The 144,179-nt window shown below is 39.4% G+C and overlaps 4 protein-coding genes and 1 long non-coding RNA gene across 7 annotated transcripts; 3 read left to right on the top strand and 2 right to left on the bottom strand.

Moving 5' to 3' along the window:
• Positions 1 to 26,414: 26,414 nt before the first annotated feature.
• C2H18orf63 (chromosome 2 C18orf63 homolog) lies at positions 26,415 to 40,755 on the bottom strand. The gene is made up of 13 exons (XM_067292364.1): positions 40,622 to 40,755; positions 39,873 to 39,951; positions 39,296 to 39,352; positions 37,729 to 37,840; positions 36,229 to 36,270; positions 35,194 to 35,270; positions 33,665 to 33,774; positions 32,899 to 32,995; positions 32,709 to 32,803; positions 31,974 to 32,151; positions 29,817 to 30,899; positions 28,452 to 28,568; positions 26,415 to 26,471 (listed from the first exon to the last, which is right to left on the bottom strand). Exons 1-13 carry the CDS (start codon positions 40,753 to 40,755, stop codon positions 26,415 to 26,417), a joined length of 2,238 nt encoding a protein of 745 aa, XP_067148465.1.
• Positions 40,756 to 45,055: 4,300 nt separating this feature from the next.
• Positions 45,056 to 59,973, top strand: CYB5A (cytochrome b5 type A). The gene is made up of 5 exons (XM_013942249.2): positions 45,056 to 45,270; positions 53,451 to 53,579; positions 55,261 to 55,290; positions 58,002 to 58,036; positions 58,857 to 59,973. The coding sequence occupies exons 1-5, from the start codon at positions 45,127 to 45,129 to the stop codon at positions 58,933 to 58,935; spliced, it is 417 nt and encodes a 138-aa protein (XP_013797703.1). The 5' UTR covers positions 45,056 to 45,126; the 3' UTR covers positions 58,936 to 59,973.
• A 23,829-nt stretch (positions 59,974 to 83,802) lies between these two features.
• On the top strand, positions 83,803 to 100,784 carry LOC136991382 (uncharacterized). The gene is made up of 3 exons (XR_010883582.1): positions 83,803 to 83,961; positions 85,443 to 86,076; positions 100,683 to 100,784. It is a non-coding gene; the product is annotated as an uncharacterized lncRNA (long non-coding RNA).
• A 6,622-nt stretch (positions 100,785 to 107,406) lies between these two features.
• TIMM21 (translocase of inner mitochondrial membrane 21) lies at positions 107,407 to 115,544 on the bottom strand. Of its 2 annotated transcripts, XM_013942268.2 has the most exons (6): positions 114,821 to 115,538; positions 112,239 to 112,301; positions 112,028 to 112,125; positions 110,607 to 110,680; positions 107,983 to 108,088; positions 107,407 to 107,887 (listed from the first exon to the last, which is right to left on the bottom strand). In XM_013942268.2, exons 1-6 carry the CDS (start codon positions 115,128 to 115,130, stop codon positions 107,795 to 107,797), a joined length of 744 nt encoding a protein of 247 aa, XP_013797722.1. In that variant the 5' UTR covers positions 115,131 to 115,538; the 3' UTR covers positions 107,407 to 107,794. The 2 variants fall into 2 exon arrangements, with proteins under 2 accessions (XP_013797722.1, XP_013797730.1); XM_013942276.2 differs by lacking the exon at positions 107,983 to 108,088 and having other exon boundaries at positions 110,597 to 110,680; positions 114,821 to 115,544.
• A 107-nt stretch (positions 115,545 to 115,651) lies between these two features.
• FBXO15 (F-box protein 15) lies at positions 115,652 to 142,182 on the top strand. 2 transcript variants are annotated; one of them, XM_067290759.1, is made up of 10 exons: positions 115,652 to 115,761; positions 118,806 to 118,922; positions 121,299 to 121,403; positions 124,034 to 124,273; positions 124,512 to 124,721; positions 127,227 to 127,356; positions 129,729 to 129,811; positions 131,024 to 131,169; positions 137,279 to 137,403; positions 140,654 to 142,182. In XM_067290759.1, the coding sequence occupies exons 1-10, from the start codon at positions 115,652 to 115,654 to the stop codon at positions 140,921 to 140,923; spliced, it is 1,536 nt and encodes a 511-aa protein (XP_067146860.1). In that variant the 3' UTR covers positions 140,924 to 142,182. The 2 variants fall into 2 exon arrangements, with proteins under 2 accessions (XP_067146860.1, XP_067146861.1); XM_067290760.1 differs by lacking the exon at positions 140,654 to 142,182 and adding an exon at positions 139,409 to 139,473.
• The last annotated feature ends 1,997 nt before the right edge of the window (positions 142,183 to 144,179 follow it).

The following is a 144,179-nucleotide window of genomic DNA, read 5'->3' as shown; positions in this document are numbered from 1 at the left end:
TCATTGATTTTTTCCCCCCATTTGAAAAGCATGGACCCAAGCTACCTGATTTATTCCTTACATGATTAAAAAAAAAAAAAAGCATAAAAGAAGCCATATACCATATTACTTCACTTTCAACAGATCATATTGTTGCATGTAATGGCCTGGGAAGGTAATAAATGGCAGCTTTTAATGAGTATCAGGTTGTAACTTTGGAGCCTTGCAGTTCTAATATCCGTTTACACATCTGGACAACCAACTGCAAAAAAAACCCCACAACTGGCATCATTGGAGGAGTACAATCAGACTAGCAACCTTGGCAGATACTCTTAGAAGCCTGGCACAGATAAAAGTTGAAATCAGCCTGTCGGGACAAATCTACAGTGAATCCAGGCAACAGGCAGTGTCACTCTCAAAGAGCCTTAGTCACTGGCACTGGCACTTTGCAGGAGCCTCAGTAAAATCAGTGGAAAGGTTTACTTTTTGGCAAGGCTTTCAGTTTGCAGAAAAAGGCAGCAGCATGTAGAGAGTGAAAGAATGAGTAGCTGGGAAGAATGAAAATCCGAGAGAACTGAGCTCAGAACCAAAGGTAGTAAGAAACTCTGTATTTAAAAATCAGAAAAAGTCAAGGACTTGCTTGGAAAAAAGTCCCGAACACTCATTTGGTAGTTCTTTAAAATATACAACAACAACAAAAACCCAAGAGATACAGACATCTCCGTATTCAGGTATATGTCTAAGGCTCTATCAAGTAGAGCCTTCTTGTCAGCCAAGAAGAAAAAAGGAGGAAAGACTACTTTTCTTAATAAAAGTGTTGTATGTCTATAGCTTGTAGTATTTTAAAAAGTACTGAAATCTCTAGAAAAGCTATGGTCCATAATCCTGGGGTTTTTTTTAAGTTTTGATAAACTAATATCCTGCAGGCTTGGGACCTTGAACAGCAGTGTGATTGCTGAGCTCCTTTAAAACTCTGTGATTATTTTTGCCTTCTGAAATATGCTTTGAGCTTCTTTTCTGCAAACTGAAGAGGCTTTTTCCTATACTACGAATGAGCATATGTGGTAACAGCAGCAAGATCCAGTGCATAATCGCTTCCACAAGCATCTGCTGCTAGTGCTTTCAAGATACGTGTAATCCAAGCTGGAGAGTATTGTGAATATCTCTCCTTTTCCCTTGCTGCTTCCTTAGTGGTTTGGTTGTAGCTAGTTAGAAACAGAATCCCCCATCCTGCTTAAATTGGTCATAATCTCTCCAAGATTCATGCTACAGCAGGAAAAGACCAAACTGTATTGAGTTCAGAATGGGTTCATTCTCTTAAAGGTATGACATGTAAAGCTGCAGAAAAGAACAAAAGTTAATGTTTATTGCTAAAAAGAGGTACTCTGGCTAAATGCAAACAGCTGAACAAATAGATTGTTCAGCCAATACCCCATGCAAATTTATAGATTAACATTTCTCTGTATTTGTATAATTTAAAGCTTTGGTTTTTTCCATTCAAAAAAAAAAAAAAAAAAAAGCAGGACCTGTTTACTGCCCCAAATTTCACATGTATGCCAATTACTTCTTTTCCATTTCCATGTGGGACATTTCAGGCTGTACCACTGTACTTATGAAATGAATATTCTCCATAGTCCCAAGAAAGTTAATATTTAGGAGAACATTGTTCCCCAAGGATTAAATTTGTCTCTAGTTCAATGGCTATTAAGCACCATTCATATCTTGCAGATAGTTATCAGTGGCTAGATATCTATTACGTGGAACCAGGGCCTGATTGGTAGACTTGATGTCTAACAACAACTAAATAATTATCCATGTAATTACTCCAGCTTTCAGAATTTAGCTTTTAATGTAACAATATCAGTATTATCCCATCTGATTCTAGATTATATATGCACAAACAAATGTTTTGTCAAACATATATTCAGGTACACTTTCACAAGCATTAAGACTATAACTGACTCTTGGTGATACTGTGTATTCAGACTACACCATGGAGAAACAAAAAACCCCTACAAACTTATATCCATGGCCTTTTCCTTTAGTTATCCTATTCAACTGTGGAGTAAAGGCACTACGTATGTACACAGAGACTCGTATATCTATTTGTTGAACTGTAACTTCATGAATAGTCCATAAATGTATGGCATTTTTATTATTCATATTCTATATAAATTGGGAAAATGCAAGAGTAATAGCAATATGAATGAACACTGCAGAATTTATAAAAATAATGAAAAATTAATGGAATGCGTAATGAAATTCTGCCTTTTTACCCATTGATTTCCCTGGACTTTCCTAGAAGATTAAAGAGTTAAATTTGTTGGATCAAATTCTAGTCTTCAGCTCTTACAAAATATCAGATGAACAGTATTATATTAGCCAAAGCAATATTGCTTAAGAGGCATTAGGTAATGCAAGCACCCTGCATGTGTTTGCATTGCCCTTTCTGTAGATATCTCTCAAATAAGGAGAAATTAAGCCAAGACTCGGACAAGAAAGTGATAAGCACTGCAGAGATGCTTGCAAATGGAATTTACATTAAATAGCAGGGACAGATCTTCAGCCCCACTTCATCCTTTTTATGTTCATTTTCCCTTGTATAAGTACTTACACAAATTCACACATAATATTAGGGCATGTTTTTAGGCTCAGGTTGGACTTTGCTTTACACTGGCATAACTTGCTGCCATTTCAGTGTTTACTCTTGATTCATGTCAGTAGGAAAGCAGAAGCTCCTTTCATTTCAAGCAGGCAGAGATAGGAGTAATATGAGTGATATGTTCATTTAATACATGTGAGAATACAAAAGTTCCACCGCAGCCCAGAGCTTTTTTCACCCTGGCTCAGAGCAAGGGCAACATGGGGCTGCACTATCTCAGAAGCAATCCAAAATTACTCCTCAAGGACCACAACAAAGAGCATCACTGTCACTGCCCTGCATGTAGGCAGAGTGGTGGTGTCTGGCACGCTGGCAGCAGGACCACAGCTTCACCTGTATCGCAGCCTCCTCTCGCCTCTGGGAAAGGGCAGCGAGCTGTGGGGAACAGGTTTGTCTTTCCTCCTTTCCTTGGACAAAAGTAAGGCCTGCCAGCTCAAGGCTACAGCTCGCATTGGTTCCTCCTTGCTCCTGCTCTCAGCGCTATGTAGCTACCTTGGCATTTTGTCACCCACACGGTCCTAGGCATGATGATCTAAAGGCCAGAGGGGAGCAGTGTCTTGGTTTTTGCAAATACAGGAGGTAAAACAGAAAGCATGAAATCAAAACATTTAAAATAAGTCTTTGAACCAAAGCAGAAACTGAGTGACAAGACCCTAAGATCAGGACAGCTTGGACAGTTGGGCAATGAGTTATGTGCCTTAGCCCCCCAGTTCTCAAGCACAGGTTCACTAGGAAGTAACAGCCACTTCTCTAACACATCTTAATAGGCTGCCAGATGGGCTGTGGCGATTTTTAGCACAGTTCCCAGTTCCGAGGTATCTACAGCAGGAAAATCTGTTGTAATGCTCTCAGACTGGCACCCTTGCAAGCCAGTTGAAGAGGGCAGAGATCGAAGGAGAGCAGGGGCTGGATTAATCTCTGCTCAGCAGAGGACCCCCTCCAAGTGCTGGCGCAATGGTGGGGCTCTGGAAGGGGGAGCTCGGCCACCACTCAAGGTCCTCTGCCTCCGGGGCCAATGAAAAGAGCCTTTCCCTTGCTGAGGCTGGTGCCTCAGGGAAACACTGCATTCATGTCAAGGGCAATGAAAGGAAACAAAGCAAATAGCACTGGGCAAGTTGCTCATGTACTGATTTCACCCTGTTCCCACAGTTGCAGGATTTTCACAGCCTCATACAATCTTCACTGAGAAAGACCTGCTCTCACAATGCACACGCTGCAAAAAGATTATAGGGGCAAATTTAATACTATCCGCTTTTCAATGCAGGAAATAGAGAAAAAAATTCTGAGTATTCAGTACAAAATGAGGCAGCTTTTGGGGAAAGTGTAAAGGAAGAGAAAGAATTTAATGGGCTCCATTTCATATTTTAGGCAGTAAAGCACAGTAAGGCGATGTCTAATCTGTAGTCAAGGAATTTACAGAGCTGTCAGCTAGGTCAGATGCTGATAGTGGTCTCTGGAAGCAGCCAGGATTTCAGTGCAGGCACACACACCTGCTAAGGCACTTGAAGAAAAAATCTGGTAGCTGGTGTGTGCTACTATGCGGCTATAAATATTTAAACTAGCTGCTCCAAGTACATGTACTCAAGCTGCAATTATGCTGGAATGCAGAGCAAAGCTGGAGCAATGTCAGATCAATATGTATGGGTTTTCAAAGGGTCTTTGTGTATATCTCTGTGGACACTTCTACTATGAAGTGCAATTAAAAGCAGAAGATGACACATATAGACATAACAACCCATGTCTTCTAATTAAAAGAAGAAAGACATACCAAAGAATACAGCCTCTCTCACTCTTGCATAAGAATAGGGGAGATTATTATGAGAAGAGGCTGTGAACTGGGCTTATTCAGCCTTAAGAAGACACTGCTGTCTACAGCTAACTGGAGGGTGTAGCAAAGGTGGACCCAAACTCTTCTCAGAGGTGCACGGTGACAGGACAAGAAGCAATGTGAAAAAGCTGGGACATGGTCAAACATATAAAGATGTTTTAAAGATGGTCAAACACTGGAACAGGGGCCCATAGAGGTTGTGGAGTATATCTTGGAGATACTCACACTTGACAGGACAAGGCCCTGAGCCTAACAGTAGTGATACATAGGTCTAACAAGGCCTGCTTTGAGCAGGAGGTTGTATTAGGTGACCTCCATGTCTGAAAGCCTGCCTGCATCCTTTCCAAAAATGTCACCCACAGTTTAAAAATCAGAGAAACATAATCTTCTGTCTTAACAGTTATTACTCCAAATACCCAAATGTTTCTTATAGCTGTGGATATTCTTTATACGAAGGAGCCAAAAGCACATATTTGGCTAGCATTTGTCTCTGTTTAAAAAGTGCTCTATCCAGTTGTTTTCAGGCATCTTCTGCTCTAAGCTTAATTACAGATTTCATACTCTGGCCTAGCCAAAGCCAACTCAATCTCTGAGGAGGCTGAGGAATGATGAGTACAAGAGTTTCGTGAACGCCAAGGAACTCCAGAGCTGTATTGCCAACAGGATGAATCCTCGGCAAAATTCTTATATCCTGAGACTAAATCTCTACCTAAACGTTTAAGCCTATGTGGTTTTATTTAAAATATTTTGTTGTTTGTATTAGGCTACGTGGATAAGGGCCTCAGTATGCCAAGTGCTGTACAAGCCCGGAGTCATAAATAATACCTGAATCTGCATTCACATTAGGACCCCTTTACACTTATACTCTTTAGAAGACCTTCAGGAACAAGACCACAGTGTAAAACAAATTCAGACTCAGGTCCGCTAGTATGGTGTTCTACAGTGTGACTTGTGTACTTCCCCCAAGAGACACTCAATGTTGACGAAATCCCATCATTTCTTGTTTAGCGATCTTAGACACGACTGCAAGATTAAGGATGTAAAGAGACCAACCAAACATTGGAGGTACAAACATTATGAAAGGTAATTGTCATGTAAGCAGCAGAGACTTATAAAATAAATTCTGTAGAATTAGTAGTTGTTCAGCTGAATAAGAAATAGCAGTATTCTAAATAATGTATCACTACTGTTAGAAGCTTGAATATTATTGCTTTTTCTCCCCAAAGAAGTAGTATATGTAGCAGATACAAAAGGGTTGTTGTTTAGGCTTTTTGGTTTTTTTTTAAGAGTTATGCCAAGCTGCTGTTTTCAAACACATGTCAGTGCTGGGAAGAAATGGGCATGTATCCATCTTGCCTTCAGGCCAAGCCATTTAACCAGGACTGGGAATACTGACAAACTTTCTCAATCTCTCTCTCCAGCATAGCTGTATAAAGCAATCCTTTGCAGCTCTCTGTAGGAAAATGGCCAGTAGAAATATCATGCCGCGTGCTTCCGTTTACCAAGTGGAAAATTATTTTTAATGTACTCCTGAAGAAAGGTAACAGGTAAGGAGCAAGTGTTCTTACAGTCATTATAAAGGGGTACATGTCAATCTGTAGATCAATAGCTGGCCCAATGCCATCCGCTTCTGGATGGAAACCTACTATTTTTACAGAGTTCTGCTCACAGCAGCTGAGCATCAATGCTAAGTAATGGGTGTAGCTATTAGGGAAAAAGCAAGCGTGACAGCACCAGTCACGGAGCCCCGATGAACATCTCCGCACATGGCTGCTTCTTCTAATCACCACCAGAATTTAATGAGACACCTGCAGTTTATCAACAGGCTTGTTCCAACATAAATTGCCCTGAGAGTACAAAGTCCTCTTTTAAAAATATTCTTCAGTAAACCATAAACCACAAAGAGTTCATTGTCATGAATAACACACTCCTCATTAGTTTATAATTGTATGAGCCCATATTCCCCCACAGATGACCTACAACAGATCTGAAGATTAAGTCAAAAGCTGTTATGATCTCCTAATTAGCACAATTTTCATCCATTTTAGTTTTCATCAATAAAACAGCGCTGGAGACCTTGAAACTGACCCCTAGACTTGCTGCAAAAGTAGTGATGCTTTGAAAAGCCGCCCCGCGTCAGGTGAACGAGAGCACCGGGCGCATCCCGGGGGTCCCGGGGCAGGACCATGCTTGGGCGAGCTGGGCTTCCTCCTCCACTTGGAGCGGCACTGGCAGCACCTGGGTGTGAGCAGGTAGGCGCCCGGCTCACCTCCCACTTCCACGGCATGGGGGAGGCAGCGAGGGCTTTCTGGAAACTTAGGGCCCATTCACTACAGTGCCAACACATACCTCATCCTACAGTTACCCTGCTACATTTGCAGGAAGAAGGCAATGAAACCTTTATTTTCGAATCGGCAATGTGTTCTTTGGTGCATGGTGACAGAAACAGAGAATGGCATCTGCTAGAAAGAAAGAAAGGAAAAAAAAAAAAAAGCAGCTTCTCTGAATCAGTGAGTGCAGAGACAAAGAAAAGGCTTGTTGCTAAGAATTAGGGATATTGTCAGCTACCAAGGAAGCATCTGGAAATCACTGGCACGAATCGCTGCATCTACAGTATGTCGCAGGCTTTATTATCTTGCACCAAAACATGCTATTGACACAGCGAGGAATTCTGTCAATATTTTCTATGTGATCTATTCACTAAGTGTCTCAAGCTTCCCAGGAAATTGGCTATGAATTATTTTGTTACCATTGGCTTTTTAATGTCTAGGATGAATATTTGAGGAGTTTTGGTCTAATTTTGTCAGAACCTGTAAATATCTGCTCCTTACCTTAAGGATCCACCAAAATTTTTACCACGGTATAAGTTGTGATCTGTGTCAACACAAGCCTGATGCTTGGGGGGGGGGGGGGGAAGAAGAGCAGTAGATTTGTGGCGTTAGTTAGAAGAGGAGCATTTAATAGCGGCGTCAAAAAAAAGTAATGGAGATTTCATCCTGCTCCTTGTTTGCTGTCAAATACAGCCTATTTGTCAGTGTTTGCCTCTCCGACATTTCCTGTCCTCTCCCCTGCATGGACAATAGCTGCATTTCAAACTATGCCAGCTGGTATAAATAGACACATCTCCAGTGAAGTTAATGGAGTTGGGGCTTTTTACACAGCCTGAGAATCTGGCACAGAACATTTTAAGCTGGCTGTGCAGCCTTATGATTTATCAGATGGGGTATGTCAATGAGCCACCCTGAGTCAGATAAAATAGTTGCCTAGTAGACCTTGCTATCGGAAAAGCCACGAATACTCTGAAAAAACAGTTTTGGTGAAGCTGGTAAGTATCTTTTGCAATATATTCCCTACAAAAAAGGTCAGAAAATGTTTAAAGTTTATCTTAACAGTATTCAGAGATGTTCTCATCATCGAAACAAGAAAATGACAGAATAGGTTTCTTCAAAAAAATCATTTTTAATAAAGAAAAGTAGGTGGAACTTTGTCAGCTAGCTGCAGTGTCAGGGAAGAATTTTAATGGAATTTTCATTGGAGAAAACTTCTGTGTGAATAGTATGGAAAACTGGAAGGGAAAAATTAGCAATCAGACCTTCACTGGCTGCAGTCTGGTATCATTCTAGCGACTATTTCACAACTGGTCTAGCCTTACAAGTAAACTTCCACAGTCTAGTTTTGTCCTGACATAAGCATTTGTTATCTGTTATCTGATATTTGTTACCTGTTACCTCAAGGCAGCCAGACATGGAGAGAATGCATTTCTTGCTGAGAAGTAAATTTATTTTTAATAATGAGACACAAGCAGGCAATGTCTAACAGCAAACTTCTTGGGGGGTTGGCCTTCCTTAAAAAAAACAAATACAAAATAACCTACAGAAAATACAAATTTCAGGCTTTATCGAGCCCCACTGGTTCAAAACCTCATTCCTGGATGTGAACATGGGCTCATTGATGTATTTTCTAAACAAACCCTGAGGGGCCAACCCAGTGAGTCCTCCTTACCACCACAGCTGAGTCCACAGCTGTGCAAAGAGTTAGTTGTGTTACAGGTTAAACTATCCTGATAAAAGAGTTTGTATTCATCTTCTAAAAGATGTGACAAACATCCCACCTCCAAATTACATGAAAGAGACCTATTTGGATTTGGGGGGGGGGGGGGTGTTTTAATATTTTCCGATGTTTGGCTTGCCATTATCAGCCCCCAGGACAGAGAGGCCAAAAACCTCACAAACATTAATGCATTTATCCTCAAGCAATACCTCTACAAAGCAAGGCTTTGTTACTGTTATTTTTTCCATGTATTTAAAGCAAGTCCCATTTATAAAGATTTTTAGCAAAACATGTAGCTGGATCATTAATAGTCGCAGGGAGCTGAATACGTTGCAGGTAGATGCTCCTACTAAGTACTCGCATCCATCTCCAGGCACTAAAGTCTCTTTTGAGCATGGCCTGAACTGACTTGTTGAAGGACTCAGAATGCTTGGAGGAAAGGTAAGAGTGAAAGCCTGATTTTTGCAACTGGAGGCCAGCATTTTTAGCCCCAATGGCTCCAACTCCTGTGCACACCAGCAAAGTGCCCTGAAGCCCAGTACCGCTGCGGTCTCCATGGTCTGCAGCACCAGAAAAAAACAGGCAATGGGATCTCAGGAAGGAACCAGTGGCCACAGTCTCTCTGCTGGAGCACTTGCAGGAGCGAGCAGATGAATTTCAGCAACACCTGCACTGTAACTGCAGGAGCTCAAGTTAACTTGCAAAGGTTAGCTCCAATACTGAAATCAGCGTCCTGCATCAAGTTTGGTGCAACTTAATTTACTTTCCTTTTCTGGTGATAAATGTGAGACGGCATTAAGCAATATTTCAGAAGAAAGCTGATAACGAAATATGTTGGAATACACATACAGCAGAAATGAACAGTGAATAAACACCAAATATAGAGCCCAGGGAATAGAAATGCTTTTTTCCCCATCAGTAGAATCACAGCCGGGGGGGTCCCAAAATGATTCCATTAAGAAATTCAGAGTACGTGAGAGGTACAGGAGAAATTTGAAACTTAGCAGGAAATCTGTTCACAGTGAAGCCACTGAGTGAGTTGGCAAGATGAATCACTTGGAGGCATGGAGCAGAGCCAGGGAAAACAGACAGCAATCTACCCGGCATTACAGAGGCATACTGGGGATAAATTGCTTTAAAGACGGGCAGTGCTTCCTGGTAGTGGATTCAGGGGTACCCTAAGTATTATTTCTTATTCAAAGTCTCCATGGTAGGCTGCTAGGGAATTTTCTAGTCATTTTTTAAAAATTGAGAAATACCAATGGATCAAAGCAAAATCTTTTGCAAAAATATCCACAGGAACTTAAAAAGGGCTCTGAACTAGTACACTTTCTCGCCAAGTTGCCTGCTAGGCTTTGTGTCTGGGATCTGCGCAGCCAAAGGGACAGTCCTGCAGATGCCAAGACTTCGGGGATCAGAGACTTAGGAGCAACCCTAAATTGAGAGCTGCCTCCAAGTGTCTGACCCCAGTTTCTAGCCTCTCTCGCAGAACTGGTGTTGCGGAAGCCCCAACTCGACGATGCTTTCTAAATAACAGGCTTGCCATTGGGGAACAGTAGCAAAAGGGCACTTGGAGATGCAGAATCCCCCATAGTTAGTGTGGTTGCTTGGTTGCTGTGAAGCATGTTCACTCTGCTGTATAAAACTAACTCCCGATTTGTCACCTTTTATAGCATTATAAAAATGGGCTTGCCCTCCTTAACAGAGAATCTAATAGCTTGGACATGATTTTTAATTAACAAAATATTCACATTTTCTCATTACTGAGATGAGAGTATAAGTAAGTATTTTAAACATTTTGTTTGAAACAGCATTAGAAATCAGTGTAGCGTTTGTTGTACCTTTTGGTCTTTTTCTATTCTGTTCTGTATAATAATTTCATTTCAATGACTATAATTTTGGTTGCAACTAAACACACACATTAAAAATCAGATGGCCTTGGATAAGTCATTATGAAAAACTCATCGTTCTGTGCTATTCATTCTTGATAATGGATGCATTAACACACACCTGATTTAAAATGCATATTGCAAATACAAAGTGAAAATTATAGCAAACCAAATTGCAAGTAACACTTTGATGGCTCTGTAGCAGGATATTCACCAGCAGTGACCCAGGGTCCAGCGAGCCACATTTAAGTCCTCATTCTCATAATTATGCTGAGTGCCAGGCTCCCTTGGGAGTGGTGACAGGAGGTTTAGTATGTTCACTGGTGCAAATGTCACTACCAGCCTGCAGGAGTTCAGGAAGACCCAAGGTTTGGTTTCTAACCGACCTGACTCCCCAGCAGCCCTTCACGCCAGGTACATGCTCCCCTCCAAAAACTCATCATTTGAATATTGAAATGATGTTATTTTTTTCCAAAATTGAGGCAGTAGCAAAATTCTACAGTTGCAATTAGATATGGGCCGTATTTGCCAATTCTGAATCTTTTAATTTCTCGGAGATGCCTGATCCCATGTGTATGATGGAAGTGTTCCCAACAACTTCTGTGGGTTTTAAACCAAGCATGTGATTTCCCACTGAAATTGGTACGACTCTGTAAGACCAGCTTCAGAAGCAATTGCTGGATCTGATCCTTAATTTGTTTTTGACAGTGTTCAACTCATGTGCACACTAGTGGACAGGGGAATTTGATGGCTTTCAGATTGTGCGGGGAAAAGGCAAAAATACTCTTTGTTCTGTATTTGGCATGAAAATGATTAATCTTTTTATATTCTTTTAAGTTAAGACATGCATGTGGGGCAAGAAAGACTAAGATTTTAATCTTTTCACTAAAGTAAAATAATTAAAAGGGTTTCACAAACTCATTTATTTCCACATGAAATATTCTATTTCAGACATGTCTGAAAAAGTGTTTCAGAAGTTAGTAATTTAAAGCAAGCAGCTGCATACTGATAACAAGGGAAATATCTCACTGCAGCTTTAGATCACAGGAATCCACTAAGCAAAGGTACCGATTTTTCTTTTTAATTTTGAAAAAAATACCACTGGTTAGAGTGCTAGTCTGAAATTAAATCATGTATCTGCTTATTTTGCAAGAGAAACATTACAGAAGTGGGTTTAAATATCTGCAACTTTTCTGAATATCTCGCAAACAATAATATACTGTGAATGGAAAAGCTCCTGAATGCTTCTTCCTCTGATTATTATTCATTTGTTACATAAGGACTGAAGATGTGACGCTGTTCATAAATGCACTTTAAATACTGACTGTTTATAAACTTTATGCTTGTTCTTAAAGTTATTATCACAGAATTGTGATTTAAGTGTGTTATATGTATTTCTAATGCCCATTGTGGTGCATCCGGAGCAATTCTGAGCAGCATTTATCTACTGAGCTCAGAATGGTGACTGCTATCGTCATAAATATCTATATAGTGCTTGTAATGGCTTGTTTTCCATGCAATAGCCTGTTCTTATACCTTAACTTCAGACAGCTCAGTTTTATCAAATGATAAAATATTTTTTCAAATGAATCAATGCTTAGATAGAAAATGTGTTTTGGGGCAACTTGTGATGGCTTACTTATAAGCCAGTTTGCTCAATCCATTTGCCTGTCCTTGCACTCGCGATCAAGCTGAGCATGAAGACAATCAAATCCTGCTAACATTTAAATTTGATGTAGATGTGGAATAACTTATCAGGTCAAAACTGACAAAACTGTCAAGATTGACTCCCCGTAACGCAGGGGAATGCGGGGCCAAAGAGGGCTGCAGGGTGCACGCTGGCTCTCAGTGGGGCTACTTGACGGCCCCTCAGAATAAAAAGAGCTGCTCCCTACCAGGAGAAATTTTCATCTACAGATGTCACCTGGGACATGTGGGCCTATGATCTTCTTGACAACTTTTCAAAACTGGACTTGTTCGAAATTATTTCCATACCCACTCAATACTTGGAGTTTGGCAGACTTGGAGGAAAAGTCTTCAGGGGAATTCAGGGTTCAGAAGGTCATGCTCACTTTATCTGTATTTTAATTTACCCTGAACTCAGACTTAAGCCCAGGAGGAATTATTAAATATTGTAATCTTTTGTAGATCACAGGCCATTGACTTTCATCCAGTTACCCTTTGTCGAGGCCCCCAAAATGCTTGTTTGATTATACATCTCTTCCATGTGAGATTGATTGTTGATCTGAAGACATCCAGATGCGGAAAATCCTCCACTTCTCTTCACAGTTTGTTCCAATGGCTAATCACTCTCACTTGTTTCTCAATTAGATCTGTTCGATATTGGCTTCAAGTCATCTATTCTTGCTATGTCTTGCTCATGAAGCAAGACAGCTTTGGTAAGTCAGGGTCATGCAATTTTAAGCTACACCCACCCAAGCAAAACGCTCTGCAGGAATGTATCTGTTAACACTTTCTTATTATAAATTCTTTATACACTTATTTAAATGAGTTCAAATTAAAAAAATAAAGTGAATTTGAATTGCAGCATTTTAAAAGGCAAGGAGCACAATATAGGCATATGGCTTTATTTTAACATTTCTCTAGGCAAACATTAATAGGAATTGGCAAAATACAAAAATCTATGTATTTGTTCTTTTGCTTTGAATAACAAACATCTGAATTCTCCCCTGCTTCAAGTGACTGTTTACAAAGGGAGTTAGAGAAATGCACTGTCTAAGGAGCAGGCCAGAACAGCACTGCAATCTCCAAAGGAAGATCAGCAGAGGCTCTGCCTGGCTCAAGACAATGAAAAGGAACTTAAAACTGTCACCTGTCTCTTACAAAATTAATGAAAAAAAAAAGACCATAATCCTAAGTATTGTATTAAATTGCTGTATTTTCCTTAGAAAGCTGTTTCTTCTTTGCCAGCTTTACTCTGAAATCCAGATGGACAGAAAAACTGAGGCCTCAGATGCCTGGAAGAAACAGGAATTACAGAAAAAATGCAGCTAAAGCAGCAGAGAGAAGAAAAAAATCTGAGTCTGCATCCATTGAAACCAATGGAAGTTTTGCCTCTAATGTTAATGTACATTTTCCTACTGTCACAGCAGTATTTCTTCTACATATTCCTCTCATATTCGAAAATGTTCAATGTCACTCACCACTTCAGTGCCACCACCCTGGGGCAGTCTGCTTACTGCTGCCTGTCAGGGATGGCACCGCAAGGACATGCTGACAGCCTGGGACAAGGAAAGAACGTTTTGTAAATCCACCAAACCTTGAAGGCAGCCCACAAAGATGTAAAATCGGGGAGACAGCCCAAGGGCAAATGCAGGGGAAGAGCAAACATTCATACACATACACAAAAAAAGCTGGAAAAGCAACATGCTACTCTAGAAACTTGCTATCGCCTTTCTAATATGAGTTTCAAAGCAGATCCCCTGCAAAATAATCTAGGTAAGATTTATTGTAATAAATGAAATAATTGTCTAACTTTTTCCTGTTGTTCTCCACCAAGGGAGAACAGCACTGCCAGCACTAATCACTCTGAATGAACCAATTACACAGGTACAGTCAGTGCAGTTACCCAGTTAGGCCCTTTCACACAACTAAACGAAATCAAAGGCAACCCAGATACGTTAATGTGTTGCACCTTTTCTGCAGGATGTTCTGGCACAACACTAAATGCTATTTCTGTAGATTGCCTGCAGCAGATTTAAATTCTGCTTAGGCTGAATAAAAGAAAGATAATGTTACTTCAATCTCCTCAAATCATCTGGGTTTTGTTTTGATCATATTTCAGGAATATTCACATGCTTTCCATACAGACTGTAGGCATATTTTTGTAACATGAAGTTGTCCTTTCTAAGGTCATTTATTTTCGTTTCGTTCAGCACAGCCGTGCAGACAAATGGGAGAGTAAGGGGCATGAGAACCAATTTCCCCATTTGATGCCAAACTCCAAGCAACGCCACGTACTGCCCAAGTGCCAACAACAGTTTGAGGCCAAACCTCACATGGGGAAGCTCACACGGCTTTTAGTTAGTGGAGTGAAGACCTTGAGGCTTCGCCTCTCAGGCCACATCCGCACCCCTCGGAGGGGTATTGCTGAGGGCAGCCGCGGCCGCAGCACTCCTGTGTCGGCATCACGGCCCTCCAGGGCACCTGGGCAGTCCCGAGCAGGGTTCCCTCCCCAAACCCTTGCAGCTCACTCCCGACTTGCTTACAGTACACATATTTGGAGCCCTAACTATTTGTTATAGTGCTTGGTTCCCTGCAAAGGCCCAAATCCTCCAGTTTTGTCTAGGCTAAACATGCCTTTACTTTCCACCCTCCTGGCCTCGATGCCCTGTGAAATCTCAGCCCACTGTGAGGGCTAAGAAAGAGAGGGAAGGAGAAAAATGCTGAAAACAGAGAAACTAGCTCTTCATGGAGATAGTGGTTAGCACCACTAATGGATCCCCCCTCTTTATGTTTTTCCTGGCACTCATGTTAGCCGCGCATTCACCTCACGGGGCTAGTTCTGGTAATGCCTGGTGGGACCAGGCTATGCAGGAGGCACAACTGTGGCAAACTTCCCATGTCAGATAGTTTCTGTGTCAAGACCAGCTCTAGCAGGGTTGGGGCGGTTTTACTGGTACCTGCATCTCCTCCATCTCCCCCTTTTGGCTTGCTACAGGACCCCCTTGCCAGATACCCATGTACGCAATGGGAGGAATATCCTTTTTGGTGGACACCACTGACCTTTGGGCATAAAAGGACATAGGAGGACAGAAGAAAGCTGGAGGTGCCGTCAGAGGAACATCACCACCTACCTGAAATGAGCAGTGCAGTCTCTCACCCCAGCGCCCTGGAAAAGCCACTGCGCCGGAGGACATGGCTCCTGTCCTGGGCTCTGAGGTCCCTTCAAAGACCTCAGAAAAACTTGCAATGGGAAATAACCAGCTGGGGCTAGTGCATAGGCGGGAGCCAAGCCAGCGCGTGAATACACCAACTAATCACAGATTTCTGGCCGGCAAACTACAAAAACGCGCAGGGCCGGGTAGGGCTGGGGGGGGAGCCTGGTGCTGTCTGACTGCCTGCGCACGCTCGCAGATACGTTTCTGGCACGGACTCGCAGCCAGAATTAGCTGCTGCCCGGCCCGGGAGGGCAACAGCCCCACACGCCCCATGTAGCGCCCCAAATGGGCTCATGCAAACCCCGTCAGGCTGGGTGGCGAGCCGCGTCAGCACGTTGCAGGGGGTCATTTGTGCCCAGACACAGGACTGTTCCCACCAAGGTCTTTGCTGCCAGGGCGCAAACTGGCTGTGGGAAGCGCTGCCTTGCTGCAGAGTGGCACGGTGCCCTGGGTCGGAGCGCAGCAGCACGCAGGGGACACAGGGGTCCCGGGCACACATGAGCTGCATCGCCCCGCTTCTCCGGCCACTGCTCGCTGGGGACATTCGGGTCCACCGGCCGGGGCAGGATGCACAGGAACGGGACAGCAGGGAAGCCAATAAGCAGCAAAGAGCCCCAGGAATCATCACAAAAACAACCCCAACGTCCGACGGTGCTGTCGCCTTGCTGGAGAAAGCCGGATGGGCTGGGAGTAGCTCCAGGCCAAATTAAGGGAAGCTGGGTCAGCACACTGTGAGTGCAGTGCAGAAGCAGGGGAAGCCGATGAGGAAAGGGCAAGGATGAGCAGCATGCTGGTGTTCACGGCTCCGTTGTTCTAACTAAAAAGAGATTTTTTTTTTTTCCTCACAAGAATAAAAGGCATAAGACAAAGGTAAAGGAAATCTAATGTGTATGGCTTTGACTGAAATACCTTGATCTCAAAAGGCCAAACTGGGGAAAAGAAAGCTTATTGCAGTTTCCTTAGAATCTCTTTTTGAAAGACACCTGGCTGTGACACTCTGAATGCATTTAATCACCTCTCTCCTATCAAGCAACAGAAAGACCGACCTAAACTGTATGAAATTTGCTGCTAGCCCAAACATGACTCACTAGAACTGAAAACCGGCCTTATTAATTACCTTCTGTAGAGTATTCCCAAAAGTGCATTATTCACCCTGAAGTTTTAAGTACATTGTGGTTTATGAGGCAGGGGTAAAAAGACTTTCGTTCTAATGCACGCGCAGATCTATGGCTTTAGATGGAGCATGCACAAACCTGTGGGCTAGCGATGAAAATAATACAGAATTAAATATGATTGATTAACTAGCTTGAATAGAAGTGCAGTAATAACCACAAGGGGAGACATGATTTCATGTGCAAAGCACTTGATGGGAATCAGGTGACCCAAGTTCAGTTGCAAGCGCTGATATTTCGCAGCTCTCTGTGCTTATCACTGGTCTGTGGCTCCAGCCATGTTTCTCCTTTCTATTTGAGTGCAAGCTAATCAGAACAGGAAGTGGCATATTCAGTGATGTTATTTTCAAATTTATACAGACCTTCTGAGCTTATGTGACCTTTATAATTAAAAATGAATAATGAAATTTATTACTTGTAAAAAAAAGTGACTTACTGCATAAATATTCTGTTATGATCACAAAAATCCAAAAAGACCCTTCATATACTCTATGCTAAACTTTCTTTTTTCCAGCGACCATATTAAAAGGGTGCTGTGCTATTATTCTGAAACTTCTTTCCCTGACTGTGCAGCAATAAGCATTTGCAGTTGATTTGAAGAAGCTGAACTTTGCATCAAATTTCCCTTGGGCACTGTGTGAAACTCCACAGTAAATGAACATTGCTATAACTTAAACAGATACTGACTCTTCAGAGAGTTGAAAATAAAAATGCTGCTCTGGTAAAATGTAGCCCTGACAGGTCTATTACACTGTTCACAAAGTCTGATAGTTTTCTTCCAACAGTAGTTGTCTTAAAAACGTGCAATGTTATCCCATCACTGATGCACAGCTAAGTACGTTCAGATGCGAGTCTAGTGAACAGGCGGATGGGCACATCCTCTGCACGTCAGGGAATGGGCTCAGTTCATGAAAAAACTTTCCCTCTGTGCGTGTTTTTATTCTTCTGCTTTGTCTACAGAGGCTTTTTGTGACTGTTTTCCAGTCTGTGTTCTCCTCTGCAGTTGTCCAGAAGACTGCTTTAAAACTCCATCTTGGGTTAAAAATTGCAGACAGTATCACAAAAATAGAATGTTTTTGACTGAAGTTTGGAAAAAAAAAGAACAAATGTTTTAAGTTGCAAAGCAGAAAAAATCCTTCCTCTATAACACCATTTAAACTTTCCAGTTTAAAAAGTGAGTTTAATATTTGAAAAAATCCAGTCAGATGAAGCCCTTTCTGCACAAAGACACAAAGGTGTACAGCATTCAAAGAACTGAGATTCCCGGCATAACTGTTATGAAGTTGCTGTGAAATGAATTGTTAATCCTGCTGCTTCATTATCACCAACTCATAATGCAGAAAATAAGCAACTTTTAATTTGGATTCATCTAAAATTAATTCATCTCCACAGTCATATATCAAATACGTAAACCAGAAAAAATCCTTCCCTCCTCCTTAATAAAACCGACTGCCTGCTCCCACGCGCTGGCCCCCTGTAGCCCAGAAGGAGCCCAGGGAAGCAGGGGGGACCTGCCGGGCCGCCTCCAGGCGCCCGATCCGACTGTGCTGGGCGAGCACCAGGTGCGAGGAAACACTGCTCAGGATCCCTCACCCAGCTGGAGCCGCTGGTTTAACCAGACATGCACGTGTCAGGCGCCAGCGCGTATCCAGAGCCAATGCGCCCAGGACGGGAGAGATCCTGAAACCCAGGTTCCTTATTCCTTCTCTGAACGCTGGTTTACACCTGAGCTTACATTGCTCACATCAATCGATTCATCTCTAAATTGCGAGTTAATGAAGATGCACCTATTTAATACCAAGCTGGGCTGGCATGGTGCCCAGGCATTAGGAGCTATGCATTTCCCATTACTGGAATGCATTTACTCTGTTTTTATGGATTTGCAGAATTCTGATCTTACTGTTATTCTTTCTAAATTAAAAAACCTGCAGAGGCAGAATAACCAATTAGTACCATAAGACCGAAAACTGATAACCTATGTTGGGCCAACAGGACAAAGCAAGCTGTCCAGGGGGCATTTTAGCCAACACAGTCCTAAAGGAGCTGTGAGATCTGAGGTAAAATGATATGTTTTTGTCAGCCTTCAAAGTGTCTGCCCTCCCAGGAAATAAAACTTGATGGAACTGAATCACTCTTAAACCTTTTTCCTTAATAGAAAGAGCACTACAGAAATTGCTAACAAATGTTTGAATTTATGCAAAGCTCAGTTCTTTACAATGTTCGTCATATCTATTCAAAGATGCACAGTAACCTACAAAATGACATCTGCATTGCGGAGTCAGTTTTTCTTTTTTCCTATTATTCTTCATTACATCATTAGTAGAAAAAGAAATGAAACATTCAGATATTTCTGATAAATTTTTCTTTTGAAGAATAAAAACTACACAATATTATACTGAATTATGACTTATCATTCCTTCTTTCCCCTTCAGCAGAGGCTGAACTTTGCTTCATTTATCTCAATTGCTTTGAAGTGTCCCACAACCATGTAGGAACCATATGTCAATATATACCATGTACGTATTGACATAATATGGTAAAAAATGTAACATAAAAAGTTAAATAGGTATCTGCATCTATTTTGAGTGTGTAAGCATAGGTACCTTTTACTAGCACCTCCCAATGCAATAACCTTTTTTTCATTTTGAGAAGCACTTAGGTGCACAGGCAGCCGTAGATGATTTCATTGGAGCCATTTGCTGCTTGAACTTACGTAGATGGCAAACTGCTTTGCAGGATGACTCTTTATTCTTGCTACAATAGCAGGTATAATTCAGGAAGACACATTTTTACTGGACTGTGGAAGCTGGAAAGCACATAATTATGTTAAAGCTCAACTTTGAATCATTTACTCATGTGACCACTTTGACTTGCAGGCACATCTACAATGCACATACTGATATGTTTGAACTGATAAGTCCTGGCATGTAGAAAAAAGTGAAAGTTTTACCTTTACTACCAAGTTGGCATGACTCGAGATTTCATACCATAGCCACAATGCAAGATGCAGCTGTCAAGAGTACTTTATTAATAGCTGATTTATTTAAATAGTAGTAGATTTTAATAGTACTTAATTAAACTCATATACTGATACAGACAACACAGTTAAAACCAGCCAAGCTTTGATAGCCTGTTCCCTTTGGTGTAAATGGAGTTGTGTGTCGTGGATTCTGACATGGTAATTGGAGCCACGGCATGGAAATTTTCCCTTACGCATCAGCCCTGTGGTATCTGGCAACAGGAACTACCAAATGCTGCTGGCCAATGTCAGCTCTCTGTTCTAAAACAACATTTTTCATATTACACGTTCCCTGCATATTTTTAACATGTGTAATGAAAGATAGCTTGCATGTGTGTATGTGTATACACACACACACACACACACACACACACACACATATATGTATGTACATACACCTATTGGGCTGCTGAAACAAAACTATTACTGTTCTTGCAATTGATTATTTGATCCCAGATAAGGCGATTCCTCCTGCAAGATCAGACATGCTAGTTTCCAATATTTTTGAAACTTTCCTCACTGGAACAAGCCTAAATCAAGCCTTGCATATTGGGTCTAATACGAATTTTTTTGTCATTTCTTTTTAAAATAATAATAAAATCATTGCAAGAAGCTGTATGTGTTTTTGATAGAGATGTAAGCTCTTTGGGAACAATTTTCACGTATTTTCTAGCTAACTACGACAGCTTTGTCCCAGATTCTAACACTACCATGGGGGGATTAAGCTTTTCAGATGCTGCATCAAATTCTGCAGAGATCCCAGGGAAAACACAGTTGCTGGGCCTGGCTGCAGTTTTAGGTGAGAGGCTGAGCCATGGCTCCGTGCTGTCCGTGGGCTAGCAAAACATAGTTTTGCAAGAGAAATGACACTGCATCTTTTTCAGTGCCACAACAAATGAATTTCCTATGAGAGATGCCACATATCTTCTGCCATGTGTCCTCTTACCATTTTTCTCACACCTGGGGATTATTTTAACCTTAGACATTTCCACTTGTTATTGGTGTACATTTGGATATTTTGGGGCAGGCAGGTGGGTCTTTCCCTTTAATCTTGACAAATCAAGCCTGCAGGCATCACACGCGGAGATGGTTAAGACTCCAGGTGTTCCTAGATGTCGAGGGTATCTGTGCTTTGACAGCTTCAAGTACCTGCCAGAAGCAAGGGTATCCTGCCAGCTGATGAGCACTGATTAAAATGAGAGCCTGAGACGGACCCCTACAGCCCCTCCACAGAAACGGGGAAGGGGAAGGCAGCGGCAAAGACCACTTCAGCATTCCCAAGCCCCTCTGAAGGCAGCCACGGGCCTATTTCTTCCTCCCCAGTAGTGGCATTTCCACCACCACTCCTGCACCCAGCAAGTTTCTGCTCAACATCAACACATTAATGTGCACTTACAGGGCAGGGGGAGGGCATAGAACAACAGGCTCCTTCCTCCCGCAGAAAGTATGTGACAATTTAGCACATATGAATTATTCATTAGTTTATTTTAAAGGGAACAAATCAGATCTGCAATAATTATATTTTTTGTATCTTATTATAATAGGTAACATTAAATGATGTAAAAATTTAAAAATATAAGAATAATGCAAAATAACTTCTGTTACAATAAATACAAGGCAAATGTTGGCAATAGGCAGCTTTTAAAAAGCAACAACAGGAAATAGTTCAGATCATGCACTAGTTTATATAATATAAAATAAATGCAACTGCTCATTGTTTTTTTTTCATATTTTAAGACAAGAAAAAGATCAATTAAATATAGTCAACCTATGAAAGAATAACTATTCTACAGCATTTGAAAAATAGCTCTATATACCAATTTCCAGGAAAATGTAAATATGATTTGATTTCTTTCCTAGATGACAAATTTGAGCATATTGTTCTAATTTTTGTAATTTGAGTATCGAGAAATACATACATATGAGAAATACATGAGAAATACCTATGAGAAAATTATATTCTGTTGACATGCCCACTTGCTGTTGAATACTGACACCATTAAGTTAGAGAGATGTTAATAGCCACCATTTGAAAACAAAAAACAAAACACAAATTTTGATTCTAGTAGGGAAAAATCCTAATTTGAAAAGTGAGGTAAATACACAACACAACTATGGCAATATAAACCAAGAAAGTTTTCATAAAACACAAAATTCCAGTGTACCAATTCCTTTAGGAAAGAGGTTTTGCAAATGTATATCCAAAACAAATGTTGAACAACAGGTGTGTATATTCATTGAGTATAGGAGCTAATGTTGTGACACTTACTTCTGAATATCTACATAACGCAATAATATTCACTAAAAACCAGCAATTACGGGGCAACAATCATATAAATAAATAAATAAATAAATAAATAAATGTGCACATTTTTGTAACTACATCTTCACGTAGGTCTTTGAAGATATATTTATTCTGATAAAATTACTCAAATGGCAGCAATATTTATTTTTTTGTGAATTGCTTAAGAAGGGTGTTATCAATTGAACTTAGAAAAATCTTTTACATATCAGTTTCACCTCTGAAAATGGAAACTCATTAAAAATCATAATAAGAATTAAAGAAGCAGGAATCAAATACAGCATTCAGATTATTCCCCTAATAAAAATGGTACTACTTAGTTCCTAACCATTTGACTTGACAAGGAGAATTTATTTAGGAATGTTTTACTGATGAAACAAAGAGCCCTAGATATTGTAGCAAAGAATTAAATATAATTATGTCATAAAAAAGTCAGACCTGAAACTGCAAAATAACTTGCAAGAGTGATTAAGTATGTAAGCAAGTACTAGGACAGACACAATACGATTCCAAAACTCTAATCAATTAGCTAAATTTTCAAACCCATTTGAGGTTCATTAACCTCAACTGTCTGGAGGAGAAGTTGATATATGGTTTCACTTGGATGTAGGTATTTAACCCTAAGTTTTTCATTGAGAAACAGATACCGACGATGTGAAATATAGAGAGCAAAGATCACGAAGCCCAGAGCAGCCTCAAATATGTTCATGCCCTCTTGGGAACCTGAATGTAGGAAAACATAGAATAAAAGTTTAGATCGCAAAAAAAAAAAGACAATTCAGAACTGTATGATCAACATACAAACAAAAGGCACTGTATTTTGGCATTCATATTTTCATGCTGTTTTCATTTTGTTACAATATCTATAGCATACTAATTAAACTTTTCTATTTTACACAGAACAAGAAAAAAGTTCTCTCCTTGATAAAGCTATGGTAAATGTATACTATCTCAGCTTTATTCTTCCTCTTATGTTCTGGTCCTTACATGTAAATTATCTCAAAATTTTAGAAGCAGTAGTGGTGCTGCAGGAAGGAACTCTGACTGCCAAACTGTATTCACATTTTCTTAACCAGCTGAGATCAAGTAACCAAATCACATTCTCAGTTCTACAAGAAAGTAACAGATGGAATCTGAAAAAAAACATTCTTTAGTATTTTTAAATGGTCAATCATGTAGTAAATTAGATTAGCCCTAACCTGAAACAATCCTGCAGCAATGAAAAATGGACAGGATAATAGCAACAATGCTATGATAACATCTGTTTTTTGAGCATGGCTCAGGTATTTAGGTACCACTAGTGCACACAGTTCAAAGGTTGTTTCTGATACTAGATTTGATTAGGAAATGAATTTCCCACTGTCATAAAGAAGATGTTTTTTCACTGAAAGTCTAAACATTTTCAGAAATATTTTCACCACATACAATTTCCCTGCATTTTTTAAGTTTAAAACTGTTTCATTCATAAAACCAGATCAAGCTATTGCATTAATATAATATATCGGAAGGTATTTTTTTAACTTAGTATATCACATCAAGAAAGCATTTGAAAGATGGCTTTGTTGAAATTTCTATACCACATCCTTTCAGTTAGAAGGGAAATTCCTAAATGTTGGCTTGAGGCAATCCACATTTCAGAAGAAACAGTCCAGTCTAGTGCCTACATACAAAACTGCTGAGAACCGGTTGTGTGGATCCCCTGCCTTCACTTGTGTTCATATGATATCCTTTCCACAATGGTAGCAATTACATTCATGTAAAATAATACTATTATTACATCTGATGAATTTTTAGCTTCTCATTTGCTAAATGAAATTTGGCAACTAAAATCAAAGGTCTGTATCATATGATAAGACAGGGGTAGAGCAACGAAAAGAGTTCTGTGATAAGCGGAAAGGGTTTGGGAACTTCAGCTCTGCTGTTTTGAGTATGTCTATCCTAACACCAGTGCCTGTAATGACTCCAATCCTTCTTTTTAAATCATTTTTCTGTAGTAGTATATACTCTTCTTTGGAAGCTCTGCTCTCCTGATTGGTCTTAGGACCTTTTGTCAGTAGTTTTGACCTTGAAAACTGTAGGATAACTTTCTTTAATGAATGAGTAGGCATGGGATAATAAACTTCTTCAGATTGTTTTTTTTAATTCAAATGCAAATGTAAAATTGCTAAAAAAAAATCTATAAACCTCTTCTGAAAACTTTATAATCATGCAGGACTTAGTTAAGCTATAAGAAGGCTACCCAGTTAGTCACTAAGTTTGACTCTTGGGATGGTATTCAGCTCCAGATTTAGACCACCTTACACTCAGGTGTCTACGTACGTCCTAGATGTCAAAACTCCTGTGAAATTCAATGGAAACCTAGTAAACTTATCCAACAGACTCTACAAAGCTCACCCTGCAGCCGTCCCCCCGACTCTCTGGGCAGCCCAGCAGCTCTGGAGTTCCACTGGGCTAGAACGAGAATTTACATACTTGGTGTACAGCCACACCCTGAATACATGGGTTTTAATCTCAGATTGAAACCTACATTTAATATCTAAGAACTCCTTTTATGCCAAGGAAAAGCCCAAGTCCTTCTCCAAAGAGTGGGGGATTGTATATGTATGTATACAAACAGAATGAATAAGAATGATTTAGTACTAGAATTAAATGTTAGACATTTTAAAATGTCACATGCTTCTCTCATCTTGCTTTATAACCTCGGTTTTATTAACATACTTCCTATTTTCACCAATAAAAACAAGAAGAAAATTAAAAATACATTGTGATTTCTCAGCCTAGTTCACAGACTGTGCAACTTGGCATGCATTAGTCATAAAAACTGGCCCTTTTTGCAAGAAACTGTAAATAAAAAATTTTTTAACACTCATGAATTACAGATCCAAGTCCTTCCTGTAGACTACATAATTGAATTTCACTGTAAAAACTTCTCACCCATAAATCTTGCAACACAGTAAATTTGAAAACTTACAAGTAATTCTCAAGTGTTCAAATGAAAACAAGTATTGTGAATGCAAGTGCACTAATACATCATAAAGAAATTCTGAGCAAAGCTTTTTAGTATCAAAATTGTAGGCACCGATCCAATAGCAGAAGTTATTTTAGCTCTAGTTTTAAGTAATCAACACCAATGAAAAACTCATACCAATGGAATTCTTAGAAAACATATTTTAAACACTTTATGGAGGAGACTGTTTTCTTTCCTAGGTGTAAGCATTACCTACACAATCAACTTGATCCTGTGGCATCTACCTCATAAATAATAAAGAAGTTGGGATTTTAGTAACAAAATTAAAGTAAAATTAAAGTAAAAAAGTTCTGGCCATTCTAAACTCATCTCTCAGAGACAGCATTTCAGTTTGTAAGTCCTTAGTGAAAGTCACAGACTCCAGACCTACAGGTATCTATGCTAAATCTGCTAATACAGATCACTTCTGAAGAAGGACCGTGCCTCAGCTGTCTTGCTTTGAAGCAAGAGAGATACAAGGACAGATGAAATGCTAGACCAAGGAACAGGATATGCTGAACTTGAATTATGAAGGCCCTATGAAAAGCTTTCATTCATGGAATGGGCTTTCCTTAGGCAAAGCAGACAATTGATATGTATGTTCAGCTCAGGAAATTTATCCACCACAAAGAATGGAGGGGCATAAAATGCACCACTGAGACAAAATGCACGTTTAGCTACTTCTTACCACTTTTTTTGAAGCCAAAAGCCAGACTAAAGGACCTAGAGTTTATATTCTGCTTCTTTATTATTATGTTTTTCCATTTGTTTTCGGTAATGTGCATTTTGTCCACTTGTGTCTGTGTGACCATCTTACTTACATTTATATTTTCTTTTGAATGCTTATACTTCTACTTATCTCTGAAACAGTTAACTGCATAGGTTACTCCTTCCTGCATGTCTTAATACTGATAACTTGCAATAGGTTAGTAGATCAATAACACTAGTGGTTTTCATTTGGTATATATATCCTTAATATTCAAAGGAAAAGCTTGTTCTGTCCTGCAAGGTTAACATCAACAACTTCTCATGATATGGGCAGTATTAGCTCAAATGTCTGGCTACAAAACTAATTTTTATTCATTTTGTATAACAGGCCATTTTGTCCTTGGATTAGATCTTAGCATCCAGCCGATCTATTTCATGTCACGATATTAAATGATATACATAGCTTCACATTAATGGTTATATGGTTTTAACTTTAGCTCAGATTCAAATGAAACTCAGCAACACAAAAATTAGGCTTATTTTAGTTTGAAAAAAAAAGATCTAATCAAAATATAGATTTAAGCAAGATTCTGCATACTACTAAGGACAAGATGCCTTTGTAGTTAACATTACTTTTTTCTTTTCACAAAAAAGCAAAGCTTTATTTGCTCATGTCCAGAGAAATCAAGAATCTTGGCTTCTGTTACATTATTATCTTGTTCTGGAAGCCACTCATTTAGAGAAGTGATTCCTTTAGAGATGGTTGATAAGATGATCCTAATCCATAATAACAGAAGAAGCTATTATAGACATGTAATATGACTTTAATAAAGAGAAAAAACCTTTCAGATTTGTCATGAGCATACCCAGAGTTTTCCTTCAGTAATTCACAAGATCCTAAATAGAAGGCTTACTTCTTTTGGCTTTCTTTAACTTTGAAGAGCCTTCTTCTTTCTGTAACAAGAAACAACAACAAAAAAACAGTAAAGCAAACAAAGTAGTAACACTAAGCTAACAGCTCAACTAAGACTTTTTTTTGAGTGAAATGCTTAGTTGTAAGGTATCAGAAATGGAAAATAAACACATTAATCAATGTAAATATTGTTTGAAGTGGGATAATATGTGCAATGGGTACATAATTAAAACCTAAGCTATTTTGAAAATACCCTTATAAGTACTGTCAGCCAAGACTTCCAGAAACAATTGATCAATTTTGGTGTCCAAACGTGAGATAATGATGAAGGCTTAGTTTTCAGAGAAGTGTTAACTAGTGTTCCCATGACATACAGCAGGATTCAGCACCATTATATTTTATTTTGGAAAAAGGAGGAACTAGATGAAAAAGCATTGGAGAACCCATCCCTAGCCAGTCATTAGGTAAGTCCTCCTCCTATTCCTGAGACTCCAGCGGAGTCCAGCTTCTGCAGAGCCGTGCATCCATGTCACTTGGCTCCAGCGGTGGCAACGCCACGCTGGGAGCATGGCAGGGAGATGAGGAGGACTTGCTGCCTCCTGCCACTTCTCAACAGCAGCTCCCAGGGTTCAGGCTGGTACTGGCAGCACTCACAGCCTGCCCGGAGAGGGAGAAGTGGCACAGGGTGCTTGTGATTCATGACTAGGGCAGGATAATGCCCCCTTTCCCAGCCCAGCAGTGCAAGCAGCCCAGCTACAAGCTCCATGCTGGCCCAGGTTGTGGAGCTAGCTCCATGCTCACAAGCCCTAGCACGGCTGATGTTCGTCATTCCCAGTGGCAGACAAGGGACCTTAGCACCTAACGTATATTATGGTGGAACTCTGTCTTTAGTAGTCAGACCCCAGAAGTTGGAATTTTATACTTACAGGATTTTAATTGCTTTTTTTTTTCTTGTTTGTAATACCAATTCATGACTCTACTGCTGTAGCATCCACAGTGCTGAGTCGGTAACTAGTGGCTCTGTCATAGCTCCATGAAAGGGCCCTTCCCAGCTGTGGATGGATTGGGCCAACTCAAAGGGACTGGGCCTGTCTTTCACACATCAACCCTTCTCTTCCCTGCTGCGGCCTGAGCTCTAGCATACGAGTGTGTTCCTGTAAGAGGCCCTTGGGGCTGCTGTCCTGGCCCTTTCTGAACTGCACTGGTAGCACACACTGTACGCTTTTATTACCATTAAAAGTTACAGACTTGTCTTATTTGGCTTTAAAAACGTATCAAAACAAAAAGATGACAAATGAAATTTAATGTTAAGAAATGCAAATTTAATCAAGGAATCTGAACTATGGCTACATATTCTTAAGTTCTTAAACAACAGTTAATGAATAGGTTTGACAAGGTAAGTTTATATATTGTAACATGTGACTAGGTAAAGGCACTATGCTGAACAGGGGTAATGAGACCTCAAATGGTCATGTGGCTGCTTGAGATAGAACATAAAAGGCAAGGGAACCTGGGCGAAAAGGGAGTTAAGTGTGTGCAACTTTTTTGCCTTCTGGCTCATTTTGTGGAGTTATCACACAGTATTTTCAGTTGGCTAGTGGCACAAATAATACATACATATCTATGTAAGAAAATATAATTATACTGAGCTTTGGAGACTTGACACCTGCTCTTTACTAACCTGCCTAATTTTTAGATAGTAAAAATATTAAGAATGTGGCTGTAAGGAGAAGGAGAGGGAAGATACTACTATAAAACAAATATTTTAAACATACATTTGAAATAATATTTAACATAACTGATGGATAAGGCTAATTTTATTCAGAGCAGGGTCAGTAAGATTTTATTCAGAGCAGCGTCAATAAGATTTTGTTGCTTTCCCTGCTTTAACTGGAACATACTAAAATGACAAAACATGTATTTGCCTTTTTATCTCTTAATTTAAATCCTTGTAGACCAGATTAAAGGTGGCAGCGGGGGGTGTGGTAGGGGAGGGGGTTGGGTTTGTGTGTTTTTTTTACCTGCCTTCTTCTGACACAATCTTTCTTTACAGATGCTTCCATGTTGCTGTCTTTCACTGAGTAAGTCAGTTTTGAGGTCAGTGTTTCACATGTCAGATGCTCATTCCCTTTAAAAATCTTAAAATATAAAAGTTCATACCTTCATTAGGAAAAAATCCAGCATTTTGCTACTTGTTAAAATGACTGACTTTTTCATTAATACATTTTGACTGTCAGATCTCATCAGTGCAACCCATCAATACTTAACACCAATGTGAATTATACAGATAATTTAATAGCTTCCCAAACCACGCTTCATCTTGATATCCTTATTTATCCCTGTTAGAAATTGCTGCATGTCTTGTCATTCTAATAGCTAATCTGTTTCTGTCATACAGTAATAATCTGATGCTTTTTATTTCTAGATGCTTTGGCATTTAAGAAGTAACCGAATTAAAGAACTGTACTCATGGAATAGCAAAAGATGCCCTCATAACACAAATTTGAAATCATCTACCAAATTACATTTTATAGGTGAAAACAGTGATAAGTGCAACACATTTCATTCAAGTACCCAGTCTGTGGGATATCATCCACATAAAAATTGCACTGAAATCAGTTCAGCCATTTGCTTTATTGAAATACAGTCACAGAATCATAGCAAGTTTAGGTTGTAAGGGACCTCTGGAGGTCAGCTAGTCCTAACTTCTACTCAAAGCAGAGCTACTTCAAAGTTAGATCAGATTGCTTTGGTCCTTGTCTAGTCAAATTTTGAAAATCTGCAAGGATAACAGTTCTACTGCCTCTCTGTGCAACTTGTTCCAGTGCTTAACCTCTCTCATTCTGAAGATTTTTTTTTCCTTTATGTCCAGTAGGAATTTTCCCTGTTGCAACTTGTGATTCAGTGAAATTTTGATTAAACTTGTATTTGCAAAATTTTTATGTTTGTCTAAGAGCCCTATGCCTTACAGATGCTACAGCCAGCACCACACAACTGATGAGATTTAAGATTCCTTCCAGGAGCTATTTATTAATACAGTTTTGTATGAAGACAGACAGAACACGGAAAATTCCGCCATATTACCTTTACACGAATCTCAATAAACTGGTTTAATAAAAAGTTTTAAAGAAGTGAAAACTAATTATACCACCTTAAAAAATCCCAAATAAGAATATCTATCTCAGATGACAAAGCAAATCATCATCCCTTTCAGAAAAAAAAGCAGCAGTGGCTGAAAACATTAACGCATAAGGTAGAAATTTAGAAAACTATATAGAGAATGATGGTAGAATGTGATGAAAGTCATGCTCTTTATTGCTTATTGTTTTTTAGAATATACTGAATTTGTGAAAGTCAGGGAGAATGCATGCTGTTATTTACCATACCTGCTCACTGCTAACTTTTGAATGACAACTGGTTGTCTTAGTGATACAGTCTTTGGAATGGCATGATTCTTGATGTTCCTCATTTTTGTCTATGCACATGATATCATGTAAGATGGATTTGTGAATATTTAACCCTGCTCCTTCATTTGATCTCTTTATTTGTTGCTGTGATAAACCAGAATTTGTCATTTCGTTGTCTAATTTACAAATCTGCAATTGTACTTTCTTTGACTTGTGTTGTTTCTCAAGAACCTGCGTGGTGTTTTGACTTGTAAACTTTTTACCCCTTCTCATACTGGAAGTAAGAGCTGCACATGTATTCAGACTCACATTGATGTTCGATTTCTGAAGCACTGACCTAGCATTCTTAGGTAATGAAGGAGAATTTGTCTTACTGCGATTGTCTTCACTTGAATTCTCACCTGAAGCGGAGTTATCAGAATAATCAGATTTAGTCCTTTGTCCACCAGACTCTGTTTTCCACTGAAATACAGATATACCATGCTTTACATATGTTTTCTCTGTTATTATCTGAAGTACACTGTTGTGAGTATGATTTTTGACTGGCACATTTTGAACAGGTTTGTAAACCTGAGTTATGCTGGACTTGCACACTGTCAGCATAGATGATGAAGCATCCATAATTTTTATTGGTGAATGTCTTCCAGGATTTTCTCTTTTCTTCCCATCAGTCTGTCTTGTGTTTTTTCCATTCATTTGCATCAACTTTCCTTTGAAAATAGGTATAATTTTGTTAACATTTTTTCTTTGGGAGTCAAAGGCTGAACTCTGAGGCCTTCCTAAAGATTTTGGAGAGTGAACTGGTAAGTCGGATACTCCTGGTATTTGCCTGTTATTCACTGATTTCTGTGCTGCTTCAGTGCTAACCTTTCCTGTACCTTTACTGCTACTCGAAAAAGTATGTGTTTTTGGCTCGTTGATCAAATGCTCCATCCAGTGGCTGTTTTCCATACTGCATGATGAAGAAATTCTAGGCAAAGTCTCTTTCCTTGGAGGAGCCTGGATTAGAGATGCTGCACAAACCACCTCACCAGCCAATTTCATAGGCTTAGATTTTATTTCCTGCAATACAACAATAGTTGCCAAATTGAATGAGCTGGATTTAAATATCTCATAGTGCCACCTAATGCATCACTATATGGTATATACCCGGTATTCATCACAATACAAACCATACAGTTTCCTGCTTTGAAAGAGAATGATCTATATCTTTAAACAATATTTTGTGGTCACTATCAGTGAATTTTGCCTTCTCCTCCCCCAGTTCTTTGTTCATAAACTACACAGGGAATATCATATTTCTCAGCAGAAGGGAAGACGTAAATTATAGTCATTATCTTGGTTTAGTGCTTTCCAATTTGGTATTGCCTAGCACTTTTAGGGGGTCTGCAGAGAGTTGTCTGACTACTATCCTTGTCTTTTATGACTTCTAAGAGCATCTGTAGTCTAAGCAAAAGACAGTCTCGGTGTCTTTAAAAACTGCAGAAGACAAGGAGGAGCCCTTCTAGCTTTGATCACTGAAGTGACATAAACAGGAACTGTGCTCTGAAAGAGGATTATAGTATTTTAGAATCTGCAGTTTCTGTCATTATTCTTTTTTTTCAGAATTAATTACTTCATTTTTTTCTTTCAAACACGACTAATAAAGAAATTTCAGTTTCAGCCTTTTTTGCAATCTCAGATGAAAGGAGCTGAGATCACTCTCCTCCTTTCCATCACTTGCCACAAAGTAAAACTTACAGCCTGAGTGTTTTTAAATGCCTAAGTCCACACAATTTTATCCTTTTGCAGTTTATTTTTTAGAAATAAATTGCACAAAAATTATTATTATGGAAGAGGTGAGAGAAAATTCTGGAAACAACTGTAAATAAGGACGGTGGAACTGCATATATTGATAGCAAGTAATTAATATTACTTAAAATTTTTGTATATACTTGTGCAAACAAGAATATAAAAATGTAAATAGTAATATAATATTAAACTACGCATTTAATTAAAGGTTAGAATATTAATAGTTGTTTGTTGTGAAAAGGATACTATTATGCTCTTGCTGTGTTCTGAATATGATAAAGACCACGTCATACCATGAACAAATGTACATGTCATTAATACGTATACAAAAGACTTTACACGTACTAGAGCTCTGGACAGTTCCTGCGTAGCATAAAGTGCTTTACTTGTCAGCTTTACTGGAAATCCACACAGATATGAAAGATTAGACTTCACATCAGAAAGAAAAGAGTTCAACACACTTTCTAAGTTTACTCTGGGGAAGTACTGCACTGGCTGACTTCGAATGCAACTTAAAGGGTACCTGAATAAGTGTTCAGGGTACATAACAAGGTTCTTTACATTTCTATAACTTTGAATCATCTTCTTTGGAAGAAAGCATGAATATGTTTAAAGCTTTTTCAAAAAGCTAAACAAAAGCACTTACTTTCTTAAAGGAACAAAGCTTTAGAAGCTAGAGGACTTTAGTATGTTTATACCATGCTAATCTAGCCTTGCTCAATTTAAGTATTCTCTAGTCTAGTCTTTCCTAGCAGGAAAATTCCCTTTAAAATGAATCTTTTTAAACCATTTTTTTACTGAAACAACACATAGCATTAATTTAATTCTTCCTTTTAGGTCACTGTTTAGAATGGCATTACTGTGTTTACAGAAGTTATGAGGCAAAGCAATCTATTTGACTTAAGATTACTCAATACAAAGACAAAGAGACTCAACTAAATATTTTGTTCCAATTTGCCTAGTGAAACAATTCCACTGACTTTTATGAAATTATGCAAGAAGTAAATGTAGCACATTCAAAGATGAAAATTTAGATCTTAGCTAGAGGAGTAGTGAAGGAGATGTAACAAAAATATACACAAAGGATATGTAAAAAGTCTTTCCCCTATTGGCTTGAAGTAAACACTGCAGTATGTTTTTGTCTCTTCAGAATTCTCTGGAAGAATATATCCATACTAAAAAAAAAACCAGACAAATATTTATTAATAATACAAATTCAACAAATAAAAAGATGGAGGGAAAATTTAAAAAATAGCATATTCTTTCTTACCAGATTCTTCCAGTGCATCTGAAAGTCTTTATATGAATGAAAAGGAGATTCTGGAGGAATTATGTGGCTGATGCTTATGATCTGACCCATTTTCATGCTGCGCATGGATAAATAAAAGATAGTTAGAAAGGATGTCATATAACACAGTTGAAAATACACTGTACTTTTGAAAAAAAAAAGTTAATCTCATTTTTGGCACTGAAAATATTTATGGATTATTGTTATGTTTTGAGGACTATTATCTTTAGCTCATGCGTTTAGGACAAGTATCCGTAATGACAGAACAACAGCAATGTTCATATTTTTCCTGAAATATGGAAAAGAGTTTGGCATCTACAAGTTTGATTTCTTCTTGTCTGTTATACCATTACAGTGAGTATAGAACAGGAGGAAAAATATTGTTACTTTTATGTTGCTGTGATAAAAATCATTGGTGAAAACAGAGGTAGTTTCTGGCAAAAGGGGAAATATTTTTCTTTCAATAGACACTTTCTGCTAAAATTATATTTAAGAAAAAGCTCTTACATATCACAAAGTAGCAGATTACTAAAATCAAAATAATATTTAAATGTCAAATTTTTCATTTACTGATTATTTTTTCTTTCTCCTTTTCTATAACACTGAGACAATAAAAGTAAAGTGGCTTCCTGAAGGTAAAACAGACTATAAAACAGAACTGCTTTTATCACTAGTATCAGATTCACAATTTGCATAGCAAATATTCCAGGAAATCTTTGTTTCTGCTGGAATTTAAACAAATTCCTACCTTGGCAAAACATAGCACCAGTTACTTAAAATGGAATGTCTGTGAATAATTGTGTTTTCATTGTTGTCAAATATCTTTAAGATGTTTCCTGAAATATCAAACTCTCCCAGCTTAAAACAGAAAACAAAGTTATTTGTAAATATTTCTGTAACAGTACAAAATAAAAATGTGCAAAAATAATTATGTGTATCAAAATACACCAAAGGTCTTACATTATTATTCATTTATCAGCTCTCATGAACTGCTTGTTTCAGAAGCGTATTATCTCCACGGTTAGAGCCTACACTTCCAAAAGGTATGTAAGTCAAAAGGTTTAAAGGTTATTTAAATCAGTGAGATTTAAATTTTATTTAAAGTGCTTTGATATGTAAGGGCACAGAAGGAATTTCTCAGACTACAAGCTCTCTCACTTCCCTGCAGATTTTTTTAAATTCAATTCAGAAACTCATGTTTGACAACCTAGTTGCTACATATACCAACTTACCTAATCAAGTGCAAAGTCTCCAGCAACAGTATTAACAAGACATACACCTTTACCCCATGAGCGGGTCAAGAAACACCATACATTTTCACAAAGGAAATGTTTGACTGTAGCAGCCAAACACTTAGATTTGAGAAACGTTTTCTCTCTCCATGGTCTGTCATGGTTTGCATTAATTCACTGGCAGGAAAATCTTGCCATTTCTATTTTAGAAAAGTAGAAAGGCATGAATATTAAAATGATCAAACTGGTAAAGAAACCACATTGTGATCACTTCTATCATTGCTTTGTGTACTTTTGGAATTTGATTCATAAAGATATCTTTAATATTTATGCTGTCCAGTTAAATCAAAGAGGAAATCCTGTTCTTCTCTTTTAAAGAAGAAGAGTTCAGATCAGAAATACTTATTTTGGAAGAAACCAGCAAGCCTGACAAATATGCCCTCTATGTATAAACATATTTGGCAAAGGCGACATGGCTGTCAGGAAAGATGGTTATTTTTTAATCCTAACCATGATTTCTTAAAGCATTTACTAATTATTCTCAAAAGTAGCATAGTCCAGCTTGTTCCCATATTTTGAAAGCTGCACAGAAAACGGAGAAGATTCCAGAAAAATGATATGCAGAGGTCTTATATGCAGTGCTGATAACTTGATCTGTAGCTTCACATTTGTTACTCAAAGCTGTCTATCCATTAAAGTGAGACTACGAATGCCTTCTAGAGAACACTGCTAGAAGGAAACCTATAAGCATAAACGCACCTCAACATTATAATCAGATAGTATTTTTCCAAAGGTCTCCTAATTAGTCTATAATCTCAGTTTTACAGAGATGAGTTTGGTAGCTTGCTAGAATGCATCAATAGGCATATAATATGGAATGTTACACACTTAGAACAGATGCATATAGTCAACTAATACAATTACTGTCTTAATACAACCAAAATAAGCACTTTATCCCCACCACATTAATTAAAGTCATCTGAGAGAATAGCAAATAAAGATAAGTAGGACAAATAAAGTTGTAGAAAGTATAACTGTTATATACCTCAGGGAGTGGCAGATGGACTGAGCAAGCCTCCACGCTGATGCAAAGCTGTGTCTCTGATACATTGAGGTCTATAACTGAAGTAAAAACAAAGCCCAAAGCAGTGTGTATCTGTAGTCCATTTGTTAAGCAAAAAGATAAACCAAAAGTTTATTTAAAATAATTTTTCATTGAAGTGCTGAGTTTGGAAATCAATAGGTAAGACTCTCTCAGCACGAAAATAGAAATTAATTGCATTTTAGCTGTGAAAATAATGAAGTATCATCCATACAGTAGACTGCCCTAATAACTAATGGCTGTCCATGCAACTGGATGCTTGATACTCATATCCTGGATACACAAATACCCATTTTCAAAGCAAATGTATTTAATACAAATATAAGCATTGGCTGTATTGGCTCATCTAGCCCAGTACTGCACATCTAGTAGTGGTCAATAAGAAAGGCCCCAAGACCAAGGCAAGCATTTATTGACACCTCTCTAGAATATTTAGGCAGCCCTGAGCAAGCACAGGGACTGAATGTATTATATTCCTGAATATATGTCCCTATTGCAAATTTAGGTTCCAATATCTGAAAATGTAATCCTTAGTTTTTTCATTTTTTGCAATAACTAAACAGCATGCTCTGTGACTTAACTTTTGCAAAGGGCAAACTTAATGCATACAGCATAGTCACTTTAGCTCAGTTTCCTACCTAATATTATGAAACTTCCACATCTCTTGCAAGAGTCTTAATTTTAGGCAAGTGCATTTAAATGTAATAATCGTAACTTTTTGATATTAAATTTCAATCTATGGTCATAGAGCAAAATTAATAGTAGACAAATTACCTTTTTCTGTGGGTAACTTTTCAAGGGTGCAGTTGAGTTGACAACTATTACATATAAAGAAACATCTGCCATCAAGTGTATTTTGACTGAGATTATTTCAGAATGAAAAATGAAAAGACAAGACCATGGCAGTATCTAGCTCATGAGAACACATAATTATACCTTGCTCAAACAAGTTTACAATTAACAGAATATTGTACTTACCAACAGCATTTTGCCTTCCTGAATGAGACAAAAAATCCTTCCCTTAATAAATAAAATAAGTAAACATTATTTTGTAAAACATATGCCCAATGTCTTTATGCAAACAAAATGGAGAGATCGCATAGTTTCTTTTGTGTGTATCAGGACTGCTGTAAAGTTTGTTTCATATAAAAAGAGAAAGAACCCTCTATCAATTAACTTTTCATTAAATCATTAACATAAAATGGAAGAAAGAAAAACTATTTACATGTCATTTTTCTCCCAGTAAGGAATATGCACATGGAATTAATTTTAACTAACAGTTAATAAATTTCTAAGGCTTAAAAGCAAACTTGTATAGTATTACTATATATTTTACCATCTATCATTAAAAGCTGATAGACTGTAAGTGACTCTAGCACCACTACGTGTATTTTACATGAACACTTTTAAATCTTACCGGTATGACAAAAACTGAGAACAGTATTATTACTGTGTTCAGCTGAAGAAACTGACAGTATCTAAGAAAGAACTGAGGGTGTGAAGGTACTCTTTAGCACTCTTTACACAGACTGATAGAAATCTAACCTTTACTTTTTCTCAACACTTACTCTGGTTCTATTTTCAAAGAATTCCTCAGGGGAACATTTCCATCTGCCTATCTGCTTCCCAACTGCTTGTCCCTTGTACTGCTCATTTTATTCCCTTTTAGCTATATAGTTGCAACTGATTGTGTAGATGTGCTGTAAAAGAAACCTGTCAAATGTTCCAAGATGAAAATAACCCTTCAAATAAAGAGAGCCAGAGACTCTAAAGCTGGTCTCTTTGCCACTGAAAGCAGAATCCCATGCCTCATATTAGCTGGCTCAGCAAGTCCTTAAGATTATTGAAAGCCTGTATCAACTTTCTGTGAGAGTTATGCCAAATACAATTAGAGGAAGAAGCAAAACCTCTTCAACTCTCTCTTTGCTTAGCAGGTCTATTCAGCTTTAGCTGTTTTGCCCAGCTTTAGCAACATATATGGTTAGACAGCCTGCAAGTCCCAGGGGGACACTGTTGTTAGCCAATGTCTGGTTCAGTGAAGTCAATTTTGTATCAGCTGCCAATCTAGCTCTTTACTTTTAGCTGCTATTCCTGAATAAGTTGATTTCATTTCAGAGAGCTATATATTTTGAAGATACTGAAAAACAGCTATTTGTATAAAATAATCTGTTAATATTGTGACTAGGAATAATACAACAAAATATACATTTTTCTCTATATTTGGAATGGACTACAAAACTACTTTACTTAATAAGGAAACTACACCATAGTTATCTGAAACACATCTATTTTTCCATACTTTGGTAAGTCACGATTGTCCTACATAGCAAGTAGTAGAGTGATGTCAGGTAAAGTAAATACCATCTAGTAAGACTGAGCTTGGTAGAATGAAATTTGGTCCGACAGGTCCTTCCTTCTTTTCAATAATAAAGAACTGAAAATCAAATGGTTGATCCCTGACCCAGGTGAGTAAAATACCTTGCACCAAAAGATGACCGGCCTTGTTCCATCTGGGTGCAAGTCTGGCTATAAGTGTGTAGGAGAGACAGGTTTGGAGAATGGCTGGACTAACTCTTTGTGGTGTTTCCAGCTAAAAATATCAGTGAAAAAAGAAGAAGAATAGTAATCATTTATTGGACTTTTAAAAGGCTTCAGTCAACCTTTTATCAAAGATACTATTACTGTATTTTGGAGCCAAATCCTAGCAAATGTTAACATCTTTACTTTTCATCTTCTTACCTACAGCAGGAAGTTAGCTCTGTAGCTCAAATATTGAGGCAGGCATTTAGATTTTTATGGGTCATCAATGTAAAGTGCACCACAATTCCTTTAATGTTTTCACAGGGCTGATAATGGACTTGAGGAAAAGATGAATTGAACTACATGGAGTACTTTACTAGATGCGCATCTCTTTCCAGACAATAGCCATGACACCCAAAATTTACAAATATTAGCTCTGCTGTCAAACTCAAGATTAGAGATGTTCTCTCGTGATCACAAAAACATTTGATAAATGTGTCTCTCTTCATCTAATAGTACTACTTGCCTGCGATATATTTGACTCTGACCTGCATATCATTCAGTTGATAATTAGCATTAGTCAAAAAATCAACCAATTAAAATAGGTTAAAAGAGTTAACTAATACACCATCAGGAGGATATTTCTAATGAGATCCTGCAAGGATCTGCTTACAGCTCATGGTTATTTGGTATATTTGTTACTAATTTGCTGGAGTGGGAAAATCTAATGATGACAGGTCAGTTACACATATCAATATAAAGTGGTTTTGTAAGGTTAGCATACATGAACAGTGTATGCTTTCCAAAAACAAATACTCATTTATGTGTCAGGGAACAAGAAAAAATACATCCCACTGACTGTGCAAATAAATCAGTAGAGCTACTGGCTGCGATTACAATAAGGCTTTTGACTTAGCAATTTTAGTACATCCATACATACGTTCATAAAAACACAAACATTGCATAATAGAATGCAGAAAAACATATGCATAATACTCAGTCTAAAAATATATCAGCTGTTAAGCTCATGGGTTCCATTTCTTCTCTACATTTTTGTTTTGTTTCTCTGAGACAATTCTATACAGGTTGGATATAGCACCAACATGAATGAGGACACAGTTCAGCTGTCTGAGCATCCCCATCGTGGGACCTCTAAGACATGTAAACACAGAATCATGACAAAGGCAGAGCTACAGGTTTTCGGCCCAAATGGCAGGTCTGTCTTCACCTTTAGGTCAAATACTAATGCCCCCTGGAAAGGACGAGGACTCCCTTGCAGCAGACGATTCTACTGAAATTGCTCAGGAAATTCTTTTTTAAACTTTTGTCTCTGATAAAGTATCCTTATTATAACCAGATTTGCAAATCACATTTTGGCTAGGGGACAGATGCTTTTTACTTTGAAACCCTGGCTCCTGTAGTGCAAATTGCAAGAAAAGAAACAATTTTCAATACTCATCTTTGGCAACAGCAACTGCAGATAAGCATAATAATCTTAAAAATTGTGACATCTTTCAGCACTTACGGTAGCTCCTTGTTTCTCTATATATGCTTGACATATTCCAGTTTTGTAAAAAGCTATCTAAAAAAGAAACAAGTCTTCAAGTGTCTGACATTAAAGGGATATTTTAGCAAATCATAAATTAAGTCTGGCCCATCAGTATCTTTGCCTTAGAAAAACACATTTGGGAATAGTTACAGTAAATACCATATCCTGTATTTTAAAGGAGAATGGTAACTAACACGAGTTGTGTATTTATCTTAGTGTAATCTGATTTCCAGCTAAAGATACATTACCAAGCAAGCAAAAGACCGCCTAGAATGTAAAGGCAGAAGCCTGACCCTGCTGCAGCCATTGTGAATTGCGTGGCGTCTTACCAACTGAGTCCATTCAGTTCCACAAAAGATTCAGCATCTGAAAAGGCCACTTCACCAAAATAATAGAAGACATAAGCTGTCATCTACATTACTAATGCATGTATATAAAAGCTTGCTTTAAATAATACAATTTTACTTATACTTGGTCCTCAAACAAAACATTTAAAAAAAAAAAGTATTTAGATATGTAACTGCATACATTTATTTACACAGTGATTACTGACCGCCATTACAACTGAAATTTGATTTAGTGTTCCAATGACAGGTGCAGAAAGGATGTCTTGTTGCATAAATAATAATTGTCTATAAAGAAAAAAAGTTTGAAAAAATTCAGAAATAATTTTCTGTACTTGACTTTCTCAGCTTACATTATTTTCTTTACCATTTACAAACATAATACATTACATTTTTTATCAGTTTCCAGTGGTTCAGTATACTATGTTGGTGTAGCCCAGGTTACTTTGCTTTTAACCCACCCACAGTGGTCTAAGACAAAGACTGCAGGTCTTTGACAAATGAATAAAATATCCCAACGGTTGTTCCTTTTGGTAGAATTTCTCATTTCTTCCCCTTCCTAGTAAAGAGAATGGCATAATGCTTGGTGTGCATTAAGGAATGTACATATGCTGTATGAGTATTCTCTTCACTCAGTCTCAACCTCCATAAAGCAATGCAGTAGCTCAGAAAATATACCTAAAGTATTCCAGCTTTTTATGTGATCATAGATTAATTCTAACTATTTATTAATTCCAGTTTGGAGGTCTTGTTAGTTTTACCAGATCACATTTAAAAAATAATGAAAAAGAGTTTTTTTCAATAGTGAGCCAAAAAATAAGTTCACGCAATTATACAGTGTTTACTGCTATTACAAATTCTGCTGATTTTATTACAATTAACTACTAGTACTGCTAATAAAATCCTTGAATACTATCACCAATAGCTTCTGAAAATAATAGCCCTCAAAATTCTTTACCTGCAAATCTTTATCTGTGTATTCCTTATCTCAATTTCTGGCAACTGGGAACTCAGGGTTACTGTAATGGCACAGAGTTTTTGTAGCTCAGGCAGACTGACAAAGAACAGAGACTGGTGTCTAGTGTCATTCATGTTCTATTGTTGATTGTCCCTAAACAGCAGCTTGACCCTAAAAGAAAAATTTTATTTCGTTATTATAAGCCAGGTATTTGTTTGGAGAACTTTATAAGTATATGACATCAGGCAAACCATTCATCAGTTAATTGTCTTCTGATTAAGATTACGTAGGCAATGTAACGTAATTCAGTCAACTATAACAGACAATTAAACATACTTAAACATGCCCCCTTCCCAGTGTCAACAGAAAATTTGTGCACTCCCTGATTAAATCCACCTCCCTTTTCAAGCCGTAGGTGAACACTGTATTCCAACCTATGTAGAACTGAATTCCTTCTTATGTTGTTGTACTCCAAGCTGTAGTAATCCAGAATCACATTAAGCTATATCACTAATAATGATCACAGACCATTTGTTCTCCCATTCTTGCTCCCAAAGGAGAAGTGTATGAAGAATAGCATTTTGTTTGGGTGCGAGTTTTTAACAGATACACTGCTACACATTTATCAAAACATCAAGAAAACATACCTGGCATTTGGAATGTGGTTAAGTGTATAGTGGTTCTAACAAAACTCTCTTTCTCACACAATTATTGACTATATTTCCAGTTCAAGAGCATGAGGCAGTTTTGGGCTCAGGCCACTATTATTATCTTGAAGTGCACAAGATCTGATATCTCATGAGAAGTTAGTATACAGAGTACACGCATGTTCATTGCCATAACACTGAGCAGACCTGCTGCAACTCCTCCGTAGCGTTTGGAATTCCCTAAACACACCAAATAAAGCTCAGGCTCAAAACGTGACCCTTTTATTCCTTCTTGCCGTTTTTCGCGCACTGAGAGTAAGGGACCAGATACTGTGAACTATTATCATTCCATAAAGATTCACACTGTTATAACTGCACTGTGACTATTTCAGGATTATACACAGGCCAGAGATGGGAATCTATTTCTTTCCATGGATTTGGTTTTTCAAACACCTTTGGTGGGTCACACCTTATCAGTGTTATCCAACAGCACTAACACATTTCATGTGAGTGCTAGTAATACGAAGTTATGGCCCATTGGCTGTATGACTGTTGTATGCCCTTATATATTGCAGCATAGGCCAGGCACAATGTAAAGGAACTGGAATATTTATGACACAAAAAAGAACAGCTAAAATGTCATTATTCAGAGAAAATACATCCCTTTACTACAGCAGCTTTCTCAATGAATCAGTGTTCCAAAGTTAAGTAGGAAGTCTGCTTTTTATCCAAACCCAGACACAAGCACTGCACAAAAAAAAAGAGCTGTTATAATAGTTCTCCCCCTGCAAATCCTCAAAAAACTTTTTTGAACTGGCCTTACCAGGAACAATCAAGAAAGTAATAAATATAAAGCAATTTGCTTTGCAAATGTTGTGAAGTCACCAGGTGAAGTGACCTGATAGAGCAATTCTGTAAATCATGACCAAAATGATGATCCAGAAACATTTTTGAGGAACAATGCCAAAGACAACTTTGCTGTTCCGATTTTGCTTTCCCTTGCTTATTGTGTAATACGTTTAAGAGCTTAAATAACCTCAGTCACATGCTAGAAAACCACAATATCAGTGTTTTCTAACTGCAATTTTAAAGAAAATTATGTTTGTTTCTTTGTTTTTCATCCTTAAAGGATGCATTTCAAATTTTTTTCTACTCATGAGGAGTAGATTTTTTAAAACGCCTTCAAGATTATCACTTCATCAGAAAATTCCAGCAGCTATAGCTTTCAGGAAAAGACCATTTTAAAAGAATGAGACAAAAATGTTGTTAGTTTGTGAACACAGAAAAGTAAGGGCCAGGTCCTCAGCTTTCATAATGTTTAAAAGAATCCCAAATGGCCAACTGGGGACTTCTGTGGTAAAGATGTTGTAAAACACATGCTGTGATGTTCCAGTGATCTGCTTGCTGGTTGAGGACAACTCCCCTCTGGGAACCACTCACTGGATTCAGTTAAGTTAGATCTTGCCAGTGATCATAAAAGCTAATGGGACAGAGTGCTTGTACCTTCAGGGGAGGAAAAAAAAAGAGAGAAGTAACAGTTAATGTAGATTTATCAAGTTTAAATCACATCACATAACGCAATTCCCTTCTTTACAGGTAGCAGACCTTACGGGTGCGAGAGAAATTACATTTTTAGAGGCTGATAATCACAACATTTGTATAGGAAAGCATGATCTGGAAAACGTTATAGAATGGCTGCCAAACTGAACAAGATTTTAGTCAGAGAATGCTTCTCGTTGCTTTTCAGTCAAAACAGAGGGTAAATCACAGCGTTTGGAGGTGGTATTTGGTATTTTCATAATGGCCTGGACAAGGGAATAAAGAGCCTCCTTATTAAAACTGGAAACGACTGGAAAGTGGTGAGAGACTACGGGCACACTTCCCATTAGGATGACTGTAATAAATTGGAGACAGGATCTGAAAAACAGTGCAGCTATTCAGTGAGGAAATAGGGAGTTGTCCTGTTTTGCTGTACACAGCGAGCTAAGTGTCAGCTTAGGGAAAGGGATTTGGGTTACGATAGGTCGCACACCGTAATTTTTAACTCCCTCAGGTAACCACCTCCCCCCCAACCCCTGATCGTACAGGAATGTATAGGCAGGAGCCTTGCCAACAAGGTACCCGAGGCACCGCAGCCGCCGGCGAGCCTCAGCGGCGGTGGGAGCACGGCGGGGCCGCGCCGAGGCTGCCGGCGGCGGGGGGCGGTGCTGCCCCGCAGGGACGCGGCGCCACCCCTCCTCCCGCCCCCCGCTTCCCGCCTCCCGCCTGAGGAGCCGCCGCGGCCGCGCTGCAGCGCCGCGCGCCGCCAGGCAGCAGGGAGGCAGGGCAGGAAAGGGCAGGGCGCGCCCCTTGAGCGGCGGCGGTCAGCTGCCTGCAGCCTGCCTCCTCGCGGGCACGCAGCGCTCGTTGCAGCGGCGGGGGTTACAAGGAGGTGCGAGTTAATTCCGTTTGCACCGCGTCCCAGCTGCTGTGAGTCGCCGAAAAGTGGAAGATCGTGGTAAGAGTAACACTGTGTCTTTGGTGGAAAGCTGCTTGTTTTGCCTGAAAGGAAACGTGGGAGATGACGTGACTGATATTCACCATGCTTAACAGCAGGCAATCAGCATGTGTGGAAAAATCCTGTACAATAATAGCCACATTTTTTCCATATGTAACATCTGCTTATTCTTAACGTTAAAACGTTTTCATAGCAAAGAGACAGCCAGGCAACGCGCAGCCCTTTGCATAATTAGGGCGTTAGTATGATTTATTGTAACCTGTGACTTCAGAGAAAGTACATTTATTTTGTAATTGAAGTTATGTTGTAAGTAAATAATCAGCTTATCACCACGTTATCCTTAATTCACCATAGTTAAACGTACCTGCAATGGTGCAAGAGCCAACTGCTGCCAAAGGTAAAGAGCTCTAAAGGTAAATGCAGCTCAGCGGAATGAGTGCACCTCCCCTCAAACACACTTCACCCGCTTTGAGAGAAGAAGCTTTATAAGTACAGACCATTTCAGAGCCAGGTGACAACCTGAAAGGCAGCCTAGGATACTGCATATTATGTTTCCCACTGGTAAGCTGCATAGTAGCAAAACAAGTTGGAGCATTTAGACCCCAAATCTCGTCTGGAGTTCAAAACCACGAGCGCTTTTTGTTATTTCAGTGAAGCATTTATGCAGGCAGTTCAGGTTGGCTACAGAGATTATTTTAAGGGCTGGATGAGGGTCATATACCATGGATCTAACGACAGCACGATCGACAACCCGGTTTTATCGATCGCAAGCCCGAGCGATTGAAACCCGACTAAAGGTGCTGTTAGGTAACTTGTGTCACTGCCTGCCCATCGGTGAATACACTGCCCGTTCTTGAGCGGCCTCCTCCAGCGCGTTAAGGACCACGCTATGAACGTAGTTATTTCAGAGCCGCCGAGCAACGGGTGCTGGCGGGGAGAGCCCGCAGCTCCGCGGGAGCGGGGTGCAGCAGGACGCGGGGCGAGCCCCGCCCACCCGCAGCCTTATGGCCGTTACCGGGCGTCGTGTAACCGTCGCCTGGTCACGTGGGTATGCGGGAGGCCGACCACGCCCCCGATCCCCCCGCTAACCCGTCCCCTCCCCCCGGCTGCCCAGTTAACCCCGCGCGCAGTGTGGAGCCCTCCAATCGGTGGGCAGCTGACGCCCTCTTTGAAGAGCACTTCGCTGCGTCAATGAGAAGCCGGCGTGGAGGGGGCGGGCCGAGAGGGGGCGGTGGCGGCGGGCAGCGATAGGCTGCGGCTGGGCTCCAATCAGCGCGCGCGAGTGGGGTCTGTACTCGGGGCCGGAGCAGCAGGCGCCGCGCGCAGGGTGCGGCGAGAGCGGCTTGTCCGGTGCGGGGGACATGGTGGGGTCCGGCGAGGTCGGGAGCGAGTCGTGGCGGGGCCGCTACTACCGGCTGGAGGAGGTGCAGAAGCACAACAACAGTCAGAGCACCTGGTTCATCCTGCATAACCGCATCTACGACGTCACTAAGTTCCTGGAGGAGGTGGGTGCCGCTCGTCCCCCCACGCGGACTTTCCAGGCCTCCCTCGGGCTGGGGGCCGGAGCCGGCCGCTCTGGTGCGAGGCAGGCGGGGGCCTGTGCTCTCGAAACGGCGGCGCTCGTGCTATTAGCGCGTCCGGGATCTCAGCCGGCGGTAGCGAGGGCGCGGCGGCCGTTGGGGGCGGGGAGCGCGGCCCGCGGCTCTAACGGCCGGCCGGGTGCGGGCTCCGGGTCGGGGCTGCCCTTCGGGCTGCTTTCGGGCAGGAATGCTAGGGCGGGACCGGCGCTGCTCTCGAGGAGCCCCGCATCTGAAGAGCCTGTTGTTTGCTTTCTCCGTTTCTATGTTCTTAAAGCTTTGGTGCCAGCAGTTTCGAGTTTGCTGAGCACTATATCTCTCATTTGCATGTAATCCAGTAACACTAACTCCTCCCCCACCCCCTTAAAGCTTTTACTTTTATAAAAACCTACGTTCCCCAGAGACTTTGTGCTCTTACTGCAGTCTCAGCACGCAGATCTTGGGCATGTAATGTGGTAATGTGAAGCTGTTAAAGTTCAAACTCTCCTGGAGTGCAGTGGTCTAGTTGAATGCCTCTGCTTTTCCAGTTAACAATTGATGCTCTTGATCAGATGTAATGAGCAATCGATGTAATCATTGATAGCCATAGTTAATAAGGTAGCAGCTTAGTCATTGGACTGCACCAACTAAAAATGTTTTTTTGTGGAGACTTAGAAAAGCAAGTACCGAGCAATACTTTTTTCAGTAATAACTATAGCTAGGATTTATTCATGATGTACTATTCCATTTTTTTGAGGTTTCTCCCCCCCCTTCTATTATTCCAAACCTGCAAAGATGTAATATTCAATTAAAAAGTGTTGTTACAGGCTTGTATTAACTTGAGAATGCAGTTCAGATTGGTAGTGACATGATAAAAATCAAGCCTGTGCATTTGCTTATGGTCCCATCTTGTTATTCATGGTCTTAAACACTTCAAAGAATAAATCAGGTATTCTGCAGATAATAATTTGACAAGCAACTTTTCAAAGGTGGTGTCAACACAAGCAGTATTTTTTTTGAGCTGTACCAGCACAAGTTGTTTGGCAGCTCAGCAAGCTGGATTGTGGAACTGATATGCAAACTCTCTTTTTCTGGGTTATTTTCATCCATCTCTATTCCTTGTCTGGTTCATTGTTTAGTTATGTAATTGCTTGGTTTTGCAGGCAAGGCCATTTTAAGTGCAGAAGCTCTGGAGAAGAATGGAGTTTTTCATGCAGTCTGATAAATTGAAATAGTTGTTTTTCCAAACTTGATCAGTTTTCATTGGTACACAGCAATGCTATGAGCTCTTCTGCCAGGTTAAAAAATCGACAAAAAACAATCTCCAGAGCTAACAAACTTCTGGTTTTAAATAGCTGCGCAGGCGAGCTGGCATCTTCTTCCTTCAGTATATGTGATGAAGTTGATAAATGCTAAGAGGTACTGTTTTATACAAAGTTTTCCAAGAAAGAGTGTGTTTCAGTCTTCAGGAAAAATTTTGCCAGTTCAGTAACATATCAAAAAAGTCTAGGCTGTCCATAACCAGATGTGAGTAATTGGTTGTAGTTGTTACTTGAGCAATAGTGGGATGTCTGAAGCACTTTGGTACATGTGGGTCAAATTCTGTCCTTACAATGAGCAGCTTTTAATGTTGCCTTTGGAACTGAACCTTGAACATGAATGCTAATATTCTGAGATAATAAGATCAGATAACTTTTTTTTCAGCAGTATTCAACAGTGCAGCTTCACTTTGAGTGAAGTTCTGGAGTATTGTAGTATGTGTTGTGTTAGTGAGCTCTAGGATGGAACCCTTGCATGAAAATACTTAATAGGACAAATAAAATTTTTCTACCTTTTCTTGAATGCTTTTGATACCTGGTTAATTTATCAAGTGGTGTGGTAATATGTTTTACGCTGTCTGACATCTTGGGGGATTTACACACAATACAGATAAGGAGATACTGGAGTTTCCATAAATTGGAATACTGTAAGTTGCTCTCAGTGAAGCATGGATTACATGAGTGTTTTTATAGCATTGTTAGTCAAACTTGGCTTTACTTATCGCAATTCCTTGCGGGAGTAGAAAAGCTTAAAATATTTCAGGAATTAAATGTAGGCTATGAAAATAAAGTCTAGTAGTACTTCAGTGAGAGCACTGCTAAAGCATCTCCTCACTCCTACTGCTACTCCCAAGTAGGAAGTTAAGTAACAGTGTCACTTTTCTAGTGAGTGAGGAACTGGGAACAAAAACTGGCTTCACCATGAGTCCCATTTCTTAATTAAACAGTTAGTCTTTCTAGCTTCTGCATTAACCTGTGGAAACATTCTCTTGATGATTATGAAGTTGAAAATGTCACAGTATTTCAGGTGTTTCTAAGGACAACCTGGATTCTCTTGTCTAATATGTGAGCGTCTGCTGCTGCCTTTCCCTACATTACATTAATTTGGGGGGGGGGGGGGGTTCTCTTACCAGCTGTTGTCTCTTCATAAAGCTTGTAGATGCTTAGTGAAACTTGGTTGCTCTTGGAACCCATCAGCCTCTGTCAACACTTTACTGAAAGTTGAAGAAGGGTGTGTGTGTGCGCGCGCGCGTGCCTGTGTGTATGCATGTGTGTGTCCTGAAGCGGGTGGGGGCTGAGATGGAGTGGGTGTTGGTACATAGGCCTTGCCCTTAGGAAACCAAGCTAAGAAAAGATCTTTTGAAATACAGATGAAGTACTGGAGGAAAAAAGGATTGTTTACTTTGGCACCTTATCCTAAAGGTTACTGAGGATGAAAACTCCAACAACTGCTTTTCTTAAAACAGCAGATCTCAGGATCAAGTTCTGTAACTTGAATATATATCTATGAATTTTCTTTATCAAAGTATACCCTGTAAGAGAGGAAATCCAGAGACCTCAGCTTTTGGAGTAGAGGATCTGAAAGCTCTTGATGTGAAACAGTATTCTTGAGTCAGGAAACTCCTATATCACCTTTTTCAATCAAAGGCTGTTGGACCTGTATGACAGAAAACTTGGGAAATGTTTTCCTAGCTTCAGGTCCTACATCTTTTAAGAAAAATAGTTACTGGAAATGCATGTGTTCTCACATTGGGATCTTATGGCTATAGTGATTATAGTATAGATAATATATGTATAAGAATAATACTAAATGACAATTGGTGGGTTAAGTATGTTGGTTGATTGATGCTTTTCATTAGCTTAATAAAGCAGTCCCACTGTTCAGACTCTGATGTCAATATGGTGAGCTAAACAAGAATAGCTTGGCCTATAAAAATAAGAATAAAATTATCAGTGGCCTGATCTGCTTCCCACTGTGGTGAGATTCTTCCCAATGCCTTTGTGGGAACTTGGTTGGATTCCTTAAACTATGCAGAGAAACTAACATGAATAAGAACATGTCTCCACTTTCAAGAAATTCTGCTTTCTGGAAACAAACTACCATATGTATTTAATATTCATCTAATGTAGACTTTTTTGTTTAGGTTACTTTGGTGGTCTTGAAAGTTTGCTTGGGAATAAAATTCATGTAGAGGAAAATATCATTAATGGCCAATTTAGATTTTTCATGAGCTATGAACTTGAGCTTTCATGGTGATGTATCTGAACAGAGAATGGACAGCTTCTGTAAGATGTGTTTTGGAAGTGTTGATCAAATAAAAATGCTATTAGGTGCAGAAAAGCAAATATTGTTTTATTGTGTCAGAATGGCATTGTAAAATCTTTTCTCCACACTGTGGCGATAAACTACATTCATCTGATGTGATGATATTATGGGACAGTAGTGTGACATTTTCTACATTTAATCTAATGAATCCTTTACATCCAGAAGTGTCACTAGTAGCATGTTCTTTGATCTGTCAACATATGTGAGTTTCAACTGCAGAACTTTACAGTCCAAAGATTTAAATCAGTGTTGTCACTTCCTAAAATTCTGATGAAACTTGCAGGAGGGTTTGAGAATGCTTCGAGGGGTGGAAAATACAGCAGTTCTTAGCATGGTATTTCTTTGCAAAATATTATAAGCTATAATTGTTTTGTAATCAGGGAAGTGGGTGCCAAGCTACTGGACACTTCTCTAGCACTTCGTCTGAAATCCTAATCACTGTTTTCAAAAATACAGGGTCATCAAAAGAGCTACTACTAAAATTCTGAGTACGGAATTTGTCCTGTAATTTCAGTAGTTGATAGGATACTTTACAAGAACTCTTCCTACTACATGAAAGTGTCCTTGAAGCAAATGAGTGTTGCATGTCTGTCTTGCACAATAAAGCTAAGACTCTCAGGGTATTTCTGGCTCTGTCACGGTTCCTTTCTGCTTCTAATTCCCTGTAGTGCAAAATGCCATATTTGGATGAGTAAGACTACCACTGGTGGAGGACTGTGCTCATCTCCCTGAAAATTAAACCTGACCCTAGACTTAGTTTTCCCAGTATGGGATGTGGAGGGGAGAGAGACTGTGAATTAGGATAGCTATACTTTCATAGAGTCTTGAACTGTGACACAAAGTTGCATGACTGTGTGGAGAGGGAAGGAGCCAGGGAGAAGAGGTGATAGGTGTTCAGGATGAAGTAATTAGACTTTTGACCCAGATGACAACAGTGAATATAGCTGTGCAGTTGCATTATCTGAATTTTTTTCTAATGTGCTGCTGTTAGGACTGTGAAATTAGTTTATACTAGGTACTTTTGCTGGCTTTGTGCAGACTTCTGTCATGCGTACAAGTTACTGTGTTCTTACATTGGGAATGTCCTAGGAATGAGCTAGACTAGCTTAATTAATTGGCAAAAGCTTTTTGCTTTCCCTTGAGCCCAAATTTTACAAATAACTGAGGTGTTTTTTCAGGTATCAGGAGGATCTTGGTTTAGAAGTGATCATCTGTGTACTCTGTGGGCTTCCAGTTCCAGGGACCATCAAGAGGCTCTTTAATAAAGTAGAAATTCTGGTAGCAAGCTTTGTGTACTCTGTGGAAGTGTAAACAATGGCCCAACATAACCAAACTTTGAGAGATTCATCGAACCATTGAAAATGCTAAGCTTTTTGATACCAAAGTCATTTGTTGCCATTTGCAAGGTGTTGCAGTTATCTCCTTTCATTAGCAGAGGTGGAGTCTTTTCATGTGTCACTTGTTATGTGCTAGTTGTTTGGGGGGGGGCGTTGCATTTTTAAGTAGAGGTGTTGTCAGGGGAGAAGAAAGTAACTAGCAACCTGTTAAACATGCATAGGAGTATTCTGAAGCTTACTAGTAACTTGTGCTGGGTGGCTTAATGAGCTGGAAACTCCACATAAGGAGTTAGTTATCTCCACCTTAGTTTTGCTAATGCAGCTATATTCAGGTTGTGAGGAAAAATCACTTCCCAACCCCCACCCCCCCCACCTTGTACAGCTGTGGTGGCAGATGTCAGGGTGACTGTCTTTTGGCTTCAGCTGATCTGTGGTTGCTGCTGAGGGGAACTGGTGTTCACACTCTTTCTGTGGTGGCACTAGCAGTCACATGGCTCTATAGGCAGAGGGATCAGCTCACTGATGAGACTAAAAATTAATTAAATTAAAAATTAATTAATAAAAAGAAAAGCCAGGGCGTCTCACTGAGGCTGCCCCTATAGCTGCATAATTGCTTTATGGTGGTACAAGGAAGGGATTTGGGAACAAATTAGTGTAGGGTCATTCCATAGGCAGCTGTCTGCAAGTAGTTTGTTAAAGCAGTCTGAAATGGCTGACAATGTATATGCAGTTATACTGGTAAGAATCCTCTTGCTTATTTTCTTGGAGGAACCAGTGTAAACCATGTGATCTTGACAAATTACTGGAGTAACTAGTGTTTCATCTGCTGACTTGAGTGGGGTATGGTTCATGGCAGTGCCTGAATATGAATGTACATGCTCCTAGTGCACTATAAGTATTGTAACTTTGGTTTGTATTGCTACTTGTTGATGTCTTGTTAAGCAAGTTTTCCAAGGAGTTTTGCCTTTTCTTCTGCTTGAGAAGCTACATATATTTCATAATAATCCTTTTAGTGTAATACCTGATAGTTGATACAGCACAATTCATACCTGGGAGAGTAGTTTCTTCTGTTCTGGGGAACATATTTCTATAGCGTGGTAGAGAAGAATGTTGTTGGTGGGATTCTTTGAAGACATAGTTATGGCAATAGCTGGGAGATGAGTTCAGTTTCTTAATGTACTGTATGCTTCAAGGCATTGAACTTGAATATTTCCTCAACTTTTGTCCTGTCCTTTCCCTGAATGCTTACCAGAAGGTATTCAAGGGCAGGATTTTGGTCAGCATGCCATATCTGCACGTCTGCTTGCATAATCTTTATTCTGCACGTGCTCTTTTAACCTTTTTTTGGCTCACTTGCTGTGCATAATCTCTCCTTTTAGCAATTGCCTAATCTCTTTGCTTTTGCTTAGTCATAGTGGGGATCACCAGTGGCTTTAACTGAAAAGCTTGGCTTTAGGGGAAAAAAAAAAATAATAAACCCACAGTGTTTGCAGTCTTTTTTTGTTTTAAAGAAAAAAGCTCTGCCTTTGCAAGGATTAATGAAAGTTTTAGAGCTTTGGCACTGTTGAAAACTACTAGTAATGGTGTTTCTTGATCAGTATGAACAAGAATTATTTTGTTTGGAAGGGAAAGATTGCCAGGAGGTAAATACAGTAGATTTGAAATAAATGCTAACTTGAATTCCTTAGGCTGGCAGAAATATTTATGCCATTTCTTTTTCATCTGCTGTGTGAGCACCCTGCTGTTCGTCTTGCTTGGAGTACAGCTGAACCTGAACAATAGGGGATTTGCTTATTTTCATGGTTCTAGTTTCCAGTGTCAGAAGTGTTGAAAAACAGAATTAAGGCTCCAAAGGAAGTATTCAGAAGCTTTAATAAACAAAAAACTACTGCACCCTTTACTTTGCTTCTCTGCTCCTTCCCATCCCCTATGTCTAATGCACCATGATTAGTTTTCAGTAACTATAAGGTTGTGCATATTTGCCTAGGCAGTGTGCTAGAGGGTCAGGCATGTTTGTCATCTTCTGTCACTTGTAAAGTGTCAGAACTTACTTTGTGGCTGTCTTAATGCAAGGCAGTATTACTAACATGTTTTCAGCTTGCTTATCTAATCACTACTGCTGTTTACGGAGTAGTTTCCTGCTTCTGAGTTGAGTGACAAACTTTTTGGCATGTTACTTAGTTATATGAGTAACTTATTTGGTGCTGAGAAAATTCACTGAACCAAAAGATATGTCTTGTATTATATACTGACTGAGTTATTTGATGTAGTAGGATTGTGAAACTGCACGCAATCACAAAAATGCATTCTGGGGAAGAATAAAAGTCAATGGATAGCAGGATCTAGATTAAAGGAATGGTAATGGATTGAGGTATTAGGAGATACTAGGAGAGCTACTCTCCTTTCCATCTTGATGGTTTTGTCAGCCATGTGGTCTTGTGATTCCGTAGTCAGCTAAAAACAAATTGTTAGCTAATTTAGTGTTTTGTAAGAGTTTTCGGTGGTGCTTAAGCAGCTCCAAAGTCGCTGGCTAACTAGATAAAATCATGCAATAATTTCTGTTGGAAAGGACCCTTGTAGGGCCCAACGCCCAGCTCAAACTAGTGTTAACTTGAAAGTTAGGTCTGGTTCCTCAGGGCCTCACCTAGGCAAGCTTTGAGTGACTCAAAGCGTGAAAATTCTGCAGGATTTCTGACCAGCTGTTTTCAGTGTTTGATCACCCTTCTTGTGAATAACTTTGTTATATCTAGTTGGAATGCTGCTTGCTGCAACTGATACCTCTTGACCCGTATCCTTTTTCTGTATAAAGCTTTGTTTGTGTGAAATGCATAGATTTCCTGTAGAAGGGAGAACAGAGTGCAGCTTAATAGTTGGGGCCCTAAAAGATTGACCGATTCCTGCTCTGTTCTAAATGCTTCTCCAGCTGCTATGGGCAATGCCTTATACTGGTCAGTCACTGATGGAGTAGAGACTTAGTTTTTCTTTTTGACTTCTGAGAATGTATAAAGCCCTAGAGTTATTTAGAAAGCCTTGAATTTGCTTTAAAACAAGTCCAACAGCTGCTTTTTTGCAAGGCCAAATTTTAATGTTTAGAATTGTGGAAATAGTTTTTTCCGCTAACAAATTCAAAACTGATTAAAATTGCAGCACCCAGGGGGTGAAGAGGTCCTCAGGGAGCAAGCTGGGGGAGATGCTACTGAGAACTTTGAAGATGTTGGCCACTCCACAGATGCAAGGGCACTATCAGAGACATTTATTGTTGGGGAGCTTCATCCGGTGAGTATGTAAGAGTACTGGTGTTTGCTGCTTACAACAGTGTTCTTGTGTCTAGATATTTCTCTGGTAACTTCCTTTCAAAATAAGGAGAGTTACTAGCATGGCTGTACACCAGTCCTGCAATTGTTTGTGGTGGGCCAGGACTGGAGATTGGTAGAACCTATCATCAGCAGTTGACTAGTATACCATAACAATGGTCACATGTAGATTTTCTTCTTTGAAATGCATTTCAGCTTAGTTATTGAATAAACTGAGTATGAAATCATGTTGTTTCTGACCTGTGAGCTCTATAAAAAGACTAAAGTCTTATAACAAGGCATAAGACATTGAAGGTGATATGTCAGTGTCTAACCCTTTTTTAAAGATATCTCAATGTGCAAAGTGATTACTAACAGCCCCTTTTATGCTTTCATCACTGTAAATATCTGTCAGGCTTCCATCTGGATCTACAAGTACAGTCTGGGTCTTCATGTGTCTGTCTAGACAGATCTTTGCAGTAGCAGTTTTCTTTTAGTCTGATGCTTTGTCTGTCTTCCCTGTCTTTGACTCCCCCCTTTTATGCTGTGTCAATATGTTATGTGTTTGAAGTTGTCAAGGCTGTTCATCATCAGTTCCCACCAGTTCTTCTGTCAACTCCTTCTTTCTATTTTCTCCTTGCTGTTTCTTACACTTTTAACAAGCACCTTTCTGCTGCCTCAAGCTTTAAAGAATTTATTTCTACCCCTTAGCTACAGAGATTTTTGCCTTGACTTCCTCCTGACTTGCCTTTTCCTATATTGTCCTGCATGTTGGTAGTTGAAAACCACTTGATAGTGACCCAGGCTGCTACTGTACAGACTCTACTGCCTGTCACTGCCTCTTCTGTTGTCTGTTTTGTGTATGTGTTTTGTCTTGCCTTTGGGATAAATATCCTTGTCTTGGGTAGTGTGTTTCACAGTAAGATTCCTGATCCTGTATACATCTTAAGCCCTGTTTTGATAGCCATTAACAGTGTAGCCTCTCCTGATATGCATCAGGCCTGAATTACTTCATATTTGTAACCTAACAAACTTGTAATCTGTTTCTGCTGATGACTGATGTATTACAATTTTTGTTCTTAACCCAGCTACCAATCTTCAGTTCTTATCAAACAAGCGCCTGGTTTCATTTGATATGCAGTAAGCAATTGTTGATAGTCTTATGTACAATTACAACACTATCAAGATGATATACTGTTTTTTTGTAATGAATGTGTCTACTGTCCGGAAAACTTAATGAGTTTATGGCAGAGCCATAGAATTAGAGACCTTTGTGCTGGACCGGTACTAGTTAGATAATTTTGCCCATGATATAAGCAGACTAGGTAAAGGTAAACCAGTATTACTGTAATCTGTATGTAAGCTAAGGGTACATACTGTTTAGAGACAAGGGAAATTAAAAAAAACGTGGGCATAAGAAATAGTGAAATATGTTAGAGTTGTTTCATTTCTTTATTGTATCCTGGGAATCATTCGAGGAAATGATCTTCTTTATTGTAGCTCAGCATCACACATTGACATCTCTCTGCCCTTTTGTAAATATCTTTCCTAAGAAAGAGTAGGTATACATCAACACAACAGAACTGTGAACTGAAGCTAGTGATAAATTAATTTTTGAATGATTTGGTTTTTTTTTCTAAGTGTTTTTCCTTATTTTCCCACAGGATGATAGAGGGAAGCTTCAGAAACCAACAGTAAGTATTTTCCTGAAACATCACATTATTGTTTCTTCTGGGCATTAGAGGTGGTGTCTCTCTGTACAGAATATACCCACAGAGGCAAAAATAATTCAGGTTGATTTTTAAAGGATAGTGTTTCAGGTCATAAATCTATTAAACCTGTTGATCTGGTTTCGCAATGAATTATTCCTGTTAGCTATACTGTCTTGCCTGTAACTTGTGTGGTTTCAAAGCAAGAGGTGATTGTGAAGTGATGGCATTACACTAAAGCACTACATGTTGCTTTTTTTTCTCCCCTCCAAAACACTTGTTTATCAATCTTGTCTATAAGTTTAATTTTTTAAACTGAACACTAGAAAACCGTTGATTCTAGACTAATTTTTTTTGCTATAACAATACATTGGTAATGCTGTTAGATACAGAATGTAGGTGAATTTGATTGTTACATAATAGATTAGTTAATTAGCAATAATGAACCCTTTTCAAGGTGAAAATGCTGTTCACTTCCTGACTGTTTCAGTAGATGTTGCTGACAGTGTCCTGACAATGTAGTATTGCACTGTCTTACATGCTAAGTTTTTTTTTCTTTTTCAAATAAGGTTGTTTTGGCACTCAGCTGTTAAACTCGCAAAATTCTGACATCCCTTAAAGGAGGAAGGGCAGCAGGAATTAACTTGTACACCTGTTGCTGCTGTGTGTATAGAGGATGTTGCTCAGGGCTGGCTTAACAGCGCAGCAGTATACTTGGAAAATAGTTAAACATAACTTAAAATGGAGTGTGTTAGTAATAGGATCTTCTTTCTTGTGCTCTTTGAGAGATTACTTTCAAGAACAATCACTTCTGTAAAATCTCTTAATAATATGAATAAGTTAAAGGGAAGAAAGTAAAGAATACACATTGAAATGTTCACTATAGTAATTACTTCCATTTCTTAATTAAGAATAACATACTAATAACTAAGAAATGGGGTGGGAACAGGAATTCAGAGTGCCTTCCATCAAGAATAGTGTCTGCCATCCAGATTTTTTTTTTATGTTCAGGGCAATTAATGCTTAAGCTGCAAGAGTAGCAACCATAAATGCAACTAAAACAGATTGCCCTCTGCAAATTGTAATACCTTCTCTTGATTATACTATGCCCAGGAAATTTGCTCAAACCATGGTCAGCTGGAGTTCAGATGTATTAGGATGACTTCTTCCTGTATTGTTTGGCTTGTTCCCTTGTTTTGGCACTGGTCTGAAGTCATCCACACTACACATGTGTTCTCCAGCTTCCTTCTGGAGTGACAGGGACCCTTTCCTCCAGCAGGAAGCGTGGGCATAGCTGATAAGATGGTTTTGCCTTACACTGCGCTCTGGATGTGTAACATGGCAAGTTAGGCTCCCTGTACCCAGCCTTTCTAGCAGTGTCCAGCAGGCTTGTGATTTCACATGTTCCTCTTGTCCTTGTGCTATATTTAAAGTTGGTTTACACTTCTGGTGTTACACTGCTAAAAATTCATTTTTACAAAGTGGCCCACATTCTTCTCACTGTCTTTGGCCCTTGGGGGAGGGTGGGGATGGGGAGACCCTCTGGTCCTGTGGATAAAGCCAATCTGTTGCAGAAGGTGTTAGCCTTAGTAGTGTGGGCATAAGTTGTTCCACACTGAGCTCTGGGGTTAGATTTCTCTTTGGAGCAATCCACAAAACCAGTATGGAGGTAATCATGAGCCTTTTTCTTTTAAAGATGGTATTTTTCAAACATATATGAATCATCATATATTTATATGTGATAAAGTGGCCTGTTAAACCTGTATGGGGGGAGCCAAGGAATCCTTCACTCTAACCAAATTATAAATATTCTGATTCTATATTCAGTGATAGATCTAGATTTAATCCTTAGACCTTTTAAATGCATTTAGGGCCAAGTGCAATTAGTTTTCAAATGAATAAATCTTCATGTAAATTGTACATATAAAATGTACCCATCTAGGATTTGGTGTTGAAGTGTTCCTTTTACTGTGGAAATAGAACAAAAATTCAAATGGCGAGATATCAAAAACAATAATTTGACTGAAATTCTTATGCAATCTGAAACACCATGCTAAACACAAACTGAGTTTTATAAATCTCATCTGGATGTCAGTCAGTAACTTGCTTCATGTAGGTTCCATATTAGAAATATTTCTGTGTTAATTTGGAGACATTTCAATTAGATTGTAGGCAAGCAAGGAATCATTGTCTGTAAAGAAACAAACAAAAACCTCAATGACTCCCCCCCCCCCCCCCCAACAAAAACAACAACAAACCACCCCCACACAAAATAACAACCCAACCTCCTGTTCTGGGCAACTAAAATGTAACCTAAAGTTGAAGTTAACTTCACCAAACACTTGTGTCAAAAGCTGGTGTGGGTGTTCTGTTTTGTTTTTTTGACCTTTGTAATGTCATCTACAGAAACTGATGTCACACAACAGGTTAGTACTGCTGCTAACTAGCTTCAAATAAAACAGTTGCAAGAAGTCCAAGACTGTTTTCCAAAGGCAAAACACTGAGTTGTCAGTGTTGCATCTGATTGCAGAAACTTTGCCAATAAAATGGAGAAGGTAAATTTGAGGATTGCTTCATTTGAAAAAGGCAGCAATTAGTCCCATTTAGTCAGTTTTGAGAAGCTCAGGGGCTAGTTAGGGATGGAGAAGAATGTCTGCCTGATTTAAATATTTTTTTTTTATGGTTTTGTCTTCCAGGAAACTCTTATTACCACTGTGCAGTCTAATTCCAGGTATAGTATGACTTCTGATGTCAAAGTTGAAGTGCCTTATGGTAACATTTCTGAAGCTTGGAAGGCCGAATAGTTTCCACCTAGTGGAAGCTTTGATGTCAGAGGATAGTGCATGAAAATTACTGTTTTTATGCAAAGTCCAAATTGTCGTCTATGCACCATTTTGCAAGGGTATTACCTTACTGCAAAGACTTTTTCTCATTAATATGTACCAGTCTCTAATGGTGTATGGTGCACAAGTCTTCATTTCCAGAGGCTGCTGGGTGACTTATGTAGAAGGCACTTGCTGCCATCACTGACTTTTTTGTGACAAACTTAAACTGTGAGATGAAGAACAGTGTGTCAGAATGGGGGGAAAAGTCTTAAATGTATGAAGTTTGATTTGGTGGTATTTACACAAAGTATCCTGCTGATACACTGACAACTGCCTAACGCTGAAACCTCAGAGGACTGTTGCATGCCCCTTTGAGTGGTGAGCTTGGGTACTTGAATGTCATGTGATGCTGCCTCTTAGAATAGCTTTTGAATGAATGATACTGTTCTCTGCAGCAAGCCACAACTTTAAACATGTCTAGAATCTTACCGTCCTCTGAGCAAACTTGTTTTAAGCTCTAGTACAAAGTCTAACATTACAAGCTGTTTTATTTGGCAAAAGTATCACTGTCCAGCCAGTGTATTTTGCTGTATTAACTTTGAAAGGCTTGGGGGCAGGGGGGAGGGTGGGCAGAAACAGTAGTGTAACTTTGCTAACCAATGACTTAACCTTTTAAAATTTGCTGCTGACCATTTCTAAACTGATATTTCAAAAACTTCTTTCTAGTTCATGGTCCAACTGGGTGATCCCAGCAATAGCAGCAATTATTGCAGCCCTAATGTATCGTTCCTACATGTCAGAGTAAATGCCTTATGGAAAACTAATGCAAGAAGAGACTGACTTGGGAAAGAGTATAAGCAAGCCTAACCCACTACGTTTCTGACAAAAGCCTGATGTCTGAAGAAAAATTCACCTTTTTCAGAAAACAAAACAATTCTTTTCTGCTGTGCACTTTTCTGAATGTTGCCTTCTTATTTGCTGTTCTTAAGTGATTAAAAAGGCAGCATTTCTCTTTTTGTATAACGATTTTATTCTCTAATGAATTATTTGATTTCTGTGCTAGAATATTTTGTATGTAACACCATGATTCTGGTTATTTCTTTTTAATCTGTAATGGGTTTGTAGGACTCTTTTTGCATATGAATTTTACAGCTTTAAATGACTACCAAAACTTTATGTAGATTTGTCCATGTACACAACTTCATTTAACTTCAGAATTGTTTTCTTCAATGTAGTATGTTTGAATGAAATGCTAATTAAAAGAAGCACAATGGAGAAAGCTGTTGAGTGGAGTAATAGGTATAGGTGCCTGTAAGTGGTTAGGCCCTACCAATCAGGCTATAATGAGCTGATTTTCCTTCCTTCCTAACATCTATTCCTACAGCTGGTGTAGATCCTCCTACTGGCAAACTGCTGCCATTGAAAAAAATAGCAAAAAATTAATAATAATTGGTCCCAGTATTCAACCCAATTAGATCCTAAGGATGTCTATTGTGTGAAAAATAACCTTTTTGCAAAAAAGATAGAAAACAAGTGCTCTATGAATTCCACTATAGGTAATGTAACTGCTACTAAATAATACTGTTCTTGCCAAGCACTCAGGTGACTCTGATTTGTTGTGGAACATCTAGACTTGTATGAGATCTTCAACTTTGTCATGGTACATTGTGAGGAAAAACTGATATCTGGGATCTTTCTGACTGTTCTGTGATGTGCTCCTTGGTGCTTTACTATGAAGAGATGACTATTTTCACTGCTAAATACAAGATAAGTCAAAGTTTGCATTTTGTGGTGAGCATTTTAGTCATATGTAAATGATTATGAATAAAAGTTTAATTACTTACTCTTGTCTGACTCTAATATACTCACTTCAGAACTTCCCCCCCACCCCCCGAGGCCTTTAAAGAGTTGTTCTTGTGCTGCTGAGAAGTGTGCCAATACATGTGTGTTAGTGTATCCTGAAAGTAAAGATAAATGCCTTATGCAGGCAACTTGCCTATAAAGACTGGGAAGGGGCACTGTGCAACACTTAGCCTGGATAACTGTTTCCATCCTGTCTAGGGCAAATATCATAACCTCAGCACCAGCTGGGGCCCTACTAGCAGTGGTTTGGCCCCATAAGCTCTGCCTGCCTGACAGTCATCAGGGCTTGTGGTGTTACTCAAAGGGCTGTACCTTAGCAGCACTACAGAAGACACACTGTAGGTCCTGTGTCAAGTCAAAGTGAAGGATACTGTACTATGAACACTTGTTTGTTTGTGTTTTTAATGGGGCTGAGGAGGAAGAGTGGTGTTATCTCAGGAGACTAGCCTTCAAGAACAGATAGTGTCAAAATGCCTACATATGCACAAGACAATAACAGTAAAGGATTTCCATTTATAATTTGTACAGTAATTGAGAATCTAATGAAACTTGGTTTCTTATAGATATGTCTTACAGCTTCAACTGAAAGCTTTTAGTATCCCTTACATCTGGATTCATGTGTCTGCCTCTGTCAAACTTGGTTTACAGATGCAGAGACGTCTACATTTACAGTAGGTCCCATGAACTTTGCCTTAGAAGTTGAAGTATAAATGGCAGTGATTGGAATTGCATGTCACTTATTTCTTACTCTGTCCTGTTCTTGCCCTAGCTTCTCCTCTGAATAGAAGGAAGCTGACTTAAAAATTCAGGCTGTATTGGCTTTTTTACAGATAACCTTTTAAAAGGTTTAAACTTCATTATTTATTAAACTACTAAATTAAAAAACTACTAAATTTAGATTAAATGTTATTTTAAAAACTAATAATTAAAAAGGGCATGGCAATAAAGGGCATGTTTAAAATCACATGTCAGGGCAAGGCAAAAATAATTCAGAAAGCCCAAATAACCTTTCAAGCCTCTGCAAGAATTTCAGGATTTTATATATATAAAACAGATAATATATATAAACAGATATCTCATATCTGTTGATAGGTAGTGCAGTCAAAGTGGCTCCATAAGGCAAAACACTTGTTGCAAAAGACTTTTTTCTATGCTATTTGTGTCTCAGGAGTTTTAGAATGGAAAAGCTCTGTTTGGGCCCCGTATGCTGGATGTCTGTTAGCGGCTAGAATGCCTTAAGAGCTCCCAAGGAGTCCATATTCAAGCACAGTTCCATCCAAAAACAATCCAGTGGGCACACAGGGACTTTCCACAATCTGAATCAAAAATGCAGTAAGTGGAAACAAGTGGGAGATATTTTAGAAATTGCAACATATTGAGATGCTAGTGTAGATGTATGCAATTCATTCCCTGTAATGGGTTTGTTGAAGTTCCCTTCCATCAGTGGTGATGTAAGCTGTTCCTCAGAGGTGGAGTTGACTGTTTTCAAGTTTTTACATGTAAACTGATAAATGCAAAAGGTTGACAAGGTTCCTTTTTTAATAACAAAAGAAAGGTTAGAGCTGCATTCTGTAGGGGATCATACAGGAATTTTTGTGACCTCGCTTTTAACTATGAATATGAGAGGGAGAAAAAAAGTCTATATAGGTTTGGTGAGAAATGGATTATTACACTGTTGAAAAACTAATAAAGTGAATTAAGAATAGTCAATGTTTTTACTGTCTGATGACAAAAAGAAAATGGAGACTGTTTTCAAAACAGAATCCTTTGTCCCCAAATCCTCTCTGGAGGTCATTGCTCTAATTGTCTGGGAATTCACTTTATTATTAATTTTTGCTTGGAGAAGCTTGTTTCAGTGATTAATGCTTTAAATTAGACATTTGCTTTTGTTGTTTACTTGTGTAATCTCACAATGTTTATCGTCTTTGTATCCTCAAATAATGTACTTGGGTATTGTATTTTTGGCCTCAATTTGGGTATCCTCTGCTGCTCAAAAGAATGCATAGTGGCAAGAGAACTCCCTTAAATGGAGGCAGTATAGGCTTCCTCTTGATTTGTGTGGAGTAAAGCAACACAGCTTGTTCACTTCCTTTCTCTATCTATGATGAGAAAAAATACTGTACCATCTCTGTCTCACTTTCTGTGGCACAATGGTCCAATGCCTTTCTGCAGTACTGAATCCTATACTGCAATCAGGATTTTGCAGAGTGACAGAGAGGTACTGGCAAGTTGGGTAAAAGTTTAGACAAATGGAAGCTGATCACAGATTTGTAAGTCATAATACATCTTACTTAAGAGGCAAAAAGATGGGAAGTTGCTATTGGTTTTTTTTCTGAACATTTGACTGCTGAGAGTAAATGAATGCTTGGCCATGTTAAACAAAACTGTTGCTGCATTTTTTGCAAGGTGGTCGATGTATATTATTACCTGAAATTCAGTGAAAATGAATAAGCTGTATCAAAGTATCATACAAAAGCACACAGAGCATTAATAGTATCAAGGAACTTGGCTTGAATATAGGAAAGGCTTTCAGAAACAGTACAGGAGAAAAAAAGGAGAAGGAGGAAGCTCATTCCTGTATGCTTAGCTTTACTGACTGACCAGATCTGAACTGAAGCTAGTAACTGGTGAATCGGATCATTGAATTTCACTTTCCTCATTTTACTTTCCCTTAAATACTACATTACATTGCTTCTTATGATTAATTCATTATGTGTTTATTTTGAGCTATGAATGACCTTAAGGAGGTGGGCAGACAAACACTTGAATTCATGACAAACACCAGAACCTTGGATCTCAGTAGATGATTCCTTTTTTTTCTGAAAACTAGTTGGACTTGTTCTTAATCTTCTTACATGTAAGAGCGTGCATATAACAGTCCTTGAGAGTTTCTACAGTTGGGGACATACAGTGCAACTACTGGTCTCTATTGATGGCTGCTAAAACAGAACTCAGCATAGTACATTGCATTGTAGTCTCACATATATGGAATAAATGCTGACTTTTATCCTGTGTGGTATAATTTCTGTGCCAGTGTCTTATAGTCTACTGCACTTACACAGAGAACTTAATGCCTTCAAATCTGTTTATGAAGAAAAACTACCACTCTAAGGCAAAAAAGAATTAAGCACAGGGAAAACTTAGGGAAGGGTTTTTGGTAATTCTGGATATGCTACAACAGAAATCCTGTGAACCGACAAGAGTCCATGAGCAGTACCTAGTAGGATAGTTAGCAGAGAAATATCTTCCCTTTTTCCATAGGACCCTGGTATGCAGATAAAGCTGAGGGGCTGGTTCCGTTCCAAGATAAGAGAGCTCCATGGTATCCATTTTGGAAGCTGCTTTAAGATGTAGGACAGGCTGGTTAGAGTGGAAAAAGGTAAACAATGCCAAGCAAGGGGATGGTTTTCCTATATCTTCAAAATAAGAAAGGACCCTTCTCCTGCCGCATTCAGTTGTCACAGATTTCTGAAGCTGTTTGATGCATTAGTGTCACTCATCTAGTCTTGGTGTAGCTTGCAGGGATGTCCTTAAGAGCATGAGAGGTGTGTTGTCTGTGCAGGTGTTGAGGATGGACATGAAAGAAGAGCTTAGCTTGCTTCTTAGAGCCCACAGGGTGGTAACACTGGTAACAAGAAAAATGTCCTTTCATTTGTGAACTGAATGGAATCCCAACTTGTCTTTATTTGCATCCATTTTCAGAGTAGATTTGCACTGAATATCATTCTGTGCATTAGTTTGCAGAGGAGAAACGATTTATGAATAGATTGATTTTGTATATTAAAGGAAACTGGTGTTTGGATAGTCACCTTTTCCAGAATTAGAATAAGAAAATCTTGTTTTATTTTTGGCAGTTCTGCAGAACTAATTTTTGACTGCAATGAATAACAAACATATTTGAGTGATACAGGTTATTATATACTTTGTTGTCATGGTGAGGAGACCTTCAGACCTGAAGATGTGGATGAACCAGTTATTAGAATACAAGCTAGGGTATATACACTTAAAGCTAACTAGCTACTCCCTGGCAACTACTAGTTGTGGGCTGCTGTTAATGCTAGTTGTATGCAAGATAATTTACCTCACCTTTGCTGAAGGATATATGATTATATGCTTGAGAAGCTCAACATCTCATGGATACGTAAGTCTGACTAAGTCTGACCAAACAAGACCTTCCTGTCTCAAGATCCCATGAATCTTGATCCAGGCTGGTGCCTCAGATCACATAAATGCACATCAACAGGATCAGACTACAATAAATTATGTTTTTTCATACAAGTGTGGGTAAATATGTCAGTAGGTGAGAAAGGGAACAGTCACTGGAAGAAAAAAAAAAAAAAAGCCTTTGGAGCAAGGACTGGCATCTAGGATGTGATTTCTGCTCTCTGTGCTCTAACGGCTAAGGTACAGAAAGTCATACTCCTTTCTGCTTCCCATTGCTTCTCCTCTCACTGGAGCAGATGAAATGCTTAAATGCTTGCCCTGGCTCTCGGATGAGGTTTTACAGCCTGGGCAAACTCTAATCTAGTTTACAGGGAGGTTGGCTGCGTCCATGTGGCCCCAGTGCAGGTGTAGCCGTACAGCTTTCAGCAGGGCCTTGCTGCTCCTTTCTCCACAAGCACAAGATTGCAGCTCCAGACTTGCTGCAGGTGCCCAAGTGGGAGTGCTTCAGTCTGTTGTTCAAACCAACACGAGCTCATTACGAATTCCTTAAAATAGGTGGCCTTCTTACTTCCAACTGCTGGTTCAAATAGAAATATTTTATAAGGATAACTTCAATAACAACAAATCACTAAAATACTTTCATGTATGTACTTTAAAAACCCATAAATTTTAAGCTTGTCGGTGCAGGGACTATGCTTTCATGTGTGTAAAATACCTAGTACAAACAGCCTCTGCTCTTGCTTGGAATGCTGCAGAATTACAGTATCACTGCTGTAAAGGGTTAACTGGCCAGCTGATGAGACTATGGTCCTTAATAAATACAAATCTCTCTGTGTCAGTATTAGATTTTTTTTTTAATGTTGTAAACTGCCAGAACGGTAACAAACTGAAGTACGGAATGAGTGAGACTACAAGCTTTGTCTTGAAAGGGAGCACAAAATGACACACCGGATGTGAATGCTGTGATGAACTGGGGTCGTGCTATGATGTGGAATGTTGTTTTAAAGTAAACAGTGGGGAGTACATATGTCACAGAGTATGTTATTACGTCTCACATACTGCACGTCAACCATTCTGTCTTTTGGCTAAACCTGCCTTTAATAATCTCATTTCAAATCTGCTTATACCGTGCTAGTAGAAGAAGGTTACATTTATTTTTGTGCCTTTGTTTTACTGACACATTAGAAAAGGGCTTCTAAGTTCTTGAAATATCATGTAAATGTAATGAATTCTAGTATTAAATGATTACTTATATCCCAGCTGTGATATTACATTTGGAGGTCAGTGACCGGAACCTCATTAGGAAGACTGGATTTCCATGGAAATTAGATTGCTATATAATAAAAAGGTGATATATGTTCGCTTAGGCATACATATTTTCCAGTGACATGTTGTTTCATAAATCAGCTATATGTAGACCACAAATCCATCCAAGTAGCCACACAGCATATGGCAAAATTCCTCTCCTCTAAGTATAACAAAACGGGTATTGTCTTTATCATAGTGTGTTGTATTATGAACAATGTAAACAGAAAGCAGTATCAAAACAATTTTTAGTGGCTTTTTTTAACTGGCTAAGGCAGTAAGCAAAAATACACTGTATCTCTGGTTATCACTCCCCCTGTCCACTTCTACATTTCATAAACTTATTTGGGGCTTTTTACTACAAATAATGTATTCAAGCCAGGGCACAGGCATTTCATATCTCTGCCCTACTAATAAGAAGATAGTTATGGGATACATTCAATGACCTTGCAATGTCAGAATCTGATTTGATTTCTACTCTGAAAGACAGATGAAAAGTTCACTTACATATTACGTGGTATTTTTCAAACTGTAGTATTCCAAATACTTAGGTTTGCATCCAACAGTTCCTCCAGTTTCTACAGTGGTTGTGTGTTACCATATGTGCATATAGCAAGCAGTTCGGCCACTGGAAGTGTCAAAGTAAAACAGAATTAGTGTAAGGAACTCACCAGGGCTCTGTAGACTGCTGGCAACACAAAAGATTAATGAAGGTAAGGGCAGGTTTAATAAGTTTAATTTGTAAAATGAAAGTAGAGTTTGCTGCAGGCAGTGGGCATCTAGCACCAAGTAGATTTGAAAACTTTGAGAAAGCCTTCTCAATAAGAGTTGCTTTTCTTATGCTGTCTTCTGAATGTCATGCAACCCTTAACTGCTGCCAGCTTTCACAAGCAGAGGATTACTAAAATTACCTTCTGGTAGCAACAGTCTTCCTGCTTCCCTCACGCGGCAGCTCCAGCGTTCGCTGCTGTGCTGTGGCTGCAGAGGTTTCTACAGGTGCCAGAGCCCATCCTTGGTCCAGAGCACATGGGCAGTGCTTGTTGCTGAGACTGGGTTGATCTCTCTAACGTGGATACAGCTGTCTTAGTTTAAAGATGGTTTTTACCAGTGGAATTGCATTCACAACAGGACTTGTGTTGGTAAAGCAAGGCCATGTTCACACAGGTGAAGAAAATTGCACACTTTTTCCATCTATCCTCTAAGCCTCCTGCAAGGCACATAGGGGTAGCTGCACTTCTTAGAGGCCCAACGGCAAATGAGGCACAATATTTATTAGAAAGACTTCAGCAAAATGAACAGATTATTGACTATTGAGGTATCAAGATACTACGGTTGCTTAATGCCAAAAACTGGTTGGATTACTGCTCCATGCTGCTGAAAGGACCTAGGTAGATTCTTATTTGTTTGTCTAGTTGTATGTATATGGATGCATGTACGATATACATACATGTACATATAAACAATATTGTTTAATAATTGCTAAATTATGACTGTTCTTCAGATGGTGCTTCTCTTTTGGGGATCTGCAGAGTCATGCTAAATTTGAAAATTCAAGCTTAGGTTTATTTAGAAGTGCCTGTGTACACTTTCAGGAGTGTAAACAGAACAAACAGTTTGGAAACATAGGGAAAACTCTTCCCTTCCACACTCACATAACTCAAAATTAGGTCAAAGCAGATTTGCTTCTATCAGTTTTTCCCCTGCCCTCAACCCCACCCCAAAAATGCAACCCGAGTGTACCTTTTACAGTGATGGTGGTTTCTGTATAACAATAAAGCTCTTAATAACTGGAACAGGGAAAGTTCTGATAGAAAATCATTTTTCAAACTTATCTGTGAGAATTGGGCACTGAAAAAGCCTTTGTCTTTTGAAAGTTTCTGCTCAAAATTTTACCTAAGAATGAATGGTTTGGTTCCCTCAAGCCTTCTCTTTCACCTCTCCTAAGTCCTTCGTGCCTCCTTCTGTACGGCAAAGCTGAGTCTGGATTTTGTAGCTGTGCTGAAAGGCAGTCAGCGAGCCCAGCCGAGCTGCAGCCCCCACATGGGGCTGCCAAACAGCGTGAAGGGTAGGGAACAACGTGTTTGCTAAGAGGTTCAGGTGACATGCGATCCTTGTCAAGATAAAATTACAGAAGTGTTTGCCATGTTGGGTTGCCTGGCTTTTGCAAGTGCTGTTTCTGTGTTTTCTTCCTTTCAAGCTAGCCCTGAGGGCGGGTGATCCGCAGCACGCTGCTGGCAGGGCTGGCGGGGGCACTGGTGCCAGTGCTCCCTCCGTTTCACTGCAACTTTAGTTGAAAGTCAGGCAGAGGGAGGAGGAAACTCCGTGGCTTTACAGCTCTTTTGGGCCAAATGCTTCTTTAATGCAAGTTCAGGTTAACCCCCCCCCCCCCTTGCCCTTTACTAAAATTACAGGGCTCTGAATCATGGAGGGTCTTGGTCTGCTCCCAGGGGGATATTTGCTTGTTTCCCTTGTCCTTAGTGGACTTTTCTTAAAAGTATTCAAGGTTTGAGGGAGGGAAAAAATGCTGCTCTCCCACCACAAAAGGGGAGAGTTTGTACCCGTGCGCCTTTTGTCGACGCTTGCCAGGGCTGGCTTGTTTGCCGAAGGCAGCTACTGACTCACTCTGTGGCCCAGGCTTTAATTAGCTACAGCTAAAAAAATTTTAAATAAATGGTTTAATGCAGCTGTAGAGGCATTGGCTTACAAAGGTCCAGTTTAAGGGCTGTTTCTTGTGTTTCCATGACTCTTTCTTTTCTGTCAATATGTCCCCTTTCGCAGGCACTCCTGAATGCTGCTAAAGCTCTCAGAGCAATTATTTTGCTGTGGGGCTGGGAAGGCTGTAGAGGCAATTCTTTTGAAGGCATGCCAGGATCGGCTGTGTCACACGAGTGCATGTTAATGAAGAGACACCTAGTGACCTTTGAAGTAAGGCATCATAAAATTGCTCTAAGGGAACAGCACTTGCCTGGATCCCTGCAAGAATCCTGTAAACTGAATAATGTCAAAAAGTCTTCTACAGCAATGATGCTAGGGCAGGCTGTGAGCTTAACCAGAGAGACAGAATGAAACTGGTATCTTGAATGAGAGTTGTTTTGCTTTTTCTTCTGTGAAAATTATCATTTCTTAAAACATCTGAAGCTGAGAGCAAGTGGAAAAAAACAGCAGAATTTGAATTTTTTTCCATGTAGAGGCAGGTCAAAATATTTTTTTGGTCTTAATTTGAAAGCATGAAGGGGACAAACAGAAAAGAATATAACGCAATTTTTTAGTAAACATTATCTATAAACTTATTTTTGGTTCTTTTTTTAAAAAAGTAGATTCTCTACCTCAATATTTTTGTGTAGAATAATTTCTGTATAAATGCAAGTGTGTGAGGCATGCCTCATTCTTGATTATTGCCTGATGCCACTGCAAAGTTTGAATAAATCTCTCACCCTCTCCATATCATTGCCATACTCTAGTAACAATAATCAATCCAGGCTGTTCACTTTATCTTTTCTCTTATTCTCAGTTGCCCAAGCAGTCCAATAAACTTTTGTTTACTTGAACTTTGACTGTGTCCTTCTGGACTGTGTGGAGGGAACGGTGCCGGGGCAGAGTCCAAGGCAGAAGAGTTGGGTTGACCCTGTCACGGACATCCCAGCTCCAAGTGTGACAGCTTCAGAAGCTCACTGTTTAATTAACTATTTATGTGGTCTAGGAGTCATTGTTATGGTCCAGTATCCAAACTGGAAGGAAAAATATCCAATATAATGCATGCCCTGAAATCTAAGCCAAGTGCAGAGATACCAGAGAACAGGAGCACAAGGGAAAGGTGAGACTGTATGGGGGAAAGTGAACTGGTTTTTAAAAAAAACCTTCTGGGCTCACCCCAGGTTCCCTGACCTGCCTCTCCTCTTCCCCCCTGCCTGTTCCCGCAGTACCAGCCCTTTGCCGAACTTCTTGCCCTCCCAGCTCGAACAGCAGTAGCCAAGGAGATGTGGGAGGCTGAGAAAGCGCTTGGAGTGGTGAGAACTAACAGCTCGTACCAACTGATCTGCACATGAGCCTTGCTCTTACTCAGGGTTGCCTGCAAGCCCAAACCATAGTCCTCAACCACAGCCTAACCAGAACTAGGATTTGAGCTTATGCCGCGGTAACCAATGGACTGAAAAAGGTGCTGGCAGGTTAAACTGCCAGCTGATGCCTGCATGGCTCAATGAGCTCTGCCTCTCCACAGAGTCACTAAGTGAGGTTTAGTGCTGCCATTAGAGTTAGGGATGCCTACAAAAATGTACCTGCAGATGCTAAAGGATCTCAATGAATGGCAGTGGCTTAGCTCAGCCTCACCTGATGGACGTTTTGGGGCCCAGGCTTTACACTTTCTGTAGGAGCCCTGTAAGCCTGAGCTATAACACTAACCTTTAACCGAATGGTGTCTCTAGACTTACCTAGAGTCCAGCAGCCCTTCTGATCTTTTGTCTAAAAATATCCATGCTTGTACAAGCCTTGTTGCACTTGAAATCTTGTTAGGGCAAAAAAAGAAACACACTTTATAGATAGAGCCAAGCATGTAGTGTTAGTACAACTGAAATTTTAATAGTCTAAACAATTGTTATTAGTCAAAATTTTTACAGAAAAAGGAAGAAAAGAATGAAAAATATGAGCATGACTAATTCTAGAAAGTCTTGATAATAATAGGACAGTTAAAACTGTTACACACACTTCCTAGGATCTACCCCCTTTTCTCTGGTGTCATGCTCGCCCTTGCACTGCTCTTCTGGGTTGATGGCTGGAGTCAGAGGGAGGAGGTATGGCGCTTTGTCAGCATCCCGAGTCCTTCACCAGGAGGAGTATGATGTTGGTGGTTTCTTCTTCCTCCTTTAGGAACTGCTTAGGCCATTTTCATATATTTCCTAACATCCTTTGAACTTTGTTCTTTCTTTGTTAATCTGCAATTCTGTTACATCTGAGTTTACTATATATGGTACATTTTACATATGTCAGATACCTGTTCTTTGTTCTTTTGTTACTCCTAAAACTGGTTTTGTTTGGCTCTGAGGTCTACATTTCCTTAACTGGTTACAGCCTAGGGTCCTCAGCCTTTGCGCTCCCATCCCGTGCCTATTCTCCTCTACATCACATCTTGTGTGCCCACTTTCAGGCCTGTATTCTTCCACATTACATCATTATGCTAAGGTCGTAAATACTTCAATCTCTACAGAGCACCTACATGTTGCTGCCGATATATAAAACCAAGGGGCTCATGCCATTGTGAAAAGCTATCCCAAATCTAATCTTAGTCTTAATACTAGTCTAGGTGTCCTGTGTAGCCAGAAATGCTGAAGTATCCCGGTGCCGGACAAGGAGAGCAGCCCTCAGTTGGGCCTGGCCACCCCAGGCTATTTCAGAGACCTGAGTGAGTGACAGCCCGTGGTTTAACCCACAGGACTTTTCTAGCCCCCTCGGGTTACGGCGTTGTGCCGCAGCTGCTAGCCCTCACCTGGCCCTTGGCTCGCACGCAGTGACCTCCACAGGGGTGCAGCTCCCCAGCTCCTGTGGACGAAACCTGGTACTCCCTCCATATCTGACACTCGAGCCCCTTCCCATGGGCTCGTATCCTCCCCGAGCCCGTTGACCCCTCCAGGGTGCAGAAAATGTCCCCATGAGTCCTTCCAGTGTCAGCATAAAACATATTTGGGAACTTGGAGTTTATTCCCTAATGCAGCTCTGCCAGATTGAAAGTAGCAGCCAGAGGTAGCTGTTGCTCTGAACAAACCTCTCCTAGACAAGAATTGAAGGCAGTCCTGGTGAGACCTGCCTGAATGCTGCTGAAGCCTATGGGAAGGAGTTAGGCTAGTTTCAGAAAGGCCTTTCATCCTGCTGCCATTTGAGCAGATAAAAACAGGCATCAGTGAGGCTTTCTTGGATGGAGCTGATGCTCATAACAGGAGGAAGGGAGGTGTGAAATGGGGGCGGTGAGTATAGAAATGTGTAGGAGCTGAGGATGAGAGCTAAAGAGTGAGTTAAAAGGGACTGGCAGGTTAAAATAAGCGCCCTTGCTAGAAAGTGGCAGTGATTTATTTTGAGATAGAACCTGGAAATGGGGATATGGCTGAGTGGGGTGGAGGTTAGAGTTAGAAATGAGTGTGTGGGAAAGGAAAAGAAAAAGATTCAGGGAGAAAGTGTGAGCTGGGAATGCCTTGTGAGGCTGTGTTCAGGGCTGACCCTGTCAGGGAAGCAGAAGAAGGGCAAATATGAGATTAGGGTGTGGGACTGCATAATTCAATAAGCCAAGAACATAACACATCTTCCAAATCACTTGTTCACAAACCAGCAATGTGTTTTGGAAACTGCATTCAAGAGAGTCTTGTAACAACCCGGGAAGCTGGCTGAGCAGCAGGCGGGTGCCGACTCCAGCTCCACTGCATTTCCTCAGCCTTTGCAATGCCCAAGTTGGGAGCAAACCTACAAGATACCAAACTGCTTGATTGAACCCAGGAAACAAAAAGAAAGAAAGCCAAGAAAATGAGAATTAGCATAACCCCAGGTTTAGTAAAACCATGCAGGCCATACCATGCCCAGACTGAAGTGAAGGCAAGAGGTCCTTGTGGGTTGGGGCCCTGCCTGAAGCCTGCGTGGGAAGCCCCCAAGCCTTTGGGTCTCCTAGGTGAGGAGCCACCAACTCATGGTGGCCTCAAAGAGAGGCCAGACAGGACCATAAAATGTTTGGGAAAATGCTGGGCTCAGTCAGAGGCAGCAAGCAAGGTGGGTTTGGGCCTGATAATACCAAAAGAGGCCCTGTTCTCTCTATTTTGGCCTAGGGTTGATATGGGTCATGTGCTGGGATCCCCTAAGCCTGTGAATGATGGTTCCCTTGCCAATGGCAACTTTGCAAAGCAGCATGGGACCCCTGCTTCTTGGTGGTCACGTTTTTGCAGATGCTAATTTTTAATCCTGTTGGAGGAGTCATTTTTTTTCTATGAAATGTATTAAGCTCCTGGTTATTATTTTGGCATCTTTTAATCTTAAATTTATCCCTAGTGTTATTCCTTGATCAGCCTGATCTAAGTGGGGGGATATTTTGGAGTGTGTTTATGTTTTGGGGCTCTATGAGTAAAAAGGAATAATTATTAAGAATTATATTTGGTTTTGGTTTGGGATTTGACAGTTTTTAAAGGGAGTGATGAAAGTAGAAATAGTTTCTATTTTAGGGGTCTGGGTTGAGGTCTGAGGAATTTTTCATTTTATTGTTGTATCTTTTGAAATCCATGTTTTTCTGAAACAAGATGCTCCCTGATTTGAGAGGGAACTTCCAATGCACCTTGGTTGGTTTTACCAAAATGTATATCTGGGGCTACTGCGAATTTAGACTAACTCACGGGGCTGTTCGTCTGAGTGCACTCTGGAAGTATTGCCCCTTTCTCCAGGGGAGCAGGTTTGTGTAAAGGGGCAGCTACGCTAACCTATGGGTGTGCACTAGCACGGTCTCAGAGCATTTTTTTAAGTCTGCAGCCTTCAAAAGATCCTTTGCCTGGGGCTCAGGTTAGCATGTGTGCATTGCAGCCTTGCAAAGGATCTTTTTGCCTGGTAATAGGGACAATGTTTGGTTAGGCTTTGCTGTAAGAATACTTTTTTTCAGTGGTGTAAATATGTTAGAGAATATCAGACTGAAGCTGTCTAGAATTAATCGCTTAGCATAACTTGCTTAGCATTAGTAGCTAAATTTGATGAAGCCTTAGGCCTCAAGCTGTGAATTTTTACCTAGATAAGTAAAAGGGGGCCCCAGAGCCGGTTCAAGCTGGAGGGATAAAGAAGTTACACGGACAGCAGGAGTAGCAGACCTTGAAGATAAGCAGCAGCCTGCCTAGAGACAATGAAGGGGCCCAGTGAAGAAGGGGAAGACCCCAGACCTAACCATTACTATTGGTCCAAACTATCACTTAAGGGGTGGGGAATTTAGATTGTAAGGGTATAATTGCCCAGGGATTTCTTTGTTCGGGGTCCCTCTTCAGAGGCACCCAGCTCAAGCTGTAATTACCGCACGTGTATCATTAAATTTTATTTCTCTTCAATCTGACTTCGAACTTCTGCCTCAGCAGGAACCTAGGGTCGGACCCTGTTATGGTGGCTGGCGAGCCTAATTTTCCATAACAAATATAGAGGTAGGTCTTGCGAAAATGCCCAGTTTTGTTGAAGTGTCCTAGCTTCATCTTCCTCTCGAGCTGACAGAGGTCCTTTAGATAAGTTGTGGTTAGTGTTAGAGTTGATTATGGGTTTAAACTAAAGAAAGAATGAGTCAGGGAAATAAATACTTACGACATAATTTTGTGATTCATATATTGAGTTACTGTTTTGGTTTTTTGGGGGATTGTAAGTTTGGGGCCTCAGAATAGTCTTGAGGGGAGTGTGAAATCTGTTGAGAAAGACAGCTTTTGAAGCTTTTTGTCTGCACTGGTGATCAAGTAGGACCAAGTTTACCTGGTAAGCCAGTGAGGTTTGCCTTCCTAAATGTGTGTAAAGGATTAGGGCTATGGTTTAGATGAGTTTGGTATGTTGGCAGTTGGTGAGAGCAGGTAACATTTGGTTTTGGAGGAAACAGCAACTTTTTGCTTTGGGGCTGTAAAGGCAGAGGACATTGGACTGGAATAAGTAAGGGCTGGGGCTGACAGGGAGCTGATTTAGAAGTCAGGGCAGGCTGATGGTTTGTTTGTTGTATAAGATTTGTGCTTGAGTTCATTGAACAAGAATAAGGCCTCAGTTAGAAGAAGCCTGAAAGGATGAGGTGGAGGACCTTCTTGCCACTTTTGTCCTACAGCTGGTACCTGAGCAATGAACCTCTTCACAATAATTATGGAGTGATGAGCAATTAAAGCGCCAATTATCTACACCAGAGCCAAATATGTTACATCAGTACTATTAAATAAAAAGGGCCAGGGATCTTTCTCTGGCTCCAGGGTCAGGTGGCAGGACAGAATTTTGTTTGGGCCCACTGGCCTAGTGTTTGCTCCCGGATCTGGGTGGTTGTATCCAAAATACCTTTTGGGAACATTTCTTGGCCAAAGCTATTCCTTTAATGTACCCGGGCATGATGTAGGCCACTGCTAGGCCAGCAGGTGTGCTAACAATTAACAGCAGTGCAGGCCTGTGCCCTGATCCTCTTTAATTTCCTATTATTGACGTAGCCACAGGACTGAGTGCCAGAAGCCAGATGACAGCATCTTCCTATGTTCCAAATTAAAGATCCTGGAAATTGTGGTTGGGTGTTGCTTAACCCTGGAGTCTTCTGGCATCCTGAGAAAAAGCTTCCTGCCCAGCTTATACTTTTCCTGGATGACTAAGGTAGCATTTGTGTATGTGTGTCCAGAGCTGCCCAGTGTTAGTTAACCAGGCTGAGCAAATTGGTATTTTGATCATGTGAACCATAAATTAGATGTCCTTCTGCTTAAAGTCCCTGAGGGCTTGATCTGCGAGGTATGGTTTCAGTATCCTCTGAGAACATCGACAGGCTTGGGCTCAGCACACAAACAAGTGTGTCTAAGCCTTTCTTCTAAAAGATTAGGAGAAGGTAAAGGGAGAAGGAATCCGGTGTTTAAATCATTTGCCATCAAAATGAGGAACAGAAAATGTTGAGACTAATAGCTCAGGCAGACGCATGCTCATGGATTTAGCCTGTTCTACTGCTGGAGGTTGCAGCTCCATACCAGTGGCATCTGTCATTTCCCAGTTTATAAACCAGCATATTAGAGCATGCCCATCTTCATAGGTGAGAGGCTGTCAGTGGCCATAAGTGTGATGGATGAAGAGTGGATAGAGGGACGGGCTCAGTAATCTTTGCCAGAGAAGCAAGACCTTCAGCAGGGCCAAGAACATGTGAAACAACCTTGGCTTCAGCTACAGCTGCCCTTGTTTTCCAGTCTACAGTCTTGTATTTTGTCTGGGTCCTAGCTGGACTATTTCATGTTGCCATTCAATATTTTCTCAATTTGCAACATTGCATTAGCTTTTCTCAAAACTCAATTCATATTCTTGAGAATCATATTTTATATTGCCTTCCAAAATAAATGTGGAACACACCAAATGCCACAACATTTTGAAACTTATCTTGAAATGAACATAGTTTTTTCCCAACTGATTTTATTATTTTGCTTACTGATGGCTCCAAAATGGTGAAAAGATTTTCTTTTTCCCCAGGTAATTTATTAAGAAAGCCAAAGTAATTATTTTTATAGCTCTTTAAAACAGGCTTATCATTGACAAAGGGCAACAGAGTTCAGTCCTCGCAGGAAAACTTTGAACAATTTGATTGCCAAATGTCTATTAATCAGTAAAGGAAGTTTTTTTCAGACTCTGTGTGAGAGAACCCAAAGGGAAATGTTTCAATACAATTTGAATTTTAGCCTTTAAATTGCATAACTGAGTATAATGTAATTATTGGTTTTTGTTTTTTTTCTAAAGAAAAAAATACCTAAGGAAGAAAATACCCATGATTTCAGTGGCCTCAGGGTGGTAGTAAAACATAGGGAATATGAAAGGCAGATTAATCGCAGTACAGTAGATTTAAAGCTAACCCCAGATCTGAGACCTGTCAATTGGATAAAATGTTTTTGCTTTTACATAATCCCTTCAGTTAGTGTATTTAATTTATTTTGTAGACAAACTCCAAAAGTTTAAGTCCTTGAGCTGCATGTGCTCTGGACCTAAGCCACTTGTTTGTTATGGAAAGAGCATATATCTCCATCTGAAGATATTCAGAACTTGACTAGACATGACCCTGTTAGTTAGATCAGCAATCTGATCTAACTTGAAAGTTGAGTCTAACTTCAAGGTTGGCCCTGCTTTGTGCAGGGACTGGACTAGAGGAGATCAAGAGGATCTTTCCAACCTAGATTTTTCTGAGTATATATGTATATATATGTGTATGCAAACCAGTACTGAATGTAGGTTACCCTTCAGCTCCAGTCTGTGCCTATCATTCTCCCTGAAAATGTCAGCATGAAATTTGTGATGAGGCACTCCAGTGAGTGAAGAAAATAATAGTTATCTTGTGATTCCAAAGCACATAAGTACAGAAAATTAACTCTAGAACAACCTACCAGAGTGAGTAAGAGGCTACTTATTTATGGGTCCCTGCAAGTTAAATTTCTTTTCCCCAAGGTATTCATTAGGTGGAGGAACTAACTGAGAAATAAGCCTGTAGCCTTGTGAACTGTCGCCACAAAAAGCCTGGATGCTTGGCATCCCTGGCTCCAGGACAGACTAATCCAGAAGCCCTGCCTGTCTGCATGGCAAAGAGTGACCTACAGTCAGACCTGCAGCAGCCCAATGGATGAGGAGGCCTCAAACAGGGCAGAGGGAGGTTGCTGGTGGCTCCAGCCACCTGTCGGCCAGCTCCCTCATCAGCCTGCCCTCAGAACCTGCTTGCAGCTTCTCTAGCTCTTCTTTTTCTCCTTCCATTCTTGTTCTCCTTCATCTTGCCCTTTTCTCTGCCAGTTGCTATTATCTACGAATGACACTTAAATTCCATACAAGTGCTTTTTAAATGTCCATAATATGTGTCCTGAAATGTAAGTCTGAATGACAAGAAAATACTGTTAGAAGAAAAAGCCTCCTAGGATGCATGATGTATCACTGTGGCTTTGTTTTTCAGTTGTTCAATATACCATCACAGAGCTACTTCAGTTTTTGGAACAGAATAAAAAACTTTGAAAGTTAAGTGGATTTTGACAGCCGTTCGAAACTAAAATTATAGCAGGTATTTTTTCAGTCCTGTCTCTGAGTATTTGATGATTCTTAGATTCAGGCATTCATCTATGAAGTCTGAAAATTTTGTAGCCTGATGCTCAGCTGCAGTCAGAAAAAATTGTGTAGGAAGATGAAAATCTCTTTGCAACAGGTTGAAGGAAGAATATAACAGAGAAAGAAATTATAAAGACGGCTGATAAAAGCTTAGGATGGTGCTGGTATAAGTCAACATAAGCCTGTGCCATCCTGTAGATTTACTCTATCTTTCAGCATCTGCTCATAGGACAGCAGAACAGTGAGATAGCTATCGCCATCAATTAATGTTGCTGCAGTACAGAGGAAAAATACAGAAAGCATGGAACAACGTACCGGTAAAGAGAGGAGCTGTCTTTCAAGAAATCACTCAGATCTGGCCTGCTAACTACAATTCCTTCGTTATTTATTTCATTCATAGCATGACTTTCAGGGTTAAAAATGTCCTGATATTTAGATGCAGTATTTTTTATGGTAAAGAGGATAAAAAAAGGAAATAAGAGAAGTAAGAATTGAATTGTGGCAATCATGATTCATTAAAACTAAGCTTTGATGAAAAGCAACACACTTACTTAATGCCAACTACATACAGAATATTGATTTCTCTAGTGCTTCCCCACAGAAGGTCACTGTAAAAACAGCATGAAATGGTGTTTCTGGAGACAAGTTCAATTTATTATGCTCACATGAAACATTTTGACTAGAAACTGACAGCCTGTCAGGCAGAATAATAAAGGGCAGCTCTATAAAATGACACTGGCTCATGAAACCCTTTCTTTTTATTATTCTTCCATTAGCTTTTTTTCCAAGTGACTTCAAAGATAAAATGTAATAGAAAATCCCTAAGAGCCGGCACTGAAAATCAAGTTTGCTCCTTCGTTACCAGTTCTCTTTTATGTATATCTTTCTCTTAGCAAGGGAGCCAGGTTGGGAGCTCACCCTTGGCGCTGCAGGAGACGGGGCAGTGTCCCCGTGGGGGCCTTGCCCACCAGCGAGCCGGGACGAGGGCAGGGATTTACCGCAGGAACCGCAGCCAGGGCCTGCGCTTTTGGTCACCTCCTTCAGACAGACAGCGGGGACAGCAGCACGTAAGGGGACACTGAGAGCCTGAGGCAGAGTGCAATAAATCTGTGTTTGCAGCATCCCGGCCCTCTGCTTGCCACGCTTTTCATTTAGGAGCATTAGTTTCCAAATTGGCTTTTTGGTCACAGGGACACAGCCTTTAAAATCAGGCAGGGCAGTGTGTCTTCAATAGCTCATTTGATAGTCGACGGCCAAGCCTGAGCCCAAGTGTAGGTGGAGAGTAGCTAGGGAAACCCTATGAGCCGCTGGAGGTGGTTTTTACAAGTGTCTCAAAATGCTGCTGTTTCTTCCAAGTGTCCACGAGTGATGGCTGGGGGTGCACAAGGCTTTCCTACTTCTATTTCTCTGCTCCCCTAATTGAGATAACTTTCTGCCCTGGTTTTAGTTTAGAGACACTGATGCAGGATGGTGGGTGTGCCAAGGTTAGCCCAATTTGGAGTTTTCTCTCTCCAAGGAACCTTTGTGCCCCAGCACCCTCTTTCCTATTATCTGGGGTAGTCTGAGGAGACTGGAGACGATTCCTCTGAGTACTCTTCTGAGAAAGAAAATTCTCTTCCCTATGTTATGCTTGGTTGCTCTAACTTTTGCATCCAAATTTAAGTCTGTTACACGCTTGGTAACCTACCAGTATAACTGAGGAAAGCACTGTAACAGATTTCCCTCTAGTGATGAAATATGTCAACTGCAAATTATTCTACATATCTAAAGTACTGGCACATTAAGAGTAGTTGTTTCTCCCTTCCTTTCAGACAGGCACTTTGAGAGGAAAGGAAGAAAAGAATCACAGAGAATTTTATGGGATCTAGAATACTATGAAGTCAAAGCATAAATAGGATGAATTTTTTATTTTATTTTTTAATTTAGATCTTTTTAAATGGTATTGTTGTGCATTTAATACACATTCACACTGGATTTATTCTCGTGGAGAAAAAATACTATGTCTGAGAGCAAGATGAGTATCATAATGTCTTTTCTAGTGAATAGGTATCTCTTTAATGAGTTCTTTTCTTAGTATTTAGACAATATCTCATCTTTTCCGGACCTGGAACTCTCTCACTATTCTAAGAGTTGTCATCCTATGCCAGACTTTTAAAACTGTAGCAGAAAAGCATGGTCCAGGGCTCAAAACTTAAACATTAGATTCAGTGTGGAATCATCTAATTTTGCTCAGCCAATGAAGAAATAATTTACTTAACCTAAACATAAAATACATTAACCCATCTTTTGCTCTTTTTATTATTTTCTAAAGAACTGTCACTTTTGGAATCAAAAGGGTGCATATGCTCTTGTGTGCATTATTGCCTGGTTAGAGAACAGATAGTTTTTGTAATCTTGGGAACAAGTATTCAGTATTTTAGGTGTAATTTTTCCCAGCCTTAAAGCAGGGGCCTAGGCTAGCTGACTTCTTGTGGTCTCTTCCTCCCTTGTGGCTGTGTGAGTGATGGTTAAAACCATGTCTGATGCCCAAGGAAGCGGTGCTCACGTTGCAGTCCTAAAATGATTCAGGTAAGGAGCAAATGAAAAATGAAATGTAAGGAAATGGGACATCTCTAGTCCTGGTGCACTTATTTTAATTAGATGAGTACAGAGAACTGAGAACAGGATGATTGAACGACGGATTAGGTACCAGAATTTTTAATGAGATAAGAAAGTTGCCAAGTTACTAAATTTTAAAACACTGAACAGGCAGCCTGGTTTTAATAAATGGTTTATATCTTGATTAAAAACACTTTCTCTTATATTACTCTTAGTTCTGTGGGAAGGACTCAATGGAAAGCGGTAAAGGGGGATTAGCAGCAAACAGAATCACGAATGGCACTAACAAGTTGCAGGGCTACTCACCGCTGGCTAAACTCTGCGCTGTGTCTGTGTTGGTCTGAGGGAGGGAGAGAGGGGCGAGATGGGGCTAAAGTGACAGCGAGCTTTCAGACAGCCCACTGGGGTATCACTACTGTGATTTCAGATGGTTGCATTGCCATATTGTGCAGTTCTGGTAAAGGGGCTCCATGTTTTTTGGCTACTCGTTTTCTCATACTTTTTTGAAAAGTGCTGGTGCCATCAGCCCCGGACGGGGCACCAACACAGTGCCACCAAGGTGCTCAACTTGGCCATCGGGGCCATGCACCATTGGCCTGGGAAAGCTCCCCGCTGCCCATGGCCTCCTGACGGTGGGAGCAGGTTTGACACGTGGGGCACAGGCAGAGCAACAGGTCTGGTTCATCATCCTGGTTTAGGCTGCAGTGATCCTCAGGAGCTTTTGAGACCCAGCTGGACAAAGCCCTGGGCAGCCGGGTCTGAGTGCAGAGCAGGAGGTTGGACCAGTGACCTCCTGAGGTTCCTCCCAGCCTGAGTGGTCCTGGAAGCCTATGACCACATGCTGGGCTGCTCAGCAAGTACCTCCAGAAAACCCAGATCACAGGGATTGTGCACCTTATTTTCCCTTTTCCCATTTCTTGACCCTCTTTTTTGCTGCCCTTTTACATCCCTCTCTCTACCCCCCCCCCCACTTACATGAGCACGTAACACTCACAGCAAAAACATCTCCCACAGATGGAAAGGTCCAGAATCTGAAATATAATGAACATCAATAAGACCTAAAAATCATTAAATATTTAAACTAGCCTCTGTGAGAATTTTAATTGTATTTAAAGAGCAATTCTTCTCTAAAACATGACAACAAAAACAGTGTATTCTGTGTCAATAAATTTGCATCCAGGCTGTATGCAACTCAGTTCTGCATATTTTAGTCCATCTTTTAGAGCTCCTAGCATCACAATAATGATCTAAAAAGGTCCCTTTGTAATTAGATCTTTTTCATTCTCTCTGATGAAATCACATCTTCAAATGTTAACTTTGGACATATTACCACAGAAAATTTTAGGGCTCCTCATATTTTTTCAGCAGCACATTAAATGTGTGCCTTGTCAGCTTTACTTGGAATAACTAGGGATTTTTGTGTAAAAATCCCTAATGTAGGCAAGATCTGTAAGCTAAGAGGTAAGAACAAAGTAATTTTTTTTCCTGTGAATCCATTAGGGACCAGGATTGGTGTTATATTGCAATTAGGAAGTCAATTCAAAACTCCCAAGTCACTTTATGGTTTGGAGTGCAGCTGAAATAGCTTAACCAAGGTGAGGATACTGTTGATGCTGCTGGATCTGTCTGCTCAAAACCAACTTGCAGCTTCAGGTATATAAAACCTTCATTAACACCTGTACCAGAGGTGATATTTGAGTAGACAAGGTTTTGATTGTTTCTTTTTTTTTTTTTGCTGAATTGTATCTAAAATACCCATTTTGTGTTTATGCACTGCAGTATGACTCTGGTTTCCTTAAGGCAGGAACTGTTCTCTTACACTCACTTTGACTTAAGGCACACAATAGCATTCTCTAGATCAGTAAACTCGGGCGAACTTCTAAATGCTTTATGATGCTATGTTTTAGCTGCAAGATGCCGAAGGAGCTTTGCTTGGCATGCCAATAACTCCGATGCTAGAGAGGGACAAGAGCAGACCATGAAAGCTTTAGATAAATACAGGAAGAAGAAATCTATTGCTAAATGCATTCCAGTGGATATTTAGTTGTGTCAGAGAACTATAGAACATATAAAACTGATTATAAAAATAAGCAGCTCTTAGAAGTGAGTGGCTTTGGATTTTATACTTTAGTTGAATAAGTCGTGAATCATTATTTGGGGACATTTCAGCCCTGTTTTATTTTACTGCCCTTCTACAAAACATAAGCAGTAAAATAAAATCAGGCTGAAATGTCCCCAAATAATTAATCATGACTTATTCAACTAAAGCGTAAAATCCAAAATACTCCTCATCTGAGCTCGTTCATGATAAGAGAGCTGAGAAATATGATAGACTCCATTTGCCAAGTAGCTATCACTGTTGCCCTTGTAGCAGAAGAAAATGGCTATAAACTTTCTGCTACTAACATAGAGAAGAATAATATGTTTCTGCGTCCAGAACTATCCCATCCATCAAATATAAAAAAAGGCCAGCAATTTTTTTTCTCTGGGATATATTCTCTTCCATTATTCTCAGGTAGCTAACTGCTATCCTGGGCCTTGGTGGGAGGTAGGAGCGGACTAGGGCAAGTGATCTTCTTTGCAGCATGGCTGCGGATATAGCAGCAGTTCAGTCTCACAAGTGGCCCATCTGTAAGCTGCTGGTCAATACAAGTTAATGGTGAATTTGAGAGAACGTTTTCACTGACTCAGAGGGAAAAAAAAGTCTGTGCTTGCAGCTGAAAAATATTTAAGGTAACAGCAATACAAATCCATGGATTTTGCAGCCAGAATCAGTTATCCTAACTGTTGGGGTTTATTTTTCATAAATGAAAAACATTTTTGTAAGCATTTTTTCCTAGTTCAGAAGTTGATGTCTTCCATGAAACTAAAGCAAACAAAGTGAGCTGGTTCACATTTGCACAACCCAGATTTGACATCTATTGTACACTGTGTGTTGGAGAAGCTGCTGAACAGGGCAACCGTTGTACAGTTCCCTTCGGGTTTCTGGGCAGACCTCTCTTTTGCCTTTGAAAGTATTTATTTTACAACATGCTTGGAGTCTTTGCTATGGCAGTTAATGATCTACTGATGACTTTTTAAATTAGTAGCTTTTTTTTTTGGCAGGGCAAGTTCAGCATAAAGTCATGTGAAGTTTCTATGTTATGAATGTTTATTCATTCCTAGAATGTTATCTTTTGAAAAAAAAACATGTATTATTTGATGTGTTTGTTTTGTGCAAACTGCTGGTGAAGACATACATCCTTTAAGGTCATATGTGAATCGGTATTTTGCTAGAACTGTTATTTTCTATTAGGCAGTGATTTGGCAGCTATTAATCCAGTCATGCTGGAATACGTCCTTTCTGTGACATTTGAAATCTGAAAACTCAGGTCCTGGGTGCTGTTGTTCTATAGGCTCATCAATGTGTATTTTTTTTTAATTAAACAAATCGAGAAATGTGTCAACCCAGCAAAGGAGGAAATTCCAGTTCTGTAGATCCTTGGAGGCATAAAATCATGGCTGGTAGGCACGAAGAGATCGGCAAGGGACTGACCGCGCTGCGTCCTGGTGCAGTGCAGGGCGCCGGGGAAGCTGGCCAGACGCATGCACCATGCACCAACAGTGCCTGTGGCTCTTCATGCCGCAGCTAGCTGAGCTATGGAGCCCTTTCTGCACTGTGTTGTGGGAGCTGGAAGGTGACTTTCAAAGGGAGATTGAACAAGCTCCTCAAGAGAAATCCATGAAGAATCAGCAAATACTTAGAAACCACGTCTAGGCCAGGCAGTCCTTGAGCTGAAAAGGGTTGAAAGCTAAGAGAGTATCTGAGGGAAATGTGATATATGCTCTCCTTGTTCTTAAGCTCTCCTAATAAACATCAGCTCTTGACCACTGCTGGAGATGGGATATTGGGCTAAGCAAGTCTTTGGTTTGAATCAGCACAACTTATTCTTATATTTTCCACTTTCCTTTATTCTGAAGGGGAAAAAATCCCTTGTTGTAACAAGTGGACAAAGCAAACAAAGCCCTGAGTGACCTGGTCTGCCCACAGAGATGACACCACCGTGAGCAGGAGGTTGCACTAGAGACCTCCTGAGCTCCCTCCCTACCTGAGCCTTCCTATGAGCAGAAGAAGGATGAAAAGGTATTATCTCTCAATGTTTAATATGTTTCCATGTGTACATTCTTGACGGCTATTGTGTGATGCAACCCATTTTAATCAGTATGTTTGCAGCAATGCCAATGTTGTTTCTTTAAATTCTTTCTTCCCCTATTCAGGATTAGTGCCTGCATGGTGACTTGCCAGGATGAATTCCCGGCAAGTCTGCAGTTAAATATAGCGCACTGGAAGGATCCATCCAGTTACAAACAGTCCAGCAAAGTCAGTAGGGGTTTTACCATTGACTCTCTGACTCTAATGTATTACCCGAAGACTTGAAAAGAATCAAAACAGAAATGTTCCCAAAGACCTTACTTCAAATCTCAAAAAATGTTAGGTGTATTCAGCTCATTCCTTCGCCTGCTGTTGCCTCTTCACCCCTATGTTAATCTGACTTATAACTCAAGATTTGTGCTAAATCTGATTCCTGTTCACACGTAAAATCTTAACTTCAGTTACTTGGCATTAGCCAGGGTTAATATGGCTTCTTAGGGACCACCTGATTTGGGTATGAGTAGTACAGCTTGTTAACATACAGCATGAAGCATAACCAAGTCAGCTGGTCATTGGGAAAAGCTGGTAAATGTGTCAGCCTTGTCTGGAGGCTGTTTTCCCATTTTTATATGAGTAACCTATATATATAAATTTATATGAGTAACCATAGCTATGTAAAAAGTGATCCATGATGTAGAAGCACTACAAAGTCTTATTCCTGCTTTTTGTAAAGGTCAGCTGAACTATAATGAGTTAGGTTATGAAGAGGCAAAATATTGCTGGTTCAGAAAAAAAAACAGAGAAAACATATTTCCAGCTAACTTTCGTATATTTTTCACTTGGGATAAAATGCCTAACATTGCAATACTGCCAGGTAGTGTGAAGCATTAGAGAACCAGAAAAGAGTTTCAAAGCAAAATGGCATAATTCACAGAGCCAATACTTTATGTGGGGGTGAATCCAAAGAAAATGGAGCATCAGCAGGTTTGAGGCAGCAGGCATCACAGTACAGAGTCAGCTGATATGAACCCTCCTGCTGTCAGTGAACTTCAAGCATTCTTCTGCATGTTTTGAATTCTAAAGAAATCACCAAAGGGAAGGGAATTTTCCATTTCTAGGGAAGAAATGAGCTTAGAAATTTTCTGTTCTTCTGTATGAAAGTAGTATATATTCACTACTATAAAAATTGCCACTTGATTTTTGTCTCTGTGTGCAGCCTCAGAGATACCTATGTTCTATGGCTAACACATATGATTAAATACTCTCATTTAACCTAAAGAAATGAAGATTACACAATTGAATTATACTTTCATATATAAAATAATCCTTGTCTTTGCTAGCAAAGAGTTCTTATATCAAAATGAAAATCTTAAAGTATCTAATATACTTTTCCTACCTTATTGTCTTGTCTTCTTCAATTTCATTATACTTGGGTAATAAAAATGAACTTTTTTTTCCTCTTTTGTTTATAGACTTTCTTTCCAGTTTCATTTTAATTCTTGTGGATTTAGAACAGTGCTACTCTTTTTCTGAAGAGCTGTGCGTAAGTCTTCTGTTTCTGGAGTGATTTATCCAAGATTCTCAGCTTACAGGTTTGTAGGCTCTGTGACTGTGATGAAAATTGGAGTATATTAAATTTTGATTCAAAACCTAAGGAGATAAATAAGGAGAAAAAAAAGGATAAGAAATGTTTTTCAAAAGGCTTGATTCATGATTTTTGAAAAGGTGGTGTTAGCATCAGTTTGACTGTGACAAATATAACATAATAACATGTAATTCATGTTAGGGTTGATATTGCTCCATTTTTTAAAAGGGTATTATTTTTTTGAAGTCTTAAATGCTGGGCCTACAAAAACTGGAAATGCTCTTTGAAATATAATATTTATTCCTTGGAGAGATTCTTCTTTTTGAGAGTTTTCAGTGAAACAACTGAAGACGAGGAAAGTTCTTACAAGGATCTTGAGGAATCTGAAGAGACATCAAGGCCCCCAAGTAATCATAAAGATTTTTGGAATATTTGAGATTGGACCTAGGAATTCTCCTGATGCTTTCAAAGCCTGAGGAGAGCAGATAATGAGAGATGCTGTTACACAGGTGAATAATTACGTAAGTTAAAATGGAATTTAATTCGTTACAATAGAAAAAATGTAGTGATAAAGCACTGGCTTAAAATTACAGGTGGTAACAGTACATCTGCCCACGCTGCCTATCAGAGGAGGAGTTCTGCCCAGGAAATGAAATTCCCCCACCCTAACCCCTACGGCTGTGCAGAATTATAGAACCTCCAGAGTACTGCGAGAATCTTCTCTTTTTTGGCTAGTCAGGTGCAAATCTTCCCAGAGGCCCAGTCATCCTGACTCTGCCTCTATGGCCCTGAATCCTAATCCTGAAAGCAGGCACGTTAGTGCTGTCTTACTGATACTTAGCAGTGGCCAAGTCTCCATTTTAAATGTGGTGGAGAAGGAAGGCATCCCTACCCCCCCCACCACCACCTTTTTTTTTTTTTTTAAACTGTGCTCAGTATTCAGAGTGTTTTCTCAGGGCAGAGGACATGATGATTCAGTGTCTTTCTAAACCCCTACCTCCTGTCTTCCAAGAGCTCTGGCAGAAGGATGTTGGGAGAAGAGACAAGATATGGGACAGTAGTGCTTTTTGGTTTGAAGCTCTTTTGCTTTGCATATGGAAAAGGGAAGAGAGAAGGAGCACAAACACCCATCGCTGGAAGGAGCATGGAGGGAGAAGTGTCACTGGAGATCCCAACAGGAGATACCTACATGGTGGAATGCTCCAAGCACAATCCTATTCCAACCTTATTTTAAAAGAAAGTGGGTCCTACAGTATTTTGTGTGGAGCTCATTTTCATGGGTACTTCTGGAAAATGCCTTATGAGACAGGAAGGGAGTACTAGCTTCTGGATTCCTTTTGGACTTATACAGCAAATGGTTGGCAGAGCCAAAATGCTTACCTCTGCTGTGACTGACCTGCTTCAGGGGACACCCAGAAATGGAGCTCTAAGCAGCTGGGCAACTTTGCCAAAAACTGAAGCACCAAAGGACTAAGATCTTAATTTTGGCTTTAAGCAGGCAAATCTTATCTTTCCTGTATGAAGTGTGTTCCAGTTCCTTAGAGAAGTGCAAGTCTTTTTTAATCTTCATAAAGTGCCACATTATATCAGTATTATAAACAATATTTTTTTTTGATAGTTGAAGTAAAGGAAAAGGCAATTCAAAGAGAACTTCTGACCAACTATAAGCATACAATGATTTGTACGTCAAATGCAGTAAATCCTTTTCCCAAGTGTATGACATCGGAGTGCATCATACCACTTTGGTACTAACTGTATTTCCTATTTCTTCTACTTTCTTTATGTTGCTTTCATGATGAAAAGCTGGAAGATGCTAATTAACCCGAAACAACTATCTTTTCAAATAGATTACTGAATTACTGGTGTTCCAGAGTAAGTAAGAGAAAAGTTTATGAGTGTTAAGTTTTCTGTCTCTTCACTGAGCCCTGGAGTGCTAGAGATAATAACCATAAAATAATAATGTAATGATTAATAATTATAATAACTATTAAAAATACTATTTACAGAAACCTGAAAATAAGTTGCCATATACCATAGAAGATCAGGTAGTAGCAGAGAGAGAGCCAGTTGTATCACTGAAATCATTAATGAACATATATGTAAATACATCAGGTGCTGAATATTGCCATTGATTGCCCAGCTGGCTTGTTCCAGTTCTGCATGGAAGTGCTAGCAGGGCAAGTGAGCGCAGAATATAGAGAAGAGATGGAAAACCAATTCTTCAGGGTGTGTGGTAGAATACTTTGAATTTACGCTGAAAAAAGCTCCCTGTTTTCTCCACTGGTAGGTAAAGAAATCAGTAAGATCACCTATCAGTATGCTACTGCTCATGAGGGATAAATGCTGATTATGCTTGGGCTTGTTTTCAGTAAAGCAATTCCCTGTATTTTTTGTTCATCATTCAATTATAGACTGGCATCAGAAGGACGAAAAAGATGTAGAAGCTGATAGAATATATCAAGTGTGGAATAAAAGGTCTCATTCCTTACTCTTAAATAACTTCTCTCAAGTACCTGTATTTGTATATCTCACTGCGCCTGGCTCTTCTCTGATGGATGTTATTTTCTGATGCTTGTTTTCTAGATAATCAGCACAGTTATTTCCCTACTACCTGTTCTAAATCATTAAAGACACTTCTATTCTCAATTTTTCTTCAGGGATTTAAAAGAGGCATCTGCCTCCAAACTTTTCAAACCTCCCAATGTACTTTTGAAAATTATTTGGATTTCAGGCTAACAGGATCACAGGTTACTTCTAACTTCACCATAAGTTAAATATAGATAGATGCAAAACAACCTAGATAAATTTTCAGTAGGATTCACAGCTGACTGACAAAAATGTAATTTGCTTACACCTTTAAAAAAACCTTGCTGAAATCTGGCATGCATGCCAACATGGAAAATTGCTCATTTTGTGTAAGCAATTACTAAAGTTTGGCTTGAAATTAGCAGACTTCTTGACCAAATCCTTAATTTCAAACAAGTTCTTAAGTATTTTGCTGAATGAGGAGCCATAAATAACTCCTACTGCAATTTTTTGAATCTGTGTCCTAACAGTGCTAAATCTGCAGAATGCATTTTAGCAGGGCTTTCCATCACAGAGCTCTGTGTAAGCACTGGTTAATCTAGTTACCACTTTGGGAACTCTGAAATGGAAAAAGAGACTTGTTAAAGGCATCAGAGTGGATTTAACAAGTCTGAGCTGGGTTTAAAACTAAGGAGTTTCAGTTGTTAGGCCACGGAAACAAATCCTCTCCTGACCCGACTATATGAAGGGAAACCAGGATGGTCCCTGTTGTTCCTCACTGCTCTCTGCTGGCAGATCGCTTGCCAGCGCGCCCACAGGAGTGCAATTTGTGTGAATTAAACTGTTTATGCACTTATGTGACCTAAGCCAACTTAGTCAAATTTCCAAATTTTTCAACTGCTAGCAGTGCACGGAGGAAGTTCACAAACATTTGATAAGAGCTGTTGCTCAGCACCTGGGGGAGAATATCCTCTTCCATTGCTATGGACCTCTGCTCCAGCCACTGTTTATCACCTTGCCCTTTAAAACTTTTTATGCACAATATTGGACCTAATTAATTTATGGTGGCTTAATGAGCCACCTATCCCAGCTGGGAGGTAGAATGCTTTCATTACAACCAGAACTGCTAGTCTCCTGCCAGGGAGGACTGCTGTAGGTACTGGAGATAGTGAGGAAAAATGGCTGGCATTCTTGATATATGGAAGGATGAAAAGAATAAATGCATCCTGGAATAAACTTGTAGGAATTTTTTTTTTGATTATTGATATTCTTCACTATAGCACAGTCTTGCAGCTCTGCTTTAATTCATGTGTCATCTTTTTGGTGCCAAAGTCCAAGTAGCTGCGCTGAACCCCAATCTTTGGCTGTCTGCAGCAGTAATGCTGGGTCTGGAGATTGGGTTTTGCAGCAGTGCAGCCCCAGGTAACTCCACAGTGGACACAGAGGCTCCCTGCTCTGCTTGCCTCACCTTCTGGGGTATGGAGGATGTAACAAGCTACCAGCATATGGAAAAGTTTAAGTCAAGAAGTTAGATTTTACCTTTTAAAAACATTATGAAACGGTTTCCCAAGAAAGCCATTCCCTGTTATTTGGCGTAGTTCTGGGAGAAAAAAGGTGGGGTGCCCAGAGAAAGCCTGTTTGTGAGGCTTTCTGGGATTTCCTTTCATGGACCAGCCCATTAGCATCAGCAGTACAAAGCACACCAGGATTATTGCCGTTATTTGCTTTATACCTTGGCCAAATTGGCCTGGATTTTCACAGGGATGAAAGGCTGTGTTTCTGCTACAGAAGCTGTCCGCGGGCAAGTTTGAAATCCCTGCCTCAAGCAGGAGGTTGTGCAAGCTGTCAGCAGAGGCTCTTGATCTGGTGCAACAGGGAGTGTGGGAGGGGTAAATCAGCTGAAAGTAGTTTCTCATTATGCAAAGTCTAATTCCCAGTTGTTAAACAACTGTAAATAGGATTTTTCTAGCTTTAATAGCTGGCACTATCAATGTAACAATAATTGCTAATACTGCGTACCTTCTCTCTGTATGTCCTTCATCCTGTTCAAATTTCTCAGTACCATCAAACCTGAAGTGTAGCAGCTGAAGGAAAAGGAGAACATCCTTAAGGGCACAGTTTTTGCACAAGTATGGTGTTTGGGGAGATAATTGTGAAGTTTGGTCACCTGAAAGACGGAAAACCTCTTGGCAAGCAAATGTCTTAATCGGACTAGCGCATTAGAGGTAGAAATCTCTTACAGCCCACAGTTCTTTTACTCACTGGTCGTTCATGAGGGAGGATGGAGTACAGCGAAGAAGTGCGTTAAGTGCAGGTGTCTGAGCCCGGAGGCCTGGTGTGCGGGACCTGCCACGGGCCTTGGCAGTGCTGCTTGGCCAGCCCTGGCCTCGGCCCTGGCCCCATGGGCCACCTCTGCTGGCGGCTTCCCAGGAGAAAACCTCCAGCTGGGGGAGGTGAGAGAAGTGCGGTGGCCCGGGGAAGGAAGCAGCTGTGGAGGGCTGGCCCCGTCCCGCACTGGCTCTGCCATCGGTGCAAGCACCCCGCGGCGCCGCTGGCACATCCGTAGCGCTGCTGTTTTACTGACCGAACTTGGAGCCTGTGAGCTGGGGCATTCATGTCATGACTGGAAAATGCCACATTGCTTGAGCTTCCCCCGTGGCTTTCAAGATTCAGCTGCCTATCGCATGCTGCACAGCTGATATTGAGGAGGCATTTAGAGTTAGGGGGCTGTGCCGATCTGGAATGCACAGAGAGCCGAGGGAAGCACCGACATCTAAAAGTAGTTTGCCTTTTAAGTAGGAGTTAATCTGCTTACTGTTTTTCATACGGACATGCCCAGTATAATTTGTGCAAGTGTAAATGCCACAGACAGTTGAAAGAACCCTCTGATATTACACATTTTCTATGCAAACTCAAGATGCAATTAAAGTCAAATTCAGATTTTAACAGAAGCTTCGAAAACACCTGCGAGGTGCTCACACAGACCTGTTTATGCTGTTGTCTCTGTTGAGTAGCAGTGCCTGTGGAAGTATTTATGTGCTCCATTAACTGGGACAAGAAAACAGGATGTATCCGTTTAGTGTTGCAGGCCACCAGGCCATTCTTCAAACAGTAATGCATTTCATGCTTGCCGTCTCAGGGCCACACTGGAAAGGTAATCCAAACGAGCTGAAGATGTGAATTGAAAAGGTGTGAATTAAATTGCATTACACCGTACTACGTGGACACCGTTAGTCAGAATTGCAGTGTCCTTAATTTGATCTGCTTTGGTTCTCTTTGGAAATTAGGTAGAGTAAATCAAATGAAGGCCACTTTAATTCTGAATGAGGATATCCACACAAAAGCATAATAAAATTAAACTAATTGCTTCAAAGACTCATTTACATGTATTTTCTTGAGGGTGCCTCCAGATAGGGTACGTTGATTCACCTGTGGGGCTAGGGGAGGATTTTAAAGGCAATCACCTACAGCTCCCCTCTGCTCGTTTATCTGAGGTTACTGCTCAGAACAGGCAGAAGTAAATGTGGGCTTGTTCTCTAGCTCACTGTCATAACTAAAACCACTATTGGTTGTGGTTGGGGGTCTGACTTTGGGAAATTAAGGTATGCCATAGAAGGGTGGAGCCTGGGCAGGGAAAATGTGATGGTTGCTTTATATTCAATATCAATCTTTTTTTCTTCCCCAAAGGAGACAACAGTCAGGGGTTGCTTTATATTCAGGGTCAACTTGCACTAATTGTGCAAGTAATTGTATAGGCAAAGAAACTGAGATGCAGATTGTCAAAGAGGTTTCCCCAATATTAAAAGTGTTTTCAGGGTAGAGAATAATTTACACAATCAGAGAGGGAACACCTCCTCCGAGTCTCTGATATTGTGCGGAAATGAAGCACCAAGGTGGCTGAAAATACACAGACCTCTTGGTTTGGTATCAACATGTGAGACTTCTGTAAAACAGGTTGTGTCGTAGGGGGCCATATGCAGCTTCTGGGTCACAAGATAAGGAGCTCAGTCTAGAAGTAGATTTTGCAGAGGGTGGCTGTAAGGTAATTTTGTGATTAAGCTTATTCTTGGTTAGCTGATCCTGGACATGCCCCATGTATTCGAGGGCATGCTGGGGAATGTGCAGAAGGGGAAAAACTGAAGAAGGCATTTTAAAAAAAAACTAGACACTTGGCTTGAATTTTGTTCAAGGCATGGGCTTATCTTTGACTCTAATGCAGGTCAGTTATCCCTACATCTATCACTCTTGCTGTTCTAGTATCATTTCCTTAGATTATGGAAGATGGTATTTATACTATAGATCATGAGGCTGCCAATGAACTGCAGTTATTGATCCTGTTTGTTTTCCAAGGAATCATTGAATCTCTTTCTGTAACTCTAGTCTACGATGATGTATAGAAAATAGGTTGAAATTTCCTAAACAGAATGTTGAACAAATATGCTATGTTCAGATCAGGCATGCACAATCTGCTTTTTAATATTTAAATATGGCATATTCAGCATAAACTTCAGCTACAGTTTGCATTAGAAACTCCTGACTTGGAAACATAAGCCACAGGCTCTGAAACCATGACAACATGGATCTACAGCTGTCAATAGACCTTTCCTTGATCGTCATAGCTAAGTACCAAAGGGAGCAGTAGTCTGTGAGGTAGTTTCAGTATTTTATAGAGAGGCCTAAAAACTGCTGAGAACGGAGAACTTCATTTCATTATTAAATTTTTCTAGTAATTAAAATAGACTGGAACATAACCACCCTTCATATTTTGCTTTTTCTTTGCCTTTGCAAAGGCTTCACACCAAAAGATCTGCAGTTGCAAAGCTGTTATTCTGTGGTTTCTGGGAAGGTGGTGCTACACTACAAATTATGGCAAAAGCCAGGGCGTATGAATTCTCTAGGGATAAAGAAGAACTTATATGTGCTGTTTCTGGATATTTGGGGAGATTGTAGAGGGCATGATGTAGTGAGGCAAAAAGAAAGATGAATGGCCTTAGGGTAATATTATTTACCTTCTCCTACTAAAATTCCCAGTTCAGGGTTAGGAAAAATCAACCCCTTCTGCAACATCTGTTACTTTTGTCATGTGAGAAGAATCAGTCTCAGAGCTGCCCTCAGCTTTGTGGCTTTGTTCCATGACTGGTGAGATTCTATTATGAAAACTCTTAGAAAGCTTAATTAGTAATTAATGTGTGCCAGAGATTAAATCACGTAAAACTTCCAAGCACTGACCAAAAGTTCATTGATGTCATAAGCCTTCCCACTAATTTCCATGAATTTTTAAGCAAATATTAAGTGAGAGCTAAGTATGATGTGGCTGGACCTGCTATTAACAGTGAGCAGATACTCATCAGTTACTGCTGTGTTCTTTGCTTGTGAACTACGGATGGACAGATTATTGTTGTATTGTTCCCACATATTTGTTCACTCTCACAAATAATTTGCCCACCGTCAACACGTCTGAGTTGGTGGACTGTTCCCCAAGCACTGACTGTGAGGTGCTAGTTATTTTGGATGCACAGACTGTAGGGAGAGGTGGCAGCTCCTAACAGGAATGATCTGTGTAATCTTTCTGGGGCCAAAACAGCTGTAGGCTAAGGGCTATGGGATGCACATCCAAGACAGGAACTTGGAAAATTTCTGTTTGCAAATGCTTCACCATATCTACTAGGAGTCAGCTGAGGGATCAAAATCTCCACCATTCCACCTATTGATCATTTTGGTAACGTAGTCCGCATGTGTTCATCTGGATCTCAGGTTCAGACCTGTTCTTGCTTGTTGCCTGTCACCTAGGACGGTTGTGCTCGTAGGCAGTCGCGCTCACAGCTCTGTGTCTTGGCGGTGCGCTTGGAGATGAGGAGATGTGCTCCAGCCCCTCCTGCTCCTCCTCTCCCGGCCCGCTGGGACAGAGAAAGAAAACTTCCTGACGTGTTATGCTATAAAGGGGCAAAAAGAAAAACCCTGCAGTACTGCGTGATGGTTAGACTTCAAATGACCTTTCAGATCATACTTTTGTAAATTAAAGCATTATCATTAGAATAATTAACAGTAGGTGGCAGTTTAATGACTTTTAACTGCTGTTATTCATGCAGCTGATTATATCCTGGGGTGATGTGTGTGCTCCCACTCATGAGTGCATGCAATGAGATGGCTCCTGTTTGCATCAGAAGAAAGCTGCATCTAGCCCGATGAAATGTATTTTATTCTTTACAGGAATAGAGAAATCCATACTAATCTAGAGTGATGGGTTTATTTATTATGCACAAAGCTGTTTATTTCATTTTGTTTTTTTAATCTGAACCTAAAAGCAAGCTTCCTCCTCTTGTCAGATTCTTTTTCCAAACCCAAGGAGCTTTTCACTAAACCTGGAAATAAACTGCAGGGCATGTGGGATGTCCAGGGAAAACCAGCCTTAGGCTACTGAACACCTTGGCTATAGAAAAAAAAATGTGGCACCCTATCTTCATTATGGACTCAAAGACTGGCTAACTTCTGCAGGATGCTGCTCAGGGAAACTTTTGGGAACTCATCAGTAGCTTCTTGGAAACAATTATTTCTGTAGAACACAGTGCTGCGGACTTCCTACAATACCAGGATTTGTTTATGAATAAGAATGTGGATCAGAAATTCATTACCAGAGCTAATATTACCAGTTTCCTATGAAACTTCCTGGATGATCTTGAATATCTTCAGATATGACCAGAGAAGAAGGCTGATAACATGATTTTTTTCTTTCTTTCTAAGTCATGACATATTATGCAATCATTCCATTACTTATCACTTAACAGCCAGAAAGGATGAGACTTTCTTCTGGAACAAAAGATCTTGAGTATCTGACTTAAAGTGCTTAAAAAAGGTGCTCAAGCGTTTCTGAAAACTGGTCCCTCTGGGTTTCTCAGAAGGGGTGCGTAAGCTCACTATTTTGTTTTGTAGACTTCTACCTGTGTATTCAAGCTCTGTGAAGCTTGAATTCATTAACTGAGCCTTACAACTCTCATTTGAGGCAGGTGATTATTGTAGCAAGGAGAAAGATAAAATACTCATTCCAGAAACACAGAATGGGTGAATGACAGGATTTAGTATAGAATCAGTGTTTCCTGCGTCCCAGCCCTCTGCTTAATAACTGTCTTATGTGATGCAGAAAGTATCTGTATCATTATTGACAAGTCCTTATTTCTACCAGGTAAAATATTTCAATGTGAAAGTGTGCTTCTCATGTAGTTCCAAAAATATTCATGCTATGTCTTGTCTTTAAAATCCCACTGAGATTTGCACAGTCACACAGTGTATGGCTGCAGCAAGCGAGGCCTGAGGAACACGAGTGGTACACAGAGATCTGAAATGGAGCCTGCCGCTGGCCTCCAGCAACCTAACTTGTACCCACAGAGGAGAGATGAAGGAGCCTTGAATTAGAGGCTAGATCTTGTCTAGCAACTCTGGGTTTTTTTGCTAGAGAATCTGAGAATTTCCAGCACGGTCTAGTCCGAAGTCAGCCGATGATTGCTTTTGAAAAAGTTACCCACTGTCAAGTCTTTGGTTTGATCATAGGACAGTCAGATCAGAGCATCTCACAGGCTTTTTTAATACTGCTGGTCTTTGGGAAGTGCTGTGATGAGAAGGTGCCACTTTCCATCTCGCCTTACTGTGCAAAGCTAAATTTGGCAGTACTGTTTGAGTTGTGGGTGTTCTGTCTGGGGTTCTTCTGTCTTCTGCAGTAGGATTCTGGAATGGGAACCAGAAACCTTTACTCACTAAGCTTTTGCAAATTGTAATCAATTAAAAATTTTATCTCTGTGCTGGTCACAAATTCAACACTGTGGAGGAAAAAAAGAGAGGAAAAAAAAGAAAAAGGATAGATTTGCGTTTGTGTTTCAACAAGAGCAATGATTTGCAGGACTAATAATGCCTTTTTAAAGGGAAGGATAGTTTTAATTACAAGCTAGTTCAAATGTGCTAAGAATCAGTGGAAAGAATCTTTTTGTATAACTCAGGTTACTGTATTCCACTGTACTTATAAACATGAACATGTTTCTTGGCATTGTACACATAATTCATTCTTACTCAAACTCTTACTGTGTGATCCAACCCTTATCTTTAGGACATAATATAAGGAAATTCCTCAGTTTTATAGGTTTTAGGCCAGAAGAGATCCTAAGCATAGCCTTTCATGTGACCAAGCCAGAAAACTTCACCAGAGCTCTAAGATCAAGGGTTCTTGATTGCATAAAATATGATTTTTAGAAAGCCATTTAATGTCTGCCCTTTTAAAGGCGGATACTGCCACAATCAGTATGATACCAGTAGCTGCAGAAGCAAAGCCATTTATAACTAATAACAATGACCTGAACACGGATCTGTATGTGGTGGTTACTCCTGAACTCTATCACAAAGTACAGCAATGAAATCGTATCAGATTATGTATATAGCAAAACTAATGCTCTCCCAGAGAAGGTTTATAGCTTGGCCTGACCATGTTCATAGAAATGTGTTAAACATAAAAACATGGACTTCACTGTGGAATACATATTAATTTTCTTGACATTATGAGGTTTCTATCATTAGAATATTAGGGGTTTTTTTTTTTGGTCTTGTGTGTGTATATGTCATTATTGTGCTACCAGTGCTTGATAATTATTTTGGAGATGACATGTAGCAACATTTCATTTAGGAAACAGTGTCAGTTCTCTGTGAAAAGGAAGTCATTATATCATATCTCTCATTTCAGTGGTAGAGCATGATGGCTATCCTGTGGGTAACCTGGGCTGACTGTGACATCTGCAGTTTGTTTATAATTAATACTTTCAGCATGAAAAATGCATGTTTTTACATGAACACAAAATCTAAATCCAAATGCTTTCATGTTGGCATTCCATCCCAAAGGCTGACAGCCCCCAGCAAATGAAGCAATACTTTTCTGGTCTTTATCATTGCAATGCAGGATGGCGTGAGGGATTATCGAGGAGAGACTGCCATCATGATTCACTCAGCCCAGGAGAAAAGATTAAAGTTGACTGGCTTTAACCTTAACAAAAGTTACACAAAAGTTGTAATGCTTATCTGAATTCTTCTTTTAAACTCCCCTTGAAGTGTTTGCCATTGGGGGATGTCTGGATCTTTTTGAGATGTTAGTGGTTGGAGCTCTGGTTGGGGCGTGGGAAAACACTTCAGAAATTACAGAATCACAGAAGCACAGAATCGCTGAGGTTGGAAGGGACCTCTGGAGATCATCTAGTCCAACCCCCCTGCTCAAGCAGGGTCACCTAGAGCACATTGCACAGGATCGCGTCCAGGCAGGTTTTGAATATCTCCAGAGAAGGAGACTCCACAACCTCTCTGGGCAACCTGTTCCAGTGCTCTGTCACCCTCACAGTGAAGAAGTTTTTCCTCATGTTCAGATGGAACTGCCTGAGTTTCAGTTTGTGCCCGTTGCCTCGCGTCCTGTCACTGGGCACCACTGAGAAGAGTCTGGCCCCATCCTCTTGACACCCTCCCTTCAGATACTTGTACACGTTGATAAGACCCCCCCCCTCAGCCTTCTCTTCTCTAGGCTAAAGAGGCCCAGCTCTCAGTCTTTCCTCATAAGAGAGATGCTCCAGTCCCCTAATCATCTTTGTAGCCCTCCATGGCACTTGCTCCAGCAGTGCCACATCCCTCTTGTACTGGGGAGCCCAGAACTGGATGCAGTACTCCAGATGGGGCCTCACCAGGGCTGAGTAGAGGGGGAGGATCACCTCCTCGACCTGCTGGCAACACTCTTCCTGATGCACCCCAGGATACCATTGGCCTTCTTGGCCACAAGGGCACATTGCTGCCTCATGGTCAACTTGGTGTCCACCAGCACTCCCAGGTCCTTCTCAGCAGAGCTGCTTTCCAGCAGGTCAACCCCCAACCTGTCCTGGTGCATGGGGTTATTCCTCCCTAGGTGCAGGACCCTGCACTTCCCTTTGTTGAACTTCATGAGGTTCCTCTCCGCCCAGCTCTCCAGCCTGTCCAGGTCTCTCCGAATGGCAGCACAGCCCTCTGGTGTATTGGCCACTCCTCCCAGTTTGGTATCATTTCAGAAGGGATTGATCTGACCGATCCTCCAGAATTCACCAGTTGTGAATTCTGCATGGCTTAGGCAGATCACAGTGATCTCAGGAACAGCACTAGAGATCTGCTCTCAGTTATGACTTGATCAGTAATAGTAGGTGTCTATTTTTGAATGGCCTCGGAAGCTGGGTTACTTCAATATTACATGAAGAGGTTACAAAGTTGAGGTCAAGAACATATATATACTTATATATGTGTATTTATATATACCCATATGCCAAATGAAAATGCAAGTAGTTGCAGAATGGGGCAGAAGGGCTTGTTTGGATGACATGATGACATCCTTCTTTGAGATTTATTGTTCAGTATTTGATGGGACAGGGCTGAATTCCATGACTTCCATTTTGGATATAAAACATTGTATATCCTATTGTAAATTGATATAATCATACCTCCAAATCTTAATAGGCAATGTGTTGCATGTTATACTGCTGTTGTTTTATGTAAAGATCAGACATTCAGTCAAATTAAAATGATTTCCCTGAAATATATTTTACCTTAAGTTATGGTAAAATATTTGACTGGTGGCTGTAAAACTACTTATCACCCAAATGGCCCTGAAAGAGAGGCTGCAGAAATTGACTTCACACCACCTTTTCAGTGAGTCAGCATGATGGAAGAGTTGGAGAAGGCCACAGGAGAAAAGCTGCCAGCTCCAGAAACCTTGGATACTGAAGGTGTAATATTTCTTCCTCAGCTTTCATTCTACTAAATTAAATATAGGTAAAGAAGAGAAATGCAGACATGGAAGTTAGACATAACATTTTGAAGGAAAAGAGGAAAATATGAAAAGCCTGGTGGTACTTCTGAAAAAGTGTGAAAAGAGAAATTCAGGGAAAAGAAGTGGGAAGAATACAAGAAAATGAGTGAAGTAGGACACCTTTCATGGATGTTTTCAAAGAAGAATAGTTGTGGCTTATTATTGGGTTTCCGTGCCCATGATGGTTGATAGAAGGCTACTCTCTACTGTAAATCTTGAAATTTTCATCTGTTTTTCTCTGCCACTTTTATCCTTATCAGTCTCACACAATTCAAGATGGTGATTTTGCAGCCATACAAAAGAGGAGGAGGTGCACAGAACTTGGTAACTATGATGGCAAAAAGCAGTTAGTGACATTTCGAAAATCTGCAGTGCTCCACTGGGATTTGCTTTGGTGTTATTAAGCGTAGGATAATGAATGACCCCAGACAGCATACAGAATACCAATTCACTTCTAGCTTCTCTACTGATATTGTAACACTAATAAAGCACAACAGATCTTAGAGAATACAGCCACATATTTAGTGTGTGTATAAAAGCTGTAATAAGACATTGTTATGGCTGAAATTATTATCTTTTTAGTGGAAAAAGCAATTAGGACTGAAATTGCAAAACAATCCTGTTAATATGAAAATTACAAAGAAAACACACTTGGATAAATGAAGGTTAATGGAGTTAATTGTGGAGAGCAAGACAAGAAGGCAAATCATGCTAGAGAACTTAATTATGATTCAGATAAAGAGGAATTGTAATTAAATGGAGGTTGGATAAACATGATTATGCTGTAAAGGTTTCTCAGCACAGTGACAGGAAGTATTAAGATGTAGACGCAGACACATATACGTGACCTGGAATTAGACAGTCATCAGAAATAGTCTCTGTGGGTATTCTATCATTGCAAATTTAGTGCAAGTTATCTATACCGGAGTTAACGCTTCTGGAAATAGCCTACTGGCATGAGAATGCTGTGCTGCAATACATGCAGCAACCCTTGCATTAGCAGCGTGCTGCAGCAAGGTCCCTGGGGTACCGGGTTCATGCATCAGCCTCCTGGGCCAAGCAGCTCAAGTTTTAAAAGTGCTGTTAGATTTCAGCTAGATATTTTTGTGTGTAGCTAGAAGGTAAGTTAGGGGAGACCCTCGGGTATGTCTTAAGCTAAGACAGAAGTGAGAACCAGGATTCAGTAAGGTCTGGAGCTTCTCCTGGGGTCAGTGGTAGATCCCAGAGCTGCTGATGCCTGGAAGTTGGTTGTGCAGCAGATGGCAGAACTGTGAGGCCCCTCGCTACCATGGCTCTGCGCTCTGGGATAGGCAAGGGTATCACAACCTCAGCCAGAAGGACAGGAAGTGAATGGATGCCTGTGCTCTCCCCTCGCCTCCCGGTCAGGCAAAAGCCAGCTTCAGAGTAGATACAATAAACTGAGCTCTTTTATATATGTGGGTAAATATTTGTACTTGCCATATATGACAATTAAATCTGACCATTTCTACTAGTTTAAGTTCCCTGACATTTTTTTTAAGAAGTACTGTGTCATCTCCTTCATGCAGATAATTATAAGCTTACTTTGTATGTTATTCCCATAACTGGTCTTATTTTTTATGTGGATATTTAAATTGAAATGTAGTTTGATGCTGAACACAGAGAATATAAACCTTTATATGACTCACAGAAAACAGGGGCATTCCAAACTGGACTGCTTTATTGAAACACATAATTGCACTTATTTCTTAACTGCACTTGTTTTCTCTCTAGCCAAGAGTTGTTCAGGGAGAGAACTGAGCACTCCGAGCTGTTTGCCATGCAGAAGGAGCTCTGTTACACCTACTGTTAGAGCAATGATCTGGTGAAGCAGAAAGAACTTTTTAAGGAACAATCTAAGGTAACATTCTTCAAAGTTACAACAGGGTGTTCTAAAACATTACGTTAAAAATCAGTGAATGTATCTGTTCTCCTTCAGTGCAAAACTACCACCAGGCAAAGTGGTGTTGCAGAATAGATCAATGATGTTCTCTGAACTGGATGACTTGCTGGATTAACTGTCTTCACCAAACTTTGATGAAGGTCCCCATATATATTTGTCTGCTGTAAACAAGGCTTGAGAAAATCAGTTTTAAACATGAATCCAAGGTTGGTCCATACAGACTGACAGAATAAAGAATCTTTCTCTTTTCTGAGTTCATAGTAAAACCTCACATTGGTCACTCAGGCTAGATCCAATAAAGACCCAAGTACCTGAATCAGGACATAAGTGGAATTGCAGTGCAAAAGGCAAAACTACGATGCTAACCCTGTTTACACTCAATTCTCACCTTTAGACTCACAAGATGTCTCTGCTTCTCACTTAAAAATCCACCAGGAGTTGCAAACATTGCATTTTCACAAGCCCTGGGCTGCCACTCTTTGGCCAGCCTGGTGCCTTTAAGTTGTCTTTGCCTGCTCAGGTTTTGCACGGCAGAGGAATACTTGAAAGCAGCACGAGTTGATGTGGAGGTTGTGGAGCCCACTCATGTGTGGACAGTCTCCTCACAAAGGACTGCTGTGGCTGCTTCCTTTTCAAAGCAGCAGAGCTGACAGTAGTGCCTACCTTCATATCATAGCCTAGAGGGTGGGTAGGTAAGTTAGAAACTGAGGTTTATCTTTTTCTCAGCCTCAAAAAGTTCAAATGCTCATCTTCTGTCTCTCCAGAAAGGGTTTTCACACAATGTTAAAGACTGGGCTGCCTGGGGAATGCTCCACCAGCTCCCCCAGAAATAACTCTTGTCAGGGACCAGAAAGAGGGAGTATTGCTGCATACCTGGGTGCTCAGGACAGCTGAGGAACATGTAAGATGTTGCACTCCAGTCCCACTTCTCAACGATTTGTGTGTTGTCTTATAAATGTCAGCAATAAAATACAGAAACAGTTCTGCGAGGAGGAGTCGGAATGAAGGAGTCTCTATTTCCAGGTGTATATATCAAACCCTGCACTACAGTTATACAATATATTTGTCTTTTTCCCTCCCCGGCTGCATGATTCCCAAGCTCATTTTGGCATTCTGGATGGCACTGATCTCATATACTTCCTGGGTGAATACTCTAACCAGTAGGACTAAATCTAAATGAGAATTGCATCTCATTCTTATTACCGCTGCTGTGTGATTGAAAGTACTTTGCATTGACAGGACAGGGTCTTGACAGGGTCTGAACAGCCTAACCACTTTGGTGGCCCTAAACTTCACAGATGTGGAGAGGATTTCATACTCTATGCTTTTGCCTGAGCAAGCTTTTGGGACTGTCAGCCCTTTCCACTGTATGCATTCAGATCCTGAGCATGTAAGATTGGCTTCTGGCTTCCACTCTGGGAGCTAAGCACATAAAAATAGGGTATTATGGCCCCAGATTTGTGGATGCCAGAGGTCTTTGGTTTCATGATCGTTGCCCTACTTCCTTCCACTAAAGAGCTGCAGTATGAAACACTGGATATTGGCAGTCTTGCAAAAAGCAGTGCATCATCATTAACCACAATAATGAGAAGAGCCAAAGGCTTTGCCTGTGTGATTTTTATTAGTTACTTCATTCTCACAAGGAATATGGAATGAAAGAACTAGCTCTTGTAAGACTTCTATGTTAGCAAGAACCTAACATTTTTTGGAGCTAAACTACATACATACATATTCTTAATACCCCTGAAATCTCATGGAGCTTAAATTATCTTGCTGCTGATGGGTATTTTGCTAGAAGGAGGACAATAAATTAAGCTATGAAGTTCCTTTTCACTGAAGAGATTTTACTGAAAAATGATTCCCAAAAGCTTTCCTCCACTGAGATCTGAAAGCATTTGAGCCTTGCATTTGTCCAAATTAAAAATGCCAATATATCTAAAACCTAGGTAAAGACATATTCCTTTTGATACTTCTTTTAATTTGCTTTCATTTTACCAAGCATGTTACCAGCTATTTCAGAAAGCAAGAAAAGAGATTTTCTTTTAGAGACATGCCCCTCCATTCCAGAAATGTAAAGAAAAATACCCTCATATATCAGTTTAACTACTGAGGTGATGTAAGAGGGTTTTTGGTTTTTTTTTTAAAGCGCATTTTATGAACTGAGACCACTTCCTGATACATACTACTTTCAGACATAGACAAAAATGGGAAGGAGAGAAGTTTAAAAGGAATATTGAGTCTTTCAAAACATTTTGAAATGACAATGATAATGGCATTTAGGGCTAGATAGTTTTCTGAAAGAGAGATATACTGAAGATCTCACTATTATTTGGTCCCCCTGGACATTTTGTAGACATATGCCTGTCTCTCATACTGCTGCATTTAGCTAGCACTTTGGTAACAGGACTTGAAAGCCGAGTACAGTGATGTAGCACTGTGCTTCTTAGACACTTTGGTTATTCCACAGAAAAAGACAGCTTTAAAGGAAACACTGAAATGTTCTCCTGGAATAACACTTCCCAGAGCCAAGAATGCCCTCTACTTATGCGACCTTTTGCTAACAGGAATGTAACTAGCACTGGAAAGCAATCTTGCACTGAATGGTCATCTTTTCTCCTGCCATCATCATTTTAAGGCACATCCAGTCTTATGAGGTGCTCTGGAATTACAGTAGAAGAAGCACCTCTGTATGCATGACCAATACACTATGGTGAGGCATATCCCACTTCACCCACTCAAGTGGAATAATGCACAAGAAGCCGATCTGTGTAACAGTTCATCCAGGGGCACAGCCAATCTAACTGGTTATAAATGTTCGAATGTCAGAAGTTAATTATAGATAACATGGTCTTTCTCCCTTCTTTTTCTGTGGGGTGTGGGGAGGTTGATGGAGGAGGCCAAGGGGAAAGGGGACTGATGGATATAGGGCCACAAGACTTGTAGCTCCACTAGTCTGTGAATAACTTTCAGTCCTACCCATGATAGGGCATGTAATGCAACTTTAACTTCAGCAAAGAAAATGACTGAAGGTACTCTGAGAGGGCTCTGTATCCCTTCCACCAGGACAGGGATTGATTGACTTGTTCTGTTCCTTGGGCTCCAACAAAATTAAGGTTGGTTAAGCTTTAACTAGGAAAGAGTGAGTAGCAGTTCCTGATGGTAATTACCAATTTACAATTGCTTTTTTATTTTTCTGCTTCTTAGAAGCAAAATGTTGTTCTGTCTCTCTAGTGTTCTGTTGGTGCAATGCAGAGAGGTATGAAGATGCTTTATAAATAATGCATTCCTCCACTACAGCTTCTTTGCAGCCTGAGATATGTCTTGCTTGTTACAAAGCGTATGGAGAGTGCCAAAGAGGCCGTATGTCCTCCTGCTTTGAGCAAGAGCGCTCAGCTGCCTGCTTTCCTGCAGCTCCATGTAAGAAAGATGAGTTATGGAAATGACAACAGTGCACTACATGGGAGTAAGGATGAGAAAAAGTTTATTTATAACCCTGTTATATTGAGGCTACTTCTGACCAAAAATATCTTGGAAGTAATCTCACTTTGTTTCTCTGAATTCTCCAGTTCCTTGTAATGCAGTGCATTACAGAGGTTCATGCTTTGCTTTTAGACACTCAGAGCATCATGGAAAAAATCATGAAGATCAGTTGCACTATAGACAACTGTACCTCCATCAGTGTCTTTTAAACTATAGTTGTGTCTCTTCCTTATTACTTAGACAACCAGTTAGGCTGTGTCTCTATATTCTCATCTGGGTCTGGACTGGTTGCCAAAGAGCCAGACAGAACTGTTATGTTGACTTCACTAAGACTTTTTCTGACACCTGTAATTGCAGCATCCATTCCCAGCTACAGAGCAAGAGATTGAGGTCTGACACAAATGCCAAAGTAATGAGGAGGGCACTTAGCGCAATTTTGTGTAATTATTGTACCTGTTAAACTGTGGTACTGAGAGCCATACAGACAACTTTGAAGGCTTCTATTCTGATATCTGCCTCTCAGTGACCAGAAGCCGAAGGATCACATTCCCATTTACACAGTTCTTTTACACAACCCCTGAAAATCATTGTATTTCTGTGTACGTTAGGAATTCTTTGCTACTGAAAACAGTGTGAAGGAATCTGGGTGTAAATAATCAGATTCCTAGTCCATTTTCTCAAGCTGAAGGCAAACATAAAAACTAACCCCAATAGCCAATTCTTGCTGTTTTATCACAAGCTTGACATATTACCTACTTGCACTGTTGAAAAAGCATCATTACGTGAACTTAACATCCTTCCCTTCCCAGAGACAGTTCCTAGCCCTGACAGTTGCTTTCCTCCTTGCAAACAAGGCTCTAAAACAAGATAAAAGTAAACCTAATAGCTGGGTTATCTTTTTTTGTATGTCTTTTGAGCCCTGACTCATGACTTTTTTTTCTCCCTCAAGAACTGGATTTGGCATAGTGTTTTTACTGTACCATTTACTATAAAAAATGGTTTTTACATCTTGCTTTAGGAAGTACTCCTCTTTCCAGCAGGGAAACACTGAAAACAAGCCCCAGTCAGATTAATAAAAGAGCAAAACTGGAACACAGATACAGGAAAAAAATCTAGCCTGTCACTTCTGTTGTTGACATGGAATTTTACAACAGCTTTCAGGCAGCTATGGGAAAAACTCATAGAAGAAGAGCAAAAATAATATCACATTTTCTAGACTAAACTGTATTTTTATATAGTCTTATAAAAGGTGAAGAATGATTACATTTTATCAAAGTATAGTACAAGCTTAAGGCTAGTAAGCTTAACATTAGATTGTAAAATTTATTATAGATTGCAGTATTTTAAGATGCTCTGACTAACCTGCTCTGTATTGCATTCATGATAAATCTCTTGCAGAGGTTTTCAGTAACTGCCATGGTATGACCCATGGTTATAGTAACTGGACATAAACGGGGGCAGCGAATCGTGATATGTAATGCTATCAATCAGTAATGCAGCAGCTTTTAATGATACAATGAGGATCCCTGCTTTTCTTTTTTTGTACTGTTTTACAAAGCATCAGATTGGTTTGAGAATTACTTCTGAAACAAAAGTTTTGGCAAAGTGTAATGCTAAGAATTAGGAAGTCATAAGTGGCATCAAAAGGTGTTGTTATTGACTCTTCTGCTTTCAAGAAAAGGACACGAACACTTGGAATCAACTGTTTTCACTCTTTAAAGACACCCTTCCAGATTGGCATTAATGATTTCAATAACTGTAGGCAAAAATCAAGTACCACAGTGATTTCCCATACTTACAATAGGGAACTGCAGATACAGTACAAACCTTGACTTTCATAGCTTTTGACTATGGATAGAATTGTAGGCTTGCTAGTTTTGACATGCATCCATTAAGGGATAAAAGAAATCAGGTAAATCTATCACTCTGTTGGAATTACTGAATGTGAAATTGCTTTGGTCAGTCTCAACTGATTTTAGCAGCTTTGTAAAGCTCCTTTGGCCTGCACAGTACAAGTCAGTTATATTACATATAATGCAGGAACTCCAAAATACCTTGTAGTTTATCATTCAGATTAACATTGGCAACTGCTCCCCTGTATGTATGCTACTCTTCTCTGCTGTGCTTATAGAATTGGGAAGAACGCAATTCCTCTTCACTGAAGACTCTTGGACAATATGAGTGTCTGACTGAAGCTAAGGTTGTAGAGCTTAATATAAAGCAAAGCTATCCAAGTCTAAAAAAATATTATGTCTAATTATTTTACAATGCAAATGAGATAATGGAGACACTGATAAGCAGTTAACTATTAGGCAAAAAAACAGGATGGCTAAAGTCAAGCAAAGTATTACTAAAGGGCTATTAATGATATTCGTGGTATTGTATGAGGAAATACTGTCTGCAGTTTAAACCCATCCAAATGTACTATTAAATGAACTGGTAAGAAGGGCTGATAACTGAATGTCAGCGTATGCTTAATGCAGACATCAAAAACTAGTGAACTAAAAAGCTCATGACATATGGGAGATAACTACTGGATAATGCATTAGTTTGTGTTTAAGAAAATGGTTACCAAGAATGAAGCTAAAGCTTGAAGTTTTTTGGATGATACTGCTTGACAGATGGATACCACTGAGTCTGTCTGATTAATACACAGAGTTATGTTTGCTGTCTGCCATGTTGAACTAATTCAGAAATCCAGGTAATAAATTTAGTCTTAAGTTGAGCTTTTGAGTTTGGGTAAAACTCTAATAATCTGATTCCTGGAAGATGTAGATTAGCTAAGAGTTAATGGAAAAATCGTGGACTGTGGAGAGCAGCTACACCACTCTGTCATAGTTAGTGGAGCAGAGTGGCAAACCTTGGAAGGAGTAGATAGTACGTGTGTGCTGTTAATTTATTTAGAAGATACTAATATTGAACATTCTTTATCTCTAGTCACCTGCTATGGGTCTCCACAATTTATATTCTTAGATTCACCTGGGCTAGACCTCTGTTGCATCAGTAAACACGTGTTCTTATTTTACTTTATCTACACAAAGGCATCCAGAATGAAAATAATGAGTTTGTCCACACTTTCAGTATCACTTTCTTTATTGCAGGGCTATTGGAAAATACAAGCAAAGGAAGACAAAAACCTCCCCAGACCTCAGACCTTGGAAGACTTAGTTTTTGGGTGTGTAGACATATTAGCCAGCATTAAACAGTTCCTTATGTGCTGTTATTTTCCTATGTCAGAAGTAGTTGCCATAAGTGATGACTCTGTTTTTCATTTCCTTCACCTCAGGTCCTGTATCTGTTATTAGGAAAGACCTTAATGGAGGCCCTGAGAGGATACTTCCTGCAGCACAACCCCAATGCTTCAAGATATAATTGAGAACACCACACAGTTCATGTGTATACAAGCTACGCATCCGGTACTCAGGGAGATGAGACAGCAACTTTGATCAGCTTCGATCTTTGGCTATCTGTTGTCTTCAATGATAATGGTTCTTCTAGGAAAGGTGTCAACATCCACAAATATGTAGCGGACCTCAAATCTTCCTCTCTCAGGATTCTGTAATGAGAAAATACATTTCAGGCTCTGTTTTCCTCTTCAGTAGTACACATGTGAGATTAAGCTTGTCAGCTATATCTAGCAAATGAACATACCTCTTTGACCTCCACATGGACTGTTCCCCGCTTTCCTGGTTCTGAGCCCTCAATATAGAACTTCAAACGCATATGTTTCAGTCCATCCTTTATGTATTCAATGTGACTAAGAATAGTAAAACAAAAACTCAGCCCACCAGGCAAGGCTACATATTATATGCTAGTTAAACTTCAAACTTCAACTTCTTATCTAGAGGAATTGCTGAACTACTTCGGGAGAAAGTGTATTCCAATGCTTATCGTATAGTCTACATGCTACCATGGGTTCCTTCCTTCTCCATTTCTCTTCCCAAGCTTTACTGTAGGTATATTGGGAGCAGCAGAGAGTTAGAAAAAAGAGCTTGTTAAGCAGAGATGGTTAGACAGATTAGACTGGTTAGAGAAATGGTTAACAGATGAGATGCTTACATGTCCTCGCTGCTTACTGAAAGAAACTGATATGCAAGTCCTCCCCTCAAAACTCAACAACAATCTAACAGTTGACGATTCTGGAATTTTCCTGTATTTATTCTAAAGAATCCTTAGATTCAGAACCTGACCTTTAGGAAAGAAATGACCCAGACTAGCAGGTCTCTTTAGGCACCTAAACTAAGTTGCCAAGCCAAAATATGCAAAAAGAACTCAATCAACGTAGTTATCAGGTTAATTAATAGAGTCACATCAAGCAATTTACTATAAGCTTTACTTATTTTGGCAATAACTTTGTTTTATTGAAGTTGTATAACTTTGGCACTCATATCAGACCTCCAGCTCAAAAGCTGGTATTTAAGTTACAGCCAAATACTAGATAAATAGAAAGGTCAGGTCACTTTCTAGATGACCACTTCCAGAAACTAATGCTCAGACTAGAATTCTGTGCCAGTTTAGATTTCCTACTGAAATTACTAACTGCTGCACACTACCAAGCTCTTCTTTCCATTAGTCACACCTAAATACACACTGTGAATTAAACTTTCAATACAGTTTAAGGTGATATGGAAGGTTACAGGGAACAAATATGAATCAAGAGTCTCATTGTGGTAAATTCACGTTCAAGATGTACATGCACAATAAATCTGTGCACATTTTGGGACATCTAAAGTCATCTTCATGTCACAGACATGAGCTCTACCATTTTACCAAGTCATTGGCTCAAAAAGCTGTTTAAAATAGACTTTCAAAAAGATGAAAATCAAATACTAGGACAACACTAACTGTACATTCAGGTTTCCAGATAGTTGTTCTACAGAGAGATGCTTAAAACTACTGTTTGTATTCTTTTTGTTTAGCAGTTCCACTTTGAACACCACCATTTCACACAGTCTGATGAAAAGATAAATTATCAGTTCAAAGTAAAAAAATCAATCTTCTCCTAAAAATCTCAATTTCATGGTTCAAATTTTATATTTGGGCTTATGTATCCCATACTATATGAAACCTGCTTGAATAAATTCAAGTCAAAGAACCCAGTAAAGACAAAGTTCCTATTGGACTACAGGGCAGGGAAGATTTATGTTTTATAAAAATTAGTTCTGTTTTTTTACCTCATCAGGAGAGCAATAAATAGACACACTCACAAAAGGTTTAGGTGAGAGCTGTTCTGTTAAATACACAATAGACCTGTAGCCTCAAGTACCAGAAAGTAATAAAAGCAATGGGCAGTCAATGCTGCATATCAACTGGGGACATACAGTCACTGCAGTGACTGTAACCTGTGCAGCCAAATCCTACCTGCTTTAAACTGACCAGCTTGGATTGTGAAAGCCTGAAAGTTAGCATCTCTCCTGTTCTTTCTGGCCTGATATGGAATTATTGTTTCAAAAGGAGAAAAATCCCTCCACTGTTCTTCAAAGAACAATTTCATTCTTATTAGAGTGTTTCAGGCTATAAAATTCAGTCTGATCTGAGTGTCTCCCTGTTCCCTAGATGCATGCCTGTGCCTCAGTGCTAATCTATTAAGACTTGTCCTATTTTTTGGAGAGAGCAGCTCTCCCTTTAGCATACTGGCCATTTCCTGTTCTGAGGCACCCACAATTGGACTTTTATATTCTATATGCACTGCATTGAGTATATAGTTCAGGTGTCTAATTCAGTGGTGAAATCCACCTCTAACAGTCAAAAGCCTTAGAGATCAGACATCATTATAGCACCCACGTCCCTTTGTACCTCTTTACACTTACGACAAAGAAATAAGCCTAACTTTGGCTGACTTCTCTCACTTTCAATATCCCCTTCCAGTTTGTTTTCTTGTCCTGTAAATATAAGGTTAGCAGTTCAGCTAACAGCGCTAGCTAATTTCTCACTAAACAAGAGCCTAGCATTTGGATTTTGTAAAACTAACTCTGGGGTGATGTCAACATGTCAACGCTATCAGCGCTTGCAAGTACAGTCTCTAATTCTACATCCTCAGACAGACCAAACAAATCTCTTTCACCTAAAAACTGTGCCCAAATATTTCTTAAATGTTGGTATCTGCCACACAAGAGGTCCCACAAAAATACTCATTTCATTTCCATTCAAAAGTGACAAGGTATGTCACATACCCTGTTAGTGCAGTAATCTAGATCTAACTTGCAACAATGTAAGCTAAAGTGTCTTTGCTGTGCAAAAACTAGTGACTGTACAGGACAAATACCAAAGAACACCTGACAAGCTGTCGTCTTCCTCGTCGTGTTGCCTCGCCATAACCTTTAATGGGTTCACCAAAAACGGCCATTATCTACAACAGAAAAGAGGTTTGAGTTGTCAGAAGGTATCACATTCAAACAGACATTCTAGTATCAGCTCATGTCCCTGCTGTGAGTGTATTCTCTTTCAACAAAATGCCCCTTGTGAGTCTGATATGTCAAGGAGAAGGCAAGAGTTTATGAAAGAGAACTGTGTGTCAAAAATTCCTCAGTATGATTTCTGTATTTCAGTGGATTTCTTTACAGGCATATAAATACAATAAATCCTACTATTATCTTTCACATGTACAACCTTCTGAGATTATGCCATTTTAATCTCCTTTCCTACTGTATACATCACACTTTGAAGACATACTATGTAGAAGGGAGAGAAAAAAACCACAAAAATGTTTGCTCATGTCTCCTCTAAGAGGATATCTGACTGTTTCAAAGTTTAAAATGAAAATGAACTCCCCATCATGTAATCTAATGAGAAGAAACACTACTGTTTAAGAAATACATATATTTCATATCTGTAAAACCATACCAAATTAACCTAGCTTTAGACTTACTTTAAAGTTGGTTATAAAGGAAGGATGATTTTATGGTTTAGATATTGGAGAGAAATCTCATTTGTAACAACTTGTTCCAAAGCAGTCTTTATTTTTCTAGTGACAACTTTTCACTTCATTTCTAGGTTATCCTCAGCGGCAACCTTGTCTGGAAAGTTATTTCAAGCAGTCACTGTTTTTTTCCTGAAATAGTGACTTTCTAGGGTCTAGTTTTAGACTGATTTTTGTTTATAACCAGCTATGCTATGTGACTATGTGACCATATGACTGCCATCTTTCTCTTCTCCTTTTACCCACAGTGATTTGCCAATCTTGTTTCAAATTAAGAGTTTAAATTCCTGGCTGTTTATGCAATGCTTTGCACAATGACAGTACCCTAGTGAAGTGTCACAACAGAATAACTATTGAGGAAAGACTCCCAAGTGGGAGCAGTTGCCTTCCTGATCTGGAGAATTCTGCAAGTACCCATATTTAGTAGGCATTCAGGTATGTCTATAGGATTTTCTATACAGAGACAAAAGCACGTGCTCTGAATGGTCAGATGCTCTGTAGTTGCATCGGTGTGCTGTGCTGTGGTACAATCAATGCACTTGCCTTTTAGCAGGCTAATTCACGTAGGCGCGGTGCTTGGATCAACTTGACCTAGTACAGGTTCTGATTTGGAGCTGACCCTCCTCTGGCCAGCTAAATCTTGCTCCTGTTTGTCTACTAAGTGTCCTGTGGACATTCCTGTACCTTTGCTGTGAGATTTCTGGTGCAAACTTTTGACTCAAAAGAGACAATAATTAGGGAGAAAAAAAATCTTATGACTAAGGTTCAAAAACCAACCTCAGGGTGAGATCTGCATTTCTCCAAGGCATCTCCATAGATCTTGCTTGGACTGGAAGAAGAGAACAGCTCTTTAAAGATCACATAAAACAAACCACCTGGAACAGAAACAAGAAGAAGTTTGCTGAAGTGAAAACTAATCCAAACAGATGGAATTCATGAGACGGTTCTTCTAATAAAGAATATAGTTAGAAAAAAAAACCAAACAAACCTGTAACACTAATTCCAACAAGCACCACTATAAAATAGGTGAAGTCTCTTCCAGCTTCTTTCACTGAAATAGACAGAAAACCATGCAGGAATTACAACCTTGGATAATAAAACTTGAATAGCTTTATTATATAAATTATCTTCTATTAGTCTACAGTTCAACTAACATTTTGGTAGACTTCATACTTGCAGAAGAAAAAACTCCAGTAACAGCTTCCATAATACTTCAACACTAAAAGAGGGAGATCACAAAACGTCTCTGTTTTGCATGGAATATTTATATTTCTATATTAGGCCTTATTATTTTCCTCTTTTCCTACTAGGTGTTTTCAAGATCCAGAGTAACATTTGCTACAGCTCTCATGCTGACATGAAAGTAGTTTTTCAAAAATAGTAACTAGGTATTTAGCATCACCATATTCAAGCTACCATATAAACCCATACTTATAGCAATCTTTAATCAAAGAAAGGGAGGTAAAAAGCAAAAATAAAGAACAGTGTAAGCTTATAAATTGCACAAACTGATTGAAAATAATTGATTTTATGAATTCTCAATCAAGTGAACAATAAAAAGGAGGGCTATCACACCAAAATATGTATTTATTGATAGTCAACTGCAGTTTACAATGTAATTTGTTCTAACGTACTAGTAAAAGTGCCAGTATACATGCTGATAAAAAATCATATGAGAGTCTCTGTTATAAAATATTCTTTGAGAATTGAGGAAGAAATTACTGATTTGTTTAAGTAGCAAAGTATGCCTTGCAGCAAAGTGCAAATTAGTGAGGAAACTTTAATAACCCTTTTTCCAGCAGCCTTCTCATCAGTTGAAGTTTTTCACAAACCTTTTCAAAGCATTTAGAATTTCTGAAGCTAATTATGTAGCAACCACTTTTTGCTGAAATGAATGAGAAGAACCAAAATGACAGGCACCCTGTGATAAAACTAATGTCACAAACTACCCAATTACCAGAGAAAGAAAATTATAAATATCAGAGTGAATTACTATAATCTACAAGAAATTTATCTTCTTCATCCCTCTTCATTCCCAAACAGGAAGTTTTGTTTCAACCGCAGCTGAACTAAAGATGATGAAGTGGAACAGATTTTAGAAAACTAAGTAGCAGTGTACAAAAGCAACTTAATTAGATTTTGACATGTTCCAGATTGATGAAATCCTGATGTTCACTGTACACATCTTTGAAACAATCTGTAGTTTAGTGTTGTGCAGAGATGTAAAACGAAGTGTTTCAACTCTCTACTTAATGTCTAGACTAGGCCACCACAACATACCACCTGTGGGCAGCATTCAAGCGATCAGAAAAACTTATCCAGTCCCTCTCTTTCCCCATAGCCCTTCAGAATGATCCGTGAAGTAAATAAATTGCTAGTGATACCAGATCAGTCAAGTCTTGTAGTTTCTGGGTGATTCATGTCAACCACAAGTTATTAGACTAAGGACTACTAGCTGAAATGTAAAGGTTTGTCATATACCAGAGGGCAAGTTAGATCATCTACTGGTATAGTCTGACATTACAGAAAAGTAGAAGGAACAGTAACATTTCAGCAGCAAACTGTTTCTGTTCACAGTTTAAAAACTGTCCCCTTGCATTACTAATGTTAAAGACAATAGATTTTAATCCTCAGGAAAAAAAAAAGTATTAACAAGTTAAGAACTGCAACTAATTTTAAGGTTAGCCTGCAGAGTTCATTAAGAACAAAACAAAACCAGGGATACCTGTGATAGCAGAGGACTAAACTGGATGGCTGAGAAGATCTCTACCTGTACTGTTCATATAGAAACATTAGGTGATTGTTGCAGATCTTACAAGGAATCGGCTTCCTGTACATTAGCTATTCAGAGTGCTGAACCACTTGTCAGCTAGTCTACTATATAAATTCTTTGTATGCTGCATTTATCTATTATTTAGTTTTCCATTGGAATTGAATGTTAAATTCAATCTAACTGTGCTAATATTACTAGTGTAAACTCTGTATGAGTTGCCTTTGGAACTGGAAGCAAATTACCGAAACAGTATGCAGTTCTAAGCAGATTAATTAACTTGGTGAACAGGTGAGGTGGGAAGGGAGAGAGTGAAAAAAATGCAAGATAAATTAGCCAATGTTGAGCTAACTGGAGAATTACTTGTTACCTAGCAAAAATCTCATTTACAACAGAAACATTTCCAAAAACAAAGAGTTTTGCCAATTTTACTAGAAGTAAAAAAGATGGATTGTTTGTGACAGGTCTTTCTTTAGAAAAATGGAAATGAGAAACTACCATATCTTATCCCTGATGTGACAGATTCTTGACTTAAACACTAACAAGCTATTTGGGAGAAGCTATAGAATTTCTATTATACTTGTGTAACACACCCCCTAAAGCATGTCAATCGCTGGAAACAGTATAATGTAAAAAGAAGAGAGGTCAACTTGTTGGTTTTCTGAGAACTGTGATTTTTCAGCTCCAGAGTTTTGGGGCTCTAAAATCTCAACTACAACACAGTGTCTACTTTCCTGTGGGTTAGCCTCTTCAAGCATTGCACACTATTCCCGCTCACTAGCAACTACAGGCCGTCTTACCTTTCTGAGCAGCCGACAGAAGAGTTTCTTCTTTTTGATCCCTTTGCATAGATACGTGTTTGCTATCATCGCCAGATCTTCCAGCTCTCAGACACCCCGCTTGCGTCCAGATACTTTGTTTTGCAAAAATACCCTGCAAAAATACAAAAGGGCGCGGGGAAGGCTCCCTGCGGGGGGGTTGGTGCCGCCACCTCAGGCACGGCCAGGTCCCCGAGATCACCCTTCCTGAGGGTGCGAGCAGCCACTTCCCTGGGGAGATCTGCAGCTTCTCGCTGCACTGCCTAGCTCGCACAAGAGAGGCAGAAAACATGCCGAGGCAAAAGAGACGGCTTCAAAATGCTATTACCGGAGTGTGATTTATGCTAAACTAAAAGTTTCTCCTGCATGCCACCGCGACCTGTCTTCCAGGGCTCCTCTCCTCTACAACACCTGCACGCAGGGTGCCGCAGGGGAGCGCCCTTAAAGAAGAATCAGTGCGGTCTCCTGCTCTGAGTTTTGGCCTGCAGTTTGTGCTTCACTTCAGAAGTTCACAGTACCCTTTCCCCGCCGACAGCTGCGCCTCGCCATTGTTCTTACGGAAATCTTTCGGAAAAAGTAGCAGCGGGCCCTGGGAATGGTAGTTTACAGAAACTCCCTCTTGCGCCCGCCATTAAAAACGTTTCACAGGAAAGCAACTACAGCGACCGCGATGCAAAGCGCCGGCGGCGCGGCGCGGAGACAGGCGGTGCCGGCCAAGCTGCGCCCCGCCCCCCGCTCTGCCGGCCGTTAACCGTGAGGGGCTGCGTGCGCGGCGCAGGGCGTTGTGTGCTCTCAGCGGGGCAGCGGCTCGGCATGGCGATGGGCCGCGGCCGCGTCCTGCGGCGCTACAGCCGCGGCTGGGGGCGGGCGGCCCAGCCTGGTGCCGCCGGGGCCGCGCCGCCCTCCCTCGCCCCCGGGCCCAGGTAACCGTCGCCGTGCGCGGCCCGAGGCGCTGCCGCCTTCCTGGCCGGGCCCCCTGGTGTTTTCTCCTCCCCTGCCGTGGTGCCTCGGGGAAGCGCCCTGCCTGGCCTCGCTGCCCTGGTTTCCAGCCCCAGGCCTGCTGCCACTTCAGGGCTGTTGGTTCGGGCTCTGGGCACAGTGTTCCCTCTGCCCTGGCCCTGCGGTGGGTTTGTGGGGCCTCTCTGGAGAGGTGGTGCACCCCCAGATACACACCATGGGCTTTGGTGGTGGTTTCGCTGTAAAAAACTGGGCATGGTAAAATGAAACCTGGGCTCCAGCCTGCCTTCCCAGGTGTGTGAGAAAACTTTAGCACATTATTTTTGTAGGTTTTCTGTTTGAATAGTGTGACTAAAACCCAGGTAAGTGCTTGAGTTCAGACTAGGTAGCATCATAAGCTTGTCCAAGAAGGACTAGCTGGCTTAGTGGCTAAGGTATCTGTGTCCAAGGTAGTCAGACCTTACAAGACATGGAAGGATTTCATTGTAAAAAGTGTCACTAGCTTAGTTCTTCTGATAGAGGTTCAGCTTCCGGAAGCGTAGAGCACCAGTTTTAGAAGCAGAGTTGAGAAAGCAGGTTTTTCTGCTAATCCTTTTGTATAACCCTGGGTGTAATAGCTGTGTCATTCCTCTTTTATTAACTTACAGAAAAAATGGATAATACCTGTCCTTTTAAAAAACTTTGAAATTGTTAGTTGAGTTAAAAAATAGATGTTAAAATCTTACTATCATTTCTGTTTATCTGTAGGTATATCTTAACTTTAGAAAAGGAGCCACATTTTGTCACTAGGTTCAACTTGCTATGCATTCTTTGAAATAGATTTGTTCCCTGACCAGCAAAAAAGCAATATTCACATCTCAAGTACTCCAGGGTACTAAAGTGAATGTACTGCTACAAAACTGTGCCACAAATTGAAAGCTAATGAAATAGCACTTGAGGTTGTTGTGCCTCAAAGCTAGAGCCTCTCAATTGTTACTTGAAGAAATCTCTAAAGAGGAGGGAAATAGCTGTCAGTGATTTTTAACATGAGCAGGTTAGCTTTCTCTGTGTGGTATGAAAGAATTTTGTTTAACTTAAAATCTTTATATATACAGTATTTATGAAACTGAGTGAAATAGTTTATGTAACAGATTTGCTGCTGTGATTCTCATGTCACTGAGAAGGACAGAAGGTCTTGAGTTTCGGTATACAGTGGCTTCTTTGATTTTCATTTTGTGCTTTTAATTTAGTTGACCCTACTACAGTTCAAGGGCTGGTTATTAAGTCATATTCACAAGCACTTCTGATTTTGTTTCTTCATATCTTCATTTTGTTTTCATTTTGGAAAATGAAAAATTCAATACTTTAAAAAATGAAGCTTACAAAAGGTGTAGAAATGATGTGCAAGTTTTCAAGGCACCTGAAGACAGCCTCCTATATGCCAGAGATCCCTTCCTGGGGAGGGGAAGAGGGGTATGCAAGGAGTGGTTAAAATGAGAGCAAGAAGGGCTGAATACAGGCAATGCAGAATATTCTTATACCAGCTAAAAAAGTGTAGTGCAAAATCCATGATCCAGCTCCCAATCTGAATTGGTCCTGGAGCTAGCTAGAATCTGTATAGGTATGTCGCTGTGGGGTATGCCCAAACGAGGTGTCTTTGTGCTTTGAGTGTGGATAACGGTGGAATAGTCTGGGACGTGTTGCCCCCCCCCCCGGCAGATACAGATGTGCTAGTTCCACTACTGTTGAACAGGACTTGTGCCTCTGAATTCCTTTAATGGCTTTTGAAAAATGCTATTTGTTACTGACTCATTCAAGCTGGTATTTCATCTGATTTTCTTAGTGTACTTGTTGATAATAATACACACCAGTAAAACATTTGCTTGACCTTCAGGGTTGTATTTGACATACAGTTACTTTCTTCTTGTTATTAATTTTGTTTGCCTATTTTAGGTTAGCACCTGAACTGAAATATATATATCTTTCTGTGTGAGGAGGATAGGTGCTTATGACAATTCCCAGTAAAACTTCAGGGATTCTGACATAATACAGTTGACGTTTTAGGCCAGAGTTATTCTTTTTTTTTATTCTTTTCTGAATTTAATTTTTTCTTGAGCATAAAATAATCTTAAGAATAGTGTTTAAGTGTACATGGATGTAATAAATGTACACAGTATGCATGTACTTCCAATTTTGATTTCTTTTTTGCCAGCATCAATTGGTTGCTTAGAAACCCAGAGCTGGATTGACCGGGTGTTTTAAAGCCAGCTGGCAATATAAACCATGTAGCACTAATAGAGCTCTGCCTGCCCTGCGGTATCACAGAAACTTCATCTAGAAATTTGTGTGTGGTTTGAAGATAGTATTTGTAATTACAACTTAGAAGGTTATTTCTATGAGAAAACCTTGGAAAATATGTGTGACAAGTTAGCTTGTATGACTTTATTTGTTCTAGGAATATGCAAAGTTACTTTGGTAAGAAAAAGTAATCTGGATCCAAATAGTTATGTATTAATGAGTAGATAAAAACATCAATACTCATCTTTCCAATTGGACTAACTAACTGGGTTTTGATATTATTTTATTTAATTTTTTTTTTTAATGGCTTGACAATATTGGATAGTTCAAAAAATGTCTTTAGCCATGTTGTGAAACAGAAGGTTAACACAGTGAGTTTGAGTTCTTGCAGGGACCTCTCTGGAGCTTGATTATGGTGACCAGAGTGGTGCAGTTGTCTGTAATGGGAATAGATCTCCCTACCAGTGTCAAACTGATTTGGTGACGATGCTATTCACTTCTGGCTATCGTGAGAGAATGATCATAGAAGAGAGACCCAAGTTTAACATTTTCTTGATGTCAGGTATTTGAACTTGGTGGTAATCGCTCAAACTTGTGAGCTGCTAATAATGAGTTATCATGTAATGTATCCCTTGAATCTCATCTCAGTTGACACATGGTGTCTAGGTGTGCACAATATACATTTTTCTTCATTTTTATGATGATTTGACTCCTAACAGCTTTTACTTTCTAGAAATAGATCGAGTTTTGCTGCCAGGCCTGTGGAATTTTCTGAAACTGAAAATGCAGAAGTTAAAAGTCATTATTGGACACCTTCCCTAAAATGGAAACCTAATGTATGCATTGAGAGGTGAGTGTGTCTTTAGTTTTAGATAAGAGTGGAAGAACCCTTGCAGATTTTAAGTTACCTATTTTTTAAAAGATAGGTCCACATATGTTCGTATCTTGGATATTTCCATGTCAGATGTTCTCTGTTCAAAATAAAAGATTTGCTTTCCTGGCGTACTCTGTGGTCTTGTGTTGAGCCACTGAAGTTTTCAGGCATGGTTCTCCCTTGCCTCCTGTAGTAGGAGTTTTCTAAATTGTACAAGACCTTCAGCAACTCCTTTGTGAGTCATGAGCTATGTTGTTCTTTAAAAATCAAAATAGTTACTGTATTACTTCAAGAAAAGCCAATTTGGAATAAACTTTCTGATGTTTCTCTTGATACTTGTTGTTTTGTATAGGGAGGCTTAGAATGGTGGATTGGGATGAGGGGGAGGAATAAAGTGGTTGCAGCTCATTTGCTGCAAGGTGCGTGTTGAGAGTGAAAGTGCACTTTCAAAATGGTCATGAATTGTGGTTTTTTCTATTTGAAATTTTTTTGCTTAAAAAAAGATTGCTTTACATGAAAGATTAATTTCCTCTTCTGGATAGAAGAAGGAATATTTTTAACTTTTGGTAACTTTCTGTGTAAATCATTTTTCTGTTTTCCATTTTTAAGGCCAATTCAATCCCTTATGCTGTTAGTTTTGTGTGAAAGACTTAATCAGACAAGAGAAAGAAGAAAAAATACTCCTTTCTCTTCCCTTCAACAACAAAATGATAGTATGGTTGTGAAAACTGCTGTTGAGAATTCTAGATCAAGCATTGTATTTTAGCCTATTTGCAACTTTTCAAGCAGTCAGTTGCTTCTGAATTCTGTCTGGAATAAATGCATTAACTGCTTTGGGCTTACAGTGTTTGAATGATTTCACATACTAGCCATGGAAGTTTTGGCATGGTTGTCTATCTGTTAGTGCAGCTGAGGTCCTGAGTTTTAATACAAACCCTGGAGTGTTGGCAGTATTCTGTATTTAAAAAGTATAGGCTTTTGGTGTAAAGTATTACCATAAAGCAGCAAATGTTGTAAATGACCCAGTTTTAAATGGAAGAGAGAGAATTGGCTGAGATACTGATTTTCACAGAAGCTTATATTTTCAGTGGCAATTTTGATGCTAGCATACTGCTGTGCTCCAAAAAATTAGAGTATGAAATACTTAAACCCAAAAAAACAAAAAAAACCCTCTGTGCAGTTACCAGATACTGTTTTAAGGGTATGAGGTTTCTGTATGTTAATACAAAAATCATGCTGACTTAACTCCAGGTTATGCTGTGCATGGTGCGCTTAGGCTGCGAAAAACCAGTAGCAGGGGGATTTCACAGATGGCAGTGGCACCTGAAGCCAGACAGATGCACAGAAATATTCAATTAGTCTTAAGCTGTCACACAACTCTTATTTTGAAGTTTACATCTTTCTGTTGACAGAAATGTAAACTGTGCAATACCCCTGAGCACAAATGGATTGAGGATTTTGATGAAGTATACCACGATCCTGCTGCCTGACTATGACATTTCTGTGCTGATGCATCCTGATGCCACAGTTTTGGTAAAGACTGATGTTTAGTGACTAAGTAGTAAAATCATGATACAAGCAGTGAGAGACTGAGGTTGAACGAGGTAGCTTCATGTCAAACTGGGTTAAAGATAACAAAGTTATAACGAAAATGCAAAATGATAACTTTCACATAATGTCCTGGATCACTTGAATAAGTTGTGGTGAATTGTTTTAAGCAAATCTTTTAGGTCAAAGAAACAACTTAGAATCGAAACTCTGCAAATTAATTCTTAAGGTTTGATTTGTGAACTCTCAAACTCGTAATCTCTATCACTTTTGTTGTAGTTTGGGGCTGAAATTCTTAGCCATTGTCATTTCTGTAGTTTGCAGGTAAGTCTAACAATGTTCACAGAATTACAGAATGGTTGAGGTTGGAAGGGACCTCTGGAGGTCACTAAGTCCAACCCCCCTGCTCAAGCAGGGTCACCTAGACCATGTTGGCCAGGACCCTGTCCAGGCAGGTTTTGAATATCTCCAGAGAAGGAGACTCCACAACCTCTCTGGGCAACCTGTGCCAGTGCTCTGTCACCCTCACAGTAAAGAAGTTTTTTCTCATGTTCAGATGGAAGCGTCTGTGTTTCAGTTTGTGCTCGTTGCATCGCGTCCTGTCGCTGGGCACCACTGAGAAGAGTCTGGTCCCATCCTCTTGACACCCTCCCTTTAGATACTTGTATACATTGATAAGATCCCCCTCAGCCTTCTCTTCTCCAGGCTAAACAGACCGAGCTCTCAGTCTTTCCTCATAGGGGAGGTGCTCCAGTCCCCTAATCATCTTCGTGATGATCAGTATTTTTTTTTTTTTTTCCCCAGCATGCCGTCAGAAATGCTGCTGAAGATATTTTCCTATTTGGATGCTGTGTCCCTGTTGTGTGCTGGCTGTGTGAATAAGCAGTTCTATGATTTGGCCAATGACAAGTAAGGAAAAGGAAAGCATAAGTGTTAGTCTTAATCTCACAGCAGTTGAGCTTCCCCAAGTTATGAGCCTTTCTAATTTAGTTTCGTTGATGTCAGAGCATTGGTGCAAGTACCTACTGGCAATTACTCTGTTGAAAATGTACTGCATAGCTCACAGTACAATGTGTTGCATGGATTTCTAGCTGTGCAAATCCCATTAAAGTTAATGGGACTTAGGTACCAAAAGTAAATACACTGCCTTGAAATGTTGCTATTAGCATTTATTTTGATATAAAATTTGCATATATTTCTGTTTGTAGTTCATGTGCACCAGCACGGGCTACTTGGTTCAAGCCATCCTTAGTGGCAGGTGTAGCTTGTGGCTTTGTAGGATTATCATAGCTCTCATAACTTTTGAAGTCCTACTTCTTTAGCTCTTTCTTCAGAATTTTACAGGTGATTTGATTTAGTCAAGTGATTCACTGATGGGTTTTAGCTGTTTTACCTCTTCCTGTCAAATTGTGGTGACTTTTAAATGAAAGCAGAAAGGACACAGAAAAATATTGATGCCCATTTATAAGTGGCTGAGTGTACAGGGCTCACAAAAAGCTCCTACCAGTATCATTAGTTTGTGAAAGGATCAAGAAGAGAGAGCCTGGCTTGTATGAGAAAAAAGCAATACCCAGAGATTCTAGTTATTAATTTTTTTTTTTCCAGGTTCCTATTGCATTGGTGTTTAAATGAGAAAATCTCTTCCTATATAGTCTGCTGTTATAACTTCATCTGATTCTGGCACTTGTTTCATTGTAACAAAGTCCAATAAGAGGCCTTGAGATGAGTCTTAAACTTAGCTCTGTGAGGCAAAAGTGGTAGGTATCCTGCTGTGAAAGAGACAAATCAATGCTTCCCTGTTGGATGCCTTTTTGATCTGCCTACCCTGAATTCTTCAGAAGTCGAGGGTAGAAGGAGGTTGACAGGACAATGATACTACCCCAAGCAGTTGTGATTCCAAGTCCCCCTCTTTTTTCTTCTCTCTCTCTGCCGTGAGTTGATTTATGAGCTTCCTGTATGCTTGCACAATGCTGTTACGTGGAGGAAGGATTATGTAGCTGAGAGTAAGGAGAAGAGTGGTAAGCACTAGTGCCAAATCTGACTTCATTTGACTTACACTGCCAGAGAATGTAGGAAATGCCTACTGCTAACTGCATCATGCAACCAGATGCTGAATATCTCTCCCTGTTAAAAAGAGAATGTCCCTCTTGGGAGGGGGGTACTGGTTAACAGCAGAGGGTTATAGGGGTACATGCTTATTGGACTGTTTGTGCTGAATAAGACTGGCTGGATGATAGCTCAGTTCCACTCGATGACAGCCTGTCAAAGACATCTCTCCTCTTTATTCAAAGCTTATTGTTTGAGTTCTTGTGCCTTCTTGTATTCAGTGTTCTCTGAATTTTCCTGAAGACTTTTTTTTTTCTTTTTTAAGGGGAGGGGGAAAGTGACTTGCGTTTTCCTGTTAGGAAAAATGTAAGCCCGCTATTCTTGTTGGATATTTTTTTGAACACTGTGTCCAGAGTTCTTCAAAAGAGGAAGACAGAATGGGATTGACATGACGGTGGTACCTCCACCAAACACAAGTAATTCTAACAGTCCTCCTCCACCCCATTTTCAGTTGGATCTGTGTGAGAAACTTGAGGGGTCCTGACTGTCAAGTCAGAGGTATTAAAATGCTTTTTTGACTAGCTAATCTTGTATGAGGAGGATGCATCATTTTTTCAGGCTGGAATTTTCAAAAGTAACTGCTTAAGCATGCTTAGTTTTAGTTTAACTCCCTGTGAGCATGTCTAGGCCAACTCTGAGCATCTCTGAGCTTCATCCTAGATTCTGCATTTTCTGGAAGGCAGACAAGACTTGCCTTTTTTTCCTGTTGCTTGTTTTCTCTCTAATCTGTACTATTTTTTTAAATCTGCTTCAATGTGTTTAAGGGGTGGTCTCTGAAGGAAGGCTTTTTAAAAATCATATACTCAATGCGCTATTGAGAGGCATAAAATGGGAAGTTCCCAAGATCTAATGATTCTACTTGATGGAGCACTGGTCGAATATTTTCTGTATATATAGTTATATTTATCGGTGTCACTGGTGTATTGTAGGAATTAATTGAATTACTTACCTTTTTTGCCATAGTAGAGCAGCAAGTCGTAAGTGAATCTCATTCGGTACATGTACTCCAGAAGAAGAAATATATTGAGAGAGTCCATATTCTTTGAGATAACCTAGTATACAGTAGCCCATGAGGAATGCTGACATCTAGCATGTCCTGGTTCCTGAGCCTTCATGTTTGCTGCAAGGAACTGAGCTGATACGAGCTGTCTGAACATCAGAATGGGGGAAACTGTGCAAACTGTGCCTTTGTGTTTTCTTGACTAGTACCTTGCAGCGCATTCTGGCCCTCTGTAAACTTAGTCTTAGATCAAACTCCATTTGCTGATAAACTTGGTCTTTATTTTTTCACTAACATAATGTTTGCGGTACCCAAGATCCACATGCCAAGTATACTTTTTATTGTACTGCTGAAGTAATTTAATGCTTGGTCTGTGCTTTTAATTAAGTAACTCTTCCTGATATTTATATGGTTTTCCTCTTTATTCTTTCAGTGGCATCTGGCTGAAAATATACTGCAGTCATTTTCCACCAAAAAGAATGATTTGGAAAATGAATTCTGAGACAGAAACTGTTTCCTTGGGCTGTGCTGCTGTACAGGATAGAAAGCCTGGATACTGGAAGAAAGAATACATCTTCAGACAAATAGCTGCTGTCAAAACTAGAGTAATGCAACTTGTTAAACCTGTAGATCCTCATACGGGTCTTCCATGTAAAAACAGAGAAGCTATAAGGTAAGCAATGCCTTGTCACAGATGATGCTTACTTGAGAACTATGTAGAGAATATTAATGGCTTTGGAAAAGTTGGGGGGATGGGGAAATAGAGCTATAAATGCATTTTGTGATGAGAAGATATGAATATAGCCTATAAGTGATCTAGTCCAAGAAATATAAGTAACAGTTAATAGGAATTTAACTTTTTATTTATTTATTTTTTAACTCTTCACCCCTGGTCAATTCCTAAATAACAGAGCATCTGGCTTGAGTTGGGTCATTGTTCTGAAGGACAAAAATGGAAAGGAACATGTAATGGAGCAGGCAGATCTATCATTTAAAGACACGTCTGTTACTATATTCTGGTACAGTACAAGTTGGCCATGCTTAAGTGTCTTATCAACCCTAGAACTATGTGGAGTGACACCACTGCTTCCCGAGCAAAACAGAGCTGCCAGCAAGAATGGGTGAGTCTTAACGCAGGATTTTTGAGGAATTTTTTGATGTTACTGGTTGATAATGTCTCTGCAGGAGCTATGTGAATTTGATTTGACTTAACAAGTGAATTGTTTCTTAGAAAGCCTCTCTAATATTTCTTCCAAAGCCTATGTCCTGTTCTTCGCTGGTAGAGCTTTTTAACAAGAAACAGATATAATCCAGCCAGCTATGACATGAATTCATATGTTACTGTGGCTACTGGCATACAAGAGTCAGACTAACAGATAGGTCCTGCCTTGGAAAGCTAAATCTAAAGCAGAGATACTAATGAGAATGAATGAAAAATGCGAATCTAGGGGAATTTAATGCGAGAGATTTAGATTGGAATAGTACATCAGTGTTTACTTGGATATAATAATCTAGCATATAACTTAATAAATTGTCAATAATGTTTACTTAGTGTGATAGGTGTGTATGTGAATTTAGAGGTCTTAGTTGTATATGTACATATGAATACATTCATATAGCTGAAGTATGTATGTATTTGTTGTTGGCAAGGAGTTCTCCATGTCTGTGTTGTCTGCTGTTAGCATGCAGTACAAGCCATACACTTACTACACAGTGCACCTCAAAGAACTAGTAGTACACCTATGAAGAAAACAGTTTTGTTTTCACATACAGAAAACAAGGTTCCTCATAGAGAAGGAAAGTCTTTGCCTAAGAATGGGAAAGGTAAGCCTACTGTGTGAAGTCAGCTAAGCAGCCCAGCCTAGGAGTCTTGCAGTCTAATTATGTGGCAAGTTTGTTTCCACAAAGATGATGATTCATATGTAGACTGTAGTAAAAGAAAAGTTTCAGGGAGTTGATGTATTTATTTAACATAATCATGAGATGTTAGGGATTGTGAGTATGCATGAGGATAATGATTTCACAAGCGCTATCAGAATGTTAAGAGCAAGATTATAATGCTTCAAAATTTCAAGAAGGCAATATTCATTAGAAGTTAGTTAAATTGAAGGATATTCTTTTGATGTCTTGATATGCCCTGTAAAAAGAATATAGTTGTTCTTTTCCTTAGTGTCCACGGTTTTAAAATAAAAATCCAACCAACCACTAAAAAAACCCTGATCAGAAAAGGATTTACTATTCTATTATATTAGTATGGCCTATTGGTAACACAAAGTTGTTGCTGATGGTGATTTTCAGGTCTGTGTGACATTAGGATATTAGGCAGAAACACTGTGTAGAAAGTCAACTAAATGATGTACTGAGAGAGAAAAGCTCTTCTATGGGTGATGCTGTCAAGCAAGTGTTTAAAGCTTTTGAGGAGGACTGCCCAACTGCAGCATGCACAGTGTACAGTGCAGTTGCAGCTGACTGCTTTGCGGGGAAACTTCTGAATTTGGTCTGGAGTCTGAACTCTTTGCTCAGGGCTTAAGGCAAGGGATTCATTTCAGATTGCAGCTGGCTACCAAACAGTCTGAGAACCGAAGTATAGTGAAGGTAAAGCTTTTAGACTGGGAGGGAATTACATCTGATATTTTTTATTTTGCCAGCATCTGCTGTGTTTTAACGGACACTATAGGTTTGAGAGAGCTTGTCATACAGTAAAGTCCCACACAGGCAAGGACTTTGGTCTCTTCATTGTAAGGAAAAGCTAAGAGCTAATGCAGACTTCGGGAAAATTCCTGTGTTTATATGAGCCTGACCTACTTAAAGATGGAAAGGGCTAGTGTCCCTTCCCTGCCCCAAATCATACAGTTATCAAGATAATGTTAAGAAGTCTCTATCTACTACTGTTATGCTAGCAGTACATAGTGGTAGGTGATACTGCCCTGATACTCTTGGGAAATCTAGGAACAGTTTTGAATACAATAGCCAAAATCTGTGAAGTGTTTTAGAAAGAGTTGGTTCTCCATTCTGAATAGATAATGCAGATTCTTTTTTCTGCTGTTTTTTATGCCTCCTTAGCCAATAGGAATGCCTGTAAAATATGAATTTGAATGAAAGGGTGTTTATGGAGCAAAATCACTTGAATTACAGGGCAAAATCTAGAAGGAATTTCCTCAAAAAGGAAAGTTTCCTCTAATAGAAGCCTGTTAATTAACTATACTCAGTTTGGTCCTTTCTGTGAAATTTCATTTCTGTGGGGGAAGAATTTACCTTCTAAGTAGCCTACTTCACGCTGATAAATATTCCACGATTCCATATGGTATCAACACACATTATAAGTAATTCTCCATATATCTTAAAAAAATTGGGTGAGCTTATCAATTTATCTTCTCTTTTTCAGCAGTATATTAGGCTATCCTGTGGTGGCTTTTGTTTCTCTTCCTGTTAGGTGACAAGATCCTGCTAGTGTGTTGCATTTGTCCAGAAGTAAAATTTATGTCTGTGCATGCTGAATACTTTCAAAATAGTTTTAATTATGTGCTGTTGATCAAACTTCAGAACTAAAAATGAAATGTGGGTGAAATTTTACATAAATAAGGAGCCATAGTCTTGTTTTTATATTCTGTATGTTCCTTTCAAAGCCCTCGTCGTCGTTCCCTGATTGCTAAATACAGCCTTTCTAACCTGACTAAAACCAATGTAGCAATTGGTGCTGATAAGCTTGTCCAACTCTTTGGTCTGAATCCAGGACTCTTACTAGGACTTTGGAAGGTAAGATGACATTTTGTTTCAATACTTTATTATGGCTGATTTGAAGAAAACGGTTCCTTTGCCTTGTACTTTTTTTGTATCTTCCCCTTTCTTAAGATTTTAGAAGATCTTGTCTAAACTCTAAGGATAAAAAATACAGATAGGGGAAGCTTTTTGATTTATTGTATTTTAAAAAGCTGTAGTTGGAGTGTCTGTACTTTCCAAACAAACTCTAAAAGATCAGTTATATATCGTAATATAGTAGATATGGTACTGTATTTGTTTTGGAGTCTTCATGTATCAAAGTTTGATATTCCAGAGATGTTTTAAATAGCTCAGTTTGAGGAGAAAGGCACTCCTCCTCCTCCTTCCCCTGTCCCCTGCACTAAGTGATGAGTTCCCACATGGCAACTTTGCTAGTTGTTTCCTTTAGTCTATGTCACCGTGTAATCCTATCCTATTCCATTGGTAGGAATGCTGTAACTGGTGCCCTTATGGGGATATTTGGTTGTTGGTATTGCGTGGTTAACTGAAGTGTCGAAGTTAAGAGATTAGTTTCTCTAAGCTGTGTATAGAGATGGACAACTTCAGAGAGCAGTGCAGAACATCTGAAGTAGACTTCTGCTCCAAAGAAATCTATCTTTGCACTGAATACACTGGGGGCTAGAAGTCTGCTGTGAGTTGCATAGTAAGGTACTGTGAAAACCTGGCTTAGAGCCCTTTGCAGTCTGTCTCAAGGGTTCTGCTCTTGGATTGAATTCAGGGATGGCAGCCCTTCCTTGCTGCCCCAGCAATGCTGATGTGGTAGACTTGATCATACTATTTGGCATGGGCAAGGAACTTCCCTCAGGGAGTCTATGAACAGTTGCTGAAAGCTTTCTTCTTTCTAGCTGAAAACACTTGTTATCTCAAGTGTACACAATGACCAGAAGAATTATTTAAAACCATAGGAGGAATATATGCTTGAATCTTACTCAAAGATATCCATTACCTGGAAATCTTGGGACTGGTTGACCTGTGCAAGCCTGTTATGGGCTCTTTAAGCCTAGAAAAGTCATGAAAAGCTCGACAACTGAACAACCCCTTTTTTTGTATCTTCAGAAATTGAATAGATTGGCATTCTTGTGGCTCTGTCCCCTTGGTCTCGATAGCAGTGTTAACTCTTCCTGTGCTTGGAAGTAGTAATGCTTTCAGCACTTGGAAATAATTCAGTTATAATTAAGTTTCATAAGGTTGTTAACCATTGAATTTCTCTCTCTAGGATATTTTTCGCTACTTTTTTGAACAGGTGTTTTTCTTCTCTATGTGGGCAGAGTAACATTAGGCAGTTAATTGTAGATGAGTGTAATAATCATAAACATCACACGTTTTGTTCTTTACACATAGCTTAGCTGCCTAACAGAAGATGTTTATGCTAGTAGTCTTGACAGCCAAGGAAGGGTATTTGGTATTTCTGGTATTTGGACAGAGAAAGACTGAGACACTGTATGACTGATAAATTCATCTATCTGTCATTATATCTCTTTTAGTTGTAACTTTCCACTACAAAAGTAGTGGAATAGCCAAGATTTTTGGGGGAGGGGGGTGGCAGCAGGTTCATTTTCTATTTAGTAACCTAGTGAGATGGAAAAGATAGTTTCCCACTACAGGACTCTTAACAGATTGTTGACAGCAAACAGTTTGAATATTGGCTTATGTGTTTGGAAATATAGGAGTTAGAAATGCATTTTTCTTTTATAAAGAAAGAGCTGGAATCCAAGCATTTTGTGATCATGAAGTAAGTAGATATCTTTTGGCTTTGTTTAGTTCTGATATTGATCTCAAAAGTTTTCTTTGAGCTATGCAGGCCTATATGAGGTATGTCTTATCACTTTGCCAAGAGTACATTATCTGGTGAAGACACCTAGGATCTTAAGTTCACTACTCTTTCTTTTAGTGAATAACTCTGTATTCCTCACTGATGTTAGCTCTCTTTGTAAACAGGCCATTAAATATCTAAATAAGCTTGATGCTTAGGTCTTTAGCAGCTGAGAGTAAGGTCCACTTGATCTTTCTTAGTTATCCTGTTTCAGATGGTAACTAGAAACTAGAGAAGTAAGATTCATGGATTGTTGCTGATAACTTTTCTGTGGCATAGCTAGTTTCACTCCTTTTCCCCAATGTATGGAAATGCTGTGGTCTTTTATATACATTCTATACTCTGATGAAAGGATAATAGCAGTTATAGGAACACTTGTCCATCTATTGAAATAAGCCATTATTAACCTTATTGTAACATGTGTCAGAGTAATAAGCAGCAACATTTATGTGTAAACTTTAATGCTCAGAAGACCTTGTGAAAAAAACCCTAAATATTCCAGATGAAAATGCATCTACTTTGATTAACTTTTCAGGGAAAAAATGAAATTGCTTTTGTTATGGCGAGTCTTCATTATCATCAACTTCTTGAGAGAAGCACTTTGGGTTCTGCTACTGTGTAAGTTTGAGGTTTTCTTTGTGGGTGGTAAAGATAATCTCTTGAGTAAAGCTTTGAGTTTTAGAGTTGAAAATGATTGCTGGTAAGTGGTTAATATTTAGGCAATAATCAACCTTTCCTGTTCAATCTAAGTAAGAATTAGGATAACTATATACTAAGCTGTAGAGGAAGTATTTTCATACTAAAATGTTGCCGTTGTTATGCTATTAAGAAGATAATTTAATCATACAATTCTTACAAGTACTTTCTGTACTGAGAATGACACAAATGCACTGTCCTTTCAAGTACTTCCTTCCTTCCTTTTCACAGCCAGTCCTTTTATTCCTTCTTCCTGTCTGAAAGATCTGAAGGAGAGGAAGGCATTTTAGGACATAGGAAAATAGTTTTTAGTAGTGCAGTAGGGGAGAAAAAATTCTAGTCAACTAATATGGTGCCTGTTTTATCTTTCAGTCCTGTTGAAAAGCTGACTGTATTTCCTACCAAGCATTTGTCTTCCTTTGTATAATATAGTACCTGTTTTTCCTTACACGCAGTAAACTGTTTGAAAAGATTTTTTTTTTTTCTTTAAGCTTTAGAGGATGATTTCTGGGACTTATTCCCCCTCTTCTTCCCCCCCACCCCCACACTTTCTGATCAGACACTGTTGTATGTGCCTGTAGTCCTTTATTTGCCTGCTGTCGCTCAGTATAGCCCTTTTCACCCAGAAAATAAAAGTTAATACCATCTCACTTAATAGTAAATAGGATCTTCTGTAGGAATTGCTCAGTGCCTCTGGAATTCGGATTCTTTTGGTTATTTATGTGAGATAGTTTCTCTGGTAGGTTAGGCACAGGCAAAAATATTCAAAATTGTCTCTTCCAAAGAAACCTGTGGCCACTTGGCTTTTAGATTTGTAGTTAAGCTGATTTTTTTTTTCTTTTTTCTTTTTAGTGTAAACATGTCCATATTTTGGAGTTCCACAGATGTACAAGTTGACTGTCATTTTTTCTGCCTTTGGCTAGGCTAGACAGCTTATTTGTGAGCTGTAAAAAAATATGACAAACTAGAGATATTTGACTTTCAAAAACATTAGTAAAGAATAAAAGTGGTGTGTTCTAATGATTTTTGCCATCTTGTAGCCTCTCCTAAAATGATCCTCTTGGTGTTGGCTACCGTATCTCTTTCTGTTAAGTCATTTTCCCTTTCTTAATTCTATAATTTTTTTTTTTAAAGACAATATGTCCTTTCACCTAATAAACCTGTACTGGATGATGTTGACCCAGAATATGGACTGCATGACTACAGTCTACATCTTGACATGCACGGTGGAAGCCATACTTGCATGTGTGGAACGTTCAAGAGCCTCTTCTGCAGAAAAGGTAAAGTTAACAGAATTGTAATGTCTGTTCTTAAAATGATCCTTGCTGTTATCTGTTTTCTCTTTTATATCCAATGTCTCTCTTTTAAGGGGGGAAACTGATTTTTTTTTTTTTGAGTAAGTTATGTTTTTGTTTTTTGCATTATTCAGTTAATATCCGCATGATGTATCATGAGGTATCATAAGCTTACTCTGTATAAAGTCTGTCAAAAACATTTACTATTACATTAACGTAGTATCAAGCCTGAGCTATAAGTTACGCAGACAGGATATTTTCATTTGGTTCAGTGCTGGGTTAATAACACAGTGGTACAGCTCTTGGGGCAGGTTGATGTCCTCCTAGTCGTAGCATTGTAAGGGGGAGTGAGTTTGTCCTTGTACTTTCTGGGCACCTGTTTTTGTAGAATTCTTCTGAAGTATACTTGTGGTACATTGACAGTTTGAATATTTAAATATATTTATAGAAAATACTGTGAACTTCAAGATTTATAGATTTTTATTTAGGTTAACTTATGGTCATCTGTTCTGACACTTTTTATTGTGTATTAAACAATTTCAGTGATTGTTTTTAGCTGTACTGCCTTTTTTTTTTCCTCTCTCTTCTAGTTCTTGGCATTTCTTGACATGATTAGTCATCTTTATTGTTCATGTACAACCCAACTTAATTCTACTAGGATTTGGCAGAAAAACACGAGTGACTTTCTTTTGACTTAAGCTAAAACTACCCAACCCTCTTTCTGTCAGCAAAGACTCCCAGGGTACAAGCGGTGGTCTGACAACAGGAGGAGTTCTGCTGGAGTAGCTGTTGTAATCCTGAACAAGCTTAAGCAGTAAAGATCTTTTCTGCTGGCATCCTACATTCACAACAGCAGTTTTGCCAGCATGGTACTATTAACATGGTGGCAGGGTTGGTTTGTATTTATTCTTTTCCATGCTGTATTTTATGCTGATACAGCTATACTGAAAACTTGCCAGGATCTGGCTAGAGATGCTGATTAATGCAAAGTCTTGATACGTACATGTTTGTAAGTAAACATAGTAACTTTTAAAAGCTGAGCTTTAAAAGCATAATATGCCCACTGAAAAATCTAATGCCCCAAGATAATTAAAATTACAATAACAATGAAACTCTTTAGAAAACCTAAATGTTATTGGTTTAATGTTTAAAATTGACAATTTCTGTGAATACGTTTTTTTAAATAGTAAGCCCTCCAAATCTCATCTTTTCCCCAGCACAGGTGTTAAATGCATTTATACAGAACCCAGAAGATAGTTATTTATTCAAGTTTTAAAAATCATTTGTTACAAATCTTAAATCTTAAAATTAAGCATCATAAATCAATTATTGCTTCCCACTATTTTTCTAGTAAAAGTACTGATGAGACATTTGTTCATTTTAGAAAATACTGTTTTTGATGAAGACAGTAGAGGGCACTGTTATCAGGCTTGAATGTTTTGCTGTGTTTAGAACAATTTTCTCCATAGCTGTGTGGGTTTTTTGTTTTTTTTTTTTCTTTTTAACATCTGTACTTGACTCCCCAAACTGTCATTTAGACTGTAGGCCTGTGCTCAGTGCGGAGTGTTGTAGTCCCATGAACTTGAAACATATGTGTTTCAGATTCTCAAAAAACCTCCTAGCTTGAAATAGAGGAACACTCACAAGGATAAAACTTCAATGAAATTCTGCTGCTGTAGCCATAGAGCTCTCCCCTGAGGTGTTAGTCAATACAGGAGTCCTCTTTATACACTCCAACTCGTTTTTGCTGTGAATTGCCAGAGGGTTGCATTCTTGTTTGGGGGCTTTGAGGGGGTGGGGGTGAATTTTATGGTTTGTTTTCTAAAGTGAAAATTCTGTGCTTCTAGTAATACAGCTGTACAAGAGAAAGCAATATGTGGCACATTTGTCATTGCTCATATCACTTTTTTGCCACTGAAAAGCTATTTCTGTTAAAGATGAAGCTGATTTTCAGGCAGATTGTTAAAGCAGATGTCCAGCAGGTAAAGTTGTAAAGCCATCTCACTTTGAATGATAGTTAGAGAATCTGTTCTACGATCACAAGCATTTGCTGAACTGCCTTGAGTTTGAGTGCTTTAGCTGTGTGTCACCACACCGGGGTTCTCCTTCACAGGATGTCAGCTTCCTGGACCTTGGTTTCTGCAGGCAATCAGTTCATTCATCATCTCTTCTCTTCTGTGTACTTACCTAAGAATCCCTTTTGGAAAATGCTTGTTTTCCTCCTTTATTTCTGTTCAAAAATGATGTAGTGAGGCACTTGATGGCAGTCTGCTGTCACATAGCTTTGCAGTAAGTTATTGTTAGTTCTACATTTTGAGTCACTTGCTTTGCTGTGTTGTGGATGTGGTGTTTCTGAACGTGGCCAACAGGGTGGATTTGCCCAAGCTGGTTGTCTTTGCTAGTTTACGCTTTGTTTTTAGTCTCCATTCTGACAGCATTCTGTGTCCCGTTCTCCAGGATGGCCCTGGGTAGGGAGTGAGAAGCCTTGCTATTTCTTAAAACTCTCTACCCAGTCGAGATTTGTTTTAAATTATGAATGTGACGTGCCACTAGCAGGTTTCACCACCTGTTTCACAGATCAGTTGTCAGCTTTCACACTGGGTTATTTATTTACATTAAAAAGCTGTAGACACTCCAAGGTCACTAGGGGATTGCCATATGCTACTCTGCAAGAAAAAAATAAATGCGAACAAACAAATCAGTTAGTTTTTGTCTGTTTTTTTTATTAGTCTTCATGAATACCGTGCTTCACTCTTACTGCTCTGTTTTCATTTCTTTCTGCAAAATCCATAATGTTAAATTAGAAAGAAGCTATATAACACTTCATTGAACCAAGTAGAGAGAATATCTACGACTTCATATCTTTTCTTTGTTATTAATACTTGCACTGCTGTAGCTAGCTGCTTTGGCACCCTATTTTGGCTGGTTTTTTTTAAGCTTTTTTTTTTTTTTTTGCTTCCTTTCATTTAAGTAGGATTGGTAATGTCTTGTTTGCAGATAATGTAGGATGAATATGCTAAATACTTTCAAATTGAATGTATTTATTAGAAAACTTCTCTTGTTTTTAGGAAACTGTGGCAGGCTTTTCATACAACTCATACAAAAGTCATGAATACTGCATCTAACTTTTTAATAAACATTCTTGAAATGTTTTATCTAGTTTTTTAACTTTTTAAACATAGTTTTGTAGCTGTATAGTAGTCTAAGCTTTTCAGTGTTATTCCTGATTAGTGTAAATTGATGTGTTTATGCTCGCAAAACATAGCAGAATGACTTTTGTGTGTGTTCAAAATATTACATGTGTACTTAAAATGTTTTTGTTTGACTTTGAAGATTGATTTGCAAATTTAAATGTCCATTTCATCATGGAAAGGTTGGTTGTTGCCAGCCAGAATTAGGGTTAACCTCAGCATTCCCTGTGAAAATAACAATCAAATTATAACTTAAAACAAAGCCTTGCTTAGCAAATCAAGCTTATAGCATAAATAAGTACCTTTGAACTATTGGACTGTTTGTTTCTTTTCCCCTGAGGTTTGACTACATGATCCTCTTTACTGGCATTCCCTATGTTTGACAATACCTCTTCCCTATGAACTATACTGCATAAAGGTCGTCTTTGCTGTCTTGCAGAAGCTCTGAACTGTAAATATCATAATGGGGCTAATGAAACAAATTCTAGGTCAGGCTGAAGAGCCCTGGCTGGTTTGCTCTCTCCATATTTCCCTTGGTATTTTTAATATAGCTTGCTCTGCCCTTTGATTTCCGATTCCTATCAGACTGAGATGAGGAGGGGAGATCCCAGTACTTACCTACACAGCACTTTGACTTGTTACTAACTTCTAGATATACCTTTCTCTTCTTCTGGGTATGAGGTCTGGGATGGAGCTTTTATATTTAAGAAATTTATAAAGATCAGGTTAATTAATGGATGAATAATTAGCCTTCAGGTTCCTGGTTCTGTGTCACCTCTTTCAACTTCAAGCCAGAATGGATAAGTAACTGCAAAAGGGGATTTATAACTTGCACCTTAGCCAGGCGGCCCATCTAGCAATGTGGTAGTTGGTTATTAACTTCTTGCAATAATGCTGATGTCCTAGGCTTCTTTATTTTATTAGCAGCATTTTTTTTTTCAATCTCTCTCTCTTTCTCTCTCTTTTTAAATTCAATTAAAACTTTCATTTATTTTGAGTGAGTGAGAAGAATAGCTGCTTCTCTTTGAATCTGAATTGCAGATGACTGAATAGCCCTTTGGAAAAAAATGCTTGTTGACTGATTTTATTTAACATTTCATGTATAAAAGCTCATTTTTAAATGGAAGCTCTTAATGTTCATTCAGTAAAGCTTGACTGTTTATCTAAAATCTATTATCTTGAATGAAATCTTGTCATTGAATTTAATTTACTGAGGTTTGGGACTTAACCACTCGGTAAGTATCATCCATACCTAATACCATTATTTTTTGCACTTTGAGCTAGATTCTGGTTGTGAATTCTGCTTGTGTTTTCTTCATTGAGTTTCTGGGACATTACTGCAAAGATACTGGCTATCACTGTCTGGAGTGATATGTTTTTCCTTCAACCATACAAAATATTTCCTGGGCACAGCTGAGCCTGTTCCACCATATTCTCACTCCTGTTCCAAACACTGTGCTGACCCCCTCTTCCTCTGTCCCTCTTGCTTTGCACAGTGACTGCTCTTTGGAGCCCTACTTGTGAGTGATGCTTTCCTGGCATTGGTGTGTGCTCAGGCCTCTTGTGGGCGCTGCTTAGTCCCGCGGCGCCCATTCAGAGAAGCTTCTGGCCTCCGTGGCAAGCTTGAGGCTCAATCTGTCTCTGGCGCTTTGCCTCTGGCTGACTGCCTTCAGCAGCTGCTGCACAAAGTTTTCGCTGCTCCTGCACGCAGGCTTTAGCTTCTTAGCACAAAGAAGACGACAAGCCAGCCCTTCTGTTCTTGATCTACCTTCAGTCCCTTGCTGCTGAAGACTGAAGGAGAGCCAGAGGCAAACTATTTCTCTCTTACTCACTTTGCATCTTAAACCACCTTCACCCTAGAAGCTCCTTAAGTTATCCAGAGCCCGCTACTGGATCCTAGCAAGCTGTAATTTTGTGAGGAGTTCCTTCTGTCCTTTCCTACCTGCCTCCTGCAAGCACTAGATATTTAGTTCTGGTCCTCTCTCTCTTCCATGTCTCTAGTGCCTTCTTTCTGCCTTTGAAGAGAGTTAGTATCTTTTGTCTAGGAATTTGTTTATGGAATGTCCTATTAAACTTGCTCATGTCATGATATGGTGGGGGTTTTTTACAGTTAAAGATCTAGTTTATTATGATGTACCCTAAATTATAATTAGACCTTTGGATTCTCTGTTTAATTTTCTTTATCCAGTAGGAGGAGAAAAAATAGCAATTACAAAAATCAGTCTCCTTTGGGAGGAGAGAAGGACATACCAAACAAAGAAGGTTGTTTAGTAAAAAAGGTAACAAAGAAGTTCTAATAATCCGTTCAAAAATGAAAGTGAGCCTTTGGGAAGCTTTAAAAAAAATCAACAAATCTGTAATTTAAAACCTTGATTCAAATCAGGACTTGCTGCTTACCAATTTAAATGAATCATTTGACTTTCTAGGGAGGACTGATTGTTTAGAGTGTAGGGTTATTTGACTTATCAGAGAGACGAGAAAGATTATATATAAAAAAAAAAAAAGGGATGGGTGAGGGATCCTTCCTTTTCTTTCACGTGTTGTGTGTTGAGCTTGACTTTTGTGATTGATGGAGCCACTTGTGTCATGGAATTGAAATATTAAACGTGGAACCTACTCCTTGCATCCTTGTGTAAGTCCTCTCAGTGAGCTCCAGATTTTGGTACTCAAATCTAACGAATTTTTTAGCAGCTGCTTCTACTGTAGATCACAGAATCAAAGCCCTGAACGGTGACTCAAATTCTCTGTAATGTGCTGGATACATAGCTGTTAGTGTATGTCAGAATTCCTTGCTGGCGAGTGTGAGGCACCTGAAGACGGGGAGAGAAGCAGGCAGAACATTGCGTGTATTGGCTTAGTTTGATTTGTAGCAGTGTAATGCTATATATTGTTAATATTTTCAGGTGACATTCAAAATGGATATTTGAGACTAATGGTTGTAAGTGTAAAGGATAATGCAAAACACTTGCCTATTATTGGGACAGTTGGCTTATCCTGGAAAACAGATGTGTTTAAAGGCAATGTAAAGGTCAGTCACTAATATTTTTTTGTTTCTTGAAATGCTTATCTCAAAATAGAATGATGTTTATGCATCCTAACTATGCAAATTTTTTAACTGTTTTTCTTTGTGAAGGTATATGTACTAAAAAAATCTCTTAAAATTCAAATATTGCTAAGACTATGTGAATTTCTAGAAAAGTAGCACCTATCCTTTCTGTCTTAAAGGATAGATTGCATGATAGACCCACTATGCATGCATGGTGACTGCAGTGCTTTCTGCTCCTCGGATGCAGTGTGTGACCAACACTTCTTGGAAATGCTGGACAAAAAACGTACTGCAAATACGTTTTTTGTTCTGGTGCGGCCAATAGTTCTTGAACCCCCAGGGAAATACTGTGCGTTTCTGTTGTGGTGTATATGTGCAATGAAACTCAAGGGACTGCTGGAGAATATTAAAATGCCAGTGGGCATGGGCAGAAACTATGGCCCGTGTTCACGCAGTCAGCAGCCAGCTCATCAGCCATGCAAATGGGACAGCTAGATTCACTGTCCCGTTTGAGTGTTCCTATTCTAGAGAACTGCTCATTCTTTCTCTTGTATCAAGTTCCTACAAGAATGGTTTTAAAGAGAGATTGAAAATATTCCTGCAGATTTTACAGTAGTGGTGAAGGTGCATATTTTTAAACATACTTCAGTTGCATGCGCACTTCAAAACTACAGAAAATTCTGATAAGCATAATTCAAGCCCTACTGAAAAATGATTTTTGTTAGAGTTGCTTTCAATTTTGATATTTCAAAAATACTTTGAAAAAAATAAACACAATTAATAAAACTGCCCTTTTGATAATCTTGCATAACTGCAAAATAAAATAATGTTTGATAACATATTTTGTTCAACAACGTTAATACACTTGCTTTAAGGTTTACAGTATCAGTCAGCATTCCTGTGCAATGGGGGGTATAAAATTCATCTTAAAACTTAGTAACCTACTATTGTTTTTGTTGGGAACATCAGTTACAGTTGAGCTTGAATTACAATTCCCATTCAGTCCTCCCTGTCTAATTGTTCATAGCATTTTTGTCTCTATGCAAACAAGGGGAATTTGAAGAAAAATCTAGGTTTTTTGCATCTTTTTTTCTCAGCTTGTGCTAAACTTTTTGAGTTAGGTGTTTGTTTTCAAAAGAACAAATCCTTCCTCTATGCATGTCAATAAAATGTTGTTCATTGCAAAGTTAACGGAATTCAAGCAAACAACAAAACAACACTTAAAGACAATCGTTTGAAATCTTGGTTTTTATTTCTGTGAATACTTATTCAGAAACAAAATGCAGAATAGATGCTTTTTTAAAGTTTCTGAGAAACTTCAGACCTGAATTTGTTGATAGAGTTCATACAGAGCTATTTATTTATCTTGCATTCATTAATTTCAGAAGAACTACTCATGTGCTTAAAGTTAATAGGCTATTAGCACAAAACTAGAGAAAGTGCTTCATTTGGTTGAAAAAAGTACAATAGGAGATAGAAAAACTTGCTGCAGTACTAGGTAGATATCAGAAAATAGTGATTGACAGTTGCTTGGCCAGAATTTTTTTCTTCTGTGAAAATAATCATGAGTACCACATAAAAATCTGAGACATTAACTGTCAGAGGAAACAGAGTGCTAAGGCAGCAGTCTTTAGTTTAGCTCTGTCCTGTGTGCTTACAACGTAAGTTTTTTTTTTTCCCCAAAAACAAATATTCAATATAAATTATATCAAAAAAATTTTTTTTAACTCCTTGCTTTTTGGTAAGAAATTGCGCATGTCAACAAATAGCTACAGATAGAGTTCAATTTAGCTTTTAACTTAAATCTCTATCAAACTCTTAAAACATGTGAAGGCCAAAGGAAATCAGCCACAGCAGCAGAATATACCAATACTTTGAATTTATAATGTATTAAAAGCCCTGGGATTTTGCTGATACTTAAAAAAACAAAACAAAACAAAACACCTTCCTCTGGTAATTCTGGATTTCTTTTTTTTTTTTTATGAAGGTTAACTGTTGAAGTACAGGTACTTTGGGATATATGGGAAGACAGAACCCTCTTCAGTCAAGGCCGTACTTTACTTTTCATAATTGACCTTTGTTATAAAAGATGTCAGACCAGAGAATAGTAGTTGTTGTTTTTTTCTTGTTTGAATTAATTTATAGCTCATATAAATTATTATGCTGAACTACAGGTTTGATCTGAATTTCATATTTTCAGCTATCTACAGTATCAAATTTGTGAAAACTGTATCTCATAACCTTTTGTGCAATCTGCTTTGTATTATTTGACTGAAGTACAGTAATATTGAAAGAATTGTTAAAGCAACAGAAGCACAGCTTTAATACAGTGAAATAAAGCATTCTAAATTAATATTCTGGCATTCAGTATGCAATGCTGGTGAGTTTACGCCTTTGGAACAAGTGATACTCCTGGGAATTATGCATATATACAACATAATTAAGTTTTATTCTTTTAGTGATTCAGAACTCATGAGAATAAGTAACAGCTGGTATTAACAATGGTGCACAACCTGTATGTTTATATTTGAAACCTTTATGATGCAGTGCCCAAGAACTGGCAGCCTAACTTTAGTATTATAAAATGATGTCATTGTGTAGTGATTTAAAGAAGTATTTCAAATAATTTTTACCAAGAATTACTTGGAGAGACCTATATTAATATTATCTTTTGGGGAACTGAAGCCTGCATCAGTTCAGAAAGTGCTGTATGCCATTCACTTACAGCTAGCATTTAAGGGCAATTCTCTGTGCATACATACATTTTTCTCTCATCTGCTGCTGTGGAGGTGGTCTCTTTGAGTCTCTTTGCAAGCATTGCTGCATTTGTAGAAGCCTGGCACCTGAGTTTAAGCTTAGCTTTCTTACTCATTTTGAAAGGACTATCATTACCTGAATGGTAAGGTAAATAATTATTTAGAAATAGAGATTTTTCAAGGCTTGGTCTTCTAGAAATAACATCTGATCTAGACTGGCAGTGCCACCTTCAGTTTGACAAGGCACAATTTTTGCTGTCTGTAGGCTGCAGTTTTTGAAGTCTGTTGGAATCTTCTAAGTAAATATCTGTTGCTTTGCAGTAGTCAGTGGAGCATTATGGAGCATTTTGAATTTTTAGCCTTCATACTAAAATTTGCTGTATGTTGAACCCCTAGTATTTCTTCTAAAATCACTGACAGATCTGCTTGGCTGTGCCATGGCATAGGAAATTAATCTATTCTGCTTGTGCTTATAGGGCTGTTACTTGATGGATGTTACTGTCTTGGATGAAACTCAAAAGCCCTTCTGGTGTTTCAGTGCCCCAGTCTACATGGAACTGTCTTCCAAGACATCTGGCCTTTATGACTACATGGGTCATATCTATACCACAGAGTATGCAGATTCAGAGGGTAAAGTCAGTGTTGACTTGATATGGTTGGAAGAAACCAAGGAATATTATGTAGTCAGTCTGGTTCTTTACATAAGCACCAAAAAGGTTAACAGCTGGTATGGAACAAATTACTGATTTAATTGAGTAGTTAATTTCCTTGCTTTAAAAAAGCTACATTTTTGATGATTAAAATTAAAATATTAAAATATTAATTAGTAATATTGCTGCTGCAAGTTTTGTGCCTTTCAGGTTTTCAGTAACAGAAGTACAGTTGCATATATTTATTTTAATTAGCATTGGAGGACTGGAAGAGAGATGTTTGTATGGATTAATAGTTTAATGGTTTTCTTCCCTGTTGAACACCATGTGGTTAGTCTGTTTCTGGTACTGAGCATATTACAAATTATTCTGGGAATAACTGTTTTTTATAGATACTTTTTAGTATATGTGAATAAATTTCTTCTTAGTACCATACTGTGAAGAAGCCTTATCCTTACATAAGCTGCACTGTTTTTGAGAACACTGAACTTTATGCCTAAAATAGTAAAACAGCATGTGTGCTGTTCCCTTCTGATTCATTGAAGTATTACTGATAAGTGACTGCTATTGATAAATGCAGAAATACTATTTTTTTAAAGTACAAATACTTCAATACCTTATAGTAGAGCATTCAAAAGGTAGACTAGAACTCACAGATCTGAATAATAGGGCAGTAAGGCATTTGTCAAGAAAATCTCTTGTGTAATATCTCTTGTGAAATGTCTACATTTGTTTGCTCTATTTGTTTTCCCTTGTTCTGACCTTGTCTCTGATTCAAACCTAGGCACTTGCCTCCTGTATTGGCCCTTGAATAATTGTCCTGATTATCAGAAGGGCTGAGCTGACATCTGGTCCTCCTGAACCTAGCTGACATTCAGTTGCTTCAGAAACAATGAATTATCTGATATGGTTTATCTGACGATAGGTATTCATAGAAACAATGGGCTTACACGCCTGGTTTTTCAGGTTGCTTGAAGTAACTTTAGGACCTAATCTACTCCCTGATGAAAAAAACTAATGACAGTGTCATTTCTGTGGTGTGTTACAAACCAGGGTAAATCTGTGCAGTTTCACAGTCTGCTGTTAAGAAAAAAACACAACTATGTTGTTGGTTTCTGTGACTGTATTATGAAAGTGATTTCCTTCAAGATAACTTGTCTGTGTTCTTTCATTCATTTAAGTAGATTGATTAATTCATGTAAGCAATGTCTATGCTTAAGCACTTGATCTGGATTGTTTCTTAATGTAACTTTCAAAGATAATAAATTTAAGGGTGATTCAGTTCCAGTTTGACTTATAACCTTGCCTAATGAAGAAATAAAAACATTTCTATTTTTGATGGTTAGCCAATGTAACAAGCCTGGCTAACTTCATTCAGTCTCCTTTCTTTCTGACTGCTGATGGTGACTGTGATCCCTTGGAGTAATGTAAATATTTTAGTAAGTGTGCTGTGTGTGATAAATTTGTGATGAACTGTAGATGCTGAAGTTCATGCTGCACAGAGAGGTGCAGTGTATGAAGCAGCCAGTCAAGATTTTCTTTTGCCATAAGTCTGACTTTTAAGGGACCATCTTTTGCAAGGAAATGGTAGTTCAGTCCCAAGGTCCTCTCAGTCTGTCTTCACTGTCAGGTCTGTAAACTACGGTGTAAATTGTTCTAGCTGCATTTACACTTTGTAATGTGCAAGTTCTTTGACCTGCTGTGAAACCACCAATGTTATTGGCCACTCAGCAGCTATGAGATGGTGTTTTGTTGCTGCTCACTCCAGCTGAATTTGTGTTACATTTCCAATGTTAAAAAAAAAAAAATTCTTCCTCTCTCTTTTTTTTTTTTTTTTTTTGGGGGGGGGGGGAAGCAATTTCAAGTCCTAAAGCATTTGACTGTATTAACAATTGAACGGCATTATAACAAATTAATTGTGTCACTATTGGAAACGAACCAGGAAAGTATGCTGTCCTTGTCTCCAGCACTGCAATCTAGCAGCCTGCAAGTTTACCTGAAGTTAATGAGAAACAGGCTAAATCTTTAACGATATTGTCAACCTAAAATGTGATACAAGGTATAACAGATTGTCCTTAGGATATATTGCTAAATCATCATTTCCACTGTTCACAAACAAGAATGTGCATGCGCAGCAGACCTAAGCAAATGGTGGTTCTGACCATGTTTGAAAAACATCATGACTGTTGCAGAGCTGCTCTTGTGCAGGATCATAGTCTTGTCTTCTCTGAACATACGAAGATTAAAAAAAATCTATTTTTATCTCTCCATGTAGACCTAAGATTGACCTAAATCTGCTGTAGCATTATGTCATGTGTACACTGCTTTAATTTTAGCTGATAGTTTTTCTTAACTTGCACTGCAGAAACAAATTCAGTAGTTGCAACTTTTGGGATCTGGAACCTGTAAAGTTATTTTCAGCTTCGTTTGCGCTTCCATCTCTTCAGCCCTTATCTTTCTTGCTTTGTATAAGTGAAAACATATGCTAAACTTGCACTGAGAAAAGGGATGATATTAGGTAACTGCATTGGCCCTTTTAATAAAAGAAAATATCATCTATGCCAAAAAACCCACGTTTTGACAAGTGTCTTTGCTAGCTACTCGTCCCCTGTCAAAGCCCCATTTTATATACCTGGTATAAAACGGGGTAGAATAGATTGTATGTCCCACTCTGTGATTTCACATTTTTGCTGTGTAAAAGATAACTGGTAGGACAAACAAATGACTGGAAGAAAAAAAAAAAAAACGGGGAAAGTAGTAGGCACCAGTTGAAATCTGATTAAAATACATAACCATGACACTATGCCCTTACACAGTATTATTGTACAACTGTCTCAGGGTTTCTTGCAGCCGTTTTTAATGATTTTTGTAAGTATTCCATACTGAAGATGGGACTAGGTCCTAATAGCATCATTTAGCCAAATATTAGGACAATTTCTGTGTTCGAGAGTATAAGCACTTGTAAGTGGAGGAAATGTGAGAAGTTAGGTTCTCTTTAATTTGTGAACGCTTCAGGGACCAACTCATCAAAGTGAAAAGAGAGGAACCACCACCAACTTTTAAATGTGTATGTTTAACTACTCTGCATCAGATAGAATTGTAATATCTTTAAAAGGGTGATTTACTGGTAGGCAAGCATAAAAATAGTACTTATGTTTATTTTATTGCACATATAATAGTGTTCATTTAACATAATAAGCTTAAATTGCATTGAGAAGAAATCTTAGTATGAAAGACTGATTTAATGAAAGAGCTTTTCTTGAAATTATTCCAACAGTGGGGGAGTGTTCTTTTTAATGGAACTACATCAAAATGTTAATCCTCCTGTTTATCATTGCTTTGCCAGATGTTT

This window comes from Apteryx mantelli, chromosome 2 (assembly GCF_036417845.1).
Source record: "Apteryx mantelli isolate bAptMan1 chromosome 2, bAptMan1.hap1, whole genome shotgun sequence".
NCBI lineage: Eukaryota > Metazoa > Chordata > Aves > Apterygiformes > Apterygidae > Apteryx > Apteryx mantelli.
Note: the sequence above shows the minus strand (reverse complement) of the source record. Positions and strands in the feature narration are given on the sequence as shown.

Coding starts and splice junctions, on each gene's coding strand:
- TIMM21 (XM_013942268.2), bottom strand. CDS start 115,130: ATGTTTTCTGCCTCTCTTGTGCGAGCTAGGCAGTGCAGCGAGAAGCTG. Junction 112,302..114,820: donor TCTGTCGGCTGCTCAGAAAG/GTAAGACGGCCT, acceptor TGTCTATTTCAG/TGAAAGAAGCTGGAAGAGAC. Junction 107,888..107,982: donor TCCATGTGGAGGTCAAAGAG/GTATGTTCATTT, acceptor TTCTCATTACAG/AATCCTGAGAGAGGAAGATT.
- FBXO15 (XM_067290759.1), top strand. CDS start 115,652: ATGGCGATGGGCCGCGGCCGCGTCCTGCGGCGCTACAGCCGCGGCTGG. Junction 115,762..118,805: donor TCCCTCGCCCCCGGGCCCAG/GTAACCGTCGCC, acceptor TTTACTTTCTAG/AAATAGATCGAGTTTTGCTG. Junction 118,923..121,298: donor CCTAATGTATGCATTGAGAG/GTGAGTGTGTCT, acceptor TTTTTTCCCCAG/CATGCCGTCAGAAATGCTGC.
- CYB5A (XM_013942249.2), top strand. CDS start 45,127: ATGGTGGGGTCCGGCGAGGTCGGGAGCGAGTCGTGGCGGGGCCGCTAC. Junction 53,580..55,260: donor TTGTTGGGGAGCTTCATCCG/GTGAGTATGTAA, acceptor ATTTTCCCACAG/GATGATAGAGGGAAGCTTCA. Junction 55,291..58,001: donor GGAAGCTTCAGAAACCAACA/GTAAGTATTTTC, acceptor TTTGTCTTCCAG/GAAACTCTTATTACCACTGT.
- C2H18orf63 (XM_067292364.1), bottom strand. CDS start 40,755: ATGAATGACACTAGACACCAGTCTCTGTTCTTTGTCAGTCTGCCTGAG. Junction 37,841..39,295: donor TAGAGAAACAAGGAGCTACC/GTAAGTGCTGAA, acceptor TGATATTTTTAG/CTGGAAACACCACAAAGAGT. Junction 32,996..33,664: donor TGGTGCTATGTTTTGCCAAG/GTAGGAATTTGT, acceptor ATCCATGCGCAG/CATGAAAATGGGTCAGATCA.